General features: G+C 41.2%; 1 protein-coding gene and 1 gene segment (V, D, J or C); both read left to right on the top strand.

Moving 5' to 3' along the window:
• Positions 1-5,945: 5,945 nt before the first annotated feature.
• LOC128111851 (immunoglobulin lambda-1 light chain-like) lies at positions 5,946-69,252 on the top strand. The gene is made up of 5 exons (XM_052740298.1): positions 5,946-6,005; positions 6,113-6,419; positions 67,595-67,635; positions 67,998-68,008; positions 68,839-69,252. The coding sequence occupies exons 1-5, from the start codon at positions 5,963-5,965 to the stop codon at positions 69,148-69,150; spliced, it is 714 nt and encodes a 237-aa protein (XP_052596258.1). The 5' UTR covers positions 5,946-5,962; the 3' UTR covers positions 69,151-69,252.
• Positions 69,253-125,705: 56,453 nt separating this feature from the next.
• LOC128111652 (probable non-functional immunoglobulin lambda variable 11-55) lies at positions 125,706-141,328 on the top strand. The segment is given in 3 exon segments: positions 125,706-125,751; positions 125,871-126,218; positions 141,000-141,328. Coding segments are annotated over 3 exon segments (723 nt in total).
• The last annotated feature ends 2,851 nt before the right edge of the window (positions 141,329-144,179 follow it).

Below are 144,179 nucleotides of genomic sequence, written 5' to 3' on the forward strand. Positions count from 1 at the left end.
ACTTTCTTGCTTTGATAGAGAGATTTATAGCATCAAAAGGGGCCCCAATCCCTACTGAGGAAGGATCCTGATGTGTAAAATAGTTTGTTTACTCTATAGGAATGTCCTTGTGTGGTGTTTTACAAGATCAAAGGTTACATTGTGAAGATTTTCTAGCCTACAGCAGGTGTGATGTGACTGCAGCCTTTGTCTTTAAATCCCTGAGCCTCCTTACTCTTTCCCAGCAAGAGCCTATTGCTGGTCACAACTCATTGTACTTATAATTGGTTTAATAAAGGTTGGTTTCCGTAACTTTCTTACATGAACTGTTTGAGAAAAACGTGTAGTTAAATATAAGATATAACTAAAGTGGTTGATTTATCAGTTAAAGTAGTCTAGAATATATAAAAATAAGCTTCAGAATGAAGGGAAATTTTGTCACTACCCTGATATTGTATATTTACACAATACAATAGATTCCTTGATATAGCAGAGCTTATGGGTTCAAAACACTTTTAAGTAATATTATTTCAGGAGAGCATCATAAATTTAAAGGTTTTAGGTGGCTGGAGAGAAGGTTCAGTGGTTAAGAGCCCATACTGATTTTGCATTAGTTTCAAGTTCATTCCTAGCACCCATGCAGGGTGGCTCATTAATGCTTGTAATTTCAGCTCCTGGGGAATCCAACAGCATTGCTCTCTGTCTGTCTGTCTGTCTGTCTGTCTCTCTCTCTCTCTGTCTCTGTCTCTCTGTCTCTGTCTCTCTGTCTTCCTCTGTCTCTCCCTGGTGTGTGTATGTGTGTATTTGTGTGTGTATGCATATGTGTGTGCTTGCACATGCACAGAAATAATTTATAATTAAATAATTTTAAAAATCTAAAACTTATTTTTCAGTACTTCAAAAGTACTTTTATTTTTCACTTCTGGGTCTTAAACATGGGTTCTAACAAATTCTAATCAGGTTCTCTATTACAAGTCCATATCTCCAGGACAACAATTCTTTCTTTATTTTTCCTTCTGGTCATTCTATAAAGCATAGCATATTATCAATCAGAATAACACAGACTCTGAGGATGTCAAAACATGTCACTGTCAAACTTTCAGGAAAGAATTCTCTGCCAATAAATGACATTAATTATTTAAATGTGAGTCATGTGTAGATATTTACTTTATGATAAAACATTCCCATAGGTTATTAATGTTTAATACAATTTCAATTAGTATAAAATCTGAAATGAATACTCCCAAAGCAATGTGTGCTTCATAATATACAAGAAAGGAAAACAAACAGTACTGGAAAAAATGAATGAATCAAAAATCAAGTATTATTTCAGGCCTGAAGATAAACTCTAGAGAATTCTGTGTCACAGCACTCAAATAACAAAACAATTTTATTATAAACTTGAAAAGTTACAGTGTGAATGAACAAAATACAATCCACACACAATCTAATTGAAGAACAATTGAAGATATTTTTGAATCAGAGATAAAATAACTAACAATTAAAAACATCACAGAAGACATACAATGAAAATTTAAAAGACACAATTTTAATGTTTAACAAACTAAAGTTAATAGCAATTGTGAAGAGGAAGTAAGGAATCTATAATTGAGAAATGAAAATCGTATGGAAGATATTCAATACAAACCACAAAAAAGTATCCCTAGTCCAGCAGGGGGCACTGTGTGCTTCTGAGAAATTGACAAGCCTCAGCTGACTCCTGACACTCATGTAATCTCCTGGGCAAAGCTCACTGGACTAGAGGATGCAGCTCAGCAGGTGTTTCCTCAAAGCTGCCCCAGGCCCCTTGGGAGGAGAGTTGTCCCAACGGGCTGAAGAGATGTAATGTAGAATGATGGTGATATTAAAAGTCTCATACTGCACCACATCACGATTTCACCATTACCCCGAGAACCCCAGAGTCCAGCAGCATCTGTTGGTCCTCAGGTCTCTGGAGATTTAAATTGGCCTGGGTTCCTGCCTCTTTCCTCCATCTCTGTCAGTGTCATGGACACTAAAGAGACCTGCCTTTGGAACGATCCCTCTCATTTCTTGACTCTTTCCTAACAGCTATTTCTTTTCAGGCTCTCCTCCCCACGCTGAGGTGATGCTGGGGAATGACACTCTCCAGCAGTTACTGATCTGCTCTTTCCACACTGGTTCCAGAAGCTGCCTGGCCAAGCTAGGCTCTGATTCACCCAACAACAACAGGCATTCCCAGTCTCCTGTCACTTTTCACCTTAAACATAACCTTGTCCTGGGCTCTAGTTACAATCTGAGGACAGTGCTGAAGGCTACTGCGTGAACACTGCAGTGGTGCTCAGCACAGTGAGACACACATGGGGAAGCAAGACACAAACATGCATTTGTCTGAGCCTGGGTGTAAGCCCTGTCCTGTGGAGTGGGTCCCATGACCAGGCACTGTTGTCATCCTGATGTCGACTCTCTACAGACAAGAAGGTGAAGGGAAGCATCTGCCTTCATTTTTGTCATAGTTAGAGTCATAAAAATGAATGTGTTTGTCAACTATTATGATAGATAATAAAAAATAAAACTAGAAGTCAAATATTTTATTCCTCCCTTAGATGTGTTTGATTGTAAGAATAGAGTCAATAGGTCTCCAGAGAGAAGCATTCTCCATGATGTTCATTCAACAACTTAGATCAAAGGGAATAACTGTCCACTCATATTTTCTAACTATTGTTATATTATCTTTCATTTGAAGACAACAAAAATTCATTTTCGTTTTTAAAAGCTATGAAATTATACACACACACACACACACACACACACACACACACACACACATATATATATATATGTACATATATGGGAAATAATTTCTCCTCTGACATTAGGTTAACACATTTACCCCTAAAGAAGATCTGTTGACGTGATAATTCTGAGTACCACTGTATGTAATCTCATTATAAGATTGTAAGGACTACTGCAGATGTCCTTAGTCAGACGAGCTCATGCTGAAGCACAGTGAGTCCCCTCTGCCTTCATAAGATGGCTTTGAGAACACAGGGAGGTAACAGTGATGGATTACCATGTGAAGTCCGATGTGCATGTAGGGCTTTGATGCTGCTGACCAAAAATCATCTAAGATTGTTCACAAACAAGAGGGACAGAGGAGGGAAGGAAGAGGTGCCATAAGGTGCTTAGCTCAGTATGTGCATTTTGCAAGTCTGTCCTCCATGAATCAGGATGAGATAACATGTTCCCTTGCGCTAGCCCCCACAGTTTGTTGTATGTCATTACTGTCATCCCAGGGGACCAACAAACCAAGCAATCATTTGTAAAGTATTTCTGAATTTGCACACATTTCATTCACCTTGACTCATATTTTATCCCCAAGGATATGGACACATTGGCTTATATTTCTAGATTTATGACTGCAACTAAACTCTAATGTTAAGCAGTTGTCAGTCTCAAAATGTGAATATATCTCTCCTCTTTCAATATAATATGCCTATAAGCAAAGACACAGAGGTGCAGCTTCTAGGAGAAGCCTTTTCTTCAAGGTTTCCAGCTGTTTACGTGTGAACATGCACATATTGCCTTGTTATAAAAAACTTAGTTTTGAATATTTTGTGATTTACGTGAAACCAAGGGACATACGTATTATTTGTAGTGGGAACTTTAAGAATGTTAATCCTGGCACATAACGCACAGAGTGGATGTGAGGAAGTTCTTTTGTTGTACATGACAGTAGGAGACAATAAATACAGGAATCAGGAAAATGTGCAACTCAAACCACAACAGTTTGTAGCCTGTGCTATATCAATACTTGTTAGAACTCAGGGTACTCATGTATCCTGCATCTGTGGGTCAGAAGTAGGCCTGTAATCCTTCATTCATAAAGCTCTCCTTCCTAAGATTTCGCACTGGCACTACATTTTCAACAATAATAATAAGGGCCTACAATAAGGAAAAACCACAGATGGACAGAAAGTAGTGACAGACGCAAAGAATCAAAATAGTTTTTAATATATTTATTTAATTATTTAATGTGTGCTTGTGGGAATGTGTGTTTGAAAATGTGTGTGTGTTTGTGAATGTGTGTGTGGGTATGTCTTTGAGATTAGAGGACAATTGCACAAATCAGTGAACCATTTCCTTCCACCGTGGATGTTCCAAGTAAACTCACATTGTCAGGCTGGGAAGCAAGTGCCCTGTATGCTGAAGCCTCAATATACAGTTCCATGCATGGATTCTACCAGGGACAAATGAATCCTAGAATCTCTTTCACTCTTTTCCCTCCCTCTCCCCTCCCTCCTCTCTCTCTCAGTCTCTGTCTCTCTCTCTCTCTCATTGTCTGTGTCAACATTTTGTCTAAAGTGTTTTATTACTTTATTAAAAATAATTTGGTGCCTGACAGTGGCAGGACATTCCCTTAATCCCAGCACTCGGAAGGCAGAGTCAGGAAGATCTCTGTGAGTTTGAGGCCAGCCTGGTTTCCAGGAAAGCCATGGCTACACAGAGAAACCCTTTCTGAAAAAAATTTTTTTCAAGACAGCATTTCACTGTGTAGCTCCAGCTGTTCTAGAGCATTCTATGCAGGCCACGTTGGCCGTACATAGAGAAACTGAAAAAAGAAAAGCATTCAGACAAAATAAAATAATACAAAATGTGTACACAAATAAACACCGTGGAATCTGTTCTGTGTTAGCCAACTATTCCTGGACATGAGGCCTGCCCTAGAGTGTGGTTGATATCTCCAGTGACACTGCATTGGAGAAAACTGACTTTCCCTTTTTCAGACGTTACCTGTTACAATAACTACATGGCTAACGGTGGAATTTTTGTCCACTTCCTTTTTCAGAGCTGGGATTTTTATTAGGTTTGAACCTGTGCTGGTCTTGTGTATGCAGTCATAGTCTCTCTGAGTTCCCATATGGATCAGTCCTGTTGTGTCTGGAAGATGCTCTTTTGTTGGGGTCATCTATGACCTCTGGCTCTTACAATGTTTCTATCTCTTCTTGTACATATTCCCTGATTCTGGAGGAGAGGGAAAATCCATGTAGTGCAGCTTCTTTAAATATGTGTGAGCTGAAGCAGATTCCAGCAACCCACCTGTTGTCCCACTTGCTCTCACCCAATCTCACCGATGACTTCTTTCTTGATTCATTAACTCTTGTGTAAATTTATGGGTGTCCTCATATCTGAAAATCCATGCCCCTAAAGCCATGCAAGTTAGATATGATTTTTATGTCAGCTAAGTATTAGGCAGGTTTCCACTAGTTTCCTTGGAAGCCATCACACACAGTCATTCTTCACTGACCCTCTCTAATCTTTAATTGAGGACCAGCATTCTTTTCCTTTCTAGTGTACGCACTTTTGTTTTGTTGTGCCTTGTGATTTTGTAAAACTTTGTATTTCTAATGTATTAAGAGAGTTGTGCAATATAATAGTATTCTTCCTAGACACCAATATTCACCAATATGTGAATGGAACCATGCAGGGGGTTGGCTTCTTGTGCAATCTGAGGAAGGGTACATGGAGAGTATATCTGTGCCCTCAGTCTATATGGGAGAAGGCCCTGGATAAGGAGCTCCTCATGAATTCAAGTCTACATACTATGCCCAGAGAAGGCAAGTCCTTCTGACCTTGATCAGAAAGTGTTTGATGATCACGGATTTGTGAGAAGTCACGTGGACACAGACATGACAGACCTGAACCTGCTCAGTGGGTCTGTAGGTGACACTGAAGAGTCTGGAGACTCTCAGCTGGCCACACAAACATCTGTCTCTGTGTCTGCTCAGGACTCAACAGGACCAGCAGTGGGGACACTGTGGTCCCTTGGCAGCCTCAGGCAGGAAGTGACACCCAGGCTTTTGATGACACAGACACCTGAGAAGGGATTTGTCTGACTAAGAAAAATTTGCATGAAGGGCCCTGTCAGTTCTCTGGGAATTCTTAAAGGCCTAGAGAGACCTGCACCATGTCTGTCTCAGCAGAGCTCAGTTGTATCTTCACCATGGCCTGGACTCTTCTCCTCTTCTTCCTCCTTCAATGTACAGGTCAGGAGTCATGGTCACCCTGATCCCAGTTCAGGGAAACCATCTGACAGCAGATAGATTTCCCTCTCTTCTCTCAGCACGGACATAATGTGTTTCTCTATTTTCAGGGTCTTTCTCCCAGCCTGTGCTGACTCAGTCACCCTCAGCCTCTGCCTCCCTGGGAGCCTCAGCCAAACTCACCTGCACCTTGAGTAGTCAGCACATCAGCAACTACATTGAATGGTTCCAGCAACATCCAGAAAAGGCTCCTAAGCATCTGATGCATCTTCAGAGTGATGGAAGCCACAGCAAGGGGGATGGGATCCCTGACCGCTTCTCTGGCTCCAGCTCTGGGCCTGATCGCTACTTAAGCATTGACGATATCCAGCCTGAAGATGAAGCTCACTATTACTGTGGTGCAAATTATAGCAATGGATGAACACAGTGACCCAGATAAATGAGGAAGCAGGACAGAAACTGTTTTGCTCTCTTGCTACCAAGGCCTATGATTGTGAGAAGGAACATCTGAAGTTCTTAGCTATCACAGTCATTGGATGTTTTCTGCTTATACTCAAGAGAATAGACCATAGGTCCAGCACTTCCTCCTGAACTCCTGGAGAAAGAGGGAAAAGACAGGGATTGTATAGGGTTCTCTGCTCTGTAGTAATAATGACTATGTAAAAGTCAAAAGTGATGTGCATACAGGTGAGGTGAGAATATTCTCTTTCAAGTAGGAGCACTGGGTCTAAGGCTCTCACTGTTACTCACCAAAGTTCATAGGAATGTCTGTTCTTCACAAGATTGCTTTCTTGTCTCATGATCAAATTATTTTGTATCTCCAGCAAATTCACAAGAAGCACAGTGTAAGAACATTTAAGGAGGCAGTGTGGTTGGAGCTGCCTCTTGCCAGGGACAAGAATAATGTAAAACAGTCACAAGGGCTGAGCAATGAATGAATGTGAACTTCTCCATGTCTCTCTGGACACTCCCTCATTTCTTAGTGAGCCTACCCAGAGACTTTGAAGGAAGAACATAGTAACCACCATGTGGTTTAGTCCCTGCCAAACTACTTTCATGACCTTGCCATATCTGCATTGAGGTCAACCTTCCTATACACCAAGGCCATCTTTAGCATCTCACTTTAGGTTATAAAATAACCACTGAAATTATAAGAAACCATGTATAGAAATAAACAAAGGAACAAACAAAAAAATCAGAATTCCTAAAAAGGCTCCTGTTTTGCCAGGATCTTGGCTCCACTCTTTTGAATAGGTTTTCAGGGAGATGACCAGCAGAATTAAAGTTTCCTGAAGAAACTTCTGAAGCCAAACTCATGGGTCAGAATACTGCAGCAGCAGGTCCTGCAATCTTCTAGGATAGTCCATTGAGTTTACCAAACTTCCCGAGGTCTTACTTAGAATAGCATAACTTTTTCTTTTTCTTCCTTTTTGGTTCTTTCTTTCTGATGCTGACTAGAGCCTAACACCTACTTTTTCTGGTGCTTTGGACTTCCTTACTCTTCCCCTCACACTCCCCTCCTCTAATGTGGCTGATTGTCTGCTGTATTAGTTACTTTTCTGTTGCTTTCATAAAACACCATGACCATGGCATCTCATAGAAGGAGGAGTGTTTCATGGGCTTATGTAAGTATCCATGATCCTGGGGAAGTGGCGGGCGTGGCAACAGAAGCCAGTGGCCTACATCTTAAATGTCAAGCAGGAAAACGTCTATTGTGCAAAGCTTTGAAATTGCAATGACTACCTCCTCCAGCAAAATCACACCTCCTTGCCTTATCCAGACAGCACCACTCACTTCAGACCAAGTGTCAAATGACAAAACCTGTGGGGACATTCTCACTCAAATCAAAACATCCACCATGCAACTGATCGCCATGCTGACTTAACTCAAATGCATGACTTCTTTTCTTTCCCACCTTCATTCTCGTCTTCAGGGAAGCTGCCAAGATCTACAGCTTGCTTTCTCTGGGTTGTTATTTTAAGCTCTAATAAAATTGTCTACAAGGTTAAAAATAACCACTGAAGGAGGGAGAGGGAGAATGGAAGAAAAGAGAACAGAGAGAGTGAGATTGAAAGAGAAGAGGAGAGTGAAGGGCAAGAGGAGAGGGAGAGATTGACAGACAGATGAACTGATTCTACTGATATTTAAAATTTCTTTTGAAATATGTGTGTTAATTGTGGTCAGTTGTTGATTTTTGGTGTCATTTGGGTTCAGTTTATTTTGTATTTTAATAATTATGGCTTCTACCACAGTCTCTATGCTGTCTCATTTCTGTACCAAGCCCAAAACAATGTTTCCTGTATTTCCTTATGTTTGGTTTCTTGGTTATGATTTTTGTGCTGTTTTCATCATGAAAAATACAATCATTGTACATAGTTTTGTTGAGTGTATGACTCTCATTTCACTATTACAGTCCTTTAGACCTTGGAATATATCGCTCCAAACTCTTCTGGCTTACATAGTTTCTATAGATAAATTAGCTCTTTTTCTGATGGATTTTCCTTTATACGTTACCTGAATTTCTTTTCTTGCATGTCTGAAATCACTTTCTTGGTTCTGTAACTTAGTGCTTTAATTATAATATGTCGTGGATTGTCTTTTCTGGTTTTGTCCAATTGGTGTTCTGTACTTCTCTTATCTGTATGGATGTGACATTCTTAGTTTGTAGAAGTTTTTTTCCCTGTGATTTTGTTAAAGACACAGTCTATGCCATTAATTTGAGAATCTTCTCCCTCACTTAGACCTGTAATTTGAAGGCTTAGTTTCTCCTTTGTGTCCCATATTTCCTATGTGTTCCTTCCCTGTGTGCAGTTTTTGTTTTTAGTTTTTCCTGTTTTGTCTTATTTGGACTAGGTCTTTTATTTTATCTTCAAGACTTAATTTCTATCTTCTGCTTCATTCATTCTGTTTGTAAGACTTTCCCGAGAGTTTTCTGTGTGTGTGTGTGTGTTGGGTCTTCAGTCCCATCCTCATTATCTGGAGTCCCCTTCAGCATTTCTTTTTTTAAAAATTTAATTTAATTTTATTTTACAATACAATTCTGTTCTACATATCAGCCACAGATTCCTTTGTTCTCCCCCCCTCCCGCCACCCTCCCCTTCCTCCCAGCCTACCCCCTATTCCCACCTCCTCCAGGGCAAAGCCTCCCCTGAGGACTGAGATCAACCTGGTAGACTCAGTCAAGGCAGGTCCAGTCCCCTCCTCCCACGCCGAGCCAAACGACCCTGTACAAGCCCCAGGTTTCAAACAGCCAACTTGTGCAATGAGCACAGGACTCGGTCCCACTGCCTGGATGCCTCCCAAACAGATCAAGTCAATTGACTATCTCATCCATTCAGAGGGCCTGATCCAACTGGGGGCCCCTCAGCCATTGGTTCATAGTTCATGTGTTTCCATTTGTTTGCTATTTGTCCCTGTGCTTTATCCAACCTTGATCTCAACAATTGTTACTCATATAAACCCTCCTCTTTCTCGCTATTGGACTCCTGGAGCTCCACCTGAGGCCTAGCTGTGGATCTCTGCAACCAGTTCCCTCAGTCATTGGATGGGGTTTCCAGCACGACAATTAGGGTGTTTGGCTATCCCATCACCAGAGCAGGTCAGTTTGGGCTGTCCCTCGATCATTGCCAGCAGTCAATTGTGGGAGTATCTTTGTGGATTTCTGTGGGCCTCTCTAGCACTTTGCTTCTTCCTATTCTCATGTGGTCTTCATTTACCATGGTCTCCTATTCCTTGTTCTCCCTCTCTGTTCTTGATCCAGCTGGGATCTCCCGCTCCCCCAAGCTCTCCTTTCCTTGACCCTCACCCTTCATTACCCCCACTCATGTCCAGATTGTTCATGTAGATCTCATCCATTTCTCCATCATTGGGTGATCCCCATGTCTTTCTTGGGGTCCTGTTTTCCAGGTAGCCTCTCTGGTGATGTGAGTAGCAGTCCAGTCATCCTTGTTCCACATCTAGTATCCTCCTATGAATGAGTACATACCATGTTTGTCTTTCTGAGTCTGGGTTACCTCACTCAGGATGATTTTTTCTAGATCCATCCATTTGTCTGCAAACCTCATGATGTCATTGTTTTTCTCTGCTGAGTAGTATTCCATTTTGTATATGTACCACATTTTATTTATCCATTCTTCAGTTGAAGGGCATCTAGGTTGTTTCCAGGTTCTGGCTATTACAAACAATGCTGATGTGAACATAGCTGAGCAAGTGCCCTTGTGGTATGATTGAGCATTCCTTGGGTATATGCCTAAGAGTGGTATAGCTGGGTCTTGGGGGAGATTTATTCCCAATTTTCTAAGAAAGCACCATATTGATTTCCAAAGTGGTTGTACAAGCTTGCATTCCCACCAGCAGTGGAGGAGAGTTTCCCTTGCTCCACATCCTCTCCAGCATAAGGTGTCTTCAGTGTTTTTGATCTTAGCCATTCTGACGGGTGTAAAGTGGTATCTCAGAGTCATTTTGATTTGCATTTCCCTGATAATTAGGGATGTTGAGCAATTCCTTAAATGTCTTTCAGCCATTTTAGTTTCCTCTGTTGAGAATTAATTCTCTGTTTAGTTCTATAGCCCATTCCTTAATTGGACTGTTGGGCTTTTTGAAGTCTAATTTCTTGAGTTCCTTATATATTCTAGATATCAGGCCTCTGTCAGATGTGGGGTTAGTGAAAACCTTTTCCCATTCTGTAGGCTGTTGTTTTGCCTTGTTGACCGTATCCTTTGCTCTACAAAAGCTTCTCAGTTTCAAGAGGTTCCAGTGATTGATTGTTTCTCTCAGTGTCTGTGCTACTGGTGTTCTATTTAGGAAGTGAACTCCTATGCCAATGCGTTCAAGACTACTTCCTATTTTGTCTTCTAGCAGGTTCAGAGTAGCTGGATTTATGTTGAGGTCCTTGATCCACTTGGACTTACATTTTGTGCACGGTGATAGATATGGATCTATTTGCAGCCTTCTACATGTTGACATCCGGTTATGCCAGCACCATTTGTTGATGGTGCTTTCTTTTTTCCATTGTACACTTTTGAGTTCTCTGTCAAAAATTACATGTTCATAGGTGTGTGGATTAATGTCAGGGTCTTCTATTCAATTCCATTGGTCCACATGTCGGTTTTTATGCCAGTACCAAGCTGTTTTTATTACTGTAGCTCTATAGTAGAGCTTGAAGTCAGGGATCGTGATGCCTCCAGAGGTTGTGTTATTGTACAGGATTCTTTTGGCTATCCTGGGTTTTTTGTTTTTCCATATGAAGTTGAGTATTATTCTTTCCAGGTCTGTGAAGAATTGTGTTGGTATTTTGATGGGAATTGCATTGACTCTGTAGATTGCTTTTGGTAAAATTTGCCATTTTTACTATGTTAGTCCTGCTTATCCATGAGCATGGGCGATCTTTCTATTTTCTGACATCTTCTTCAATTTCTTTTTTCAGGGACCTAAAGTTCTTGTCATGTAGGTCCTTCACTTGCTTGGTTAGTGTTACCCCAAGGTATTTTATATCATTTGTGGCTATTGTAAAGGGTGATGTATCTCTGATTTCCTTCTCAGCCTGTTTGTCCATTGTATATAGGAGGGCTACTGATTTTTTTGAGTTGATCTTGTATCCTGCTATGTTGCTGAAGGTGTTTATAAGCTGTATCAGTTCCTTGGTTGAATCTTTAGGGTCACTCAAGTATACTATCATGTCATCTGCAAATACGAAAAGCTTGACTTCTTCCTTTTCAATTTGTATCCCCTTAATCTCCTTATGTTGTCTTATTGCTCTGGCTACAACTTCAAGTACTATATTGAATAAGTATGGAGAGAGTGGACAGCCTTGCCTCATTCCTGATTTTAGTGGAATTGCTTTGAGTTTCTCTCCATTCAATTTGATGTTGGCTGTTGGCTTGCTTTAAATTGCCTTTATTATGTTTAAGTATGTTCCCAGTATTCCTGATTGCTCCAAGACCTTTATCATGAAGAGGTGTTGGATTTTTTCAAATGCCTTTTCTTCATCTAGTGAGATGATCATGTGGTTTTTTTCTTTGAGTTTGTTTATATGGTGTATTATATTGACAGACTTTCGTATATTGAACCACCCTTGCATCCCTGGAATGAAGCCTACTTGATCATGGTGGATAATTGTTTTGATGTGTTCTTGGAGTCTGTTTGCCAGTATTTATTGAGTATTATTTTTGTATTTATTTATTTATTTATTTATTTATTATTATTATTATTATTATTATTATTTTGCAATACAATTCAGTTCTACATATCAGCCACGGATTCCCTTGTTCTCCCTCCTCCCGCTCCCCTCACCTTCCCCCCAGCCCCCCCCCCCCATTCCCATCTCCTCCAGGGCAAAGCCTTCCCTACAGACTGAGATCAACCTGGTAGACTCAGTCCAGGTAGGTCCAGTCCCCTCCTCCCAGGCCGAGCCAAGCGATCCTGCATAGGCCCCAGGTTTCAAACAGCAGACTCATGCAATGAGCACAGGACCTGGTCCCACTGCCTGGATGCCTCCTAAACAGATCAGGCCAATCAACTGTCTCACCCACTCAGAGGGCCTGATCCAGTTGGTGACCCCTCAGCCATTGGTTCATAGTTCATGTGTTTCCATTCATTTGGCTATTTGTCCCTGTGCTTTATCCAACCTTGGTCTCAACAATTCTCGCTCATATAAACCCTCCTCATTCTCGCTAATTGGACTCCAGAGATCTACCCGGGGCCTTTTGCATCAATGTTCATGAGGGAGATCGGTCTGTAGTTCTCTTTCTTTGTTGTATCCTTGTTTGGTTTAGGAATCAAGGTAATTGTAGCCTCATAGAAGGAGTTTGGTAATGTTCCTTCTGTTTCTATTGTGTGGAACAATTTAGAGATTATTGGTATTAATTCTTTGAAGATCTGGTAGGATTCTGCGCTGAAACCATCTGGTCCTGGGCTTTTTTTGCTTGGGAGACTTTTAATGACTGTTTCTATTTCCTTAGGGGTTATTGGACTATTTAAATAGTTTATCTGGTCTTGATTTAACTTAGGTATGTGGTACCTATCCAGAAAAGTATCCATTTCTTTTAGGTTTTCCAGTTTTGTGGAGTAGAGATTTTTGAAGTATGACCTGATGATTCTCTGGATTTCCTCAATGTCTGTTGTTATGTCCCCCTTTTCATTTCTGATTTTGTTGATTTGGATGCTCTCTCTCTGTCTTTTGGTTAGTTTGGATAAAGGCTTGTCTAGCTTGTTGATTTTCTCAAAGAACTAACTCTTTGTTTCATTTATTTTTTTGTATTGTTCTATTTGTTTCTATTTTATTGATTTCAGCTCTCACTTTGATAATTTCCTGGTGTCTATTCTTCCTGGGAGACTTTGCTTCTTCTTGTTCTAGAGCTTTCAGTTGTGCTGTAATGTCACTAGTGTGAGATTTCTCCAACTTCTTTATGTGGGCACTTAGTGCTATGAATTTCCCTCTTAGTACTGCTTTCATAGTGTCCCATAAGTTTGAATATGTGGTGTCTTCATTTTCGTTGATCTGTAGGAAGTCTTTAATTTCTTTCTTTATTTCTCCCTTAACCCATTGGTGATTCAGTTGAGCATTAATCAGTTTCCCTGAGATTGTAGGTTTTCTGTAGTTTTTGTTGTTGTTGAAATCTAACTTTAAACCATGGTGGTCTGATAGAACAAAGGAGATTATTCCAATTGTTTTGTATCTGTTGAGATTTGCTTTGTGGCCAAGTATGTGGTCGATTTTAGAGAAGGTTCCATGGGGTGCTGAGAAGAAGGTATATTCTTTTTTGTTGGGATGGAATGTTCTGTAACTATCGATTAAGTCCATTTGAGTCATGACATCAGTTAAGTCCTTTATTTCTCTGTTAAGTTTCGATTTGGGAGATCTGTCCAGTGGTGAAAGTGGGATGTTGAAGTCTCACACTATTAATGTGTGGGGTTTTAGGTGTGGTTTAAGATTTAGTAATGTTTCTTTTACATATGTGGGGGCCCTTGTGTTTGGGGCATAAATGTTAAGAATTGAAACTTCATCTTGGTGGATTTTTCCTATGATGAGTATGTAATGCCCTTCTTGATCTCTTTTGATTGATTTTAGTTTGAAGTCTATTTTGCTGGATATCAGGGTGGCTACACTCGCTTTTTTCTTAAGACCGTTTGATTGGAAAGTCTTTTCCCAACCTTTTATTCTTAGGTAGTGTCTATCTTTGAATTTGAGGTGTGTTTCTTGTATGCAGCAGAAAGATGGGTCCTGCTTTTGTATCCATTCTGTAAGCCTATGTCTTTTTATAGGTGAATTAAGTCCATTGATATTAAGGGATATTAATGACCAGTGATTGTTCAGTACTGTTATTTTTTGGTGGTAGTGTGTGTGTGCTTCTCTTCTTTGGGGTTTACTGCTGTGGTGTTATCTATTGCCTGTGTTTTCGAGGGCGTATCTGACTTCCTTAGGTTGTAATTTTCCTTCTAGTGCTTTCTGTAGGGCTGGGTTTGTGGATAAGTATTGTTTAAATCTGGCTTTGTCTTGGAATATCTTGTTCACTCCATCTATGATGATTGAAAGTTTTGCTGGGTATATTAGTCTAGGCTGGCATCCCTGGTCTCTTAGTGTCTGCATTACATGTGTCCAGGTCCTTCTGGCTTTCAGAGTCTCCATTGAGAAATCAGGTGTTATTCTGATAGGTTTGCCTTTATAAGTCACTTGGCCTTTTTCCTTAGCTGCTCTTAATATTCTTTCTTTATTCTGTATGTTTAGTTGTTTAATTATTATGTGGCGAGGGGACTTTTATGGGGGGTCTAGTCTGGTGTTCTATAGGCTTCTTGTATCTTCATAGGCATTTCCTTCTTTAAGTTGGGAAAGTTTTCTTCTATGATCTTGTTGAATATTTTTTCTGTGCCTTTGAGTTTGTATTCTTCTCCTTCTTCTATCCCTAGTATTCATAGGTTTGGTCTTTTCATGGTGTCCCAAATTTCTTGGACATTTTGGTTCATGACTTTGTTGGCTTTAGTGTTGTCTTTGACTGATGAATCTATTTCTTCTACCATATCTTCAACACCAGAGATCCTCTCTTCCATCTCTTGCATTCTGTTGATTATACTTGCATCTGAAGTTCCCAATCGTTTACTCAGATTTTCTATTTCCAACATTCCCTCTGTTTGTGTCTTCTTCATTTTTTCTATTTTCCTTTTCAGGTCTTGGACTGTTTCCTTCATTTGTTTCATTGCTTTTTCATGATTTTCTTTCAGTGCCTTATTTTTTTTCCACGAGTTTATTGTTTTCTTCTACTTTATTTGTCCTTTCCTTAGTTTTTTATAGCGTTCTTCCCATTTTTTTTGTCTTTTCCTCTATATAAACCTCTACCTTCTTCGTGATGTTATTCATAAGGCTGTTTTCTTCTGCTTCTTCCAATTTTTGATGTTCAGGTATAGATGTTGGAGGAGGGGTAGGTTCTGGTGATGCTGTATTGCTCTTCATTTTGTTGTATGTACTTCTGCCTTGACGTCTGCCCATCTCCTTGTGGTTCGTTCTTGGTCTTATCAACACACTTGGTTCAGACAGAGCTGACAGATTCAGGAAGTCTCTCTCTCTTGTCCAGATGGGAGCTCTCTTGTCCAAATGGTAACTCCGGGGCAGGATGGGAACTCTTTCCAGGAGGGAAGTCCAGGGCAGGATGGGAGCTCTTGTCCAGACAGGAAGTCCGGGGCAGGATGGGCACTCTTGTCCAGAAGGGAAGTCCGGGGCAGGATGGGAGCTCTTGTCCAGAAGGGAAGTCCGGGGCAGGATGGGAGCTCTTGTCCAGAAGGGAAGTCCAGGGGCTGGATGGGAGCTGGGGGCTGGTCTCTAAGTCTCAGGAAGTGGCTGGAGTCTCAGGTGGATGGGCGTGGAGATTGCAGGGTCTGCTGGGGGTTTTGGAGAAGAGGAGCCTTCCCGGTAGGGCTAGAAGGGAACCTTCTCGGTGGCCAGAACCTGGGGCCCAGTTGGGCAGGTCTTCCCTGGAGTGGCTGGTGCCCAGGGATGGGGTCTAGGCTGAGCCCATACACTTACCTCTGGTCCAGAAGGGAAGTCCGGGGCAGGATGGGAGCGGGGGCCAGTCTCTAAGTCTCAGGAAGTGGCTGGGGTCTCCCGCGGATGGGCGGCATGGGGGCAGGGCATGGAGATTGCAGGGTCTGCTGGGGGTCTTGGAGAAGGGGAGCCTTCCCGGTAGGGCTAGAAGGGAACCTGCCCGGTGGCCAGAACCTGGGGCCAAGTTGGGCAGGTCTTCCCTGGAGTGGTGGTGCCCAGGGATGGGGTCTAGGCTGAGCCCCTTCAGGATTTCTATTTCCTAATTTAACTATGTTCTCAAGTTTCAGATAGTTTTTGTCATTTCTGTCAAATATTAATTTCTGCTTTCTTGGACATAGTTCAGACATTTATTCTCTTTAATTTCTTTCTTTGTTCTTGTTTTCATTGAGCTGTTTATTTGCTTCTTCTTTTTAAAAAATGACCCTATTTTTAATTGAACAGAATGTTCATACAGTATATTCTGATCACAGTTCACCTCCACCATGACGAACACCTGCCAGATCCTTCCTACATCCTCACCCACCCAAATCCATACACTTTGTTTATCTGTCATTAGAAAACAAACAGGCATCTAATAAACAGAATACAATAAACACAAACAGAGCAGTATAGGTTAAAATAAACAGACAGAAATAAACTAAAAAACCCCACCAGAAAACATACATTCCAAAAGATACAAAAAGGTCTCATAAAAACACAATATTGTAAATGCCAATAAATAGTAAAAAATAACTTCAAAATTAAAATAAGCCCAGATAGAGCATTATGAGACAAAAATCATGCAAAAGTACTATTGAGTTAGTTTCATATTTGAAATTACTGCTGGTATGGGACTATCCTTTAGTGTAGTTTGTATAACTAGTGATAGTTTATTAGAGAACAAAAAAATTTTCTTTGCAAGCAGTTATCAATTGGAGATAGCTTCTGTTTTAGGGATGGGAGCTTGTGTTCATTTCTCTTCTCAGCATTGGGAACCCATCTGGCTTACCATGTACAGGCCCTTGTGCATACTGCCATAGTCACGAGCTCATATGTGCATCACTCCTGCTGTGTCTAGAAGGCCTTATTTCCTTGGTATCTTTTACTGTCTTTTAGCGATCAGGAAAATGAAAATTAAAGCAATCTGAAATATGATTTTGCTTCAATCAGATTGAGCAAGATCAATTAAACAAATGATAGCATGTGATGGAGACAATGTGGAGAAAGGGGAATGTGTATTTAATGCTGATGGGAGTGTAAACAGAAACAACCATCATAGAAATCATTGTGGTGTTTCCTCAGCAAGCTGGAAATCTACCTCTAGGTGCAAATATACCACTCTTAGGCATATACCCAAAAGTCTCTGCATCCTAGTGCAGATATATTTTCTTATTCAGGTTCATTTCTGCTCTATTCATAACAGCCAGCAATCAGAAAAAAATGCTGTATCAGAACAACTGACAAATGGATAAAGAAAACAGTATATTTACACAATGGAATATTATGTACGTCTTAAAAAAACAAAACTAAGAAATGTCTTAGGTAAATAGATCAAACTGAGAAAAATATTCCTCAGTGAGGTAACCCAGATGACAAAGACAAATATTATACATTTTCTCTTATATTTGGATCTTAACTTATAAGCTTCCAATCTGTGTGCTACAATCTGAATAACCATGAAAGGTAAGATCAGGGAGGAGGAGAAGAGCTCCCAAGGAAGAAGGAATAGAAGATGGATCATGTGGAGAGTAAAAGGGAACCTAGAATTGCAGGATCAAATGGGAAGGGGATGGGAAAAAAGGGAAAGGGAGGTTTATGAGGAAAGATAACTGACACTAAAGTCCTTTTGAAAAGCCTTATGACACCTACTACTGTGGAAGCTTCCTAAAATACATACACATATGAAAGGACTCTAAATGGAGCCACCATATAATGCAGGAGACAACGTCCCAAATAGACATACTTTGCCACCAAGTACAACCTGTGCCAAGAATGGGTTACATTTTACTGAGTCATTAGACAAAGGGGTCACATGGAATGAGCAAATATCACAAAAGAGTACCAAAGTTATTGAAGGCTATCCCACACCTGAATGGTTCTACTGCTTATGACACTTTCCAGTGTTGTTGAGCTGGTTCCTAACTATCCTAACTAGAAGCTTTACCACTACTGACTTGCATTCATGATGCTGAAAGGTACTTTGCACTCTACCTAAGGAGAAAGATAATCACCAATACCTCCAGATGTAAATCCTGGAACCTACAAAGGTGAATTGTGTGTAAGGTATACAGGTGCAATGGTGGCACAAGTGTTATGGGGATAACCAACTCCTTTGATTGGACTTAAGGGTCAGTTTATGAGATGGAAACCATACTGACACTGCTAAAGTAGCAAAAGCCATGGGACTATGTAGGTCACATGACTCATAGAAACTTTAGTATTATTCTGCTAAAAGAATACTGCAATGGAATGACTCCTAATGACATATGTAATTCCTGTTGATCAGTGCCTTGATCAAACCTCATCAGAGAAACTTCTTCCTGCAGTATATGGGAGTCAGCACAGAGACTCACAGCTGTATAATACACAGACAAAGAGAGTAGGTGAATCCCTCAGCCTAAATTAGGTTCTGTCACCTGACCCTTCCACTCAAGTCTCAGCGATCTATGTGGAAGAAGACACAGAAAGATTGCAAGAGACAGAAGTGGTGAATGACTTGTAGGAAATGGTGTCTTCCAGATGCAACCGAACTGATGCTCATTTGAAGTCACAGAGACTGTGACAGATCACACAAGGCATGTGGGTTGAAGGCATTCTGGGTGCCAGCACTGAGTGGTTGAAGTAGACAAGAGGTGCCATTCCTAACTAAGAAGTTATTAGATAATGATACTTGCTGGAAGTGTATTTTTGTCAACAGGTGTTGCTGGATATAGCAACTATACTCCAGGGCACGCCACTGTCCAAGAATGTTTTGCAAACACAAAATGAAGTCCCTGGGTTTCTTTTGTTTCTTTCTTTGTTGACATTCTGGTTTCATTTGGCAGTTTTGTATTATTGATGTTTTATTTTTGTATTTGTGGGTTTTCATGAGAAGTAGAGACAGACAGACAGACAGACAGGTAGATAGGTAGATAGATAGATATAGCTAGTCAAAAAAACTTTATTTGGGGAGGAATAGGAGCAGTTACGGGAGAAAGAAAACAAAAAAATTTAAGTATTTTTTCTTCCTTTGAGCTAGCTTCCCCCCTATAATAATAGGGTTGTGTCCCATATGTCCTGGATGTGTATGACACTACTGTTTTATATATATTTCACATTTTCTTTGGTTGAGCTGTTTATTTCTTCTACCATTTTTATGACATGCAATTCAGTATCTCATGTCTTTTTCATCTATCGGTGAGGCTTACCACTGATGTTTTTGTTAAGCATCCTGAGTTTCTAATTCCCAGTTTCATTTCAGTTTGGATATTCAGTAGTAATACTATTTTTTTGTTAAAGTCTACTTTCTTGTCTGGAGTTGTTTTAATTATTTTATTCAACTGTGTGTTTTCATAGTCTTCATTAAAGCATTTATTCATATTCTCTTTTGGGTCTTTGGACATAGTCACAATTGATAGTTTCAAGTTCTTGTCTTGTGCTTCAGCTCAATTATTCTTTTAGGCCCATGCGTCTGTAGGAAGCATATTGTTTTGGTTGTTCATGTTTGTGTTTTTATGCTTGGATCTGACATCTGAAGTTATGATGACTGAAGTGTTTCTTGGTGTAGATATCCAGTCCCATCTTTGTTGGTGGGGTGTTCAGTTCTTTGGTTGCTGTTGCACACTCTCAGTCCTAAGCAAATGTGGCAGCTGTGGGGTGTGTAAGTTCCAGCAAGTTTATTGGCTTAGGGTTCCCTGTTAGTGTATTGTTCTTTGGGTCAGGAGAAAGTCATAAAGAAATGGAGATGGGCTAGAAGGTTCAGGACACTGGAGAGAAAAGAAGTAATAGTACAGAAAAACCAGCAAGAGGCAAGCCTGAGCTGCCTAACACAGCAAACATCCAATTGTCCATGGGTTTTCTACTTCTAGTCTGGGCTCAGTTCCAGAGACACCAACTGCAGGTTATGTTGGACTCATCAGAACAGCCAGGAGATAAGGGAGGACAGGAGTGATTTGTGTGAGACACAATCTCAGCCATTCAGCCACTATGTTTTATTTTTATCTCTATGTCTCAACACCTCAATTCACAACAGTGTCCAAGGCATGGATTAGGGACACATGTGCCACCTTCTGGATATGGGAGATCTTGTGTCTGTTCTGTGTGTCTCTTGCCTTTATTTCTTCTGTTTGCACCCTTTGAAGTGTCATATACATTGTAAACTAAAAACTGAGTTCCTGCTTTTGAAAGTCATGTGCTGCACACATATGGAGGACACTCATGTGTTGAACAAAGGTGTGGTATCTGAGAAGATACAATGTCTGGGAACCCCCTGGAAGCTATTTCTTCTTTGAGAATCCAAGGGCAGCAGCTCAAAGGGGGTGTGTTCTTTATGTGGTAGTACAGACCTTAACTGACAAAATAGGAGATTTCTGGTTTCATGAAATGAGCAGTCAAGGCAGGGGTACCATGTCTGAACTATGAAGGATATGATGTCCTAATGACAGTAACAGATGACAGTGTCGATGACATCTGGGCACAGCAATATCAATGGCAGAAAGTTGACCCATTAGCACTGAGGTGACAATGGCTCCTGATTTGGCTAAAACAGTACAAGATCTTGCCTGAGTTTAAAGTCATTCATGTTTTTGCAGACTGGTGAGGGTTTGGAAGAGACTTTGCAGAGGCTGATAGACCCATTGGAATTTTAGTACTGTGGAGAGATGGGATATTTATAGTTAGAGGGGCTAATTACTTTATCCTGGGTTAGTGTTAGCCTTCTGGAACAGCCACTCCTTGCTCCACTCTGTATGTGAACTAAAACCTCATGATAATAAATAGAAATCTCTTAGAAGCTATTAACTTAGCAGAACACTAGTGTTTGCCTATACAAAAGCTAATGATGACAATAGATGGTATCTCAGACCTACAGAATAGCTCCCCCATCTCATTGTACCTGCCTCTCTTGTGTACCCACCAGTGTTTTTTAAAGTTGCCTTAATTGATGACTTTACATGTTCAGTGAAACTATAAAAATCCTGTAAAAATGTTTCCACACACAAAACATGCAAAGTTCCTCTACAATCCATGAATTAAAACAAAGCACCAGAAAAGGACATTTAGAGAAGTTCACAGGATTGCCACTGTCACAACCCCCTTGAACAGTGTGACTATGTCCTCTAAGCATACCAGTGTGGGTACACCTGGTAAAATCAGTCTGGATCACTACCTCCCCTCCCCCGCCACACTGTCAACAGATGGAGTTTGTGGTCAATTGAAAGAGAAGTTCCTGTTATGAGGCACTGGGCCAGAGCTTCAGCAAAGATCTGACAGGGAACTGTTGAGAGGGCAGCCCTGAAGGTCAACAGAGGAAAAGTGTCCACTCTATGCTCTGAGCTGTAGAGCTTACATTGGGTCAGATTTACATTATAAGCCCCAGAGAAACCCTGTCTCGAAAAAACAAAAACAACAACAACAAAAAACATTATAAGTCCAAAGATACTAGCAGGATTATGGGAACCATCTAGACAATGCATTGAAAAAGTCTGGGCCCAGGTACTATCCTGGGCAATCTCCCACTGAGAGTCTCTAGGCAGACCACTCTGGACACTCAGTGTGAGAGGATGTGTTTCCTGGGCCTGTTTTCTTTACCCAAGATGGCGGTCTGTGTTTTGTCCCTGCTCTCCAGGTAGCCCTGCAGTGACTTGTTCTCTCCTGAGCATTTCTAGAAACCTTCTGCACTTCTCCATTTCCTTTAGCTCATCTCCTGAGACATCTGATGTCAGGATGCAGCACCTGCACTCATATGTAATCAGATCAGGGAGGGGCATTGTGTGTCTGTTCCTGGATAAGATCTTTAGACTCTGGAGACAAATGTGTAGCTGGATAATTTTCTCTCTGGGTCCCACCAAGCCCCAGCAGTCTGACAGCCCACTTATAAAATAAACACACAGACGCTTATATTATTTGAACTGTTTGGCCTAATGGCTTAGGCTTCTAGCTATCTAGTTCTTACATCTTAAATTAATCCATTTCTATAAATCTATACCTTGCCACGTGGCTCGTGTCTTACCGGCATCTTCACATGCTGCTTGTCATGGCGGTGGCTGTCAGTGTCTCCCTCCTCAGCCTTCCATTTCCCAGAATTCTCTCAATTCTCCTCTCTGTTAGTCCCGCCTATAGTTCCTGCCTGCCACTGGCCAATCAGTGTTTTATTTATTGACCAATCAGAGCAATTTGGCATACAGACCATCCCACAGCACGAATGTGGACTCTCACCCTGCTTCAGATCACAGCTCTGGTAACAGGGCTTTCTTTAGGTCAGACAGATTCTTTCCAGCTGGCGGAGCTCTGCACAACCGTAGCCCTAAGGACATTCACTGAGAAGAGAGGGACTGAAGGGTACTTGCCAGATGGGTCTGATGAACCAGATTCTCAGTGTGGACCTTAAACCAGATCATGTTAAACACTGACACAAAACTGACAAGAATAAATTCCTCATAACAGCTGCTACTTTACTGTGAGAACAGGGACAGTGTAGAAGGAAGCAGTCACCATATCTGAAACAAGGAATTTTGAGGGATCCACAAAAGCAGGTGATTGCAAACTACCAAATGTGTTATATAAGAAATGAATTAAGCCAAACCCTGATGAAAAAGGATTCCATTCTAGTAAGGTAAGCTCCCCACTAACCCTCCTTGGGGAGCCTCAGGGATGGAATAAATTTGCATAAGTACCACACACTGCCCCCACAGACTAGAGAGGCAATAAGAGAAGCCTGCAGGGGCTTAGATGTGCTGTGATTTCAGAACACAGAGTGCTGAGGCATCTTCATCATGGTTTGGGCACCTCTCCTTCATCTTTTCTTTTTCTATGCAGGTAAACTTCTCAGCCCTCTACCCAGGCTTGTGGGAGAACCAGACTTAAGATTTAAATCCCAAAGATGAGTCTTTATACTTTAACATCTTTACCCTCTCTTTCTTACAGGTTCTGTGGCCTCCTAGGAGCTGACCCAACCACCTTCAGCATCAGTCACTGTAGGAGAGACTGTCAAAATCACTTGCTCTGGGGACCAATTGCCAAAAAGATATGCTCACTGGTTTCAACAAAAGCCAGACCAGACCATTTTGACACTGATATACGAAGATAGTGAGCGACCATCAGGGATCCCTGACCGATTCTCTGGGTCCAGTTCAGGGACAACAGCCACCTTGACCATCAGTGGAGCCCAGCCTGAGGATGAGGCTGTCTATTACTGATCATCAGCATATGGTAATGATAACAGTATTCACAGTGATTTAGGCAGATGGAGAAGTGACTCAAAATCTCTTTCTCTGTAATTTGCATCATTTTCCAGTAGCCACAGGTGGACCAGAGGCAAACCCATGAACATGTCTGGGTCTACCTCATTCACACCTGAGACTTCCAAGCTGCCTTTTCCTTCTAGTCCTCCAGAAGGCTCAATAGTGAGTGGATTGGGCAAGTTTAGAGCTGTCAGAGATACACTTTCCCAATGGTTGTTTAGGTGAAGAATGATGAGGAAAAGGGCACATCAGTGAAGAGAAAAATGAATGATACATCCATGCATGTTCCAGGTCTCCACACTTCCTTATTGTGATGTGTGAGCCTCCTCTGTAAGTTCTATGGGTAACTTCCTTCAAGAACTCAATTGGTCTTTGCTCCTGAAATCCTAGGACTTTATGACAGTCCAGTATATTGAACAGAGAAATTCAGAATAGTGGATATAAAGGGATCTCTGTTAGATAAAAACCATCTACTAAATCTTTTATTTCTGTCATCTGGTAGAGGTGCTCTCAGTAGAATACACAGTTAGTACTCACCTCCCTGCATTCATGACCTCCACAGAAATGTTCAGTTTAATGATTTTTAAAGATAGAAACTCGAGGTTCTTTTTTTTTGTTTTGTTTTGCTTAGCTTAGATTTTTTTAAATTTATTTTAATTTATTTTGCAATACAATTCAGTTCTACATATCAGCCACGGATTCCCATGTTCTCCCCCCTCCCGTCCCCCTCACCTCCCCCCCCCCCCATTCCCATCTCCTCCAGGGCAAAGCCTTCCCCACAGACTGAGGTCAACCTGGTAGACTCAGTCCAGGTAGGTCCAGTCCCCTCCTCCCAGGCCGAGCCAAACAATTCTGCATAGGCCCCAGGTTTCAAACAGCCAACTCATGCAATGAGCACAGGACCTGGTCTCACTGCCTGGATGCCTCCCAAACAGATCAAGCCAATCAACTGTCTCACCCATTCGGAGGGCCTGATCCAGTGGGGACCCCTCAGCCATTGGTTCATAGTTCATGTGTTTCCATTCATTTGGCTATTTGTCCCTGTGCTTTATCCAACCTTGGTCTCAACAATTCTCGCTCATATAAACCCTCCTCTTTCTCGCTAATTGGACTCCCAGAGATCCACCCAGGGCCTAGTCATGGATCTCTGCATCCAGATCCCTCAGTAGTTGGATGAGGTTTCTAGCACAACAATTAGGGTGTTTGGCCATCCCATCACCAGAGTAGGTCAGTTCGGGCTGTCTCTCGACCATTGCCAGCAGTCTGTTGTGTGGGTATCTTTGTGGATTTCTGTGGGCCTCTCTAGCACTTTGCTTCTTCCTATTCTCATGTGGTATTCATTTACCATGGTCTCCTATTCCTTGTTCTCCCTCTCTGTTGTTGATCCAGCTGGGATCTCCCGCTCCCCCAAGCTCTCTTTCCCTCGACCCTCGCCTTTCACTACCCCCACTCATGTCCAGGCTGTTCATGTAGATCTCATTCCATTTCTCTGTCATTGGGCGATCCCTGTGTCTTTCTTGGGGTCCTGTTTTCCAGGTAGCCTCCCTGGTGATGTGAGTAGCAGACAAGTCATCCTTGTTTCATGTCTAGTATCCTGCTATGAGTGAGTACATACCATGTTTGTCTTTCTGAGTCTGGGTTACCTCACTCAGGATGATTTTTTCTAGATCCATCCATTTGTCTGCAAACCTCATGATGTCATTGTTTTTCTCTGCTGAGTAGTATTCCATTGTGTATATGTACCACATTTTGTTTATCCATTCTTCAGTTGAAGGGCATCTAGGTTGTTTCCATGTTCTGGCTATTACAAACAATGCTGATATGAACATAGTTGAACAAGTGCTCTTATGGTGTGGTTGAGCATTCCTTGGGTATATGCCCAAGAGTGGTATAGCTGGATCTTGGGGGAGATGGATTCCCAATTTTCTAAGAAAGCGCCATATTGATTTCCAAAGTGGTTGGATGGGAGAGGTTCTTGTACCAAGTACCTCAATTTAGGATATTCCCAAAAGAGATACCCTAGGATTACTTTTCCTTCTTCCCACTGCCTTGTCCTCACTGTTTATAAGCCTCCCTGTAGTTCAATTATCTCTCAGACTTGTTATTCAAGAAACCAAATGATGAAGATCAATTATCTTTCATATGAAATATCAAGGATCTTGAAGATATCGTTATATCTAGAAGGTGATGGTGCAACTAATATGAATATCCCAATGCCCCTTCTGCGTCCTATTGTTAATTGTTCAATTGTAAAAAAGAAAAACATCCTCACGTATTCAGTACTCCCGGTTATGGAAGTGAGTTAAATCTGTCCTGGCATGAGCAGACAATTCTACACTCTATCAGGAAATACTTAGGTGTGAGCTACTAAATGGGAGTTGTATCCTATATATTCTCATCTTGAAAAAAAATGTCATCCCCACAACCAGAAATACTGATGTCTCCAATCTGGGAAATAAAGATGAAACATTTACATCAAAATGCTACCACAGCCCAAACTTGTCCGTATCTAGGCCATGCACATTCCCATGTGTCACACAATCCCCAAATAAAGATGACAAGGTTAACCATGCTCTACCTACTATAACAAGAGTCTTCATAACAGCTGTTGCCTTTGTCTTACTTGAGCTGAGGCCAGGAATTAATTTCTTTCAAGGGCCATAGAAGATACAGATTTGTCTTCATTGTTTATTTTTCCACTTCAGTATCATATAGCCTAAATACTGAAATGTGCACTTAACTGTTGTAGAAAGCATTTTATCATGGATGACACTGGGATATAAGGAGTATAAAAATTATTTGAAAATATGCATTTCAAGATATTTCTCTCAAAATATGAAAAAACAGATTTGGTTAAAATTGGTATTTTCTTCTTTACAGATTTCATATTCTCTCTGAAATCAGGAAAAAAAGTTTTGATCCATGAACTGATCATGCCAGATTGGATTAAGCAAATCTTTAGTCTACCTGCTGATCCATCACCAACCCTGTTAATAAGGACTATATATATTGTGTGACTAACTGTTGATCAAGAAAGGATTTCTCATTACAAAAAACTCTTCAACACAGTCCTAGTGCATCTTCCACATGCATCTGTGGTGGTATAAGTCAGTCACTAGGCAATAGCCTGTTTTTTCATTTGATGATTTCTTACCATGAAGTTACTTAAGTGCTACACATAGAAGACAGTGAAGTCATTGTTCAGCTCCCTGGGGAAATACATTCCTTCTGGAACTCTGATCTCTGTACTATATCATCATTTTTTCAAGGTGCAGAGATGTGAAACCAACATTGTATCTAGGGATGATGTTGGGACATCATGCAAATTCTACGCCCATGGCTACCTGTACAAGTATTGCACACATACACCCAAAGACTTAAAAACAGAGTGGGAATATAGAATTGGGTCAATGGAATAGAAAGGAAGAGGAAAGAAGATAGAAGGTGGTAAATGTGGTATGGATTTATGAAACTGACAAAAATTTTAAAATTATAGTAAAAAGGAGCATATTAACCTTATTTCAAAACCTTAATTCTTGCAGTAATCAAGTTTAATGTAGGAGAAGTAATATCATACATTAGATGGTGGCTTTCAATATACATGGAGTAATGGCTAGTGTTGTCAGTTTGTCAGAATTTAGAATTGTATGGGGTGGGGCTCTGGGACTGACCATGAGTGATTATTTTAATTACATTAATTGAGATAGGGTATGTATAGCAACATACCCTAGCCAGGATATTCCAGACTATGCAAGAGTGGTGAAAAGAAGATGTGCACTGACTTGCCTGAATTCATTGCTCTCCATTCCTAAGTGTGAGTGCAGTATGACTAGCTCTCTTCCACTCCTGGTGCTGTGACTTACCTGCTATGCTGGACTGTAACCTGGAAACAGGAGCTGAAACAAACCTTGTAAGTTGCTTTTGTTGGGTATCAAAGCAAGAGGAAAAGAAGATAAGGGACATGGGTGTCTAAATGACATCTTGCAATCCTTGTAACGACATCTTATAAATGTTACCATAGATATCTTTTTTTTTTTTCACTGAGTTTTCTAAGTTCATTTTCCAGATGAGACAGGTACTTCAAAATGTAAATGGTGACCAAGTTCAGATGCATTATGGTGCTTGAATGGCAGTGGAACTGGTTCTGTGTTCAGAAAAGATAAGTGGAATACCATGACTGTGGGTGAGGGATCTGTATGTCCATACGCAATGGTTTTGATAGAAGCATTTAAAACAAGAAAATCAAATGCCATCCAATGTGAAATTAGTAACGATGAGAACAAGAGCTAGTCAGTCACAATAACAGAGGCCATCGACCTGCAGCCCATAGAGAATAGTGTGCTAATGACAGCACAGGGCTGAGGATATGGCCAAGTCAAATGGTGATCAGAATCCATGTTGGTGTCTCCTTGACTATCCATCTCTGCCACCAGGGACACTTTGATCATGAGCTCATTTGGCAATAAAACATGTGACTTGAAGAGGAAGATCACTGATGCCCATGGAATGACTCACCAGTCAACTTGAAACTATTTCTGAAGTCACCATTTGGAGATTATTATAAGACATAGATGTTGTAATTACCTACAAATAAGCAGTGATTTGATAAATGTCTTTTTAAAATTTATTTTATAATTTAATTTAATTTTGTATATCAGCCACGGATTCCCCTGTCCTCCCTCCTCCGCCGCCCCCCCCCTCCGCCCACCCCACATTCCCATCTCCTCTAGGGCAAGGACTCCCCTGGGGATTCAGCTCAGCCTGGTAGATTCAGTCCAGGCAGGTCCCCTCTTCCCTTCTCCAAGCCTGAGCAAAGTGTCCCTGTATAGGCCCCAGGCTCCAAATAACCAGCTCAGGCACTAAGGACAGGTCCCAGTCCCACTGCCTGGCTGCCTCTGAAACAGATCAAGCTAATCAACTGTCTCACTTATCCAGAGGGCCTGATCCAGCTGGGGGCTCCTTAGCTGTTCGTGTGTTTCCACTAGTTTGGCTATTTGTCCCTATGCTTTGTCCAATCATGGTCCCAACAATTCTTGCTCATACAATACCTCCTCTTTCTTGCCAATTGGACCCCCGAAGCTCCACCTGGGATGGATCTCTGCATCCGCTTCCATCAGTCACTGGATGAGAGATCTATCATGACAGTTAGGGTGTTTGGCCATCCAATCACCAGAGTAGGTCAGTTCGGGCTTTCTCTCAACCATTGCCAGTAGTTGATTGTGGAGGTATCTTTGCGGATTTCTGGGGACCTCTCTAGCACTTTGTTTCTTCCTATTCCTATGGGGTCTTCATTTATCATCATCTCTCTTTCCTTGTTCTCCCTCTCTGTTCTTGATCCAGCTGGGATCTCCCGTTCCCCTAAGCTCTCTTTACCTTGCCCTTCATTACCCCCACTCATGTCCAGTTTGCTCATGTAGATCTCATCCATTTCTTTGTCATTGGCAATCCCTGTGTCTTTCTTAGGGTCCTCTTTACTAGGTAGCCTCCCTGGAGTTGTGAGAAGCAGTCTAGTCATCCTTTGTTTTACATCTAGTATCTTCCTATGAGTGAGTATATACTGTGTTTGTCTTTCTGAGTCTGGGTTACCTCACTCAGGATGATTTTTTCTAGATCCATCCATTTGTCTGCAAACCTCATGATGTCATTGTTTTTCTCTGCTGAGTAGTATTCCATTTTGTATATGTACCACATTTTATTTATCCATTCTTCAGTTGAAGGGCATCTAGGTTGTTTCCAGGTTCTATTACAAACAATGCTGATATGAACATAGCTGAGCAAGTGCCCTTGTGGTATGATTGAACATTCCTTGGGAATATGCCAAGAGTGGTATAGCTGGGTCTTGGGGAAGATTTATTCCCAATTTTCTAAGAAAGCACCATATTGATTTCCAAAGTGGCTGTACAAGCTTGCATTCCCACCAACCGTGAAGGAGAGTTTCCCTTGCTCCACATCCACTCCAGCATAAGCTGTCTTCAGTGTTTTTGATCTTAGCCATTCTGACGGGTGTAAGGTGGTATCTCAGAGTCATTTTGATTTGCATTTCCCTGATGATTAGGGAATTTGAGCAATTCCTTAAATGTCTTTCAGCCATTTGAGCTTCCTCTGTTGAGAATTCTCTGTTTAGCTCTATAGCCCATTTCTTTTTCTTTCTTTCTTTCTTTTTTTTTTTTTTTTTTGGTTTTTCGAGACGGTTTCTCTGTGTAGCTTTGCGCCTTTCCTGGAACTTGCTTTGGAGACCAGGCTGGCCTCGAACTCACAGAGATCCGCCTGGCTCTGCCTCCTGAGTGCTGGGATTAAAGGCGTGCGCCACCACCGCCTGGCTTCCATTTCTTAATTGGACTGTTGGGCATTTTGATGTCTAATTTCTTGAATTCTTTATATATTCTGGATATCAGCCCTCTGTCAGATGTGGGGTTGGTGAAGATCTTTTCCCATTCTGTAGGCTGTTACTTTGTCTTGTTGACTGTGTCCTGTCCTCTACAAAAGCTTCTCAGTTTCAAGAGGTCCCAGTGATTGATTGTTTCTCTCAGTGTCTGTGCTACTGGTGTTCTATTTAGGAAGTGATCTCCTATGCCAATGCGTTCAAGACTACTTCCTACTTTCTCTTCTATCAGGTTCAGAGTAGCTGGATTTATGTTGAGGTCCTTGATCCACTTGGACTTACGTTTTGTGCACGGTGATAGATATGGATCTATTTGCAGCTTTCTACATGTTGACATCCGGTTATGCCAGCACCATTTGTTGAAGGTGCTTTCTTTTTTCCATTGTACACTTTTGGCTTCTTTGTCAAAAATTACATGTTCATAGGTGTGTGGATTAATGTCAGGGTCTTCTATTCAATTCCATTGGTTCACATGTCGGTTTTTATGCCAGTACCAAGCTGTTTTTATTACTGTAGCTCTATAGTAGAGCTTGAGGTCAGGGATCTTGATGCCTCCAGAGGTTATTTTATTGTACAGGATCTTTTGGCTATCCTGGGTTTTTTGTTTTTCCATATGAAGTTGAATATAATTATTTCCAGGTCTGTGAAGAATTGTGTTGGTATTTTGATGGGGATAACATTTTTACTATGTTAATCCTGCCTATCCATGAGCATGGGAGATCTTTCCATTTTCTCATATCTTCTTCACTTTCTTTGTTCAGGGACTTAAAGTTCTTGTTATATAGGTCCTTCACTTGCTTAGTTACAGTTACCCCAATGTATTTTATATCATTTGTGGCTATTGTAAAGGGTGATGTATCTCTGATTTTCTTCTCAGCCTGTTTGTCAATTGTATATAGGAGGGCTACTGATTTTTTGAGTTAATCTTGTATCTTGCTATGTTGCTGAAGGTGTTTATAAACTGTATGAGTTCCTTTGTTGAATTTTTGGGGGTCACTCATGTATACTATCATGTCATCTGCAAATATCGAAAGCTTGAGCAATAAGACAACATAAGGAGATTAAGGGGATACAAATTGGAAAGGATAATAAATGTCTTAAAGGGAAAATTTTACAATCTTCAAGGAAAAATTATAAAAGCAATCAACAAGGTGTCCTAGAGAAGACTCAGCAGGTAAAGGTGCTTTCTACCATGTCTGACAACATGAGTTTGTCTCTGGAATCTGCATGGTAGAGGGGAGAACTTACTCCTAAAAAGTGTCCTCTGATGTCCACCTGCACAGTATGGCACTTGTTAATGTGTGAGGCACATGTGTGAATGTGTCTTTGTGTGTGTGTGTGTGTATGCGTGTGTGTATGTGTGTGTGTGTGTGTGTGTGTGTGTGTGTGTGTGACAGAGAGAGAGAGAGAGAGAGAGAGAGAGAGAGAGAGAGAGAGAGAGAGAATTAGAGGATGAAACCTGTTTCTACCCATAGGTCATATGTGTGAACATAAACATGATGCAAGAAGGATGGAGACACAGGGTTTAGATTACCTTAGAGCATTCAGGTTAATTAGCTTCAGCAAACTGCTTATGTGTTCATGATTATAATATAATAAATGAAACTGCTAATTGTTCTTCCTTATTGTAGAAATTCGTGTGTCTCCTCAAGCTCTTCAGCATCTTTTTATGTCCAGGAATGACTGATCTCAGTTTCTCTGAGGGGGCAAATCCCTGACAATACCTCCAGTTTTTCAGACAGTCCAGTGTCCCCACAATGTTATGATAAAAGAGGGAGCTACTGAAGCAGAGGGAATTAAAGACACATATACATACTTTTGGCCAAACTTCATGAATTTGTACTTTTTTTGGCTCTTGCTCTGTGAAAGGAATAGAAAACAATGGGAGTCCCTATATTAATGGCTCATACCATTCACTTGTAAGCATTCATTCTGTTCTAAAGGATTCCATACAAGTGAAGTGAGTATTATTATTATTATTATTATTATTATTATTATTATTATTATCTCCTGCCTGGTCACTTAGGAATACATTTCTACTTTCCTGTATACATCTCATATTTGAGGGGTGCTATGTATACTAATTCATCATTAAATGCATACAAAAGATATATAAGCAACATTATACAGACTGAACAGAATATATTTGTGCTTAGGAATGTATAATATAATAAATGATGGAAAAAATTGGAAAATGATTCAATTATAATCTGAAAATACATTTTAAAAGACCACCTCAGCCACAGTCCATTAAGCTTGTAAAGGTAGCAATAGTTTATGTTATTTCCAAGGTCTAATATCTCTGATGTGTTGATGATATGTAGCAGAGATTATCAAGACTCAGTACTTGTTGTTTGTATAAAAATGCAGAAAGACTCCTTCAGTGTTTACCAGTGATACAGTTTGTGTTACAGACACTGTGCCCTGCCATCTCAGTTTGAGAGCATAGTGATAAAAGAGTGGGCATGGCTGTCCTCAGGAATACCTCACCAACACTGCAGCAGCTGCACTTGACATGGTACTGTTGTTATAGAATTGTAGATTCTGGGTGGAAAGGTTTTGGATCTAGATCCTGGACTTCAGACTGGGATCAGGACACCTGACATAACCCTTCCTTGTTTCTCTGGGTTTACACTCTACAGGACCCATGTTCCTTGCCCACCACTCCTTATTGTTCTCTACAGACCAAACCTGAGGATAGTATAAATGACCTGTATTTTCATAATCTATTAATTAGTTCATGGATGTCTAGCTGATTCAATTACCTAACTCTTGTGAATGGAGGTGCAGTCACCATGAAATAGCAAATGTCTCAATGGTAGGAGAGTGCTTTGGGTGCATACCCAGGTGTAGTATAAGCTGCATCACAGAATAGTTTTCTAGGAATATTTTCTTTTGACAAGTCCAGACTATTTCACAAAGTGTTGCCCTTTCATCACGTATACACCATAATAAGCTGCTATAAAGGTATTTTTAAGGTTGTTTTCTTGCATTTCAGCTGCCTTGGATTATCCAGGTCTGAATGCAGTTGGATAGCTGTGGTCTAGTAGTGGCTTATTGCCCTGGTTGTTGTTTATTGTATTCTTTTTTCCATGTTTTTTTTTCTTTTTTATTTATTTTTCTATTATCAGCTTGATACAGTATAATTTTTCCCCTGAATGCTGTTTATTGAAGGAGAGAGGAGGTCTTAAATACAGGCTTACAGCACAATGGGAGAATCCTGGAGGGCAGAAGTTCACTACTGATGTTTTACAATTTTTTTAAATTTATTTATTAAATTTAATTTTACATATCAGCCATGGATTCCCTTGTTCTCCCCCCTCCCGCCCACCCCCCACCTTCCCACCAGCCCATCCCCCATTCCCATCTCCTCCAGGGCAAAGACTCCCCTGAGGATTGAGTTCAACCTGGTAGATTCAGTCCAGACAGGTCCAGTCCCCTCCTCCCAGGTTGAGCCTCTGTATAAGTCCCAGGTTCCAGACAGCCAGTTCATGCACTGAGGACAGGACCCGGTACCACTGTCTGGATGCCTCCCAAGCAGATCAAGCTAATCAACTGTCTTATTTATCCAGAAGGCTTGATCCAGTTGGGGGCTCCTCAGCTATTGGTTCATAGTTCATGTGTTTCCCTTCGTTTGGCTATTTGTCCCTGTGATTTTTCCAACCTTGGTCTCAACAATTCTCGCTCATACAAACCCTCCTCTTTCTCGCCTATTGGACTCCTGGAGCTACACCTGGGGCCTGGCCATGGATCTCTGCATCCAGTTCCCTCAGTCATTGGATGGGGTTTCTAGCATGACAGTTAGGATGTTTGGCCATCCTATTGTCAGAGTAGGTCAGTTCCAGTTGTCTCTCAACCATTGCCAGTAGTCTATTGTGGGGGTATCTTTGTGGATTTCTGTGGACCTCTCTAGCACTTTGCTTCTTCCTATTCTCATGTGGTCTTCATTTATCATGGTCTTTTATTCCATGTTCTCCCTCTCTGTTCTTGATCCAGCTGGGATCTCCCGCTCCCCTAAGCTCTCTTTCCCTCAACCCTTGCTCTTCCTTACTCCCATTCACGTCCATGTTGTTCATGTAGATCTCATCCATTTCTCTGTCATTGGCAATCCCTGTGTCTTTCTTGGGGTTCTCTTTTCTAGATAGCCTCCCTGGAGTTGTGAGTAGCAGTCTAGTCATCTTTGTTTTACATCTAGTATTCTCCTATGAGTGAGTATATACCATATTTGTCTTTCTGAGTCTGGGTTACCTCACTCAGGATGATTTTTTCTAGATCCATCCATTTACCTGCAAACCTCATGATGTCATTGTTTTTCTCTGCTGAGTAGTATTCCATTTTGTATATGTACCACATTTTATTTATCCATTCTTCAGTTGAAGGGCATCTAGGTCATTTCCAGGTTCTGGCTATTACAAACAATGCTGATATGAACATAGCTGAGCAAATGCCCTTGTGGTATGATTGAGCATTCCTTGGGTATATGCCTAAGAGTGGTATAGCTGGGTCTTGGGGGAGATTTATTCCCAATTTTCTAAGAAAGCACCATATTGATTTCCAAAGTGGTTGTACAAGCTTGCATTCCCACCAGCAGTGGAGGAGAGTTTCCCTTGCTCCACATCCTCTCCAGCATAAGCTGTCTTCAGTGTTTTTGATCTTAGCCATTCTGACAGGTGTAAGGTGGTATATCTCAGAGTCATTTTGATTTGCATTTCCCTGATGATTAGGGATGTTGAGCAATTCCTTAAATGTCTTTCAGCCATTTGAGTTTCCATTTATTATTGATTTTTTTATTATCAGCTTGATACAGTATAATTTCCCCCCCCCCAATGTCATTTATTGAAGGAGGGGGGAGGTCTTAAATACAGGCTTACAGCACAATGGGAGAATCCTGGAAGGCAGAAGTTTGCTACTGATGTTTTACAATTTTGCATCTAAGCTGTTAATGACCATTATGCAGAATACACAGACAAGGATCTTTCCTTAAGCATTCAGGAGGGTGGAACCTGGCAGGGAATTAGCATAGGGAGATATCAAGGTCAAGGTCAGCAAGCAAGGCAACAGTTACCAAAAACAGGGGCCAGGGACCTACAGGTTCCCCTTTTACTAAAAAATGAGCTTCTGACTTACGTTGCATGGTACGACAGTGGGTCACCTTACCTGTCATGGAGACACCTGCCCAGGCCACACAGGTGCTCTGTCTTAGGTTGGTGAGCATGCCCAGGCATTACCCATCTCTGAATACTCATTATCATACAGACTCAATTGTGTGTGAGCTGCAGAGTTAACTGCTGCCAAAGATCTCAAAGTGGCGCTGGGCTTGCAATCTGTGTGTTTGACACAGAAAAGACCAACAGAAGTCCTAACCCACCCATAGCCAGTAGGCTAAAGGCAACTGAGCCATTCCCTTCCTTAATGAGCCTTATTGCAAATTGGAGTCCTTGTAAGATGACATCCCCAAAGCAAATGGAACTTGAGTTTATAAATTTATAATTTTCAAAGCCAAATGGAATGTATATAACTACTGAATTAAATTTATCATGCCCAATAGAATGAAAGATTAACTAACTGTGGTAGCTACTTTACCTTCCAGGGTCTCCACTGTGCTAGCTGTAGTAAGCAATTATGAAATGGTAATCCCAGATACAGTAGCAGCAGTGGCTACCACTGCTATAACAGCAACAATGGCAGCAGCAGTGTCAAATTCTCTTCTGGAGCATGTGGACATCGACTGGCATGGATACAACTCCAGGAACATGAACCACCAAGGCCCATTTTTCTTGATCCCAGCACGACTTAAGCTGGCAGCTCTGCAAAAGAACAACTAAGAACCATAAAGAAAAAACAGGCAGCTCACAAGGAGCAGAACTAATGGTCTCATAATGGCTACATTCAGGCTCATGAATTTTAAGGTATCTTCAAAGGGGGGCTAAATGAATTTCAGGAGGCCAATAAATGTTGCACAGAGCCACTTCTGAAAAGGAGGTACTACACCAGCTTGTAGAGGGTTGCGAAAATGAAAAGGCTTAGCTGGCATGCTACTGTTAACAAATGGAAGTCAGTGACCTTCAGGGTTTTGAGGTTAGAGAGAAACCTGTTATCAGGAAAATTCCCAGGAATCCACAAGGATGACCCCAGCTAAGAATCATAGCAATAGTGGAGAGGGTGCCTGAACTGGCCATCTCCTGTAATCAGGTTGGTGGCTGCTCTAATTGTCATCAGAACACCTAATCCAGTACCTGATGGAAGCAGATGCAGAGACCCACAGCCAACATTCACTGGCCAAGTTCCAAGAGTCCTGCTGAAGGAGGTGACGGATGGGAGTGGGGTGTGGGGCTTTTACCCAACCACCCCCACAGTTCCCCAGAGTTTTCTTGAGTACGAGCAGCAGGAAATATTAGATAGAAGGATTTATTGCGGAGAATCTTGTGGAGATAAACAGATAGAAAATAAAGGATAGCCTCGAGAGGGCCTGGAACCTATTCCAATGGGCCCTGACTATCTCTGCCCCAGGGTTTTTATAGAGACGCCAAGGGGTGGAGCAAAAGACCTCCTACCCCAGCACAGCCAAGTGCAGACCATCTCAGACACCTGCACTCAGGCCCGTGGTCCTAATCATCCTCTATGTGGACCTGCTGGGTAAAGCCACGAGAAACCCGAGAAAGGGCTCCCACAGTGGGGGAGGTTGGGGGGAGTGTCAAGCTCATGATGGGGAACCCATGGAGATATCTGACCTGAGCTTGTGGGAGCTCACAGACTCTGTACTAGGCCCTCTGCATGTGTGCAACAGTTGTGTAGCTTGGTCTGTTTGTGGGGCTCCCAGAAGTGGGATAAGGACCTGTCCCTGGTGCATGAGCCAGCTCTTGGGAACCTATTCCCTATGCTGGATTGCCTTACCCAGTCTTAATGCAGCAAGGGAAGCTTGATCCTGCCTCAACTGGGTGTTCCATGCTTTGTTGACACCCATGGGAGGCCCGCCCCTTTCTGAAGAGAGACTGAAGACAGAGAAGTGGACTGGGGGGAGGGGGTACATGGGAGGTAGGGGAAAGAAATGAGAGGAGGGGGGGGAAACTGTGCCTGGTATGTAAAATAAATGAAAAAATTTAATTAAAAAAGAAGGTAGGAAAGGGGTAAAGGTGAATAGCAGTATACAACTGATCTGAGAGATGAAAAAGGAAAAGGGAGATACTAAAGGAAGGGGGAGGAGGTAAATATAGAAGAAGGGACAGAGGTAAAATAACAATATGGATGGCTGAAAAGGCCACAAGGACTCATACTATTAAATGGCACAGCCATATCTGTTGAGAATAGCAGAAGTCATAAAGCCAGCACAGCTGCTTGACAAAGACCCAACAAAGCTGAGCTGCATGATAGCTGACATGCCACCTTTGGTTTTCATCTCCACCTGTTGCATACTTGGGGCACTTTTAATATTTGTACAATTTGGGGATATTGGATTGACGGAAAATTCCTTATGAATCATTTATGTTATCTCCCAGGAATGCTGCTTCTAAGCTTCCCCAGGAAAGTATTGAACATACTATTCCCCCCACTTTGAGGGAGATATCCTTATCTACTTGAAGGTATTCCTTACGCCTTGGAGGTTGTAACACATAAAGAAGCCAGAGGTCTCTTCATGAGGCTATGAGACATTCTTGAAACAACTGTCCTTGTACATACACAGGAACAAGATATTCAAAACAAAGTAAACTTAAAAAGGTCAACAAGATTCAGTGGGCTAGAGGAGTTGTCCATAGTCCAGATTACAAGCCTCTTTCGACTGTACACTCAGACAATTATGTGGCGTACAACTCTGCCCTACACAGAGACATACTGATGAGTAAAGTATGGAGCGGAAAGATAATGAAAATATGAGGTGTTAGGACCTCTCTCTCTTAGAAGTTAGATCATGTAGAGCCACTACAATGTCATATGACTAAGGAACAACAGAATGTCAGGATTAGACATATAGACAAATTCTATAGAGATATAAATGTGAACATTGTATTATGCCAGAATTTGAATACTAACTACAGCAGCTTTGGCCTGAGGATTTTTCCTGGGCACTCTGACCACTAAGAGTTCATAATACACTGTTTGGGACATGGCAAAATGCCCAGGGTTGTTGAAGATTTTGTTTTGGTCTAGTGCCCTTGAAGCAACCAAAGCAACCAGCCTGAGCACAAGCTGTCATATGCCTCTAGATTCTCAAAAATTGGGTTGTGGGGTTAATGAGTAAGAATGGTAACTCTGCTTATTAATGATGTCAAAACTTGAGGGAAAATGATTGGAAATGATAGCTCTGTTCTGTCATCGTTTATTAATGAAGACTAAAAGATGAGCAAAAGGAAGTGAAACACATGTCCAAAACCAAAAATGATATGAACTCTGTTTTGGAACATCATGAATGTATCCCTGCTTACTAAATTTTGTATAAATAAAGAAACACTCTAGTCAGTCAGGCTGCAAGACTCTCCCAACCACCATGGCCTGGCTCACTTCCTTCCCCAGCCAACTCCTTACACCCTCTGCAGGACCTATCCACCGCCAGGGAGGGCTCCCAGCAATTAATCAACTACCTAAAAATGCATATAATTCAATGTATACAAATATAGTTTTAATGAACTTTTCTTATCTGGGCTGATGGGGTTCCCTCTAAGAACAAAAGACCATGTAATAAAACCTTTAATACCAGAATAAGTCCTTTTTCTTCTTGAGTTACTCACCATGGTTGTCCAAGAGATTCCTAAAACATGTAGCCTATTGCTATTGTCCTTGATTACCCCATCGAGGTGAAAGATAAGTCCTTACTGCTGAAGACACCATGCACTATAGAAACAGGGCCCAGAGACCATTGAGCTGGAACTGATCTGAATGGCCTCTCTCTGAGGACTAGATTACATGGTACCATGAGGCACCATGTAAACTTCCAAAGGAGGGAGGTAACCAACAGTTCCATCCAGCTATAATATATCATACATCAAGACCAGCATGACACAATAAACCTTAGAGTGCAATAATGACACACATATCTTGACAGTAGCCACAAACTCCATATTGGATTTAAGACAGGCTAAGTAAGAGGGAGACCATATCTGGTACTGGAAACCTAGCTAATTACTAATTGCTAGTGAAATCCTAGTTGTTGGAGGAGACTCTGTGACTACTAAATCACCAATCAGCATAGTATGCAAAACAATCCATGAGCATTTGTCCTTATATTTACAAATAAGTGCAGTCTTCATGCCTCATCAAGAAAACATCTCTTTCCAGCACATGAAGACCACTACAGAAAACCACAACCAATCAAAATGCAGATTTGTGAAGCCCAGTCATAATGGGTACATCTACAAAACACTTCCACGTCTAAGGCTCAGAAAACATTGTGGAAGAGGGGGTGGAAAGATCATAAGATCCAGAGGACCAGGGACTGTGCTATGAGATTCTATCTTCTAGTAACATTGGAAGCTATACCCATAAAATCTCACCAGCATGACTACCCAAACTTAATAAAAAGGGCACCAAAGAACATGCTGAAATCCACCAAGATAAGCTCATGAGTCCTCAACTCTTTACAAAACAAAACAAAAGACTATAGGCAACTAAGTAAAGATGGGAATGGGAGAGGTAACCCTCTCCAGGGAAGAGAGCTGTTGTTCAGTGCCAAATGGTCATGACTAGAGATATACATACAAGTAACATTATATGGACTCAACAGGCTGCATTTCAGAATGCATATATGTGCATGCAATAATAGTTGATGTAAAAATAATTCCATGATCTTGAAGGAGAGCCAGAAGAGTTATATGAGAGGGTTTGGAGGGAGGAAAAAGATTCTAAAAATGTAATTTAAACACAATCTTAAAATACACAACAACAAAATAGCAATATGAACGTGGCACAATTACAGATATGTAGACTAATGCAACAAACCTGAGAATCCAAAACTGAGTACAACAACATCAGCCATTTTATGTTTGACAAAGCTGTCAAAAACATAAGCAGGAGTTCTAGAAATGTTGCTGAGAAAATTGCCTGTCCAGGTGAAGAAGAAGAATGTAACCAATCCTGTATCTGTCAAATTGTTCAAATACACCAAATGAATCAAAGAACTGACTGTGAAGACTGAAGCTACTGGAAAAAAACATGGCCAGTACCCTACATGACACAGGTTTAGGAAAGGACTTCCTGAATAAGACTGCATTTGCCCAAGAAGTAAAGGCAACCGTTGACAAGTGGCACTTCATGAAACTAAAATGTGTCTGTGCAGCTAAAGAAACAAGCAACTTGGTGAACAGGAAGCACACAGAATGGGAGGGAGTCTTTGCCGGCTGTATACTTCATAGAAAATGAGTATACATAACGCATGAAGAATTAACAAAACAAAGAGTCAGAAAAAGCCTACCTTTTTCAAAAATGGCCATGGGATATAAACAGAGTTCCCAACGGAAGACAAAATTGGCTGAGAAATATCTCTAAAAATATTTTCCCCTAGCACATAGGGAAAAGAGAATCAAAACAACTTTGCGATTTCATCTTACCCCAGTCAGAATAGCTAAGACCAACCAACTGACAACAGTGCTTTTGGGGGTTCAGGAAAAGGAGAACCCTCCTTCACTGTTGGTAGGACTGCACACTGGTACAGCCACCATGGAAATCAGTGCTGAGGGTTGTCAAAAAGCTAAAAATAAATCAACCATATGACTCAGCTGTACCACTCTTTGCCAAAGAGTATCTATAGATACTTTCTCAGCCATGTTCATTGCCTCTGTGGTGGTGTTCCTAGGGGGAGCTGGACAGAAGTAGGTATGGGTATGGTCAAGATACATTGTGTATGTGTCCGAAAATGTCAAAGAATGAGTAAAAAGTATCTTTTAGAAAAGAAAGAGCCTCGGCATTGCCGGTTCTGGTGCCATACTCCTGCTTCCTGTTGTCCCTACTGCGCTCCTCTCCAGGGCTGCTTTAGGTAGCTAGATGGAGCATTTGAAATAAAATAATAATAAAAAAAACTAACTAAAATTGTCCCACTTCTTACGCCCACTGGAGAGATGTAGGCAGTAAGATTTTGGCTGTATCATGCCCCCCAATATACTGTTAGAGAGATCTTTAAATATAAACATATTAGAAAGCAATTTGAAAACATGACCATTTAGTAAATAAATAAACAACAGTAGGTTCCCCATGAGGCCTATGCTCTCCATACCCATGTAATTTGACTATGTTTATACTATTAGTCATGAATTCCCTCCTGGTAAGCAGTGATCAAATCCAATCAAGAATGTTAGTGGAAGTTTGTGAGGTGGGTACCCAATGGGTCAGTGTAATGGGGACTTACTTCCAGAAGAACAAGTATCAACTCTCAAGTGTCAATGAACAGTGAGAAGATTCTAAACAAACTCCAAATGCAGCTGGGAGAAGTACTAGTTAAGACCTGTCATGCCTACAAAGCCCGGAGTACCTTAGGTAGAAGCTGTCTCTAGCAGTGAAGACAAGAGACATGAGGTCATCATGCTACCTACAAAAACTGTTCTTGCTAAAGAAGTTAGAGAAGCATATGGTCTGGAGGTCAAGAGCTCTGACTGATAGTGGTCAATTATCAAGTCAGCCTTTATACCCAGTTGTTGTGTATTGGTCCTAAAATTCTCACTTTATTTCTTCATTAAATTCTCAGTAGGACCTGCACAGCAGTGGCACATGCCTTTAATCCTAGCACTCATGAGGCAGAGCCAGGCGGATCTCTGTGAGTTGGAGGCCAGCCTGGTCTACAGAGCAAGATCCAGGATAGGTACCAAAACTACACAGACAAACCATGTCTCGAAAAAAAACCATAAAAAAGTTCTCAGTAGGAGCAAGATCTCTAACTCAGGAAGTTTGTGACATCTAAAATGGAAACAGGAATAGCTATCTATTTCTCAGGAAAGAGATGAGTGAATGATGGCCCCACCACTGGTCACCCACAAAGCCTGGGTCTTTCATGTTCTTGGGCAGCAGTCAGAGTAAACTTGGGGTATTAGTCAATGTCCTCTAAAGAAACAGATGCAGCCTAACAATGGGTGTCTCATGGCAGAAAGCTCAAGAAGCTGGTAGTTGTTCAGTTCAAGAGGTTGGCTGTCTCGCCACTGCCAATCTGGAACTGGAGACGCAGAAGTTTCCTGAAGAGCTGCTAAACTTCAGTCTGCATTGGAATCCTATTTTTCTGAAAATATGTCTTGCCTTTGAAGAGACTTAACTTTCACCAGACCTTGCAATAAAGTTAACAATACACATTGAGATCATTTAAGCTATGCAGACTAAATTAGCTACTTAAGCTAATTTTCTGTTCTACTGTGTACTCAGCCTATTTAAGTTTAACCTGCCTTTAAGAAAACAGTAGAACTAACCTTACAATGCCTTGAATTCCCATGCAATCAGATTTTACAACTTAAGATAATTACATAGCTTTAATCTTAAACTATGTACTCTTGCATGCTCCTGAACCAGAATAATGTATGATATATATATATTGTAATCATTTTCTGAATACAGCCAATGGGTTGAATAAACAAAATGAATATCCCATGAATGTTGGAAGTGATATGTGGATTCAGGCTGGTAACATCTGATCATGAGGTCAAATGCTATTCTGGGTCAGCTGGGAGTCAGTAAAGTAACTTTTCCCACTGTAAAACTCTGTTAAGGTTTCTGGAGAAAATAATTCCTCATTTCTGTTCCAGACCGTGTTTTCTGGTCTTTATTAGGGACAGAAAACAGGGGCAGACACAAGTCACACAGAGGCAACAAAGAACACACGGGCACAGTAGACAAACAACAGGTAGGCAATATAGACAGGCACAATAGAAAGGTAACAAACAACAAACAGGTACAAAGACAGGCAACACACAAACAGATAACAGACAGACAATAGGAGCAGTCAGATGGAAGACAGGGAAAGAAGTGGATAATTAAAATTTTGCTTCATTGTTGGTTAGCTATTCCAAGAGGGAGTCCTCTCTCTCTCTCTCTCTCTCTCTCTCTCTCTCTCTCTCTCTCTCTCTCTCTCTCTCTCTCTCCCTCTCTCTGTCTAATTCCTTAATGAGACATTGATGAATTTTGGTGCCCACTCTGAGATTATTTCATTGTGTAGCTGATACATTTTGGCACCTCTCTGAGGTTTCTTTAATGCATAATTAATGCACTGTGGCATAAATAAATTTGCCAGCGAGAGTGAGGTCATGCAGGTAAAACCCCATTTTTTCTTCTTCCATTTCATTTTTTTCTGGGTTGCCACAAGTATACACGGCCCAGATTTAGGGGAAGAGGGTGCTGTTTCAAATAATCAGATCAAGAAAATTCCCCACAGGAGTACCCAGCAGTTTGTACTTTAGTTGATTCCATATGCAGACAAGTTGATAACAAAGATTTGCCATCACACACTTGGGATACACAGAACCAATCCTTAAATAAATATTCAGAGAGATTCAACACCTTTCTTATGTCCCTGGTACTTTGTCATTCTTCACTCCAATTTTCCCAAAAGAGGAAATAAATGTGATATGAAAAGATTTGGTGATTTGGGCAAGTAAGATGGCTCAGTGGCTAAAGATAAAGATGCTTTCTGGAAAGGCTGAGATCTGACCTGAGTTCCATCCCAGAGACTTGCATAGCAGAGGAGAGTCAACTCCTGCTAGTAGTTGTCCTCTGACATCCACATAGGAACAGTGATGCACATGTGTATGTACACACACACATACCATTTCACAAATCAATCAATTATATGTAAATACACATATTTATAATAATGTTTGATATATTGTATATATTTGAGTTTGAGGAGTCTGAGAAGCAGAAAGGGCAACAGCACACCTCCAAGGTGGAAGGTACTAGAGCTGCAGGGAAAGGCTCTGAGAGCTGTGGGTGGAGAGTAGTTAGGTACTTTTCAGCAGGAACTCAGAGATGCCTGTCTCAGATTTGAGTTGGACAGAAATTCCTGGGCAGGAGACACCTAGATAACCTGGAAGAAAAGGTGACAAAGATCTTGAACATGCAGTCAGTTTGACTGAATCCTTCTGTGCAGGTCTGGATGGATTTAGCCCTCAACCCATTTTAGTCCAGAAGAGCACAGTCTAGACAGCCAAATCTTAAACTACATGATGTGGAAAGTCCCAGTATCCTTCCTGAATACATTTCTGTGGCTACCCCATGAGGATGTGGCTTGTGGCCTGTGATGAAATGCCTACCCAGAGACCATAATAAATGCAGAACTTTGGAGGAGAGCAGCTAGTGTTGCTATACTTTGGGACAGTCCTTTCTGTTCCCAAGACAATGGACTGTCTCCGAGGGGACACTCTGAATTCTGGACTTTAAATTATGAGATAGTCACATCCACATGAGGGTGCTGACATGGGGCACAGCAAACCCAGACTCCTATACTCAGGATCAGAGGAGTCCAATGGCAGAGGCAAGAGAGGACCTGTGACAAAATGGAGAGAAACTGGACTAGATCAGAGACCTCACAGGACACCCTATTACCAGTGATGGTACCCACACACATAGCTGATCAAAACCATGTTTATTTAGAATGTCAAGGATATGTGGCATTCATTGGTGTGATCTAGACTTTAGCACCAGGCCTGGCTCTCAGAAGCTGACTAAGCAATTTTGTGCAGTGGCAATATATAGTCTGAGGAGCCTGGAAAGCTGATCTGGAAAAATGATCAACCTATTAATCCCTAGTTACCATCATTAAATTTGTATTTTCTTTTTCCCAATAATATCATCATTATGGGAAACTGTGAAAGATGTGGGACCATTCTCTACTTGCAAGCTGCCTCAGTTCTGGAGACACTGGCAGTGGATATGGACCTCTAGATCAAACACCAAGAACAGCTTGTGTAAGTATCAGCAATATAAGCATCAGCATTTTTATACCTATTCCACAATACTATGAGAAGACAACCCCAGGTGGTATCTTCAAAGTTGAGTTTGGGGACCCCATATTTTCCACATTGGTCATATTGTGTCTCTACCTTCCATGGTTGGTCACACTTCAAACAGCCTCAGAAAGGTAAACACAGAACAAAGGTAATCATGCCTTTGCTAAAGACATTTGAAAATGTAAGAACCATGGGCGGTTTCTTCCTGGAAGTCACAATGCTTGTAAGTGAAATTCTGGGCTGTTTTGTAATCCTTGAACTCCATGAAAATAAATATAATGATTTTCAGCAAATACAGCAGAAAGTACAAAGAGTAACCATGTATCTGATCAAAAAATGGGCAGAAGAAAACTCCTTAAAGGGCCAGGAAGTTCACCTTGCTGTCTTCTGAGCCATTCTTGCTAGAACTGTTGAAACAAAATGTCCAAACTGAAAACGTAACAAAAGTCTCAAGAACTGCAGCTCTGAACTTGAGCAGATGTGTTTAATGTGTGTGTATGTGAGCTTGAGTGTTTATATCTTCACCATGTGAGTGCAGGTGCTTGTGGAGGCCTGAAGAGGGCGTCAGATGTCCTGGACTGGAGTTACAGGTGATTTTGAGTGGTCTCATGTAACGAATCCAGGTCTTCCTCAAGAGAAGCACATACTCTTAATTGCCAAGGCTTCAGTCAAGTGCTTTTTCATTTTTAAGAGATGAAAGGCTGGCTTTGAACTCCTGGTCTCAGGTTATGGTCTTGCTTCAGGCTCCCAGTTGGCTAGGGCTTAATGTACATACTATGTTCCTGGCTCTATACAAAGGATTTTGAGTCTTACCAAGACAAAAAAATAGTAAATATAGGTGGATTTGCCAATAATCTTTGTCTGATAGTTGTAAATTGTAGACAAGCATTGAAATATCACATACATTCCATTAATGGGTATGCTTATTTCTGTCAATTAAAATTAATGTTACAAAAGTTTGTGCAAGAGCTTATGCAATAGCTCAGTGGTTTAGCACTTATTCCTGAGGCCTTGTGTTCAATCTGCTGTACTACAAAAGTTGTTAGTGGTAGTAAAAGGACTTGAAAAGCAAGAGGACGAATTTTCACTGATATTCTAGGAATGGAACAATAGGGATTTTCTCTCTGGATGTAGGAATTTGGGGACATATGAAAAGGGAGACATGGAGAAACCAAAAGATACCAGCAGACAAATAAAACAGAAGAAAGCTCCATTCAATATATCCAGATTCAACTACATGTAATTGAATATATATTATGTACCAGGCTCTGGGCATTATATTTTCCCATGCAGCAAGCACTACCATACCACCTAGAATGAGAGAAAAATGTCATCATTGGAAATCCCAGTCCTGCCACCTCTCAATTCTGTGGCATCATAATTTAGAGAATTTGCCAGAGTAAAAGTTTAATAATTTGCATACCTGAAGAGTAGGTAATCTTAGACCCAGGTTTACAGACAAGGCACACAGCCAGTGTTAAAATGTCACCATTTCCACTGAACTGTGTATCATATTCCTGGGATTCAAATTTGAGTCCAATCAAAAGCACATGACCATGCCCTTCCTCCACTAGCAATGCCTAGCACATTTCAGTTTTTGGCACACTGAGGATCTGGGAACAAAATTATTGATGGTGGGGGAGCTGAAAATTTATGTAGCATGATCCCTATTGGATTCTAGCTCACTTTGTACCCCAACCCCTAGAGCAATAGTGAATTCTGTCTTTATTTTCTTCAGATTCTTGTTGATGTCTACAGAACAAGGACACTTGCAAGAGGATTCCTGAAAAGTTCCTTAGAAGCCTAAAGTCAGAGGAGAGCAAACAAGGAAGCCATGTAGGTGGAGTTTTCCCATCCCAGGATCCACTTCCAAATTACCACACAGAGGTTTATATTAATTGTAAATGCTCAGCCAATAGTTCAGGCTTATTACTAACCAGCTCCTACATTTTAAATTCATCCATATTCCTTATTTGCACTCTGTCATGTGGTGATAACTTTATTATCATAGCATGGCCCATTCATCTTGCTTCTCCACGTCTCCTCCTGACTCCTGACTCCACCCTCCTTTCTTCCTGTATCCTTAGTTTGATCACTGTGCCCATACTTTTTGCCTGGCTATTGGCCAATCAGCTTTTATTTGCCAATGAGAGTAATACATATTCATAGTGTACAAAAAGATTGTTCCACAGCAAAGCCAGATACACTAGACAGCAGCATGGAGTCAGCAGATACCATCAGCCATTAACGGTCACAACCCTCCTATACAGAACACCATTCCATTTCACACACACACACACACAAAACCCTGAAGTCTGGGGCTGATAGTTTCAACATGATCTCACTATTACTGCTCCCCTGAGTTATACAGAGTCACAGTCTGATGGGCTCTTGTCAGACTCATGAGAAGGTCAGACAGGAGCTGAACAGGCAGAGTCATTCTATACAAGGAGGGATTGATCACACTTGACCTGAGTACAGAGTCCATGGGCCACCTTAGGGACTGATCTGAGAAGTCCAGCACTCTCCAGGACCCCGAGATCAAGCTTTCAGTGGCTCTTGTCTTCCCGAGCCATTGGAGGAACTCATTGCAACCTCTGGGCACCTGGGAGAAGCTTCAGAGCTCTAGAGTATCCCTTGGGGAACCAGAAAATTGTGCTGGTCAGCTTTGTTCTACACAGGTCCCTAGGGACAGGACCAGTCTGACTGATGCCCAGGGGAGGAGTTGAGCTCTGGATCCCAACCATAATAAGACAGTTTATAACCCTCCCCATGCCCCGGGATAGACCTCTAGAGAATATTAACCACAGGGCCTGGAGGGGCAGGCTGAGGGTGGGGCCAAAAGCCATGTGGACCTCTGTGTACTGGGGCAGCCATCACCAGCAAGTCTTATGGATCTCCTCCAGAAATCTCGCCCACTGGTTGGGCCAGAGGTACTTGTGACCCTGAGCACAGGTGAAGCCCAGGATAGGCAAATGGGAGTGAGACTCCAAAAGAATGAGGCCCCGACCTAAGATAATCTTTCTATCTCTGTTGGTGAGTGTGTCCATGACAACCAGGGTCTGTTGTGCCAGTTGACAGTGCCTTGGAGCAGGATGAGGGCCTCGGAGCATGAGTAGGAAACAGTCCCTCAGTCTGCAGAGCTTTAAGAACAGGTATGTGTGCTTATGTCAGGCAATGGCCAGTGGAGAAAAAGTAATGTGGTAACCTTGAGGGAGGGTGAGAAGGACCTGTCTGTGAGGAATGTCTGGGTAGACTCTGGCTTAGTGTTAGCATTTTGTTAATTGTAGATTTGTTTACAATAACTTTAGCTTTTATTAACTTGTTGCCATATTAGTAATCTTGGGTTTGAATCTCATCAGCCAGTGATAGTACTTCATTCACCCGAGTCTTCTGAGCAGAGAGAAACCACATACAGAAAGACAGGTGCACAGCACGGGGGTTGTGTCCACTGCCTCACAGGATGCTGCTGTTCTTCCTTCCTCCTCCTCCTTCCCCTCCTCATGCTGAACTTCATACTCTCTCTTCTATCTTCCTCTTGCCCATCCTCCTTCATCTATTTCCTTTAAGCTATGCACTATCATTATGTTAGTTAGCCAGGGATTCTGCCGTGCTATGGGTTCCAGATGATAATGTAGAATAAACGTACCTTTACTGGGCTGCTTGTTGCACAGGTGCCAAGGGCCACGGGCTCCTTGACTGTCATTGCATCCTTGGGCAGTGCCATTACTCCCAGGGATTCAACATCAATGAATTTCAAGAGAGTGTTGTGATAATATGCCCTTTCTTTTTGGAGAAAGGTGACTGATATGGAGCACAAGGCTAGGCACACAGTGACATGTACTCTAACATGTAGTTATATTACCATTACTAGCTTATATTTTGGGAAAGACAGTCAAGCTATAGAGAAGGAATGGTGCTTGACTTGGTCTGTCCCCAACATTAAGACTTTCATTAGCTAAGGTACTCATAAATGGTTACTGGGATCAAGGCCTGGTAATGAGGAGGAAGTGTGTCTGAAACAAAGGGGCCTATCCCATTGTAGAATAAACCAATTTTCAATTTTATGAGCAACAAAAGGGAAAATAATGCTAGCATTACAGAGTTTGAGTACTGGGTGGTGATGGGAACACCCTACAAAACCAGCAATGATTGGAATCGGGAGAACAGGACACCAAGTACAGCAGGGAGCTGTTGGGAAGAGCTAGTGGATCAAGAAGTCTAATGTTAGAGCTGTTGCTTTGAGGTGTGAGAGAGGCATCAGAAGGGTTTATGTAGATGTCTTAGGATTTCTATTGCTACAACAAAACACCATGAGCAAAGAGCAAATTGGGGAGCAAAGAGTTTATTCAGCTTACACTTTCACATTGCTGTTCATCACTGAAGGAAATCAGGACAAGAACCCAAAAGGGCAGGAACCTGGAGGGGAGCTGTTTGCTGGCCTGCTTCCCATGGCTTGTTCAGTCTGCTTTCCTATAGAACCCAGGACCTCCAGCCCAAGGATGGCTCCACCCAAAATGGTCTGGGACCTCCTCCACTGATCACTAATTGAGAAAATGTCATACAGCTGGATCTCATGGGGACATTTTTTCAACTGAGGCTTCCTCCTCTCAGATAACTCTAGCTTGTGTTAAGTGGACACAAAACCAGTTAGTACAACAGGTGACCACCAAAGCTGAATTGTTTCTTGGAAAAGTTGGTTCTAATAGCAAACTGTATGGTCATATTTGAGGATGGAGGCAGAAACCAAAGAAGCTGATAGAGAGACAATGTACCTAGGCCACAGCCTGTTGAAGTGTGATCCTAATTAGTCTTATCAATAATCACTCTGAGTCAGATATTGAGGGTGAAAGCTGAAAGATCAAAGAAGCAGAGCAGCCACCAGGGACTTTTTACTTCTACGAATCCTCAGACCAAATGGGGGCGAGATCCTGTCCCCACCACCTTATATTCTTGTCTCTACCTCCCGATTATGCTGGGATTAGAGGTGTGAGCCTCCCAAGTGCTGGGGTTAAAGGTGTGAGCCACCATTGCCTGGCCTCTATGGTTAACTAGTGGTTAGCTCCACCCTCTGATCTCCAGGCAAACTTTATTTGTCAGAACACAAACAAAATATCACACAACATTTCCACCCTTTTGTCTAAATACAGTAAGTACAGTAACTATAGGCAAGAACAAAATATCACACAACAGCCCAGAGATGTGAAGGGGGCTCAGGTACACTTAACCCTGAGGAATAAGAAGTAAAGTGACTAGATTTAAAGTAAGAATTATTGGAATTATCATGGAAGGAATTAATAATCTTAAAGACTGTCTAGAGGTTTAAATGCATAGCCGTTTCAGGAACAGGAATGAGTTCTAAAAAAAATGTTGTTTATCTTCATGGTACAATTCTACTCTATGATTTATTCCTAAGCAAGGAACATAATGAAACCTGTAACCAAATACTTATGTGCAGGAAGAGTGAGCTCAACATTATTAGTAATGACAGAAAATAGGAAATCATATAAATGCTGCATAAGAGCACAACATAGTACATCCATCATAAGCAATCTAATGGAAAGCTTCAAAATCATGTTACCCAGCAGCAGAATGTGACATAAAGTTAATATCCAGGAAAGGCTATTTTTATTGCTATTAAAACATATGGATAATAGTTTATTAAAATTGCATGTTTCTGAAACATCTAGAAACATAAGAACATCTGTTTAAAATTACAATCCTAGCATACTGAATGCTCCCAATTGCATTCTTCTTATTATTTAAATATATTTTAATGGTATTCTTTCTCTTACCCCAAGTATTCTCAGATCCTCCCCACCTCCCTATCCACTCAATTTCAAGTTACTTTCTTTCTAAGAAAAAAATACAAAAAGAAAAGCAAGCAAACAAACCATTAAGACAAAAACACTGAAACAAAACAGAAAAAGCATACAAAAAACATGAATCTCATTTTGTGCTGGCAAATGAATCTTGAGTATGGGTTTGCCCTGAGTGTGGTTGATGCTCACTGTCACTCCCTTGGAGAAAACTGATTTCCCCTTTACAAGTGGTTATCAATTGCAAAAACTTCATTTTACTGCTGCTCCTTTAACAAAACAATAATAGTAGATTTTCCCCTAGGCTCATGACCTGTGTAATCTCAGGTTCATGGCCACTTTCATAGTGCCAGGTGTGGGTTCCATCTCATGGAGAGGGCCTTAATTCCAACCAGGATAGTTGATCACTCCTTTAATATTTGTGCCACTATAGCACCAGTATATCTGAGAGGCAGGTTGCTGTTGTATGCCATATAGTTTGTAGTTAAGTGACATTAATGATTACCTTTCTCCTCTGGTAGCATGCAACGCACCTTCCAGCATAATGAATACTAATTAGTAGAGGTGCAGCTTCTAGTTCGGCACCAACTCAGCTTTTCTCTGCTCAATGATATAAGAAGCATTGTCTTTGACAACAGGACTTCGATACCATCAGATTGTAGAGACGAACTAATGGCCCTGGTAGTGATCTGTGATGTTGCAGGGGGGTAAGGTATATGCAGGAATTCTTTGACCAATGACTCAACAAAATATAGTCAATTGCTAGTCCTGTGAGTTTTACTCTGTGGCATATTATGTCTAGTTGGGGCATTGTCTCCCCCATTGTTAGGGAACTCTATTTAAATTACTTTAATATATTTGCATATTTTATGAAACTTCTATAGTAGTAGGTTTCCACATGACTTTTCAAAAGGTCTTTAAAGTTAGTAATTCTCTCCCCATCTGCCCTCCTATACCCTTCTCTATTTAATCAGGTAGACACTGTCATGTTGGTCCATCTACCAACTACCCATGCCTATTCTCCATTGTTCTTACTGCTTGATTTTATAATTAGTTTCCTGTTTCTCAAGAAGTCGACTTTTCCTGTATGACTGCAATTTTGATGCAGTGAATGATTAATTTGAAAAGAAATGATCTTACAATACTCAGCATTTTCATCAAAGAACAAGATTGTACTCTGATGACTCACCTTTATGTTAAAAAGCCAAGTAGTTTATTTACAAAGCACATGTGTTTATATGTCATTCTATGTTGTTTATTTCTAGAGTATTTTCTATAATGTTAATGAGTCATTAATGGACCTCTGTGGACTTTATAATCTGCTTTTTCATTCAGCCACTTACTTCTCATGTTAGTTCAATGATTCTTTAGCTGATTCCTTCAGATTGCTCTGTTGATTGGCATTTTACCAGGTATTCATAACCCCAACCTTACATCAGTGGATCTGAATATTCAGAATCTGTGAAATATTATAAATGATGAAAGAATAAGTGGGAGTTTGTCCTTGTTTCTGATTCAAATGTTTTGCATTAAGTATAAGGAATATTGTAATTTTTAAAAGAATTACTGACTGAGGAAGTCTTTTTCCAAAATAAAGGAAGTGTGTGCATTATTTACTAAGAAAGAAGGGTTAGGTTTATGCTGCTAATATATATTAAAAATACTTATGTACAAGTCTTAAATCAGTGGAAATTGTCATATGGATGGAATTTAAATAAGGTAGAGAACACGGAGGAAAAATAAAATTGTAGCCTCAACACAATGGGTAATCTTCCAATGTAAATTAATAATCTTGGGGAGATGGAGAGATGGTTCAGGGCTTAAGGGAGTTTACCACTCTCACAGAAGACCCAGCTTTAGTTCCCAGGACCCACATTGGGTGTCAAACAATGGTCCATAATTCTAATTGAAGAAGAATGACACCCTCTTCTGGTCTCTGAGGGCACTAAACTTACATACAGAAAGCCACATGCATACATACACATGAAGTTTTTTTTTTAATTTAAAAATTATGGACAGATAGAAGCCAATTTCAACAATACCTAAGGATTCTTGTCATCATGAACTTTTGGTGTGAGCTGCGTGTTGGTCTTTGTGTTTTGAGTATTTTAATAACATGTTATGTTGTATAGAATAATAAAAAATATATGTTGATTCAATGAAACGAAAACATCCTGGGATGACTTCAGGCTCTATTTTGGAGAGAAATTGCTGAAAAGAAGGCATTGTAGAGGATCAAATTTCAGGGAATAAATTTGGTTGGGGAACTGCTGAATTTGATGTTTCTATAGAACATTCAAGAAGAAATAATATAACTGAATTTGGAGCCAAAAAGAACAGGACACACACAGAGTTCTGGGCAGCTGTGGCTTTGCAGAGTGCATAATGCAAGCCATCTAGAGTAATAATATGAAGGGGACAGGGCAGGCACTACCCCAGTGATGGTCTCAGAGTGAACAACCATTTGCAGACCAAAGGGGAAGGAAAGACAGTAGTCACAATGTGGGAAGTTTCAGAAACAAAGGAGAGGAAAGTGATGAGAAAGAGAGGGTTCTTTGAGACACACGGGGTGCTGTTGAACTATAGAATTGTTTGAGAGGAGATTATTTTTGTCTTTTGTGTGAGAAGTTTCAGAAAACTATGAAGATGAAAGTCAGAGTAGTCTACCGATGTGCTAATGTAAAAAATCAAATAGATGGGTACTTTGTGGCCATGTGTATGTGTAGTTTAGGTATGTATGTATGTATGTGTATAGATAAATAGAATGGTAAACAGATACTGTATTCTGAAACACCCCATAAAAATAAAATGCATATGAGTTATGTCTCTGTGTGTAAGAAATTCAAAGAGACTTCTCTCTGTGGAAGTTTCTTAAGGCAAGAGTGGTCCTGGGTCCATGGTTCCAAAGAAGAAGATGGCCAAGTGTGAATTTGTGAGGAAAACCATCTCAGTCTGTAAAATGAGGCTAAAAGTCATTGGACTCTATGGCACACAACAAAGACACCTGAAATAATGTGTCAGTTGGGATTTCTTTGGGATCTTCTGTATTGCTGTCACCACAGACAGTATCAGAGTTAGGGCAGGGTACACACAGTGTAGAACAACTCCATGGAGGGGCCTGCCAGACAAGGACAAAAGCCAGAGAAAAGGATTATCATCTACCTCTCCTCAAGTTAGGTCACAGTTCCACCCATTACAGCCAGCTAGTATTTTGGTCCAGCCCAGCTGCCAGAGAACAGGGCCAGGTGCTGACCCCACAGGTTTTGGTTTGAGTCTCAGTCACGGTGAAATGTTTTTGGTGGAGGAACCAAGCTCACCGTCCTAGGTAAGTGGCTTTAATGCTCCTTCCCATTCAGCTCAACCCTTGTTGTCATGGAAAGGTCTGTTTTTTTCCCTCTGGGAACCTTTACTCATCTGCCCTACCCAGACTTAAGGACTGTATCCTTAACCTTCTCCATGGTGACTAGGGGAGATAAGGATTTTAGAGTAATCTGCAGGAAAGGCCAGAAGATCAGAAGCTTCTGGCCTCAGATTCTTATAAATATACTGATCTCATGGGATTTAGTTATGGTCTGGCCGGAGTCAAGGGCTCCGTCCTTGTTCTCAGACAGATTAATCATTGGGGACCATGGACTGGGTCAAGGAAGGGCTACTAGGACTTTGTCAGAGCCCACAGTATCTTTATAGGGTGTCAAGGGTTGCATCTAGAGATGTAGGTCCAGCTTCCAGGAACTTAGATTACCTAAGTGGGGACCACAGAGGCATAGTGAAGGAGTAGGCTTGTCATAGTCTTCAGTTCTCTGATCTTCTACTGAGCTGCTGAGGTCCTCTAGACAGAGAAACAGCACTGAGTAGTAGGGAAACCAGATCCAGTTCATCTAAGGATTATGGAGGATTCTATCTAGAAAGCCTCATATCCCTGGGTTATGGTGTCTCATGTTTCCATTGGCTGCTTTCTATCTTCTTCAAATGGCATGTTAAACTTAGGAGGTCAGGAATGAGGGACAAACTTGGGGTTTCAGAATACTCCTTGACTGTCAAGGAAACAGGCTGTTGCTGTGAGCAAGTGACAGCAATGCTCTTCCATCTGAGTGAAGAAACCTGTAGAACATGGCCAGGGTAGATGGTATAGTGGTCAGGTCAAAATGTGCAGGAAGCATTAGAGCCCTGGAGTAGCCTCAGATCTTCCCTGAATGGAGCACACTACCCAGGGGAAAAGCTGTGTGAATTGATGTGGAGACTCATTGTTCCAAGATAACAGGAGGTTCAGTGTCCCTGGGTGCTGGGGACAAAGAAGGGGCCTCCTCACTTAATGAAAATGCGATCTTCAAAGCAAGGTGGAATATAACCTGTTTGCCAGAGAGTTCTGACCACCATAGAAATAAAGAGGAGATGGGCTGGGGAAGGTAATCTGATATGGGGCAAATTCCAAGTTAGATTATATTCAATAGGGTGGAGAGAGCACAGTCATACCTGTAGACAGTGTCCAGGTCACTTCACTTGGGAGAGTGTCCAGGAAAAGGCTACTAAGAAGGCTGTACTCATGGAGGCTCAAGGGGGCAGATGACAAAGAAGAGAAAGTTCCAGGTGAAAAAGATGACCGAAGTGAAGAGTCACTGAGATTTTGATATTTTGTATTTTGTCTCCTGAATCAATCCCCTTCTTTTATTTACATAAGTCAGCCAAATATTGAACATAGAAGTTAGGCAGTAGTAGTACATGCCTTTAATCCTAGCATTCCAGTGGCAGAAATCCATGTGTTCAAGGATACAGCTAAGCATGGTGACTAACGCTTTTAATCCCAGGGAGTGATGGTAGAAAGCAGAAAGGTATATAAGGCATGAGGACCAGGAACTAGAAGCATTTGGCCTGGTCCTCACACTTTATATATCTTTCTGCCTTCTACCATCACTCCCTGGGATTAAAGGCTCACTGCCTGGAATTAAAGGCCTGTGTCACCATGCCTGGCTGTTTCCAATGTGGTATTGAACTCACAGAGATCCCAGATGGGTTTCTGCCTCTGGAATGCTAGGATTAAAGGTGTGAGTGCCACCATTTTCTAGCGTTTGTATCTAGTGGCTGTTCTCTCTCTGACCCCAGATAAGTTTATTAGGGTGCACAATATTTTGGGGAACACAATACCACCACAAAAGTCCACTCCCACAGTTACAGTGTTTCTACCTTCCTCTGAGGAGCTCAAGACAAGACAAGCCACAGTGGTGTGTCTGATTAATGACTTCTACCTGAGTAGTGCAACCATGACCTGGAAGGCAAATGGTGTACCTATCACCCAGGTTGTGCCCACTACACATCCCTCCAAACATAACAACAAGTACATGGTTAACAGCTTTCTCACTTTGACAGCAGACCACTGAATATTCAAAAAACATCATTGATCAGAAGTACTGCTTTGTCTCATTTGTTCTCCTTATATGTTTAATTTTGAATCCTTTGGATCTACAATGTGGGGAGATGGGATTCAGGTTCCCAGTGAGAAATTAGTTCTCCTTTGAAACATGCAGAGGGTATCACCCTAAGAGTGACATTTCCCTTGCGCTGCACTGTTCTCTGAGCCCTGCGATGCAGGTACACACATTTAGAATGTAGCTGAAGTAAGACACCATGTTTCAGGCTAAACAACTAACTTAATATTATATAGCAAGTCTCCAAATGTGTAGATTCTTGCAATAAACTTAGACAATTCTATTATATAATTGAAAACATTGGTTCTCATGGTCCTCTATACTGGGGAATGAGGTGGGATAACCACTCAAGCATAATAACTAGATCTAATGAGAAATGGATCCAACTCAATCCCTGAAGGGGTTCTAAATAATTGTTCATAGGAACTGGTCTCAGAGTCAAATTACCGACTACTCAAAGTCAGGTCAAGTGAGACTTAAAGGAAGACTGAGTGTGACCTGAGAGGTAAACTCAAGCCAGTTGCTTGGGTAGAGTTAGGTGTATCAGGCACCCTCTTCACTGGCCCAAGTCCTCTCATGTGCATCAGCACACCAGTGTGCACTTCAGATTGGTGTCAATCAAGGTCTTTGGAATTCACAGTCAACATTCAGTGACCCAGCCTCTGTCCAAGTCAGCAAGGATTTAGTTGTTCAGGGCTTGGAGACATCATCCTCGGTAGCTCATAAGCAGTATGGACCCTGATTATATCCAGAACGCTGGTGGATTAGACAGTACAGTAGCATAGTCTGCAAAGTCAGAAATATTCTTCATCAATGAGGCAGAGTGACAGTTAACAACACTGAACTTGACCTCAGGCCCCAAGGCCCCAGTTTCTGAGCTAGGAAGAACCTTTGAGATTTGTGCTTCGTGGCAGCTTTCTGATGCTAGGGCATGATAAAGTCCATGCCCAATAATAAGAAAGGAAGACCCTGAGTGTCCTCATAGCAATGTTCCTTGCTGGGGATAGAGCCAACATTCTCCGTACCCAGATATTGTTCAGAGACTCACTTCCTCATCTTTTTGTTTCAAGTTTTGACTGACAAATATGAACACAAAAATTAGGAAACACAGAAATAGTAATGTTCTCATATTCCCACCAAGCAAACCCTAACCCTCATTTCAACTGGATTTTGATTCAACTATAACATTAAACTCCTCCCTTATATCATGTTAGAAAAGCCCATTCCATAAATTGTATCGGGTCTGCTATGATTAAATATACTTCTAGGTTTACAAAAATAATTCCTAGACAGCATATCAAACTCCAAAAGAAGTTATTTCTTGATAATAGTCAAGTTGTCATTAAACGACTGCATGACATGACCCTATAGTATTTAGTAATGTATTATTAGTAATGATTCTACCATGTGTTGGAAGATGAGATGTGAATTGAAACTTATGGTTGTGTGTGCTCTCCACCTGCTGTCTTCAGCAGGGCTTCAGACTTCTCTTTTTGATCTTTGCCAGGCAAGAGCTGCAGAGACTGAGATAGTGGGCCCAAGACTTTGCATAGACTCCACAGTTAGTAGCTTTCATGAGCTGTTACCAAGGGCTCCTCTCTGTTCATTCTTATCCTGTAAAGAGCTTCTTCTAAAGTAAGTGTGGAAATTTTATGAATGACTTTCTGGTAAGGCTGGCTCAGAGGACATGTGGGATCCTGGGAAGCAGGATCTTTCAGAGAGGTCACTGCATATCCCAGAATCACCAGAGACTGCATATGGCAGCTGAAACTGGAGGGTAAGGTGCATGGAGGGTTTTTGTAGGAGCCTATATCACAGTGTTGGGTGTTCGGCAGAGGCACCGCATTGACTGTCCTAGGTAAGTGACTCTTTCCTCCTCTATTACTATAACCTCTAAGGTTTGAGATGATTTTTTGTTCAGTTGTTTCTCATTCTCCATTCTACTTCATGCTTAAACTTCATTCTAGGTAAATAATCTCTTGCTTCTCTACTTTCTGCCACTTACCTTAGATGGTTCCCTGTCACCTTTCATGTCTAATCTCAAAGATGGGGGCCAAAAAAGATAAACTGTTAACATGTGTCTGTCATTCTGTTGAGATATGCAGTGCTCTTATAAGTACTCCACTGTGTCATTCTCTATGAGTGTCTATCTTTAATGAACTTTGTGAGGGCTAAAGTGAGTTACTATCTCATGGGGAAGGAAGGTCAGAGGCACAGAAGGAGAAGCAGCTGTTGAATTAGGAGAACATAGAAGACTCAGCGCTGAGGCTGGTGAATATCATGTCAGAGGTCAGGTAAGCTGGAGAGTGGAACTCGGGATTCAGTTCCTAGGACAGGCAGGAGAAAGGATCCCCAAGATCCCATGGAAAGCCATGAACAGAGCAGTAATCAATCTAGAACTCAGGAATTTTAGTAAAGAGAAGAAAGGTAAGGGAGCTCTGGACACAGGAAGTCAAGAGAGAGAGACTAAAGCTGCAGTTGGGAAGGGGTTCCTGGGTCTCTCTAAGACACTGATTAGAAAACAGAGCAACTGCATTCACATAGCTCTGGTCCTGATCCATGAAAATTACACAACTCGTCCAGAGAAGGGGATCTCACCTCAGTCTGCAGAATGAGAAACAGTTCACCCAGATCCATGCTACACTGAGCAGAGGCCAGGGACCTACAAGGCACAGATTTGGGTGAAAACAAACTCCTATGTTTAAAGTTTAGACTCAGGACAGGTTTTACCTCAGAACTGTCCTCTGAGTGGGACAGACAGACTGCAGACATATATAAAAAACAGAAAGAAGGTTACAAGGGCAGAAAAGTGAAGGTCAGGTATCTTTGTTGAATCAGGTCAAAGTGCAGGGAGGTATCAAGGAACTACTGCAGAAATATGGGATACTAATTCCTAAGAACATAGGGAGTATATAGAAGAGATGCATACCCCATTTTATGTACTCTGTGTGTTCAAACACAATCACTAAACTCAGATCACTTAACATGCTACCTCCAGGATTCCTATTGGGAGACTAAGATTCTGAGCTTCTCTTTCTCTACCCTTCAGGTCTGCCCAAGTCTACACCTTCAGTCACTCTGCTTTCACCATCCCCTGAGGAGCTCAAGACCAAAAAGGCCACATTGTTGTGTCTGATAACTGACTTTTACCCAGGTGTTCTGACAGTGACCTGGGAGGCAGATGGTACACCTATCACCGATGGTGTATTGACCAGTCAGCCTACGAGAGTGGGTAGCAAGTACATGGCTAGCAGCTACCTGACCTTGAGAGAAGAAGAATTGAAATCTATAAGCAGGGTCAGCTGCCTGGTCACTCATGAAGGGGACACTGTGGAGAAGAGCTTGTCAACTACAGTGTGTTTCTAGGCCTTTCAAAGTTCAACAAGCCCACAGAGGCTGGGATTTGAATCATGCACAAGTATACCTTTACTGCTCTTACCTGCCATAGCCCTTCTCCCTGCTCCTGAAACACAATAAAATGTCCATTCCCAACTTGTAAGTCTACTCTAACTCATTTGTTTTAGTGTATATTTTCCTGAGATTCAGAGTAGTGTGGGGATGTCCTGGTACCCTGTACTCTCAACCAGGGTTATAGCCTGCATCATCACCCTAGGGAGTACCATCTCCACACAGACACATTTTCCCAGCTCTCCTCTGGAGCTCAAGGTCATGGTGGATGACATGTCAAGGAATACTAAGAGAGCTAATCTCAAGCCAGTTGCTTGGGTAGACTTAGGTGTAGCAAACACCCACTTCACTGGCCCAAGTCCTCTCATGTACATGAGCACACCAGTGTCAATCATGATCTTTGAAATTCACAGTCAGCCTTCAGTGGCCCAGCCTTTGTCCAAGTCAGCAAGGATTTAGTGTTCAGGGCTTGGAGACATCATCCTTGGTATCTCATAAGCAGTATGGACACTGACTACATCCTGAACTCTGGTGGATTAGACAGTGCAGTAGCATAGTCTGCAAAGCCAGAAATATTCTTCATCAATGAGGCAGAGTGACAGTTAACAACACTGAACTTGACCTCAGGCCCCAAGGCCCCAATTTCTGAGCTAGGAAGAACCTTTGGGATTTGTGCTTCGTGGCAGGTTTCTGATGCTAGAGCATGATAAAGTCCATGCCCAATAATAAGAAAGGAAGACCCTGAGTGTCCTCACAGCAATGTTCCTTGCTGGGGATAGAGCCAACACTCATCTGTACCCATATATTTTTCAGAGACTCACTTCCTCATCCTTTTGTTTCAAGTTTCAACTGACAAATTTGGACACAAAAATTAGGAAACACAGAAATAGTAATGTTCTCATATTCCCACCAAGCAAACCCTAACCCTCATTTCAACTGGATTTTGATTCAACTATAACATTAAACTCCTCCCTTATATTATGTTATAAAAGCACATTCCAGAACTTGTATCTTGTCTGCTATGATTATATATACTTCTGTGTTTACAAAAAGAATGCCAAGACAGCATATCAATATCATATCAAAAAGAAGTTATTGATTATTTTTTTTAAATTTTTTTATTTTATAATTTAATTTAATTTTACATATCATCCATGTATTCCCCTGTCCTCCCCACTCCCCCGCTGTTCCCCAGCACACCCCCCATTCCCATCTCCTCCAGGGCAAAGACTCCCCTGGGGACTCAGTTCAACCTGGTAGATTCAATCCAGGCAGGTCCAGTCCCCTCCTCCCAGGCTGAGCCAAGTGTCCCTGTATAAGCCCCAGGTTCCAAACAGCCAGCTCATGCACTGAGGACAGGTCTGGGGCTCACTGCCTGGGTGCCTCCCAAACTGTTCAAGCTAATCAACTGTCTCACTTATTCAGAGGGCCTGATCCAGTTGGGGGCTCCTCAGCTATTGGTTCATAGTTCATGTGTTTCCATTATTTTGGCTATTTGTCCCTGTGATTTTTCCGATCTTGGTCTCAACAATTCTCGCTCATACAATCCCTCCTCTTGCCAATTGGGCCCCTGGAGCTTCACCTGGGGCCTGGCCATGGATCTTTGCATCTGCTTCCCTTAGTCATTGGATGAGATTTCTATCATGACAGTTAGGGTGTTTGGCCATCTCATCACCAGCGTAGGTCAGTTCATGCTTTCTCTAGACCATTGCCAGTAGTCTATTGTGGAGGTATCTTTGTGGATTTCTGGGGACCTCTCTAGCACTTTGCTTCTTCCTATTCTCATGTGGTTTTCATTTACCATGGTCTCTTATTCCTTCTTCTCCCTCTCTGTTCTTGATCCAGCTGGGATCTCCTGCTCCCTTAAGCTCTCTTTCCCTCAAACCTTGCCCTTCATTACCTCGACTCACATCCAGGTTGTTCATGAAGATTTCATCCATTTCTCTGTCATTGGGCAGTGCCTGTGTCTTTCTTTGGGTCCTCTTTACTAGGTAGCCTCCCTGGAGTTGTGATAAGCAGTCTAGTCATCTTTGTTTTACATCTAGTATCTTCCTATGAATGAGTACATACAATGTTTGTCTTTCTGAATCTGGGTTACCTCACTCAGGATGATTTTTTCTAGATCCATCCATTTACCTGCAAATCTCATGATGTCATTTTTCTCTGCTGAGTAGTACTCCATAGTGTATATGTAACACATTTTATTTATCCATTCCTCAGTTGAAGGGCATCTAGGTTATTTCCAGATTCTGTATATTACAAACAATGCTGATATGAACATAGCTGAGCATGTGCCCTTGTGGTATGATTGAGCATTCCTTGGGTATATGCCCAAGAGTAGTATAGCTGGGTCTTGGGGGAGATTGATTCCCAATTTTCTAAGAAAGCACCATATTGATTTCCAAGTGGTTGTACAAGCTTGCATTCCTACCAACCATGGAGGAGAGTTTCCCTTGCTCCACATCCGCTCCAGCATAAGCTGTCTTCAGTGTTTTTGATCTTAGCCATTCTGACAGGTGTAAGGTGGTATCTCAGAGTCATTTTGATTTGCATTTCCCTGATGATTAGGGAATTTGAGCAATTCCTTAAATGTCTTTCAGCCATTTGAGCTTCCTCTGTTGAGAATTCTCTGTTTAGCTCTATAGCCCATTTTTAATTGGACTGTTGGGCATTTTGATGTCTAATTTCTTGAATTCTTTATATATTCTGGATATCAGCCCTCTGTCAGATGTGGGGTTGGTGAAGATCTTTTCCCATTCTGTAGGCTGTTACTTTGTCTTGTTGACTGTATCCTTTGCTCTACAAAAGCTTCTCAGTTTCAAGAGGTCCCATTGATTGATTGTTTCTCTCAGTGTCTGTGCTACTGGTGTTACATTTAGGAAGTGATATCCTATGCCAATGTGTTCACAACTACTTCCTACTTTCTCTTCTATCAGGTTCAGAGTAACTGGATCTATGTTGAGGTCTTTGATGCACTTGGACTTAAGTTTTGTGCAAGGTGACAGATATGGATCTATTTGCAGCCTTCTACATGTTGACATCCAGTTATGCCAGCACCATTTGTTGAAGATGATTTCTTTTTCCCATTGTACAGTTTTGGCTTCTTTGTCAAAAATTATATGTTCATAGGTGTGTGAATTAATGTCAGGGTCCTCAATTCGTTTCCATTGGTCCTCATGTTGGTTTTTATGCCAGTACCAAGCTGTTTTTATTACTGTAGCTCTATAGTAGAGCTTGAGGTCAGGGATCTTGATGCCTCCAGAGGTTGTTTTATTGTACAGGATTCTTTTGGCTATCCTGGGTTTTTTTGTATTTCCATATGAAGTTGAGTGTTATTCTTTCCAGATCTGTGAACAATTGTGTTGGTATTTTGATGGGGATTGCACTGAATCTGTAATTTGCTTTTGGTAAGATTGCCATTTTACTATGTTAATCCTGCCTATCCATGAGCATGGGAGATCTTTCCATTTTCTGAGATCTTCTTCAATTTCTTTTTTCAGGGACTTAAAGTTCTTGTCATATAGGTCCTTCACTTGCTTGGTTAGAGTTACCCCAAGGTATTTTATATCATTTGTGGCTATTGTAAAGGGTGATGTATCTTTGATTTCCTTCTCAGCCTGTTTGTCAATTTGTATATAGGAGGGCTATTGATTTTTTTGAGTTGATCTTGTATCCTGCTATGTTGCTGAAGGTGTTTATAAGTTGTATCAGTTCCTTGGTTGAATCTTTGGGGTCACTCAAATATACTATCTTGTTATCTGCAAATAGGGAAAGCTTGACTTCTTCCTTTCCAATTTGTATTCCCTTAATCTCCTTATGTTGTCCTATTGCTCTGACTAGAACTTCAAGTACTATATTGAATAAGAATGGGGAGAGTGGACAGCCTTGCCTCATTCCTGATTTTAGTGGAATCACTTTGAGTTTCTCTCCATTTAATTTGATGTCGGCTGCTGGCTTGTTGTAAATTGCCTTCATTATGTTTAGGTATGTTCCCTGTATTCCTGATCTCTCCAAGACCTTTATCATGAAGGAGTGTTGGATTTTGTCAAATGCTGTTTCTGCATCTAGTGAGATGATCATTTGTTTTTTTTTTCCTTTGAGTTTGTTTATATGGTGTATTACATTGACGGACTTTCGTATGTTGAACCACCCTTGCATCCCTGGGATGAAGCCTACTTGTTCATTGTGGATAATTGTTTTGATGTGTTCTTGGAGTCTGTTTGCCTGTATTTTATTGAGTATTTTTGCATCAGTGTTCATGAGGGAGATCGGTCTGTAGTTCTCTTTCTTTGTTGTATCCTTGTTTGGTTAAGGAATTAGGGTAATTTTAGCCTCTTAGAAGGAGTTTGGTAATGTTCCTTCTGTTTCTATTGTGCGGAAAATTTTAAAGAGTATTGGTATTAACTCTTCTTTGAAGATCTGGTAGAATTCTGCGCTGAAACCACCTGGTCCTGGAATTTTTTTGCTTGGGAGACTTTTAATGACTGTTTCTATTTCCTTAGGGGTTATTGGACTATTTAAATAGTTTATCTGCTCTTGATTTAACTTAGGTATGTGGTACCTATCCAGAAAATTATCCATTTCTTTTAGATTTTCCAATTTTGTGGAGTAGAGGTTTTTGAAATATGACTTGATGATTTTCTGGATTTCCTCAGTATTAGTTGTTATGTCTCCCTTTTCATTTCTGATTTTGTTAGTTTGGATGCTCTCTCTCTCTCTGTCTTTTGGTTAGTTTGGATAAGGGCTTGTCTATCTTGTTGATTTTCTCAAAGAACCAGCTCTTTGTTTCATTAATTTTTTGTATTGTTCTCTTTGTTTCTATTTTATTTGATTTCATCTCTCAATTTAATAATTTCCTGGTGTCTATTCTTCCTGGGAGACTTTGCTTCTTTTTGTTCTAGAGCTTTCAGGTGTGCTGTTAAGTCACTAGTGTGAGATTTCTCCAACTTCTTTATGTGGGCATTTAGTGCTATGAATTTCCCTCTTAGAACTGCTTTCATAGTGTCCCATAAGTTTGGATATGTGGTGTGTTCATTTTAATTGATCTGTAGGAAGTCTTTAATTTCTTTCTTTATTTCTTCCTTAACCCTTTGGTGATTCAGCTGAGCATTAATCAGTTTCCCTGAGATTGTAGGTTTTCTGTAGTTTTTGTTGTTGTTGAAATCTAACTTCAAACCATGGTGGTCTGATAGAACAAAGGAGCTTATTCCAATTGTTTTGTATCTGTGAGATTTGCTTTGTGGCCAAGTATGTGGTTGATTTTAGAGAAGGTTCCATGGGCTGCTGAGAAGAAGGTATATTCTTTTTTGTTAGAATGGAATGTTCTATAGATATCGATTAAGTCCATTTGAGTCATGACATCAGTTAAGTCCTTTATTTCTCTGTTAAGTTTCGATTTGGGAGATCTGTCCAGTGGTGAAAGTGGGGTGTTGAAGTCTCCTACTATTAATGTGTGGGGTTTTAGGTGTGGTTTAAGATTTAGTAATGTTTCTTTTACATATGTGGGTGCCCTTGTGTTTGGGGCATAAATGTTCAGAATTGAAACTTCACCTTAGTGGATCTTTCCCTTGATGAGTATGTAATGTCCTTCTTGAACTCTTTTGATTGATTTTAGTTTGAAGTCTATTTTGCTGGCTATTAGGATGGCTACACCCACTTGCTTCTTAAGACCATTTGATTGGAAAGTCTTTTCCCACCCTTTTATTCTTAGGTAGTGTCTATCTTTGAATTTGAGGTGTGTTTCTTGTATGCAGCAGAAAGATGGGTCCTGCTTTGGTATTCATTCTGTTAGCCTGTGTCTTTTTATAGGTGAAATAAGTCCATTGATATTAAGGGATATTAATGACCAGTGATTGTTCATTCCTGTTATTTTTTGGTGGCAGTGTGTGTGTACTTCTCTTCTTTGGGGTTTACTGCTGTGGTGTTATCTATTGCCTGTGTTCTTGAGGGTGTATCTGACTTCCTTAGGTTGGAATTTTCCTTCTAGTGCTTTCTGTAGGGCTGGGTTTGTGGATGAGTATTGTTTAAATCTAGTTTGTCTTGGAATGTCTTGTTCACTCCATCTATGCTGATTGAAAGTTTTGCATGGTCTCTTAGTGTCTGCATTACATCTGTCCAGGTCCTTCTGGCTTTCAAAGTCTCCATTGAGAAATTGGGTGTTATTCTGATGGGTTTGCCTTCATAAGTCACTTGGCCTTTTTCCTTTGCTGCTCTTAATGTTCTTCCTTTATTCTGTACATTTAGTTGTTTAATTATTATGTTGCAAGGGGACTTTTTTTTGGGGGGGTCTAGTCTGTTTGGTGTTCTATAGGCTTCTTGTATCTTCATAGGTATTTCCTTCTTTAATTTGGAAAGGTTTTCTTCTATGATTTTGTTGAATATATTTTCTGTTCCTTTGAGTTGGTATTCTTCTCCTTTCTCTATCCCTATTATTCGTAGGTTTGGTTTTTTCATGGTGTCCCAAATTTCTTGGACTTTTTGGCTCATGACTTTGTTGGCCTTAGTGTTTTCTTTGACTGATAAACCTATTTCTTCTACCGTATCTTCAATGCCAGAGATTCTCTCTTCCATCTCTTGCATTCTGTTGGTTATACTTGCATCTGAAGTTCCCGATCGTTTACTCAGATTTTCTATTTCCAGCATTTCCTCTGTTTGTGTCTTCTTCATTTTTTCTTTTTCCCTTTTCAGGTCTTGAACTGTTTCCTTCATCTGTTTCATTGCTTTTTCATGGTTTTCTTTCAGGGACTTATTGTTTTCTTCTTCTTCATTTGTCCTTTTCCCTGTTTTTTTTTATAGCATTCTTTCCATTTTTTGTTTGTCTGTTCCTCCATTTCATTTTTGATTTCTTCTTTATAATCCTCTAGCCTCTTCATGATGTTATTCACAAGGTTGTTTTCTTCTGCTTCCTCCATTTTGTGATGTTCAGATCTAGTTGTTGGAGGAGGGCTAGGTTCTGGTGATGCTGTATTGCACTTTATTTTGTTGTATGTACTTCTGCCTTGATGTCTGCACATCTCCTCATGGATTCGTTCTTAGTCTTATTCGAGCTCTTGGTCCATGCAGAGCTGACAGATTCAGGAAGCAACTCTCTGTTCCAGATGGAAGCTCTGAGCTGGATGGGAGCTGGGGGCTTGTCTCTGAGTCTCACGCTGTGACTGGGATCTCGGGTGGATGGGTGTGGGGGCAGGGCATGGAGATTGCAGGGTCTGCCAGGGGGGTGACTTGGAGAAAGGGAACCTTGGGAGGAGTTCCACCCGATGGCCAGAACCTGGGGCCAAGTTGGGCAGGTCTTCCCTGGAATGGCTGGTGCCTAAGGATGGGACCTAGGGACAGTCCTCCCTGTGTATAATCCCAGGCACTGACCTCTGGTCCAGAGGGGAGATCAGGGCTGGATGGGAGCTAGGGACTGGTCTCTAAGTCTCAGGAAGTGGTTGGGGTCTTAGGCAGTTGGGTATGGGTCAAGGCATGGAGATTGCAAGGTCTGCCAAGGGGGTCTTGGAGGAGGGGAATCTTGGCGGGGTCCCAACTAATGGTCAGAACCTGGGGCTAAGTTGGGCAGGTCTTCCTTGGAATGAGTGGTACCCAGGGATGGGACCTAGGGGCAGGTCTCCCTGGGTATGACCCCAGGCACTCACCACTGGTCAGATGGTAGCCCAGGGCAGGAAGGATGCTGGGGGCTGGTCTCTGGATTATTTCTTAATATCAGATAATAGTCAAGTTGTCATTAAATGACTGCATGACACGACCCTATAGTATTTAGCAATGTATTATTAGTAATGATTCTACCACGTGTAGGAAGATGAGATGTGAATTGAAACTGATGGTTGTGTGTGCTCTCCACCTGCTGTCTTCAGCAGGGCTTCAGATTTCTCTTTTTCCTCTTTGCCAGGCAGGAGCTACAGAGACTGACTTAGTGGGCCCAAGTGTTTGCATAGACTCCATGCAGTTAGTAGCTTCCTTGAGCTGTTACCAAGGGCTCCTCTCTGTTCATTCTTATCCTGTAAAGAGCTTCTTCTAAAGTAAGTGTGGAAATTTTATGAATGACTTTCTGGCAAGTCTGGCTCAGAGGACATGTGGGATCCTGGGAAGCAGGATCTTTCAGAGAGGTCACTGCATATCCCAGAATCACCAGAGACTGCATATGTCAGCTGAAACTGGAGGGTAAGGTGCATGTAGGGTTTCTGCAGGAGCCTATATCACAATACTGGGTGTTTGGCGGAGGCACCACATTGACTGTCCTAGGTAAGTGACTCTTTCCTCTTCTATTACTATAACCTCTAAGGTTTGAGATGATTTTTGGTTCAGTTGTTTCTCATTCTCCATTCTACTTCATGCTTAAACTTCATTCTAGGTAAATAATCTCTTGCTTCTCTACTTTCTGCCACTTACCTTAGATGGTTCCCTGTTACCTTTCCTCTCTAATCTCAAAGATGGGGGCCAAAAAAGATAAACTGTTAACATGTGTCTGTCATTCTGTTGAGATATGCAGTGCTCTTATAAGTACTCCACTGTGTCATTCTCTATGAGTGTCTATCTTTAATGAACTTTGTGAGGGCTAAAGTGAGTTACTATCTCATGGGGAAGGAAGGTCAGAGGCACAGAAGGAGAAGCAGCTGTTGAATTAGGAGAACATAGAAGACTCAGCGCTGAGGCTGGTGAATATCATGTCAGAGGTCAGGTAAGCTGGAGAGTGGAACTCGGGATTCAGTTCCTAGGACAGGCAGGAGAAAGGATCCCCAAGATCCCATGGAAAGCCATGAACAGAGCAGTAATCAATCTAGAACTCAGGAATTTTAGTAAAGAGAAGAAAGGTAAGGGAGCTCTGGACACAGGAAGTCAAGAGAGAGAGACTAAAGCTGCAGTTGGGAAGGGGTTCCTGGGTCTCTCTAAGACACTGATTAGAAAACAGAGCAACTGCATTCACATAGCTCTGGTCCTGATCCATGAAAATTACACAACTCATCCAGAGAAGGGGATCTCACCTCAGTCTGCAGAATGAGAAACAGTTCACCCAGATCCATGCTACACTGAGCAGAGGCCAGGGACCTACAAGGCACAGATTTGGGTGAAAACAAACTCCTATGTTTAAAGTTTAGACTCAGGACAGGTTTTACCTCAGAACTGTCCTCTGAGTGGGACAGACAGACTGCAGACATATATAAAAAAACAGAAAGAAGGTTACAAGGGCAGAAAAGTGAAGGTCAGGTATCTTTGTTGAATCAGGTCAAAGTGCAGGGAGGTATCAAGGAACTACTGCAGAAATATGGGATACTAATTCCTAAGAACATAGGGAGTATATAGAAGAGATGCATACCCCATTTTATGTACTCTGTGTGTTCAAACACAATCACTAAACTCAGATCACTTAACATGCTACCTCCAGGATTCCTATTGGGAGACTAAGATTCTGAGCTTCTCTTTCTCTACCCTTCAGATCTGTCCAAGGTTACACCTTCAGTCTCCCTGTTTTCACCACCCTCTGAGGAGCTCAAGACCAAAAAGCCCACACTGGTGTGTGTGATGACTGTCTTTTACCCAGGTATTGTGACAGTGACCTGGGAGGCAGATGGTACACCTATCACCCAGGGTGTAGACACCACTAAGTCTTCTAAACAGATTGACAGTTTCTTGTACATGGCTAGCAGCTACCTGACCTTGAGAGAAGAAGAATTGAAATCTATAAGCAGGGTCAGCTGCCTGGTCACTCATGAAGGGGACACTGTGGAGAAGAGCTTGTCAACTACAGTGTGTTTCTAGGCCTTTCAATGTTCATCTCGCCCACAGAGGCTGGGATTTGAATCATGCACAAGTATACCTTACTGCTCTTACCTACCATAGCCCTTTCCCTGCTCCTGAAATGCACAATAAAATTTCCATTCTCAACTTGTAATTCTACTCTAACTCTTTTGTTTTCATGTATATTTCACTGGGATTCACAGTATTGTGGGGATGTCCTGGCACCCTGTACTCTCACCCAGGGTTATAACCCGCATCATCACCCTAGGGAGTACCATCTCCACACAGACACATTTTCCCAGCCCTCCTCTGGAGCTCTGATCAGACCATGAAACTGTACAGTGTGAATGTCATAGACTTCCGTAATCTTACTCTTTAATATACCTAATCATGTGTCCCCTCCATTTCTAACAATCTATTGGTGCTTAGTCATCTTGCCTTTGAATTACAATTTGGAGACTGGGACACTTCTATTATCTGTGATCCCAGTTTCCATTACTCAAGTAAAAATGAATAGATACTATTGGGAAATTGGAAGTTTATTACAATCAACACAAACAAGTAAAATCAGGCTAAAGATAGCGCATATGTGGGGTTCATGAAGGTTCCAGTATGGTTGCAGTCAGCTTTGATGTGAATATGAACTAAGGCAAACAAGACATGATTTCCAGCCCAAATGTTAACAAAGGCATTCAGTGCTGTATGTGAGAGACTATGACAAGTCTCCACTTCAGAACTTGATTCTGGGATTTGTCATACAACATCAGTGCTGAAGGCTCCAGGCATGACTAAATATCTGGGTACCCTACAGAGAACAAGACTGTCCCTAGAATCCCCATCCAACCAGGTCTCATTCTTTCCCTAGCTCAAGGCATAATAGTTCAGGGTGCAGCTGTATCCTGAAGTTATCACAGGCCCCTACTAGGGAACTAGGTCAAACCCCTAGCAATGAAGACCCTGTTCTATATTTCCCAGGACTTAGGGACCCATAACCAGGGTCTGTACTAAGTTTACTGTTGAGGAATCAGCCTGGTGACATGGCCTTAAGGATTAGGGAGTAGTCAAAACAATGGTGTGAGCAGAAATAAGGCAAAGCTACTAGATCCTAGCCACACCAATTCAAACCTTAGTTTCTGCATTAAGAGGGTATTCAGGGGATTAGGTTGTACAGCAAATGACTTAGTTCATTGTAGGTAGAGTTTTCCTGCCTGGCCCACAGTCAGGGCAAATCTCTCTCACCTGCCAGTCCCACAGCCGTCAGACCCGACCAAGTAAACACAGAGACTTGTATTGGTTTCAAACTGTATGGCCATGGCAGGCTTCTTGCTAACTGTTCTTTCAGCTTAAATTAATCCATTTCTATAAGTCTGTACCTTGCCACGTGACTCGTGGCTTACCGGCGTCTTCACATGCTGTTTCTCATCGTGGCGGCTGGCAGTGTCTCTCTGACTCAGCCTTCCACTTCCCAGCTTTATTCTCCTCCTTGTCCCGCCTACACTTCCTGCCTAGCCAATGGCCAATCAGTGTTTTAATTATTGACTAATCAGCAACACATTTGACATACAGAACATCCCACAGCACTTCCCCCCTTTTTTTTTTTAAAAAAAAGGAAGGTTTTAACCTTAACAAAGTAAAATTACATATAATTTGGGAATTTGGGCGTAGCTTCTCTTACTACTTCCTGCTGGAGGGGGGCGCTGTATCTTATGGGGATACAAAGAAAATTTTAGGATCATGGAAAAGTCCATGAGGGTGTATCGTCTGAGCCAGTTGCCTTCAAACCATTCTGGATGTTGAATCATCTGGGCCATGGTGTCATCGGAGACCTTTCAGGGGGTCTTGGCTGGTCAAACCTGATGTATCTTAATCTGGAACAAATCCATAGCCTCTGGCTTTCTGTGGAAACAAAAGAGACTCTTTTCCAAAGCAACATATCCTTATATCCAAATTTTGAAGTCAAGGTACCTTTAAAGTATACATTTTGACATAACTCAACAGCTTTTACAATCAAATGTTTTTCTGCAGTTAAAAGTCCCAAAGACAACACAATCCAGATTCTCTGTGTAATACTCATCTTTACGTGGCTTATTTTTTATATTAATATTACTGTCTCTTTAAAGACTTTATTTTTAAAACTATGTATTTGTTTATATAACTTTATATATCACCTTTTTTGTCTCTTTCAAGCCTACGTATATTTTACACACACTGTAAACTATTACATCTGAATCTGTCTTATTGTGAATCTGTTGCTTTAAACTGCAGCAGCTGTGGCTGCTGGCTCCGCCCACCTCAGCTTCCCAACATGGCTATGTTTACCACCAGCTCTGGGAGCTATGTGGGTCTATGCTTTTATCCAAACAGCGTGTAGTCCAGAAACCTCCCCTTTTGCTCTGCACCAGCAAAGGCTAAATCCACCACGCAGCTCAAAGTGCCACTTGCAAAGGCCTCATTCCCGCCATAGGCAGGTCGAGCACGCACGCTAGGAACCCACCAGTAGCTCAAACCAGCAACTGCCGCTCATTTGAGAGAGACAATTAGGAACTGTTTTTAGCTCCGTTTTAGAATCTTTTCTCAGGTTTTTAGGTGGAAACTCTTGCCCCACGTTGGGCGCCATTTGTAGGTAGAGTTTTCCTGCCTGGCCCACAGTCAGGGCAAATCTCTCTCACCTGCCAGTCCCACAGCCGTCAGACCCGACCAAGTAAACACAGAGACTTGTATTGGTTTCAAACTGTATGGCCATGGCAGGCTTCTTGCTAACTGTTCTTTCAGCTTAAATTAATCCATTTCTATAAGTCTGTACCTTGCCACGTGACTCGTGGCTTACCGGCGTCTTCACATGCTGTTTCTCATCGTGGCGGCTGGCAGTGTCTCTCTGACTCAGCCTTCCACTTCCCAGCTTTATTCTCCTCCTTGTCCCGCCTACACTTCCTGCCTAGCCAATGGCCAATCAGTGTTTTAATTATTGACTAATCAGCAACACATTTGACATACAGAACATCCCACAGCACTTCATGGTGGTGATTCAAAGTTGAAGTTGTGTCCTTGGCCATATTGGAGTCAATGCCAGCTCCACCCTCACCCCCTAGCTGCTGCCTGGGGAAATACATTTTCATCACTTTGTTGTAACATTGCAAGCACAGAGTTTAACTCATTCTCTGGGGACACACCCATCATCACATAGGCTTGCCTCACATCACTTATCACAGGATTCCTATTATTTTATTTGAATATGACCCCTAACAACTTCTCCCCTTTTGGTGTTCCTGATATTTGAATTTTCTCTTCTTTATGATGTTTTAAAGACTTAATAGAGACACAAAACTGTGATCTCAGTAGACTAGTCCTAAGTGACCAACGGTTAGATGTCTTTTGTTTGTCAATATGGCAGAGCATGATTTTTGAATTCAACATTGGCTTATGCCCAGACTACTGGTGGGATATCAGAGGGTAGGAGGCTGTATACTGGTGAATCACATGGGTTCAGTTTTTCCCCAGTCTTGGCAGGAACACTCCAACAGAGTAATGGAAGTGACTGGACTGAGGATATCAAAATATTGAAGAGAAAATGAGAAGGGGACAAAGAAGTGCTTCCCATGAGAAAACAGGCCCTTTTACCTTTCCCAGGACAAGCTTGACACCTTGACTGCCATGTAGCCTGTGATTCCTAAGTCAAAAAGTGGGCATATCTATATCCTACACCTGGACTTCTTGGGGGCAGGGGAGGTCCTGATAAGAACTAGTGACATTGAAGGGTTGAGAGAAGAAACTGTCCTGGTATGACAGATATCCCCAGAGCCTTCAGGATGACATTTGAACAGGATCAGTCCCAGAAGAATATAAATCTTGATATATGAAAACTTCTGGGATCAAGGTCTATGGCCTGTCAAGTATTCTAAAAATTCAGCACAGAAACTGCACAGGTTCAATCCAGAAAGGGTCCCAGCACTGATAGGAGAAAACGAACATGATCTACCGTATCTAACAAAAAAAGCTATCTCCGGTTGACAACTGCTTGCAAAGAAGAAAGTAATTTTCACCAATGAAGTCTCACTGGAGGGTATATAAACCTCATGCAAGGCTTGGCCTTGTGTCCAGCAGTAGATGGCCAACACGAAACAAACTCACTGGTGATTTTGAGGATATATTTTCTCATATTGATTTTGTTATTCTTTATCTCACAGGTCCTTTGCTTTGTTTGTGTATTATGGTTTCTGATTATGTGTTTTTATGATTTTGTGTGTGTTGTAGTTTTGAATTGATTTCTTTAAAAAGTTCAGTTTTTTATTTGCCTGTTTGTTTTCTGAAGAGAGAAGAGGGAGAGAGAGAGAGAGAGAGAGAGAGAGAGAGAGAGAGAGAGAGAGAGAGAGAAGTTTAGAGGTGAATGGGTGTGGAGATGAGGATCTGAGAGGAGATGGGGGAAGGGAAATGTACAGATGATTACCCTAATGTTTTCCTTTTAAACTTTAGTAGGCTGTCCACAAGCTTCTGTTGTGCCTGCTCTTCAATCCTTTAAGCAATAAGACTAAGAACCCTGAGAGGGGATGGCAATCTCCCAATGTCATATGGCTCTGCTGGGACTCCTCAGTATTTCTGGTAACAATACTTTTCTGTCTTTTAATTCTCTAATTGGCACAGAAAATGAACCTGTGTCTGCACCTCTGGACAGCATCAGTGTCTTTTCCAACAACTCTTCTGTGAAATCCCTAAGAACCAGATATTCCAAAGATTGTGTATGAGGTCCTCTGTGAGGTGATCTAGGGACATTGCATTCCTTCAGTCAAGGCTTAGAGACACAAGCACAGAAACATGATGCATGGTTACCTGGCCAAGGTCACTTAGGGGCTTAAAAAGTCACATTGTCATTGAGGATCACAAACCTATTTGTTTTTCTAGGAAGTCCACAGAAGTCTTCCATACAGCCACCTAGGACTAGTGGCCTTTAAACATTGTGACCTGTGTTCTTTATTTTTCGGACATTCTCAGTTTATACCTGATGTCCTGGCACCATCTATTTCCCCCTGATATTAGGCCTCATGCATAACTCGAGCTTGTTTCACATTGGCAGTCCTCCTGTTCTCCCTTCTTCATTGCTGAGACTAAAAGACAGAAGAAGAAACAGGGGTCAAGATCCCTGGCCACTGACAGAGGGAAGGCCAACGTCCACATCCTCCAAGCATGTGCCTTGATCGGTGTAGAAAACAAAGGAAATACGTAGGCAAATCCCCAATAAGCTCAGAAATTCTGTGTGGCCTTTGATATTCAAGAGCAGTGACAATATGGAAGGAGTCAGCCAGGTGACCCTGTTCTCAGGTAGACCAAGTCTTTAAATGGAGCATGTAGATCCAGAGGTTAGGATGTCATTCCTGAGTACCTGTTATGTGCCAAGCCTACAGCAACTTTGGGCCAAGCAGGTGTCATAAGGCTTAGAGTACAGAAACCTTAGAAATAAATAAATAAACGTAAGGGATAAATGCATAATGTTATGTAGGAGACAGGGAACCATTTGTGGAGAAATTAAGTATTTGTAGTATGTAGGGGGTAGAATAAACATACCAACTAGAGATTCTCAAGGGTTAATATTCCAATAGCCAAAAGCAAGCAGGATCTTAGGAGTCTGCTGCTATTGCCTGTGCTTAGCCTCAGTTTTCTTCATGTGCAGCTGGAATGATGATAATGGAGACTTATTTCCTGCATAGAAGGGAGAGGAGATCAGATGAACAGTGATATTCTCATTATCATAATAGACACAGAGCCCCAAGGTTCCACATTGTTGTAGTTGGTCTAACCTCTGAAGAACATAAGGTCTTTGGGCAGTGTTGTATAGTGGCTTTGTAACATGCCATTTACCTACTCTCTAGACTTCTCTGGATTTTAGTATGTGTTTCTTGCTTGGTATTGTTTGCGTTGGTTGTAGTTCCATCTTATCTAGGTCATTATCCTTCATTATTCCTGGACAGTATTTGATAACCATTCCTTTCTATATAGTCTTGTATTAGGTTAGAACCTTCTTATTTAGACAAAAGGGGGAGATGTAGTGGGTAGCCATTCCAGCTTTGATCTGGAAGTTCCAACCCCCATTGAGGGTTCAGTAACTGTCATGCCTACAAGGCGGGGCCAAAAGAGGACCCTGAAGACCCCAGATCTGGATGTGCCACCTCTCTTGGTTCCTGGACCCTGGACGCTGGAGGTAGACTGAGCAGAGTTCTCCAGAGAACACCACCGGACTGCACCATGCCTTCCATAGACCCTGCAACCTACCTATCCCTTCATTTGTAACTTACTCCACTAAATAAACCTCCCTTTTAACTACGTGGAGTGGCCTTAATAATTTCACCAATAGTGTTGTATTTGATACACAGAGCCCTTCCTCTAGTTCTTGCCAGCCTGGCCATTCAGGGATTTTATGAGCTTTATGTATCTTGGTGATCTCAATGTTGGCCTTAGTTCTGTGCCCAGACCCCAGAATAGGATCCTTAAGGAAGGGTCAAGGCCTACAAGAACAGAGGATTCTGCTTCTAAAATCAGTCAATCATTGTCTCAACATTCTGATTACCTAAGGCCTGGGAAAGGGTACCATGGGCAGGAAGTGGCTTAGTGCAGGGCCATGAACCCATTTTCCAGCTGGAACTGCAACCTGGGCCCTGCCCTAACACAACCAACAGAGGTGAAAGCACCTGGTGCTAGGCCTTGGGCTGGGTGGGGTTTCCCAGCTAATTTTGGCCTCTGAGATTCTTAGTTTCATCAGGCCAGCTTCACTGGATCAGGCCTACAGGGACCCCAGATGGGGCAGAGAGGTTGGTCCATTTCCAGCTGAGGTTGCAGAAGCACAAGAGTAACAACCAAACATGTAACCAGCAAAGCATCCATTTTCCACGACCCACCCTTCTTTTCATTCAGGATATCACTCCAGTTGTATGAGAAGTACCCCCACTTTACATTCTACCAGATGTGCCCACCAATGGGTCTGCAGAAGTTTGGCTCTCAACCTAACTATGGACATCATCCAATGTCCCCAGCTTATGCTCACACGTGTTTCATCCAGGTCACATTTTGGAGAGATGTTATGCTGCTGAAGCTTGCACTACAGGACAAACCTACAATGCGAATGGTATACTATAGGTCACATGGCAGCAACAGGCTAGAGCAGGGCCCAGGAGTTTCACCCTAAGACAACAAGGCAAAGGGATACAGGGTGTCTTGGGTGACTGGCATGACCAGAGGAATAGAGGGTGAGTACTATGCACCTTCTCGATCTGCAGCTGAAGCAGTGAATTCAACATCACTGGAGCATTCTGGCCACTCCACCTCTATCCCACATTGTCATGTCTCCCACTATGCCTTACCTACCACCCTACTCTCCACACAGAAAGTCCTGAAACATTCTGTATTATGGCTGGGTGATCCATAGAACCAGCTCACACATGGGGCAGGAAAGAGAGGAGAGTGGAGATGGGAGCCCTATCACTACATGGAAAGATAATTCAACACAGACAGTTAAAATGTGCACAGAAGGACTGAGCAGGGGTAATTTGAGGTAGGCCTAGGGCAGAATTCAGTGTGTAAGAGGTTTGATGATGATGAGGGGTAGAACTTGAATGTGAATTCTATCTTGGGACAGGGACCAGAGGGTCACAGAGTTTACAGCCCAGGAGACTGGTGGTAGCAGAGCCCAGAGGCCAAGACCTGGTGTAGAAGCCATAAACAACTTCACTCTGGCCACATATACCATATTGAAAGGCATCAGTACCCCAAGCATTATTGTCTTTTATGCCATTTACAAAACATAGGGACACTAGAAATCAGAACAGGCATTCATGAATTCTGTGAAGCCAATACCTAGGATATTTATCCTACTGCAGTGAAATACCCAGAATAAGACAGAATGTGCTCCTGTCTTCCAGCCCAGAGTCTTTCATCATGGACCAGGGAAACATAGTCATGAAAGTAAAGCTGCCTTCTTCCAGGCAATGGGCGTATTCACAAAGAGGGATTTCTACCTGTCATTCCAAAGCCTAACCCCAGCCAGCCATGACAGCAGATATTGAGCAGAAACTGAACTATAGGTTCTATGACCAGTCATCCACCAATAGGTACTGTGACCAGTCATCCACCAATAGGTACTATGACCAGTCATCTACCAATAGGTACTATGACCAGTCATCCACCAATAGGTACTGTGACCAGTCATCCACCAATAGGTACTGTGACCAGTCATCCACCAATAGGTACTGTGACCAGTCATCCACCAAAAGCTGAGTGGGGAGAGACAGCAGCAGAATCTAGCAAAGCCCAGAGATCTCTTCTTTCTGTAAAAGACTCCAGTTGACACACACAGATGACTACTACTTGCTCAGTCTTCATTGGCCCTTCACCCTGAGTAATTAACTTCCCCTCTGTGTACCTCAGTTTCCCTGTTTGTACTAAGGTATGGTTATCAATCTTTCTGTGGCAGTGTGGGTTTGGAGATTAATAGAGAAAATGACTAGAGTGTTCCTGACCAATGGAGATCCTCTTTAATCTACAACTACTACTATCTTCTCCTGAGATCTTACATAGGCCTGCATTTTTTTTGCTGTGGTCCTAGATTGGTAATTTCCATTCACTGGAGTTGCACATTCCCATCTGAGCAATAAGCAGTTAAATGTCAAGCCATAAATATAAGATATCTGAGAAACCATAGATTTCCTATATGATGGAGTTGGCCAGGAAACTAGATTCTGGATTTGGTAAAGCAGCAATGCCTGAAGTGTAGCATATGGTAAGAAAGCAGTAAGAAAGCTCAGGGTGGGGGTGGGGAGGGAAGTATGGACCCAACTGCTTTACTGAGCCCACTGTGACTGCAGCTGGCACCCTTGAGAATCTACAAGCTAAAATTAGTCCGGTTTTGGCTGAAACAAGAACTCACAGTCACAGAAAAAGAGAAATAAGAAATGAAACCAAGCCCATGACCAGCAAGGCATGGCAAACAGGGTCAGGTGTGTCATTGGAGGGACAAGGGCCAGTATTGGGAGTGTAGATGAGTAGTTGTATATCTCAAATTAGGGGCAAAAGAGTCCTCCCCCCTCACACCTCATCCCTACTTTCAGTCACTTTCCTAGGGTCTGATGCTGCCTCTGCTCAACCAAGCTCAATCCTGAATACTAGAATCCTGGAGAGCCATAGCCCAAAGAGCTTCATAACCAGGCAGTAGATTATCTGAGAAGAGGGCAACTTGGGTAGAGCTCTGTAGTCACAGCCCAAGGTTCTGTTCTGAACAGGAGTGAGCAAGAACAGGAAGTCTCACTTCTTCAGAATCTGAGGTTCAGAGGCACACGATCCAGCCTTTCAGGCATCCTGACTTTGCCCCTTATGTCTCCAAGGTTGTAAACACCCTCCCTGTGACCCAGAAATCTTGCTTTTGGCAATTGATCATGGAGCTGTCACAGGGCCAGCACATGGAAACACATGGACAGAGTACATTTTTAAGAGGGAAATGATATAGATGCCAATTGTACATGTGGTTCTAATGGCTTTGGAGAAGGGCCCTGACAGGTGCCAACAGAAGGGAATAGTGTCCCACAGGCTCAGGGCAAGTTCTCACTCTTGTTCAAAGACATGATTTCTTGCAGAGACTAATCTGAATGGACCCACACCAACACACTCTCAAAGTGTTTCCAGGAGGAATTTGTCTCTTTATGCTTTCTATGTTTTCTGACTTTTCGGTGAATGGCTACTGGCTTTATAACTAAGAAACAAATGAATGAACTGAAGTAGGAAATAAGATTTTCTACAAATTCTATCTGAGAGGAACTTAAAATACATTTTAAAAGTTATATACAAAGTATTTCCTCAAAGAGATCCAAAGATGTAAGCAGGGCTTGATAGCAGATGATTATAATTATAACTATTGTAGGCTGTAGGCAGTAGGATTGTCTGAGATGAGAATTCTAGGTTTGCTTGCTCTACATAACAAGATTCATCTTGCATACATACATAAATAAATGAATAAAAATGTGACTATGGGTGCATGCATGTCTGTGTCAGGATCTATGCTGACTGTCTATATGCATAGGTATTCACTGTGAGTACTTCTGAGAGCAGTAATATTCTTGTTTGCTCATCTGAGTTTTCTTTTATAACAATGACCAAACATTTATTTTTTTAATTATGAAAAGTGTTGTGATCACATAAGAGTATTTATTCCAGTTTAATTAATATTCAACAAATGCTTATTGTCTGCCTGTTACAATCCTTCCAGCAAATGGGCAGGATTTGAGATTGTACTGAGGAAGAGAGAGAACCATCCATCTCTATTTTGAATCACTATAATTTGGGGAACATACACATGGAAAGAGGTTCTTAAAATAGACATGTGGAAACTTTACCTCTAAAGCTTCATTTCTTGCCATAAATCATGAACCTCAGACAAAATTATAGCCAGTAAGCTAAAGCGCAAATCTGAGAAACCTCCATAAAAACTGAGAGAAGGAAACATAGGAGTTTTAACTACCTGGAGGTAGGCATTAGCAGAAAGGGTTAGTGCACAACAATCCAAACTAAGATCAAATAAAAACAAAGGTTATTGCCAAAATAGGAAAGGAAACAATCACACATCAAATTCCTTTTATCTTTCATTTAGTCAGCGCTAGGGATAGAATCTGGGGCGCTGCACATAGTAGGTAAGCAGTCTACCACAGAGCTGCATCGTCAGCCCTTTCTGTGTTTTTATTTTTGAGACAATATCTCACTAAGCTTCCCAGATGTTCTCCAGACCAGCTGAAGTTACTAGCTTGTAACTGGGCCTGACAGCTTCAGCAATTCCTACAAAGAATTTTAAACTCCTTTATACCCATTGAGATTACAACTGCTGGCAAAGATGTAGAGAAAAAAGTTCACTTATTTGCTGCTGGTGAGAGTGTGCATGGGTGTACACAATGAAAATTAGCTTGTGTGTTCCTCAAAAAGTTAGAACTAAATCTACCATATAATTCACCTATCACATTCTTGAGCATATACCCAAAGGACTCCAGATCCTACTACAGAGATACCTGCTTCTCAGTGTTTAATGCTGCTCTATTCACAATAACCAGGAAATGGAAATGGCCGAGATATCCATCAGCTGGTAATGGTGAAAATGTGCTACATTTAGGCATGGAATATTACATAGTTGTTAAGAAAATGAAATTGTGGGATTCATTCGGATTGAGCTGAGTGAGGTAGATCCAGAAAGACCAGCATCACATGTTCTCTCTCATATGCAAAATGCATCTTCTCTCATACATGTATCATTTAGAGTACCCACAGAATGCAAGAAATCAGTAAGGGGCCTTTGTTGGGGGTCTGTCAAGGGAGGGGAATAGAACACAATTATATAAAGGGTTAAAGTGGAATAATGAAATGGGAAGATTTAAGTCAGGATTGGGGATGGAGAGGCAAGGAAGAGGAAGGAACAAGGGGAGAGATAAATAACACTAAAGATCACACACACATATACACAACATGCACACACCCAGGGGGAGAGAGGGGGCAGGGAGAGAGAGAGAGAGAGAGAGAGAGAGAGAGAGAGAGAGAGAGAGAGAGAGAGAGAGAGAGAGAGAGAGAATTAAATGGAATTATAATATAACTGGATGCCAATGCCCATACTAGACACCACAGGCAAAAATGTCTACCTCTTCTGGAGTTTTTGGCCAGTGGGGTCTTATATACCCTGAAACACTACAGACTATCTCAGAACTTGATGGTGAAACCCTATTGCTGAAGATACTACATACTTGAATCTTACAAGATGGAGAACTCAAGCTGGTGCTCACCTGGAAGCTTCATCTCTTACTGGATAGCTTTCATTGGGCTATTAATGCTACCAGAGGAGCAACATAATCATCAGTCTTATCTGGCTGTGAACTCCATGAGCTACAATAGTGACTCCCTGGAAAGGTATGTCCACCGGTGCAATAGTGGAACAGATGTCGTAGGAATAGCACATCACTTTCTGTTTGGATCTAGACTCAACATGCTGTAACTCATTCCTAGCACCTTTATCCAGAACAAGAACCTGTGGCTAGGCAGGTCACTGTCCCTACTGGAGAAGCTACTATTGCTACTCTGCTAAGTGTGCCTAGTATTAAATCAACTCCTAAGTGATGTATCCTTATATCCACAGGCTAGTGCATGTCTCAACCTTCGTCAGAGAAGCTTCTGTTTGCAGTAGATAACAATTAACAGAGACAACTGGTCCAGATACAGAGAATACTAGAGTTCAGAGCTGAATGTGATGTCTGTTTCACACCCCTCTACCCAAGGATCAGGGATCATTGCAGAAGGAATAGAAAGATTATTAGAGCCAGAGGTGATGGTTGACTACAAGGAAAACGTTTGCTTGCTTGTTTGTTTTTCTGGACTGAACAGAGCAGTTGTACATATGAACTCACAGTGGTTGTGACAGCATGAAGAAGTGCAAGCTCAAGGGAGAAAAATCCCAACATGTTGGTATTAGATGGTCACAAATCCTGCCCCTAGCTGAGCAGCTACTGGTAATTGATAACTGCTGGGGAAGAGTTTTCTTTAAAGTGTAACTCCTGGTAGGCCGATCATGCTCTAGTGGATGGCCACACACCCAAGGGTATATAGACAGCACTAATGGGATTTGGTGGATTAAAAATAAAAATAAAATTTAGGGGGTAAGGAATGAGGATTTCTTTGGGAGGAGATGGGGGATAAGTATGAGTATGATCAAAGAAACATAGAAAATACTCAAAGGATCAATAAAAATATTAAGAAAGGAAAGATGTCACTATTCACAGTGAACTAAATTAAGATTTCACTTAGGAAATTGATAACCAAAGCCCACATGTGATCATTGAACTGGAGCATAGCAATGTAGAAGCATTTTGTGTCCTGAGAAACTCCCCATTCAGGAAGAGGAGCCTACCTTGAACTGGCAGGCTTTCCTTAGCTTTACCTAGAAAAGGTTGACCTGGGGTGAGCAGTCCCTGGCAGAGGATGCTGTTTGCATGGATCAGAAAGGTAATGGAAAATCTTCAACCTTTATTCTGGACTAGTCTCTCAATCTTGTTATCAAAAGGGTTTTGATAGTAAATAGATGCTGAGGGAAAGAAGGAGTACCTAGTGGCAAAAACATGTTGATGCATTCTCCCATGGGAACACAAGTGTGCTAGCTCAGGAACTGATGCAAACAGCAAACCAACAATAAACAGGGGCCGAAACAAAAGGAAATCAAGATTGTTACATGGGTGTGAGACATCCTGATGGCTGAGGAATCGCCAGCCCTAGGAGAGATTTCTCTTCTGTCACTAGGGTCTTCCTAGAAAGAGGTGTTGGTTGTCTCCAATGCCCCCAGACTCCAGGCCCAGGTGAAGGAAGCCAGGCACAGATGAGACTCAAGAAGACAGATGTCAGAACAGACCAAGGGGATCAGCTTGTTTGTTTTCTCACTTCCTCTAAGAGCAGGGATCACTGGTCTTGGTTTTAGTTTCAGGATAATAAACTGCTCACTGTTCACAGCATGAAAAACACAGGAGCACAAATAAGAGAAAAAAATTCATGCAGAGGAGCCATGGATTATATTTCTATATGTTCCTTTGGTTGTAGCTATGAGCAGTAATGAGCTTCAAATGAGCAAATGAAATTCATTTGCAAGATGTAGAATGCAGTGACACTGGTAGTGATGATAGCACAGCACAGTGGATGTATTAAATGTCACTGAGCTGTTCACATAAGGATAGTGATGTGATGTGATGTGGATTTTCCCTCCATTAATCACTGAGGCTAAGTACACTCAGGCCCTTGGGATTCCCTGAATTAATCATCTCTTTTGTCCTCTACTTACTTTTGCTTTTTCATTCTGCTTTCCTCTAAGAGAACTGCTTTCTCTGCCTAGCCAGATTCTGAATTTCATGGAAAACTAGATAGGGCTGGTTATATTTATCATCATTTGGGTCTTCCTGTACACTGTGTCTTTGGCATTCATTCACATGGATATACTGCTCACTTTCAATTCTAATTACTAGAAGTGCCAGCATCCAGTTCTCCACTCTGGTCTCCACCATGATGTGGGTAGCTGTTCTCTGGAGCAGTGCATCCAAGACACCAGCCTGAGGCTTAGTGCAAGAGTTTCTCTGGAGTCCTGTCCTTCTATAACACTTTAAAAAATAGAGATTACTTATATGTTTCCAATTATAAAAAGCAGTGAAAGAATCTTTTGAACAACAACCAAAAAAAGCAGGGAAAACAGTATGAAGAAGAAACATCTGTACACAGCCTGGTAGCTTGTTTTGTGTGTCTGAGTGTATCTGGACTTAACCTTGGCTTTCAAGTAGACCAAAGAGGTGTCTATATAGTATCTGAAGCCCAGTGCTGCATTAGGCCCTGAGAACATGGTGGTGGCCATAGGACCCAGCCATGGAGCAGTGCCAGTGGATGACACAGATCAAGCACAAACACATGTTGCTCTAACAGGCAGTGTGGTGCATTCTAGAAGAGAGTGGCAACTCCTGGCTTTGCTGGATGGTCAAGATGAACTTGCTTTCCTCCTAAAGGAGTGGGAGAGACACTGTGCAGAGAGGATGCCAGGGGAAGAGAACTCCCTTTAAGAAAGTACACTGTGTTCAAGGAAATGATGCTGAAAAGTATACATAAGAAAGTACAGGAATAGCAAGAGCATCCAAGAAAGAGAGGGGAGAAACAGGAGACTTGAGCCTTGCTGGTAGCACTGTGTAATTTGTGTTCTGTTTCCAGTTTTCAAAGTTACCTGATCATGTGGGACACACTGGGTTCCTGAGTTTCTAGGATTAGGACATCCTATCTGGTGAGATGGAGTGAGCCAAGTGGCTCCTGTGTGAACAGAGAACGTGAACTAGGCCACTTGGTGTGTGGTTATTTGAGCTGATTAGGTTCTGCTTCCTTTACAATGTACTTAGTAAAGCACTCCAGTTCCCATACACACACTGGCCTTGGGAGACTGTCAGGCCTGGATCTCTTGGAACCTGGTCAGGTATGTTCAGGTGGACTCTTAGCTATATTTTCTCTCAGAGCAGAGGACCAATTCAGCAGGGCCATAGCCCATCCCTGTGGCCGCATTGCCTAGAGACTGGATAAACAGGTGTTGCTTTATTTTTTGAACAGCCTCTTCCACACTCAGTGAGAACCCAGGTAAAGTCCCCAGGTGTCACTCTGAGGTCCTTGAACTCCTCTCTCTACTCTCCACCCCACTCTACTTCTTCCTGTGTAAGTGTGGGTTCACTGTGTTGTCATTAGGAAGTTCCTCTGTTTATAGGTACCACTCCTTTGGGTCTTCATGGAGTGGGCCTCTCTGCTAAGGAATCAGAGAGAAGGCATAGAGTCCCCTTGTGGCCAAGGATGGGACCTTGAGGCTAGGTTAAAAAGAAGACTCACCTAACCCAGTGCTCCCTGCTCTGGAGCCTCTCCACTTTTCATGATCTTTAGTTGCCCAGGTGATGGGAAGAAAGGATGGCACTTAATTAGAACCGTCTGAGTGTCTCATAGTTAGAATCATTAAAAATACTTCTAACTCCCAGGAGTCAAAGTATAGAAATTCAGTACCACTGAAGGAATTCTGAGACCTGCCCTGGAGTGTGGTTCACCACACCCAGTGTCATGCCATACCCAGAAAACTGATTTTTCCCTCTCTAAGCAGGTATCAGTTTTAAATAGCTTCCTGGTTGGAGTTGGGACTTTGTGCTTCTCCCCACTTCCCCTTCTCCATGTTGGCTTGAACTTGTTCAGGTCTCTTCTGTGTTGTCACAGTCTTTGTGGGTTTACATGAATCATCCCTATTGTGTCTGGAAGACAGTTTCCTTAGGATCTTTCCACCTCCTCCTATAGATCCCTAAGGTGAGGAGTTTGATAAAGACATGTCATTTAGGGCTGAGTGCTCAGAAGCCTCTCACCATCCACACATTGTCCAGTTGTGCATTTCTGTTTTAATCTTCATCTATTGCAAGAAGTTTCTCTGATGAGGTGTGAGTCATGTACTGCTCAAATATGTCATTAGAAGTCATTCTATTTTCATATCTATTAATCAGAATAATAATAGTAGGTTTGCCCATAGGGCCCATAACCTGTCTAGTCTCAGGTGCTTCACCAGATTAACAGTGTCAGTTGTTCAGATTTTTGAGTTCTTTGTATATGTTCTAGAGACTAAACTTTTTTCAAATGTACAGCTGGTAAAGATACATTACCCATTCACTCAAATGATAGTGTCATTTACAGTACAGTAACATTTGAGTTTTATGAGACCCCATTTATTAATTATTGGTCTTAATGCCTTTATAATAAGAATCCTGTTCAAAAAGTCCTTTACTGTGCCAATGAATCTCAGCATATCCCCTACTTTCTCTCTATCAGACTTAGAGTACCAGATCTCTTGTTGAGGTCTTTGATTCATTGATCCATTTGCAGTTGAGTTTTATACAAGGGACAAAGGTCTAGTTTAATTATTCTATAAGTAGTTATCCAGTTTGTCCAGAACCATTTCTTGAATGTCTTTTCACCTATGTGTATTGTTGGCCTCTGTGACAAAACTCAGATGACTATATTTGTGTGGGCTTATATGTGTGTTTTCAATTCTACTCTATTTATCAGTGTGTCTTTTTCTCTGCCAGTGCCATAAAGTTTTTGTTGCTGTAGCTCTGTAACATAACTTTAAATCTGAAATGGCTATACCTCCAGAAATTTCTTCTTTTTTTCCCCAGGACAATTTGTGTTATTGTGGGTGTTTTCTGTTTTCATATGAAACTTAAGATTACTTTTCAATTTCTGTGAAAGGATTTTATTAGAAATTTGATGGAGACTTCATTGAATCTCTAGATTTGTTTTTCATAGGGTGACCATTTTTACAATATTAATGTTATCAATCCATGAGCATAGAAAAATCTTTCCTTGTCTTTCTGATAGCTTCTTTAACTTTATTTTTCAATGCCTGTTTGCTCCACTTAGTGACTGTATGCCATGGATGTTGATGGCAGCAAAGGCCAGAAGAGGTATCAGATCTCTTGTGTTTTGAAATACAAGCAGTTCTGAGCAGCCAAAAGTAGGTAGTGAGTGTTGGGAGTCCAACTCAGGTCCTCAGAAGAACATCAAGTGTTCCTAACTGGTAAGTTGTCTCTTTAGCTCCTTTATCTTTATTTTTTAGCTTAGAATGAAACAAATTTATAATATAAAATTTTCACTAGTTCAAATATTTTTCCAAAAATATCTGTCTTTTAAAATATTTGTCTCTGTCTCTGTCTCTGTCTCTCTCTCTCTCAATATATATTGGTTTTTTGAAATAGGGTTTCTCTGTGCAACAAATCTGGCTGTTCTGGAACTTTATTTATAGACCAAGCTGGCCTGGAACTCACAGAAATCACCTACCTCTACCTCCCTCCTGAGTGATGGTATTAAAGGCATGTGCCACCATGCCCAGCTTCAGTATATTATTAGTAATAACATGAAACATAGTGATATAAACAAAAATGTGCTAAGTTATTAAAAGAGAGAATACACACAGAAATTCCCTAGATGTTAGCTCTGTAATTGCAGTTATAGATAGCAAAGTTGTTTGTTCCCCCAAGAACTAGAAGTGACAGCTAACAGCTGCTTTGTCATGTAGTGATAACCATTGCCAGAACCTTCCCCTATGGAATTGTTGCAGGAATGGAAGCAGTCCATTCTAACAGAGTTCTGAAGTAAATAAGACAACAAACAAGATCAAAATAGATAGAGACCTTAAACCAGAGGACACACAGGCCACAACCTAGGAAAACAAAAAATGCCTTTCACCAGAGACCAGATTAATTACTTTTTATTTTATTTTATATTTTTACAAAACATGGCAAGCAAAAACAAAAACAAAAACAAAAAAACAGAAAATACAGCAATTCAGTCAAAGTGAAGGCAAGAGAAAGTTCAGGGGTCAGAAAAGGGAACGTTCCCAAGTGAAATGACTTGGCAGTCATGTGGTTGGGTGTTTGCCAGTCCTGAAATTCCAGGGGTTTTGGTCTTAAGTAGCCTGTAGGCACTGCAAGGCAAATTAATGACACCGCAGACAGTTCCAAGACTGTAGTCACCAAGAATGTAAACAGAGGACCATACTGTCCATCACATAGTAAAAAACAGGAGTTGAATTATTTGCAAGACTCACAGAAAAGTGGGGAAGATGGGATAGAAAGGTTATGAAAGCCAAAGGTGATGAATGGTTACCAAGAAATGGTGTTTTCTGGAGAGAGTAGGCTGGGTGCATATGCAGCAGTGTACACAGACCTGTGTAAACTCAAGCCAGACAAAATTCAGCATGAAGAAGGGAGGTGGACATAAAGTCTCAACCTTGGCCAAGGAGCTATTCTCAATTGATACCTGCTGGGGAAGGGAGATTTTCTTAGAGTATAGCTTCTGGGAATTCAACTACAGGCCAATGGAAGGCTACATATCCAAGAGAATGTAGGCTGTGCCAACTATCCTTGACAGGTTACAAAACCAAAAAAGATACAAAACAGGGTGAGTAAGTAAGGGAGTTGGATCTGAGAGGATTTGGAAAAGGAATGAGTATGATCAAAATCAATTATAAGATATTCTTAAGGAAGTAATAAAAATGAGAAGAAAAAAATGAAGGAAATTAAATGGTTAAAAAATGAATAGCTGGGCCCTGGACTTCCCTTCTGGAGCACAGGTGAGTGCCATAGCTTGGCCCAGACCCCCATCCCTGGGCACCAGCCACTCCAGGGAAGACCTGCCCAACTTGGCCCCAGGTTCTGGCCACTGGGAAGGTTCCTTCTAGCCCCACCGGGAAGGATCCCCTTCTCCAAGACCCCTGGCAGACCCTGAAATCTCCAAGCCCTGCCCCCACGTCCATCCGTCCGAGCCCCCAGCCTCTTCCTGAGACTTAGAGGCTGGGCCCCAGCTCCCATCTTGCCCTGGACTTCCCTTCTGGACGAGAGAGAGAGAGAGAGAGAGAGAGAGAGAGAGAGAGAGAGAGAGAGAGAGAGCTGTGGATATCGCTTGATATAAATAAAGCACTAATTGGCCAGTGACCAGGCAGGAAGTATAAGCGGGACAAGGAGAGAGGAGAATTGAGGAAGGAGGAAGGAAAGGGAGACCGGCTGGAGCCACTGCCAAGACAAGGAAGATATAAAGTACTGGTAAGCCACCAGCCACATGGCAAAGTAAAGATTAATAGAAATGGGCTGAATATAAGAGTGAGAGCTAGACAATGATAGGCCTGAGCTAATGGTCAAGCAGTTTAAATAATGTAAGAGTCTGTGTGTTTGTTTTATAAGTGGGCTCTGGGACTGGCAGGACTTGGTGGTGGGAGCTGGAGAAAAATTCTCCAGCTACAGAGAAAGAGAGAGAGAGAGAGAGAGAGAGAGAGAGAGAGAGAGAGAGAGAGAGAGAGAAGAGCTCCCATCCTGCCCGGACTTCCCTTTTGGACAAGGCTCCCATACTGCCCCAGACTTCCCTTCTGGACAAGAGCTCCCATCCTGCCCCGAACTTCCCATTTGGACAAGAGAGCTCCCATCTGGACAAGAGAGAGAGAGACTTCCTGAATCTGTCAGCTCTGTCTGAACCAAGTGTGCGGATAAGGCCAAGAACAAACCACAAGGAGATGGGAAGACATCAAGGCAGAAACACATACAACAAAATGAATAGCAATACAGCATCACCAGGACCTATCCCTCCTCCAACACCTAGACCTGAATGTCAGAAATTTGAAGAAGGAGAAGAAAACAGCCTTATGAGTGACATCATGAAGAAGGTAGAGGCTTGTGTAGAGGAAAAGACAAAAAAATGGGAAGAATGCTGTAAACAACTAGAGGAAGGGCAAACAAATTAGAAGAAATCAATAAAGTCCTGGAAGAAAACAATAAAGTGCTGAAAGAAAATCAAGAAAAAGCAATGAAACAAATGAAGGAAACAGTCCAAGACCTGAAAAGGGAAATAGAAAAAATGAAGAAGACACAAACAGAGGGAATGATGGAAATAGAAAATCTGAGTAAATGATCGGGAACTTCAGATGCAAGTATAATCAACAGAATGCAAGAGATGGAAGAGAGGATCTCTGGCGTTGAAGATACAGTAGAAGAAATAGATTCATCAGTCAAAGACAACACTAAAGCCAACAAAGTCATGAACCAAAATGTCCAAGAAATTTGGGACACCATGAAAAGACCAAACCTACAAATAATAGGGGTAGAAGAAGGAGAAGAGTACCAACTCAAGGGCACAGAAAATATATTCAACAAGATCATAGAAGAAAACTTTCCCAACTTAAAGAAGGAAATGCCTATGAAGATACAAGAAGCCTATAGAACACCAAACAGACTAGATCCCCCAAAAAAGTCCCCTTGCAACATAATAATTAAACAACTAAATGTACAGAATAAAGAAAGAATATTAAGAGCAGCTAAGGAAAAAGAACAAGTCATGTTGCATAAATGCAAACCCATCAGAATAACACCCGATTTCTCAATGGAGACTTTGAAAGCCAGAAGGACCTGGACAGATGAAATGCAGACACTAAGAGACCATGGATGCCAGCCTAGACTAATACACCTAGCAAAATTTTCAATCATCATAGATGGAGTGAACAAGACATTCCAAGACAAAGCCAGATTTAAACAAGACTTATCCACAAACCCAGCCCTACAGAAAGCACTAGAAGGAAAATTCAAACTTAAGGAAGTCAGATACACCCTCAAAAACACAGGCAATAGATAAAGCCACAGCAGTAAACCCCAACGAAGAGAGGTACACACACATCACCACCAAAAAATAACAGGAATGAACAATCACTGGTCATTAATATCCCTTAATATCAATGGACTTAATTCACCTATAAAAAGACATAGGCTTACAGAATGGATATGAAAGCAGGACCGCTCTTTCTGCTGCATACAAGAAACACATCTCAAATTCTATCTCAAAGATAGACACTACCTAAAAATAAAAGGCTGGGAAAAGACTTTCCAATCAAATGGTCTTAAGAAGCAAGCAGGTGTAGCCATCCTGATATCAAGCAAAATAGACTTCAAACTAAAATCAATCAAAAGAGATCAAGGGCATTATATACTCATCACAGGAAAGATCCACCAAGATGAAGTCTCAATTCTGAACATTTATGCCCCAAGCACAAGGGCACCCACATATGTAAAAGAAACATTACTAAAGCTTAAATCACATATAAAACCCCACACATTAATAGTGGGAGAACTCAACACCCCACTTTCACCACTGGACAGATCTCCCAAATCAAAACTTAACAGAGAAATAAAGGACTTAACTGATGTCATGACTCAAATGGACTTAATCGATATCTACAGAACATTCCATTCTAACAGAAAAGAATATACCTTCTTCTCAGCACCCCATGGAACCTTCTCTAAAATCGACCACATACTTGGCCACAAAGCAAATCTCAACAGATACAAAATAATTGGAATAACCTTCTGTGTTCTATCAGGCCACCATTGTCTAAAGTTGGATTTTAACAACAACAAAAACTACAGAAAACCTACAATCTCAGGGAAACTGAATAATACTCAACTGAATCACCGATGGGTTAAGGAAGAAATAAAGCAAGAAATTAAAGACTTCCTAGAGTTCAACGAAAAGGAAGACACCACATATCCAAACCTATGGGACACTATGAAAGCAGTACTAAGAGGGAAATTCATAGCACTAAATGCCCACATAAATAAGTTGGAGAAATCTCACACTAATGACTTAACAGCACACCTGAAAGCTCTAGAACAAGAAGAAGCAAAGTCTCCCAGGAAAAATAGATGCCAGGTAATTATCAAAGTGAGAGCTGAAATCAATAAAATAGAAACAAAGAGAACAATACAAAAAATTAATGAAACAAAGAGTTGGTTCTTTGAGAAAATCAACAGGATAGACAAGCCCTATCCAAACTAACCAAAAGACAGAGAGAGAGCATCCAAATCAACAAAATCAGAAATTAAAAGGGGATATAACAACAGACATTGAGGAAATCCAGAGAATCATCAAGTCATACTTCAAAAACCTCTATTCCACAAAACTGGAAAACCTAAAAGAAATGGATAACTTTCTGGGTAGGTACCACATACCTAAGTTAAATCAAGACCAGATAAACTATTTAAATAGTCCAATAACCCCTAAGGAAATAGAAACAGTCATTAAAAGTCTCCCAAGCAAATAAAACCCAGGACCAGATGGTTTCAGTGCAGAATTCTACCAGATCTTCAAAGAAGAGTTAATACCAATACTCTCTAAATTGTTCCACACAATAGAAACAGAAGGAACATTACCAAACTCCTTCTAAGAGGCTACAATTACCCTGATTCCTAAACCAAACAAGGATACAACAAAGAAAGAGAACTATAGACCAAAATCCCTCATGAACATTGATGCAAAAATACTCAATAAAATACTGGCAAACAGACTCCAAGAACACATCAAGACAATTATCCACCATGATCAAGTAGGCTTCATTCCAGGGATGCAAGGGTGGTTCAACATACGAAAGTCCGTCAATGTAATACACCATATAAACAAACTCAAAGAAAAAAACCACATGATCATCTCACTAGATGAAGAAAAGGCATTTGACAAAATCCAACACCCCTTCATGATAAAGGTCTTGGAGCGATCAGGAATACAGGGAACATACCTAAACATAATAAAGGCAATTTGCAGCAAGCCAACAGCCAACATCAAATTAAATGGAGAGAAACTCAAAGCAATTCCACTAAAATCAGGAACGAGGCAAGGCTGTGCTCTCCCCATACTTATTCAATATAGTACTTGAAGTTCTAGCCAGAGCAATAAGACAACATAAGGAGATTAAGGGGATACAAATTGGAAAGGAAGAAGTCAAGTTTTCCCTATTTGTAGATGACATGATAGTATACTTGAGTGACCCCCAAAGATTCCACCAAGGAACTGATACAGCTTATAAACACCTTCAGTAACATAGCAGGATACAAGATCAACTCAAAAAAAATCAGTAGCCCTCCTATATACAATGGACAAAGAAGCTGAGAAGTAAATCAGAGATATATCACCCTTTACAATAGCCACAAATGACATAAAATACCTTGGGGTAACACTAACCAAGCAAGTGAAGGACCTATATGACAAGAACTTTAGGTCCCTGAAAAAAGAAATTGACGAAGATCTCAGAAAATGGAAAGATCTCCCATGCTCATGGATAGGCAGGACTAACATAGTAAAATTGGCAATCTTACCAAAAGCAATCTACAGATTCAATGCAATCCCCATCAAAATACCAACACAATTCTTCACAGACCTGGAAAGAATAATACTCAACTTCATATGGAAAAACAAAAAACCCAGGATAGCCAAAAGAATCCTGTACAATAACACAACCTCTGGAGGCATCACGATCCCTGACTTCAAGCTCTACTATAGAGCTACAGTAATAAAAATAGCTTGGTACTGGCATAAAAACTGACATGTGAACCAATGGAATCAAATGGAGGACCCTGACATTAATCCACACACCTATGAACATATAATTTTTGACAAAGATGCCAAAAATGCACAATGGAAAAAAGAAAGCATCTTTACCAAATGGTGCTGGCATAACTGGATATCAACATGTAGAAGGCTGCAAATAGATCCATATCTATCACTGTGCACAAAATTTAAGTCCAAGTGGATCAAGGACCTCAACATAAATCCAGCTACTCTGAACCTGCTAGAATAGAAAGTAGAAAGTAGTCTTGAATGCATTGGCATAGGAGATCACTTCCTAAACAGAACACCAGTAGCACAGACACTGAGAGAAACAGTCAATCCCTGGGACCTCTTGAAACTGAGAAGCTTTTGTAGAGCAAAGGATATGGTCAACAAGGAAAAATGACAGCCTACAGAATGGGAAAAGATCTTCACTAACCCCACATCTGACAGAGGAATGATATCCAGAATATATAAGGAACTCAAGAAATTAGACATCAAAATGCCCAACAGTTCAATTAAGAATGGGGCTATAGAACTAAAAAGAGAATTCTCAACAGAGGAAACTCAAATGGCTGAAAGACATTTAAGGAATTTCTCAACATCCCTAATCATCAGGGAAATGCAAATCAAAACAACTCTGAGATACCACCTTATGCCTGTCAGAATGGCTAATATCAAAAACATTAGAGACACCTTATGCTGGAGAGGATGTGGAGTTAGGGGAACTCTCCTCCATTGCTGGTGGGAATGCAAGCTTGTACAACCACTTTGGAAATCAATATGGCACTTTCTAAGAAAATTGGGAATCCATCTCCCCCAAGATCCAGCTATACCACTCTTGGGCATACACCCAAGGAATGCTCAACCACACCACAAGTGCACTTGTTCAGCTATGTTCATATCAGCATTGTTTTTAATAGCCAGAACATGGAAGCAACCTAGATGCCCTTCAACTGAAGAATGGATAAACAAAATGTGGTACATATACACAATGGAATACTACTCAGCAGAGAAAAACAATGACATCATGAGGTTTGCAGACAAATGGATGGATCTAGAAAAAATCATCCTGAGTGAGGTAACCCAGACTCAGAAAGACAAACATGGTATGTACTCACTCATAGCAGGATACTAGATGTGGAACAAGGATGACTGAACTGCTACTCACATCACCAGGGAGGCTACCTGGAAAACAGGACCCCAAGAAAGACATGGGGATCGCCCAATGACAGAGAAATGGAAGAGATCTACATGAACAGCCTGGACATGAGTGGGGGTAATGAAGGGCGAGGGTCGAGGGAAAGAGAGCTTGGGGGAGTGGGAGATCCCAGCTGGATCAACAACAGAGAGGGAGAACAAGGAATAGGAGACCATGGTAAATGAAGACCACATGAGAATAGGAAGAAGCAAAGTGCTAGAGAGGCCCACAGAAATCCACAAAGATACCCCCCACAACAGACTGCTGGCAATGTTCGAGAGACAGCCTGAACTGACCTACTCTGGTGATGGGATGGCCAAACACCCTAATTGTCGTGCTAGAAACCCCATCCAACTACTGAGGGATCTGGATGCAGAGATCCATGGCTAGGCCCCGGGTGGATCTCTGGGAGTCCAATTAGTGAGAATGAGGAGGGTTTATATGAGCGAGAATTGTTGAGACCAAGGTTGGATAAAACACAGGGACAAATAGCCAAATGAATGGAAACACATGAACTATGAACCAATGGCTGAGGGGTCACCAACTGAATCAGGCCCTCTGAATGGGTGAGACAGTTGATTGGCTTGATCTGTTTGGGAGGCATCCAGGCAGTGGGACCAGGTCCTGTGCTCATTGCATGAGTTGGCTGTTTGAAACCTGGGGCCTATGCAGGATCTCTTGGCTCGGCCTGGGAGGAGGGGACTGGACTTGCCTGGACTGAGTCTACCAGGTTGATCTCAGTCCGTGGGGGAGGCATTGCCCTGGAGGAGGTGGGAATGGGGGGTGTGCTAGGGGGAATGTGGGGGGGGCGGAGGGGGGAGAACAAGGGAATCTGTGGCTGATATGTAGAACTGAATTGTATTGCAAAATAAAAATAAAAAAATTAAAAAATAAAGAATATTAAATAAAGTGTTGACCATAAAAAAAAAGAAAAAGAAACTGCAAAATATCATAATAAAGATTGACCTCTACCTTATAATATACTATCTGTTCCTCTTCTTAGTAATAATGATAATAATAATAATAATAATAATAATAATAATAATAATAATAATAGAGAGACTTAAATGTTATAATTCACAACTCTTAGGTATATCTGGTACTGCCCATGAAGCAGTTTTATCTGGAGACCCTCTTTTAAGATGGTTCCCTATTAAAATCTAAAAGGTGATCCCCCAGCCGTCCTTACCTTAATCCTAATACTTGGGATAATTCTACTTTCTCATTTCTCCAGCTGTTTTCTTCCTTCTCTGCTCTGAGCATTTGTCTCTCCTCTTCCTTTTGGTAAGTGTCACTATGGAGCTCCCTGTTTTATTTACTTCTACTACAAAAATCACACCAGTGTGTCAGGAAGCTTCCTTTAGGCTTACCTGGCCCCCCATCACAGGGAGAGGGATGCCTCTCCTCTGTGATTTGGGATATTTCTGACAAGTCTTTCAGTTTGGAGACATCCTGGATTGAAACTCTTGTTATCAGGACATACCCTAAAAACTGCCTGCATTCCAGAATTCTCATTTCAGCTCTTTTGATTTCCTTACTGTACCTGTTTCCATTCATAGTAAAAAGTTTACTTAAATTGTGAGTTATTAAGTTATTTATAGGGACAAAGAAGATGAAAATAATATAAACCTTCATGGAAACCACCGCCTTACAAGCTTGGTAAAGAACTACAGGAGGCAGTTGCCAGTTATGGTGCTACATCACTTTACATTATAACACTTTTGGCAGAATCTAAAGAAAAGTAATTGCTCTTTGATGTTATTAAGCATATGTTTTTTGTTTTTTTTTTAAAAAAATGAATAGAGATCAGTACTAATCAGCTGTCTGACTTTCTTAAATTTGTGCAAACAGTCAGTCCCTGGTTTTCAGACCAAGGAACTTTAATGGAGACTTGGGATTAAGTGGAGAAATCTAAGGACATTTCTAATTTCACTAAAGTTTGTGCTTGTAGGCCCCTGACCCCATTTTGAGTAGCTGTTGTCTTGCTTGCTGACCTTGACCAAATGTCCTCCCTATGCTGATTCCCTGCTGATTTCTTTCCTCCTGAACACTCACCAGAGGTTCCTTGTGTGTGCTATCCTGCATTTGGTGTAAACAGCTTAGATGCAAGAATGTAGAACATTGGTAACAAACTTCTGCCCTCCGGGGTTCTCCCATTGTGCTGTAAGCCTGTATTTAAAGTCTCCTCCCTCCTTCAATAAATGGCATTCAGCATTCTGCTGAGGCGAATGAAAAAAAAAAAGAATAGCTGGCCAATATAAAACAAAATGTGTAGTGGTTTGGGTTGGTTTTGTTGTTGGTGGTGGTGTTTGTTTGTTTGTTGTTTTCTGTTTTGTTTTGGCATTTATTTATTTGTTTTTGTTTTTGATTTGTTTTGTTTTTATTTTTATTTTTTTGTGGGAGAGAAAAAGAACATAAAGCTGAGTAGGTAGAAAGGTGGGATGGCTCTGGGAAGTGTTGGAAGAGGGGAAAAACATGATCAAAATGTACTGTATGAAAATTAAATAAATAACATATAAAAATATTACAAGTTATATATGTAATTTTAAAAAGTTTCACAAGTTAAAACAACAAAAGAAGAACTGACATGGCTATAACCATATCAACCTTAATGATGCTATTATAATTCTTTTTTTTCTTTCTTTCATTTTTCTTTATTAAGAAAATTTCTACTCACTCCACATATTAACCACAGATCCCCTCTCCTCCCTCCTTCCACCCCTGAGTCCTCTTTCCCAAGCCACCCCACATCCCCACATCCCCCAAATTGAGGTCTCCCATGGGGAGTCAGCAGAGCCCAGCACACTGAGCTTAGGTAGGTCCAATCCCCTTCCCACTGCACCAAGGCTGTGCAAGGTGTCACACCACAGGCACTGGGTTTCAGAAGCCTGCCCATGCACCAAGGAAAGATCCCGATCCCCCTGCCTGGGTGGCCCCCTAACAGTTCGAGCCAAACAACTGGCTTCCGTGTCCAGAGGGACTAGACCAGTCCCATGGGGGCTCCACAGGAACCAATCCACAGTTCATGGGGTTCCACTAGTGTGGCCGGTCTTCTCTGCACATCCTCCCATCATGTTCTCGACATCCCTTGCCTGCAGTATCTCTCCTCTCTCAAATCAATTGGATTCCTGGAGCTCAGCCTGGTGCCTGGCCGTGGATCTCTGTATCTGCCTCCTTTAGTCACTGGACAAAGGCTCTCTGATGACAGCTAGGTTATTTGCTAGGCTGGTCACTAGAGTAGACTGTCCAGGCACCCTCTGGACCACTGCCAACAGACCAAGGTGGGGTCAACCTTGTGGATTCCTGAGAGCCTCCTGAGCACCCTGCCTCTTCCTATTCCCATGATGTCCTCATTTATCATGGTATCTTCCTCCCTGCCCTCCCACTCTGTCCCTGTTCCAGCTTGACCCTCCCATTTCCCTATGTTCTCATCCCCCACTCCTCACCCTCTGTCACCCCCAACACCCAGTCTACTCATGTAGATCTCATCCACTTCTCCTTCACAGGGTCATTCATATGTCCCTCCTAGGGTCTTTCCCTGTTAACTAGCCTCTCTGGAGTTGTGGGATGCAGTCTGGCCATCCCTTCTCTCACATTTCATATCCACTTATGAGTGAGTACATACTATGTTTGTCCTTCTGAGTCTGGGTTACTCACTGAAGATGATATTTTCTAGTTCCATCCATTTGCCTGCAAACCTCATGATGTCATTGCTTTTTACTGCTGAGTAGTACTCCATTGTGTATATGTGCCATATTTTCTTTATCCATTCTTCAGTTGAGGGGCATCTGGGTTGTTTCCAGGTTCTTGCTATTATGAATAATGCTGATATGAGCATAGTTGAACATGTGTCCTTGTGATAGGATTGAGCATTCCTTGGATATATGCCCAAGAGTGGTATAACTGGGTCTTGAGGAAGACTTATTCCCAATTTTCTGAGAAACCGCCATACTGATTTCCAGAGTGGTTGTACAAGTTTGCATTCCCACCAACAATGAAGGAGTGTTCCCCTAGCTCCACATCCTCTCCAGCATAAGTTGTTTTCAGTGTTTTTGATCTTAGCCATTTTGACAAGTTTAAGATTGTATCTCAGAGTTGTTTTGATTTGCATTTCCCTGATGACTAAGGATGTTGAGCAATTCCTTAAATGCCTTTCAGCCATTTAAGATTCTTCTGTTGTGAATTCTCTGTAACCCATTTTTAAATTGGATTGTTTAATATTTTGATGTCTAGCTTTTTGAGTTCTTTATATATTTTGGAGATCAGCGCTCTTTCAGATGTGGGGTTGGTGAAGATCTTTTCCCATTCTGTAAGCTGCCAATTGGGCTTATTGACCATGTCCTTTGCTCTATAAAAGCTTCTCAGTTTCAGGAGGTCCCATTTATTAATTGTCACTCTCAGTGTCTGTACTACTGGTGTTATATTGAGGAAGTGGTCTCCTGTGCCAATTCATTCAAGACTACTTCCTACTTTCTTTTCTATCAAGTTCAGTGTAACTGGATTTATGTTGAGGTCCTTGATCCACTTGGACTTGAGTTTTGTGCATGGCGACAGATATGGATCTATTTGCAATCTTCTGCGTGTTGACATCCAGTTATGCCAGCACCATTTGTTGAAGATGCTTTCTATTTTCCATGGTACAGTTTTGGCTCCTTTGTTGAAAATCATATGTTCATAGGTGTGCAGATTAATGTCAGGGTCTTCAATTCAATTCCATTGGTCCACATGTTGGTTTTTATTCCAGAATCAAGCTGTTTTTATTACTGTAGCTCTATAGTAGAGCTTGAGGTCAGGGATCATGATGCCTCCAGAGGTTGCTTTATTATAAAGTACTCTTTTAGCTATCCTAGGTTTTTTTCCATATAAAGTTAAATATTGTTCTTTCCAAGTCTGTAAAGAATTGTTTTGGGATTTTGATGGGGATTGCCTTGAATTTGTAGATTGCTTTTGGTAAGATTGCCATTTTCACTATGTTGATTCTATGTTGAGCATGGGAGATCTTTCCATTTTCTGATATCTTCTTCAATTTCTTACTTCAGAGACTTAAAGTTCTTATCATAGAGGTCTTTCACTTGCTTAGATAGAGTTACCCCAAGGTATTTTATATTATTTGTGGCTATTGTGAAGGGTGATGTTCTTTGATTTTTTTCTCAGCCACTTTTTCATTTGTATATAGGAGGGGTACTGATTTTTTGAGTTAATCTTATATCCTGCCACCTTACTGAAGGAGTTTATCAGCTGTAGGAGTTCCATGGTAGAATTTTTGGGGTCACTTATGTATTCTATCATATCGTCTGCAAAGAATGAAAGTTTGACTTCTTCCTTTCCAATTTGTATCCCCTTGATCTCCTTATGTTGTCTTATTGCCCTGGCTAGAATTTCAAGTACTATATTGAATAAGTATGGGGAGGGTGGACAGCCTTGTCTTGTTCCTGATTTTAGTGGAATCATTTTGAGTTTCTCTCCAATTAATTTGATGTTGACTGTGGATTGCTGCAAATTGCCTTTATTATGTTTAGGTATGTTCCTTATATTCATGGTCTCTCTAGAATCTTTATCATGAAGGGGTGTTGGATTTTGTCAAAGATTTTTTCAGCATTCAATGAGATGATCATGTGTTTTTTTCCTTCAGTTGTTTATTACATGATGTATTACATTGACAGATTTTCGTATGTTGAACCATCCTAGCATCCCTGGGATAAAGCCCACTTGATCATGGTGGATAATTTTTTTGATGTGTTCCTGGATTCAGTTAGTCAGTATTTTATTGAGTATTTTTGCATCAATGTTCATGAGGGAGATTGGTCTATAATTCTCTTTCTTTGTTGCATTTTTGTGTGGTTTGGGTATCAGGGTAACTGTAGCCTCATAAAAAAGAATTTGGTAATGTTCCTTCTGTTTCTATGGTGTGGGACAATTGAAGAGTATTGGTATTAGCTCTTCTTTGAAAATCTGGTAGAATTCTGCACTGAAACCATCTGGTCCTGGGATTTTTTTTGGTTGGGAGACTTTTAATGACCATTTCTATTTCCTTAGGGGTTATTGGTCTATTTAAATCATTTAATCTGGTCTTTATTTAACTTTGCTATGGGGTACCTATCCAGAAAATCACCCATTTCTTTCAGATTTTCCAATTTTGTGGAGCAAAGGTTTTTGAAGTATGACCTGATGATTCTCTGGATTTCCTCATTGTCTGTTGTTATGTCCCCCTTTTCCTTTCTGATTTTGTTAATTTGGATGCTCTCTCTCTCCTTTTTGGTTAATTTGTATAAGGGTTTATCTATCTTGTTGATTTTCTCAAAGAACCACCTCTTTGTTTCATTTATTCTTTGTGTTGTTCTCTTTGTTTCTATTTTATTGATTTCAGCCCTCAATTTGATTATTTCCTGGCATCTGTTCCTCCTGGGTGACTTTGCTTCTTCTTGTTCTAGAGTTTTCAGTTGAGGTGTTAAGTCACTAGTGTGAGATTTCTCCAACTTCTTTATGTGGGCATTTAGAGCTATGAATTTTCCTCTTAGCCCTGCTTTCATGGTGTCCCTTAAGTTTGGGTATGTTGTACATTAGTTTTCATGGAATTCTAGGAAATCTTTATTTTCTTTATTTATTTCTTCCTTGACCCATTGGTGTTTCAGGTGGGCATTATTCAGTTTCCATGAGATTGTAGGCTTTCTGTAATTTTTGTTGTTTTGAAATCTAACTTTAAGTCATGGTGGTCTGATAAGACATAGGAGGTTATTTCAGTTTTTTGTATCTGTTGAGATTTGCTTTGTGACCAAGCATGTGGTCAATTTTGGAGAAGGTTCCATGGGGTGCTGAAAAGAAGGTATATTCTTTTGTGTTATGGTGGAATATTCTGTAAATATCTATTAAGCCTATTTGAGTCATAATGTCTGTTAGTTCCCTTATTTCTCTGTTAAGTTTTTTCTGGCAGACCTGTCCATTTGTGAGAGTAGGGTGTTGAAGTCTCCCACTACTAGTGTATGGGGTTTGATGTTTGATTTAAGCTTTAGTGATGTTTCTTTTACAAATGTCAGTGCCCTTGTATTTGGGGCATAAATATTCAGAATTGAAACTTCATCTTGTCATATTTTCCCTGTGATAAATATGTAGTGTCCTTCCCAATCTCTTTCAATTGATTTTCATTTGAAATCTAATTTTTTAGATATTAGGATAGCTACACCAGCTTGCTTCTTAAATCCATTTGATTGGAAAGTCTTTTCCCCGCCTTTTATTCTGAGTTGGTGTCTCTCTTTGAAGTTGAGGTGTGTTTCTTATATGCAGCAAATGGATGGATCTTGGTTTCGTATCTATTCTTTTAGCCTGTGTTTTTTATTAGTGAATTGAGACCATTGATATTGATGGATATTAATGAGCAGTTATTGTTAATTCCTGTTATTTTTGATGGTAGTGTTGCATGTTTTCCTTCTTTGGTATTTGTTGGTATGGGACTATCTATTGCCTGTGTTTTCATGGGTGTATCTAACTTCCTTAGGTTGGATTTTTCCTTTAAGTGCTTTCCATGGGGCTGGATTTGTGGAGAGATATTGTTTAAATCTGGTTTTATCATGGAATATTTTGTTTACTCCGTCTATGTTGATTGAAAGTTTTGCTGGGTATGATAGTCTGGGTTGGCATCCATGGTTTCTTAGTATCTGCGTAACGTCTGTCCAGGACCTTCTGGCTTTTAGGGTCTCCATTGAGAAGTCAGGTGTTATTCTTATGGGTCTGCCTTTGTATGTTACTTGGCTTTTTTCCTTTGCAGCTCTTAATATTTTTTCTTTATTCTGTATGTTTAGTGGTTTGATTATTTGTGGCAAGGGAACTTTTTTTTGGATCCAGCCTATTTGGTGTTCTGTAACCCTTATATTTTTATAGGCATTTCCTTCTTTAGGTTGGGAAAGTTTTTTTCTATGATTTTGTTGAATATATTTTCTGTGCCCCTGAATTGGTATTCTTCTCCTACTTCTATCCCTATTATTCTTAGGTTTGGTCTTTTCATGGTGTCCCAAATTTCCTGGGTATTTTGGGTCATGACTTTGTTGGCTTTAGTGTTTTCTTTGACTGATGAATCTATTTATTCTACCATATCTTCAATGCCAGAGATCCGCTCGCTCTTCTGTCTCTCGTACTCTGTTGGTTATACTTGCATCTGTAGTTCCTGTTCATTTACCCAGATTTTCCACTTCAGTATTACCTCATTTTGTGTCTTCCTTATTGACTCCATTTTAGTTGTGAAATCTTGAACTGTTTTCCTCACTTGTTTAATTCCTTTCTCTTGGCTTTTAAGGGATTTACTGATTTTTTTTCCATTTTTTGTTTGACTTTTCCTCAGTTTCTTTAAGGGAATTTTTCATTTCCTCTTTTAAGATCTCTAATACCTTCTTAAAGTCACTTTTATGGTAGATATCTTCTGTTTCTTCTGTGTTGGGATGTTCAGGTCTTGCTGATATAGGTTCTGATGGAGCCATATTGGTTTTTATGTTGTTGGCTGTATTTTTGCACTGGCGTCTACCCACCTCTTTCTCCACTTGGTGCAAGCGGTGTCTGTGTCTGAGGGAGCCTCTCTTGGTCTGATTGATACTCTTGATCCAGTGGGAGCTCTTGGTCTAGTTGATGCTGATGGACTTTTTGTGTTAGGGAGCAGCTCTTAGTCCATCTGGCACTAGTGGGCTCTGTCTCAGGGAGTAGCTGTAGTCTTATGGTATGGTAGATGGTGGTAGTCTGACCTGTCTGCAGGAGGTCTTCCTGCCAACTGGCCTCTTAGTCCAGTTGGGTGCTGGCAGGCTCTGTCTCATGGAACAGTTGCAGTCTGGGAGGGTGGGTGGGATTTGGGGGAGGTGGGGCTTGGGTTACAGGGTCTGATGGTGGATGGTGGTAGTCTGACCTGTATGTAGGAGGTCTGCCTGCCAACTGGCCTGAAACTGGAACTGCAATGGGTGGTGGTGTAGGGGTGCAGGGTTGTGCCCCTGGGCCCAAAGCCTAAGGGCTGTGGTTTTCGGGTATGAGGATAAAGACTCACCTCTTAGTCTAGTCAGGTGCTGGCAGGCTCTGTCTCAGGAAACAGTTGCAGTCTCAGAGAGTCTTAAACATTTGTTTAATGATGGTGATAGGAATCCCAATCATACCCCATGGTCATGCATGCCCAGTGGGACACTTAGTCATCTCTGCCTAGTCATTTCCAGGTTATACATCCTGTGTGACCCATCCCCATGTTTACGTGGTCACATAGTCATGCTGATGTGACCGTGTGACCTCTGCGCGTGAGTCTGTGTGCGAAGGTGTGTCCTGGCCTTTATAAGGTGGTGCCATGTTCCCCTGGTCTCTCTCTCTCTGCATCTCTCTTTCTGTTTCCTCTCTGCCAGGCCTGGCTTCTCTAGCCTATTTCCTCTTCATTCCAATAAAGTCCATTCTAACTCTGGTTACCATGACTCTTCTGCCAAACAACCTGTGCCGTCTATCCTTTCAGATGGAAAGATGTGTTTAATTAAATAAAATTCACCTTCGGTCAGAAGACTGAGTGTAACTAGCTGGCAGGAAGTGGTAGGGAGGAGCCAGGTGAAAAATGGTTTATAAGGAAGGGTGAGGAGAAGAAGAAGGGCTTTTTGGAGGATGAGAGCAAGGAGAGCAGGTGAGGTACTTGCTATTCAGCCACTCTGAAGAACAGAATTCCACTTTAACCTTTGAATCTTGAGTTATTGGAGGGACAGAGGTTTAGTTAAGTTTCTTGTGTAGCTTTGCAAGAGTCAGAGCCCGAGGGAAGAGAATTTCCTCCAGCTGCATACAGCCCTGTGGCCTAACCACCGCTGGTAGCAGTGGAGTTGCAGTTGTTGATTTGGAGAGCTGTGGCTTAAAAAGAAGCAACAATTAAAGTACAACACAAGTATCTTTGTAGTAAGCTATAAAGTCTTTTGAGTATATCCATGAATAGTACAGCCAGGATACATGGTAGAATTTTTTTTTTTTTTTTTGCATTTTCAGAACTGATCTCTATAGTATCCATCCATGTGCTCTTGCACTCCCAATAAAAGCATATAGACCTCTTTCTCTTTCACTACCTCCATAGCAACATTTGCTGTTATTTCTATTCCAGATGACTGACATTCTAACTAGAGTGAAATGAAATCTTAAGTTGGTTTAAGTACGCATTTTCCCTGATGACTAAATGTGTTGAATTTTTTAAAAAGGTATTTACTAACAATTTGTACGTCTGCTTTTGAGAACTTTCTGCTCATCCAATGACCCATTTTTAATTGGCATATTTGTCTCCTTGGTGTTTAATTTTCCCTTTTCATATATTCTAGACACTATTCTTCTGACACATATAACGGGCAAAGATTTCCTCTCATTCTGTGTTGGGTTTGTCTGTTCACTAACTTCATAGCATAGTGGAAACAATTAGTTCAAAGGGATCCTTTTATTCTAATGTGCGCATGTCCTTCCCATGGTTAAGTAATTAGCTCATGTGGTTAGTTCTCAGACCCGTTACATATTAAGTCAGGAACAACATTACAGATTTCAGAAAGATCTAGAGATGCTAGGGATGAAAGGAGTATACTTCAACATAACAAACAAAAACTCCTAAAGTCAACTCCTAAAATCATGTTAAATGGGTGAAAATGAAAACCATTCCCACTAAGATCAAGAAGAATAAAAGGGTCTCCACAAACCCACACCTATTCAGGTTAGTGCTTAAAGTCTCAGCTAAAGCAGTAAGACAGGAGAATATAATAAGAGGGCTAGAAATGGGAGAAGAAGTAAAGGTATTCCTATTTGCATTTGATGATTCTTTATATAAGGGACCCTGAATGGCCCAGAGCTGAAAATTTAAGCAAAGTGGAATGATTAAAAATAAACATAAAATCAAATAACCTTTCTATAATCAATGACAAACATATGGCAATTTAAAAATATTGGAGAATATATTCCCCTTCATAGTACACACACACACACACACACACACACACACACATACACACACACACACACACACACACACACACACACACACCATGGGAATAAACTTAGCTGAGGAAATGTATCACTACAGGTAGCACTTGCCATCATTATTTTGATTGCAAGTTACAGCTGATTCCAATTATTAGTCACTAGATGAGGATATGATGAATGTCTTTGTCTGTGTACTGAAACAGTCTTTGACAAAAGAACCACATGTAAATTGTCCCATTAAGTTGGGGTTCTTTTAAGGGTAGATAAAATTCTCAATCTAAAAATTTAGGAATAATTTTTCAAAAATGAGAGAAATATCTATAAACCAAAACAATTAAAAAAAATAAGGTGATGATTATGAGTTAGCTTGGGAAATAAATGTACAGCTGCCTGATAAAATAAGTAAACAGTAGTTCAATGAATGAAACCCCCAACTCAGAATAATGTAGCCACCGGAGGGGACTGTGACCCTTCACAGAAATCTCAGTGACTCAAGTGTTCAAATTCAATGGACCCAGAACAGTTGCTCACTGGCCCATTACAGTGTTACAGCAGCTGCTTCCTCCCAGGGGCAAACCCACAGCACAGAGCAAGGGCCTCCCTGGATAGGCCTCTCACAGTGTAACTAACTGCTCTGAGAGCTGAGGACCAGGTGGTGGAGGCTGTTAACAGCTCATGTTTACATAATCCACAGCAGAAAGAGATCACAGGGAAGAGCAGTCTTGTGCTGAGAAGCTACAGATAAAACACAGCATGTCAAAATCACAGAACTTAGAAATTAGATTAAGAGATCAGGTGAGCTGCAAAATGAACATAGACTCTTGGCCATGGTGACTGTGGGCCTTGTTACCTGCAGGGGGCACTATGGGATAGTCTGTTTACAGTAAACTAAGGACCATTTACTCGGAAAAAACCTTTGCATAGAGGAGATGCCTTTTGCTTGCTGATTAGGAATCAGTAGCTGTATCTTCTCCAGCCTGGAAGCAGACCTTCATCTTGCTCAGCAGGCACCTCCTCCTGTGGAGTCCCCAGTGAATAGATAACCCTCTATCCTCCCAAATGTGTGTGAGCTGAGCATCAGCACTAAGGCTGAGGGAGGAGCAGAGGCCATCATGGATGGAAACACAGTGGTAGGAAAGGCTCTGTGTCTGGCAGGAGGAGGGGATACAATGAGACCTGAGGCAGGGTTGCCCATGGTAAGGGTCAGGAGCTGTGTCCCTCATGAGGGGACTGTGCCCTTCCTCCTGCTCTTCCCTCAGGTCACAGGTAGAAATGTGCATCAGCAGGTCTCAATTCCCACTCAGCCTTGTCCATCTTGTCCAGCAATCCATGGGGACGTCTACTCTGGTCTCTGCTGCATGTATTCTCATACTGATTGCAGGGTCCCTCTGCCATGCTGTGCTGACTCAGCTGCCCTCACAGTGTATCCTCTGGAGCATCTGCCACACTCCCCTGCAGCCAGAGCAGTGGCTGCAGTGTGGGAACTCTGCTTCTCTGCTTCCTGGAGAATCCAAGACCCAACTGAAATCTCCTGCAGGACCACACTGACCTGAATTTATCTTGGGGCTCTTGGGCAACAGTGACTTGTTTGTGTCTAAAGATTTCTCAGATATTATAAGGGTACTTGGTCACACTTAGAATGCAGCCTGTGGATGAAGTTGATTATCACTATTCTCAAACTCATCTTAATGGAACACATATTCATTAAAATGTTTCAGTTAATTAAAAGAGAGGGAAAAACATGGGTTCATATGTAGTGGGTAGCTGTTCCAGCTCTGACCTGGAAGTACTACCCCTAGTGATGCTTTTGGTAACTGCCACGCCTGCCTATGACCTGCCCCTGGGGCAGGGCCAAGACAAGAGCCTGGAAGATCCCTGGTCCGGATGTGTTGGCTCTCTTGGTTCCTGGTGATCTTGGATGCTGGATGGTAGACCAAGCAGAGTTCTCTAGAGAACACTGCTGGACTGTACTCCACCTCTCCCGGATCCTGTAATCCAATCCCTTTACTGGCTGTAAATTACCCCCAAATAAACCTCCTTTTTAACTCTGTGGAGTTGCCTTAATAAATCCCCACAACATTCATATGCCCTATATCTTTTGAGTGTCCTTCACTGGCATACTTCCTAGGTGGCATTAAGATATTAAAAAGTCCATGACCAAGTAAAAAGTAATAAAATGCTTGTTCTATAACAAAATATACACTAGAGAGTCCCAAGAAGGCACAGGGAGACTTGATAATCAGTCCAGGGGCACATGTCATTTTGTCTGAAGTCATTAACATGAGTGTCTACTATGGTTAGCATTGTTAACATGACCAGCACAAGCCAGGCATGATGAGTCACCAAGCAGAGGCCTCACTGTATTCCTTCAAGCCCCAGGGCTACATGAGGTGTCCCCTTTCCTTTGCTGTCAAGCTCAGCACTGTCTCTAATCCTGTCACCACTACTGCATCTGTGTCCATGTTTTACTCTGAATGTTCTGTCACAAGCCAGGCCCGGGCCCTGAGACCTCAGCATGCAGTCACTACCCTCCCCACCTCCTCACTGCTCAGGTATAGCCACTTTCACAGAAACTACTAGATCTACTCAGACACTTAGTAATAGAATTATTCCTGTATCAATGGGTGGTTAGAGGTACTACTTTCCTATCTTGTGAATGCTGGATGTTAGACAGGGTCAGCACCTATCTGTGTCCACACCAAGACAAATCTGACTCTCAAATCACTGAGTTCTGGAAGCTCTGTCATCCCCATGTTTCTCCACACCCAGTCTTCTCCTTTTGATATGCCCAGTAGCCATTTTTCTTCTTGATTTAAGTCTGAATTTCTACCCCACATCTGATTTTCATTGATCTGTGAGAATGTTAGCTCTGATTCATGGACAGAGCACCTTTATCTGTCACCCTGTTGAACAGTCAATTCTTGCCAGCCTTGGGATGCACATCCTGATTCCAAATATTGATACTGTCTTAGAAATAATTTATATATTGTGTGGAACCCAAAACAAAAGGCAAAAGATTTGCATCATTATTCTGTTTTGATAACCATATTTCAAACAATAATTTTTGTTAGTTTTTTTTTTTTGAGACAGGGTTTCTCTGTGTAGCTTTGGAGCCTGTCCTGGAACTTGCTCTATAGACCAAGTTGGCCTCAAACTCACAGAGATCCTCCTGCCTCTGCTTCCTGAGTGCTAGGATTAAAGCTGTGGGCCACCACCACCCAGATTCAATCAATAATATTTGGGAAAAGTTTCTAATATAAACTTGTTATTAATATCATTTTAAGAATTACATCATTGTAATATATTTAAAACAAGTTTATTGAACTGGAATTTTTATAAAATATATGCCGATGTTAGATGCAAAGTTTGGCATGCATATATACACACATAATTTATATAAACACTTATTTTTTATTGTATTAAACACATATAGTATATACATGCATATGTATATATATATTTATCATTATTTAACAAATGAAAATTTAGATTCTCTCTTTCACCCTATATTTTTGCCTGTATATTCATCTCATGAAGCATGGATCTAGTTATCTGCTTTGCTGCTTGAAACTGCATCCCATCTTCTCAGAAACAAGCACTTAAATTCTGAAATAACAATCTTCAAATACATGACAAGATGATTTAAAAACCCAGTTATATGTTGGTGTGGACATGCACTTGATCCTTCCTAGTTTCTGTGCAGGGCATCTTTATGTAGATAAGCAACAGTTTCTTTGTTACTTTACACACATTTGGGCTTTCTGAACCATGAATAAATCTGCCTTGCATTGATATTTCCATGTGTTCATGAATTAGCACAATTAAGCAGAATGATAAGCCATTTGAGAAAGTGATGCTAACTGTGAAATGGACTACTTTTGAAATACTTTCTACCTCCAGCAGTGCTCAGAGATCTATTTGAATTAAAGCCCTGCCCACTTCCACTCTTGTCATTCCATTCACAAATTCTTATATGTACTTGTGTAGTGAGGCATTAGGGTGAGTTGATTTGGCAGCTTTAGACTCATTAAACCATACACAATCAAGTTCAAGTCACGTTCCCATCCTTATCTAACCAACTGTGAGCTCTTTAAATTATTTTCACTCTTTCTCCTTATTTCCTCCTTTACATTGTCCTGCATCTTCCAGTGATTCTCATTGTCAGTAGGGTAAGACTTGGTGGAGCATGGCTTGCACTGCTGATACCCTCTAGGACACTAGACAGAAGAAACTTTTGTCTCTGGAAAAGCAAAGGCAGCTGGACAGTAATGCAATGCTCTTGACCTATATTTGATCAGTAACTTGTGTCAGCTCAATAACCTTCACCTGACAGCATATAATCATCATGGAAAATGATCCCATTTGCATTAATGCAAAACTGTCCCCTTGTTAGGAGTTATATATAGTAGGCACTCTGACACAGTCTTGTGCTGAGCAATCTTGAAAAGAACAGACCTAAACTGAGAGTCATGGCCTGGACTTCTGTTTGAATCACACTTCAGGCTCACTGCACAGGTCAGGGGGTCTTTTAGGGTCAGAGTGGTTATGCAATGGTGCACATCTTGTCTCTGATTGCTTCTGATCATTGGCTTTCTCACCTGTTTTCAGGAGCCATTTCGCAGACTGTTGTGACTCAGGAATCTTCCTTCACTCACCACATCTGGAGGGACAGTCACACTCACCTGTGGCTCAAGTACTGGGGCTGTTACTACAAGTAACTATGCCAACTGGGTCCAAGAAAAATCTTACCAGGTATACAGTGGTCTGATAGGTAGCACCAACTACAGAGGCCCAGGTGTTCCTGCCCGATTCTCAGGCTCCCTGCTTGGAGACAAGGCTGCCCTCACCATCACAGGGGCACAACCTGAGGATGAGGCTGTGTATTATTGTGCTCTGTTGTACAGTATCCAGTTCCACACTGACACATGCAGATGGGGAAGTAGAACACAAACACCCTGGTATAGCCTTCTAACTGCTGTCCTCTTACAAATGGCTAAATCTCCCTAGGCTCAGAGTACATGTTCTGTTACTGGAGAGAGGGTCATAAAAGCTATTGTGTAAAGCTACAAAATGTTTTATTTCAACATATTTTATGATAATAATGTTGTGATGACAAGCTTTAGTTGACAACATAGAATCTCCTAAGAAGAGAATCTCAATGTGGAGAATGTCTACTTTTTGATGACCTGAGGAATTGTCTTAATTATTTGATGTGGAAATACTACTTTGAATGGCACCATTCTTTAGACCGACTGTCCTGAATTCCATAAGATGGAAGTTGAGCTGAGAACAAGCCAGCAAATGGTTGCATAATATGTATCCATTTTTGTTAGTTGCTGATGGTGTGTGTGAGCCGACAAGATTGTATAGCTCTTTTTTCCTGTGAGTTCCCTACAATAATGGACTGTAATCTGGTAATACACTGTGAAGTTGGACCTCAGCTAATGAGGACAACCCAGTTCCTCCTTGAGTAATGGATAAAAGGTGGAGTTTGCTTAGCCATTGCTGTGAACATCCACCCTTCAGATCAGAAGTTGCTTTGTTAAGATGCTCTAGTGGGAGTGGTGGTCTCTGTCTTTGTGTCCTCAAGACTCTTTCTAAGAGCCTGTTGCTGTTTCTGTGACTCTGAGTATATACCTGGTAAGAGATATATAGTGTGCACACCTTTGAGTGGTGGCCAAGGACTGATGGGAAACAAGTTTAACATACCTGTGTTTCTCAAGGTAACAGAGACATGAAAAACAGTGCAGGATACTCAATTTATTGGGCCTTGTTCCTTCTACACATCTGAAAGAGCTTGTGTCTACAATGATGCTTTTGGAAGAAGCTTTCTCACAATATCTTTTAGTTTACAGTCAATGATTCTAAATGGTCATAAAATATAAATAAAACAGAAAAGTGCAAACAATTAGCCAACACTACATCCAAATGCTTCCCATTAAACTTATTGTTTAAATAGACTCTTTTGTAGTAGACATTGTTCTCTTAAATATAGGAATATCATTCTGTGCTTGGTGCATTTACTGACAGAAAATAACCGCGAAATTCTAAGTCTGCTTCAACTCACACTTTTCCACATCTTCATATCTCAAATGGTTAATATATAACTAACCTCTAAGCAGTTCCTCAGTCCTGCTTCATTTCCTAAGTCACTGTCTATGACACATCTTTTACCCTATACCATCACTTCCTTTCCCAACACAGGTTCAATGGGTCAGTGATGCACCTCCAAGACCTATCCCATTACAGCTCTTCCCTAGTTCCCTGCTCTTGACTTATGTCAGTTACATGCAAGCGTATTCTTCTAGGTCCCTTATGTGCCAAGTTCAGACCATAAAATCTTTTAGAGCTGAGTGTCTAATGTTAGAGGAAACAAAAGAGAGTGCTGTGGTTAAATGACTACTGAAAAAATATGAAATGTTTGTCTGAAAGTCATACATGCCATCTTGGCATACTGCCTGGCTTTGCACTCTACTTCACACCTTCAAACCTGCATTGATATTTGATATCCTTTTTATTCATGCCCGCTTCACTACTGTAAGCCCCCTTTTTTTCCACACACAGCATCCCAAAGAAGTGCCTTGTCTTCTGAAGTATAAAGACATATGTAATTCATCTTTGATCTTCTAAAGGGGAATGTATCTCCTGGTTTGAAATGTTCACATTGACAGACTGATTTTTCTCTGCTCAAGACTCTTTGTCCTCAGCTCCTGGGTGGTACACAAACTGTCCTGGGTTGACTGCCTGTGTGCTGTCCCTGCCTGTCCACATTCATCAGAGAAATACATCAGTGATGGCTCCACTGGAACACATCAACATGCTCTCTGTCGTTCTCCTTTCATGTGTCTGAAATATAAGGTGAAGAAAACACAGCAGAACTGATATATTGAACAATAGTGAAAAGTGATGCTTGCTCTGGAACTTAAAGGAGTGTACTGAGTCTCTCTCTGGAGTTTCTGGAGGACAGGCACCCACATGTGGTGACGCTAACGGACATGGGACCCATTGACTGCGTCCTCCACTTTTTGTGAGGAATCGGCAACTGTCCTACTGTGCATCTGAAAGAGGTCTTTGCACATGGTCATGTGTGTGTTACCACCTGCATTATCCATGGGAAAAAGTAATTCACTTCACCTGGCTTGCTGTTACAGGAACTCACACTGTGAATCAACCACTAGGAGGAGCTAATGAGAATTCTTTTTCATGACAAACCCCTCTTCTTCTCTGAGGTCCCTGGTAATGAGACAGGGAGACAGCCCAGATAGTATACCCTGGCCTAAGAAGAAGCTGCACTGTGCATACCATTCTCGACTCCTCTCATCTTCATTCTTCTATCTCAATGTACAGGTAGGGACAGGATTAAGAGTACTGGGAGAACTCCTTCTCTCAATCATTCCCTTCTGGTTCAGATCTCCAAGGAGTTGTACCTCAGCTCTGCTCTTCACTGTGGTGTCTGCTTTGGCAGGTTACTTTTCTCAAGCTGTGTTCACTGAAACACCCTCTTTCTTTCTGCTACTTGGCTCAACAACAAGATTTCATGGGCCAAGGAATAATACAATTTATATTCAGATGTCATCCTACCGGATGGCTAATTCTTTGATGAAAAAATCTAGTTTAAGCAAGGCTTACCAGGCCACAGACTCTAAATAATGTTTGCCTTCGTCTGTAATTTTTCTCATGTGCTAACCACAATTTTTTTCTGAAACAGCTATGGGAATCTCCCCCACTATCTGTACTGTAATGTGTCTATCTCATGATTACATCTCAATCTTATGGGCAATTTCATCTGTGAACAGTCTAGAAGATAATTCCTTCTTCTTTTTTTTTTTTTTTTTTTTTTTGGTTTTTCAAGACAGGGTTTCTCTGTGTAGCTTTGCGCCTTTCCTGGAACTCACTTGGTAGCCCAGGCTGGCCTCGAACTCATAGAGATCCACCTGGCTCTGCCTCCCGAGTGCTGGGATTAAAGGCATGTGCCACCACCGCCCGGCAATAATTCCTTCTTAAGCTGTATTGTCCATTTGATATCAATAATGTTAGTCTATACAGAATTCTTATAAAAATATGAATACAAAGAATTACTACACAAACCATAAATTGTAAGACACTGAGAACTATTTTATATCATAGCTCAAGCCGACATAAGAAAATAGTTGCATCCCCCAAGCTCTGAGACAATTGTATACCATTGGCTGATTTAATGCTTCATAGTAACTTTAGATTAAGATGAGGTGTCTTGCTATCACAAGAACACACCTGAGCTGTCTGGCTAAGTTGTAAATACAAAGACAACCCAATTATTGCTCACAGGCACATGATTAATTTCTTACAGTCATTTCTGACTGCAAATTGTGAAAGTAAATTCTGGCTAGTCAAGGCCACAGAAAATAACTTGACTCTGTAGCCCCAAATGAGGACTACAGATGTTTTTAGATAATTAGAAGCTACACGTAGAACACAAAGTACATTTTAAGATTTAAATGTTATTATGCTATAGTATCATGGAAAGTACAGACTTGAGCTGATGCTAAAAAACATAAGGCTTATTTCAGAGGACTTATGGTCTCCTTGCCTGGAGACTGAGCACTCACCAGATACCACTAATTTGTAGGGAGTTAGCTCTAAATGTTTACATATGTCATAGTTTCTGTAATCTTTCACTTAATTGGAATGTAGCCTTTGTGTGACTATGGGATTGTCTGAGAAAGTTTTTGTTGGGATATATATATATATATATAAAGGAGACTTGAGGGAGGGAGCAAGGAGAGGAGCCAACATGAGAAAATAGTTGGAGAAGCAAGATGAGAACAGAAATGAGAGAATAAAAAATGTTACCATCAGTATGTGTGTGATTTTTTCCTAAAATCCTCAGACAGACAAAGTTCCTGGAGCCCTCACTACTCTGTGGCATTTTCTTTACTTATGCCTGGAGCAGCCTGACAGCTAATTTTAAGGTTTGCAATAGCAGGTGCACCCTGAGGTGTGCATCAGCATTTTTTTAAAAAGATTTACTGGTACCAGCAGAACATTGCAGGGGAGCCCTCCTCAGTTTTTCCTGTACTACTACTGCTCAGACTCAGACAAGCAGCTGCATCCCAGAGTCTTCATTACATTCTTTGGGTCCAAAGAAATCACAAAAATGCTGCAAATTTGCAGATCTCTGAGCTACAAGTGAGAGGCTCTTGTATTACTGTGTTAGCTGGGAAAATAGAGTGTCTCACAGTGTTGCAGGCACATGGGGAAGTAGCTATAAATTGTAGTTTATGCTAAAAAAATCAGTTCTGGTAGAGGGCATTCTGGGGATGCATGGAGGGAAGCTGGCAGGCAGAGACATAGGTACCTGGGATAGCATCATCTTTGAGCTGATCACAGGCCCATTATAGTGGCAAGAGCTACAGCAGAACAGCAAGGCAGCTTAATAGGCACCTGAAAATGCTGCAGTGTCCAGGTGTGGAGGGCAAGCAATGTGCCAGGGTCCAGAAGAGCAGCTATTACTAGGTGCACCAGATGTTCCAAAGCCTCTTATGGTACATGTACCAAAGCAAGCATGCAGATGACCAGGCATTCATGTATCCAGGAGCATTGCTCTTCTTCATTCATGGCCAGCAAAACAGTGTGCATTACCTGTCCATGCTGGTCCTCAACTCCCTGAAGAAAGCAGAGGTGGGCATAGATGATGAGCTGTTGCAAAATCTGGCTAAAATGTTCAATTTGAGGGATCCAAATTCTTCTGAGTGAGTAGCTTTAGTGTGCAGAGCCCTGAAGTAGTCCAGTTGGAGATTTGGGAACCTTGGCCATCCTCAGTTCTACTAGCTAATGGCCCTGTGGGAGCCCATAGAAACTCTGTAGTGAGACCTTTCCCAGGGACAGAGAATCTAAGCTTGCTTTACCCTGCAGGGCTGCATAATGGGATGACTGGACCACGGGAATGTTTGCCAGGTGTTTGAAAGGGTCTATTCTTGGCTTTACAGTGTGCATTGATCCTGCAAGCAGGGGGTGGGGTGGAGGTCTTTTGCCTCTCTACTTGGCATGTTATAAAAAGCCACTTTTAATAAAGGATGAGGCTGTTGGCTATTTATCCAGGCCCTCCTGTTGCTATCCTGTTTTTATGTCTTTCTCTTGTCAGCTAGGTCGATATCTGATATTTTCTTATCCCTCTATCTCCCTCCTAAGAACCATTCAAAAACTTGGAGCTGGACTTCCACAGAAGCACCATAATGTGGGGTTTAGGTACAGAGGATAAGAGAGAAGGGGTACAGTGGAGCAGGGGTCATGACTGGTAATGAATTAAGTAGAGGTTGTGGTATTCTATTCTTTAGAAATAAAATTCAAAATATAAAGCAGAGTAGTTCAAGTTAGGCTGTAGCAAATATCTTTCTCTGATTCTTTCTCTCTCTTTCTCCCTCTCTCTACACACACACACACACACACACACACACACACACACACACACACATATACGTATATATAGTCATAAGTAAGTCAAAAGTTTAGTTTGAGAAATTTAGGCTTAAGTATTTTAGGATAGACTAGGCTTTAGGTATAGAGATATTGTGTAGACTTAGGTATATTAGGATAGAATAGACTTTAAGTATAGGAATGTGGGGCATACATGGGCTGCAAAGAGGGTGCCGAAAGAAATTAGATAAATAGAGCTTAAACTTTAAGCTGTTTGTGCAGAGAGTGGATACAAATGGTACCAGAGAAAGTTAGTTTAAGCTGTCTGTACAGAGAATAGATAAAAGGATGGCTAAAAGGAAGTTAGCTTGGGTTGTTTGTATGGAGATTAAAAACAAATAGTGAGAAAGAAAGTTAGCTCAAGTTATTTATGCTAAAAACAAGAGATGATGTCAGGGCATAAACAACTTGTAAATAGGGTGATCTTTAAAATGATTGGTTGGTTCCTTCATCCCCCTCCTAGGTTTTCTGGTATAAATGAGACTTACTGGCCATCAATAAAGGAGTTCTTGCTTGACTTGACTCCCCGCTGTGCCTGATTGTCTCTGGGTAAGAGGGAGGCTGGGGAATGGGCAAGTGGCATGCACTTGCCTTTCCTCCATTCCAGGCCACCTCTTCACAGGTGACCTAAGTTCCCGGTGGGGCAGGTCCCCATACAGGAATATTATGAAGGCTTAGGTATAATAGAAACTTAGGGTAGAGTCGTTTTTTTCTCCCAAGTACGGACAGGATCTGGGACACAGAGAGCAGCATCCAGGACTGTACAGACACTGTGAACCTGGTGGTCTGAGAGCAAAAAGCCACTTCAGAGACTGCCAGCTTCAGAAAGCAGCAGCAGAGCATGAGCGGCTGCCACAGCCAGGCATCCTCGGCTTAGAACCCTGGGTGTCATACCTTCCCAGGCAGCAGATGATGAAATCAAGCACAGGGTTTTACATGCTTTCTGCCATGGCAGAGACACAGTGAGGAGATTGCAGTCAGTCAGCCTGAAAGACATGGCTTGAGGGCACACTGAGATGCCATTTCTTGAGAGAGGCTAACAACAGGTAGTTGCCTGGAGTACAGCAGACTTTGGATCCCAGCAGCCAGAGCAGCTCTGACACTGAGAGCCAGAGTCCCTGGTGGTGAGTATCCAGCAGAGACACCATGTGAGAGGCCACAGTGGGAGGAGCAGCTGAGACATGCCTCTGCATGGAAAGGCAGGCAAGGGAACTGCTGAGTAAGGCAGATCTGTGCTCCAAGGCTGAACAGAGAGATGCACTGGAACCTTAGGCCAGCCCAAGCTCCCAGTGGCAGGCCATTGCAGGCCAGGTAACAGTCTCTCTGAGTCTAAGTGCATTTCAGGGACACCAGGGAACCTGAGGTGGTGCTTGCCCATGCAAATGAGGCAGCACACAGTGGATGTAAAGACCACCAGCACAGCAGGTATTGGAGCTCAGGGTACAGCAGCCATGACTGGACACAGCTGGGTTTCCTTGAAGAGCTGGGGTTGCTGTATGAAAGCTGTAGCTCATAGACACAGGAGAAACATTGAGACCCTGGGGTGAGAGGTGATTGAGAGTGCTTGTTCCTAGGACCAGGACTATAAATAAAAAAAAGTAGACTGGGACAAAGGCTTTACTGCTGTTTGAGCCAGCAGCCAAAGCTGTATGGCTTCTGTTTGCTGGCAGTGGGCCAATGTGTGGCTCCATTGAGAGACAGCTTTATAGTTCATGCTGGCTGTACAAAGAGGTCTTCCCCAGACAGCTAACTGCTTTTGCCATAGAGTAGATTGCCTAAGGGAAAGCTAACATAAAATGCTGCTGTAATTGAGAGTGAAGTTTCAGCAACTCTTGTTTGAACTAGTGTTGCATTCAGAGGAACTACAAGACCAGTACCAGAACTGTCTTTTTGAATTTTTCAGACGTAAGAAATGAGATGAACAGGAGTGGTTCAATTGTAATGGGACAGTATTGAATTTACTTACACTTATAGAGTCTATTAACTGTGACAAATTATGAATTGTTTTATGTATGCATAGATGCTTTATTAGCTGTGGTGATTTATGAACTGTTTTGTATAAAAAAATGAAACTGTTTTTGTAGAAATAGAGAATTTTTTTTCTACCCAGGCTCAACACACAGCTTAAAATTTATAAAGAAAAAGGGGGAGTTAATATTCCTCAGTCTCTTTAATTTTTTTAAAAATATTTTCTTGTCCCTGGAGTGGATTAATGTTAATTTGTATTAATGTGCCCTATCTTTTGTACAGTTCTATATTGCTTTTGGATATTTGCTAAAGTTTGTAAAGTGTAAATAGTTCTATTGAGAGTTTGCTTTTGGATGTAAGTTTGTAAGAATTGTAATTATAAATAGTAATATTCATGCTAGAATTATGTTAACTTGTTAATGTTGATGAAGCTTGGTATGGTGATGCTAAGGAGTTCTTAGGTTTGGTATGGCTGCAGTAGGAGTTTACGATTTATTTGACATGATTACATCAAGAGTTTATTGATTTAAAAAGGGCTTGGTGCAGCTAAGACAGCAATAGACATTTTAGACCCATTAAAAAGGCCTTTCCATCTTTATCATCCTTTACTCCTTTACTGGGAAGTTTGGCAGCCATAGGGAAAAGGAGTATTTCTGTAATTTCAGCTACTTGAAAGCTCTTAATGGAAGGCTGATTCAGAGCTGCATGTAATTTAGCTCTGTACCCTCATTTGAGTTATTAATATTATAAAGCAGAATATGTAGGAGCCCATAGAGGCTCTCTAGTGAGATCTTACACAGGGCCAGAGAATCTGGGCTTGCTTTACCCAGCAAGGATGCATAATGGAATGATTTGACTACAGGTATGTTTATCAGGTATTTGGAAGGGTCTACACTTGGCTTTATGGTGTACTTTGATATTGCAAGGAGGAGGTTTTTGCCTCTCCACTTGGCATGTTATAAAAAGCCCTTTTCAATAAAGGATGAGGCTGTTGGGTATTGACCCAGGCCCTCCAGATGCTATTCTATGTTTCTGTCTTTCTTCTCAAATCTGGTATTTGCACTTTGTTAGGCGGCCTTTGGCTCTAGGGGGAACACCATCTGCCCAGATGATAAAATCTCATTAAAATTATGTGTATATTTACTCACTGATTAACATGTGTTATAGTTTTTTGTGTTTCTCTTTTTTCAGGTTATAGTTAACAGTATGATTCCTTGTGGCTTTTGCAAACATTTTTATTGTTGTTGTACTAACCTCCATCTTTCTCATGTATTTACCTTTCTCCCCTTCTCTAAAAAGACCCATATTTCCCATTTCTCCTATCAGATCACTTGTATTCTGCTGTTTTCTTTTGTCTTCCTCTCTCTGTATTTATCTCTATGTCTCTCCATAAGAAGCTGTTCTTTCCCTTTTCTCTTGTATGGTTACTTTTCTCCTGTTACTCCTGACCAAACCCCCTTAATCCTGGCAAAAGTCCCATTTTATTTTTCAGAATAGGTATTCATGTATGAGGATTTGATGCTAGGAACCTTAAATAAGAGAGAACATGTGATATTTATCTAGGTCTTTTTAGGTCTGGGTTATCTCACTCAATAGGATCTTTCTTAGTTCCATTGTTTTACCTGCAGAGTACATGATGTCATTTTTCTTTATTGATGAAGTATTCCATAAAGAATTTTATTTAATTTTCATTATTTTTATGTCAGTTGTAGGACATATTGTGAATAGAACATCAATGACGATGGCTGAGCAATTATCTGTTTAGTATGATGTTGAATGTTTTGGGTACATGTCAGGGAATGGTATAGCTGGATCATATGGTAAATTTCTTTTTAGCTTTTTGAGGATTCTCCACACTGACTTCCACAGTGTCTGCACTCATTTGCAATGCCACCAGGAGTGAATGTGTATTTAGTTTTTAGCTCTACTGTCTTTTGTTCTCTATATTAGTTTCACCCATTAAGCACTGCATGCAGCATTGAACCACTTTTCTCTTCAAAAGTCCCCAAGTCTTTCACATTTGAAGAATCAAAGCAACAACCAATCAACCAACCAGACCACATCAAACAAAAAATACAAGCTTAGGCCCATCAGCAGTTGTTAATTGCATGCTCTATGGTACCATCTTCTGTATTAGTTATTTTTCTATTGGTATGATAAGAATCCAGGACCTTTGAATTTTTAGTACCATGTAAATGAAAAACTATTGGAGAAAATGTTAAGTTCCTGGATAGCATGCCACATACTGAATGCCACTTAAGTCTGCCATGAACATGGTCTTTCAAAGATGAATCATGGCAAAATTGCCAGTATTACATAAGAGATATCCAAGGAGCTACTCTTTCTTGCTCTGAAATTGTGGTGGATTCCTGATGCTGTGATTTATTTTTCAGTATGCATAATCTCAAGCCTTTCAATATTTCTTTCCAGTTCCAGCTCAGATATGCAGGAAGGCAATTATTCTTCTATTGCATGCTTTGAGTGTGCAATAGAGGGCCTGTAGGGATATCACAGAGATACCTCCAGAATCCAGATACTGACTGTTAATTATAACATTTTGTTTACTCATGAATAGATCTGTAATTGAGGTTTTCTTCATCTATAACATACATACATGGTATTTCTTATGTGACAATGTTTCTTATTGTTTTCTGAATTTTGTGCACATTTACAGAAGTTTATACATTCACAAACCTCATTTATATAGTCTTGATTTAAGTCTTAGCCTTGACACTCTTTTTCAAATTTTGTATGCACAAAACATATTTAAGTAGAAGCTGAGGTGGATTTTATACAGTATGTATAATATAATTAAAAAATGTATATCTAAACCAAATATGATAGAAATATTTTTAAATGCAAATGTATTATATTTGAATCACTTCACAATTTAGGAGTGAGAAAAAGAATTCTTTTTATTTCCTTTATACAGTGTTGTAGACCAAATTTTTAGTTTCATTTTTGCCAATTGAAGGGAGAATGCTTTTTACTCCTAAATCTTTTTTTGACTCCCACAAATACCTCTTCCTTTTTCTGGCATTTATATTGAAACTACACTTTATACTTGATTATTTTTAAGATAAAACTTTACAAATGTGTGTGTGTGTGTGTGTGTGTGTGTGTGTGTGTGTGTGTGTGTGTGTGTGTGTACATGTGCTTGCAAGTGTGTCTAGGTATCTGAGAAAGCTAGAAGAGGCCATCTCATCTCTTAGAGCTGATATTAGACAAGATTCTGAGTTGCCTGATATGTGCGCTGGGAATCAAACTCATGTCCTCTGCAGGAACAAGCACTCTTAACTGCTAACATCCACTGTTTTAAAAAAATTATTTTAATTTATTTTGCAATACAATTCAGTTCTACATATCAGCCACAGATTCCCTTGTTCTCCCCCCTCCCATCCCCCTCACCTTCCCCCCCCACATTCCCATCTCCTCCAGGGCAAAGCCTTCCCCACAGACTGAGGTCAACCTGGTAGACTCAGTCCAGGTAGGTCTAGTCCCCTCCTCCCAGGCCGAGCCAAACAATCCTGCATAGGCCCCAGGTTTCAAACAGCCAACTCATGCAATGAGCACAAGATCTGGTCCCACTGCCTGGATGCCTCCCAAACAGATCAAGCCAATCAACTGTCTCACCCATTCGGAGGGCCTGATCCAGTGGGGACCCCTCAGCCATTGGTTCATAGTTCATGTGTTTCCATTCACTTGGCTATTTGTCCCTGTGCTTTATCCAACCTTGGTCTCAACAATTCTCGCTCATATAAACCCTCCTCATTCTCACTAATTGGACTCCCAGAGATCCACCCAGGGCCTAGTCATGGATCTCTGCATCCAGATCCCTCAGTAGTTGGACTAACATCCACTCTTAACTCCAATCCACTAATAAATTCTTACCTGGAAATGTCCACCATTATAATTACTGGTCTTCTAGAATAAAAGAGTAGTGTGTTTCTCAAACCAGGATTGATTCTCTATGCAAAAGTAAACTAGGTTGATCACTGTCTTAACTGACATTTATAGACTTTTATTAAGGAACAGTTCATATTCCATTCAGACCCCTGATAGAGCTATGTAACTTCCCAAATGGTCTCATTGTTGGCAGGAAGGGGACCTAGCAGTCACACCCCAGATGGCAGGACATAGTTGCTTTGGGAGACTGATATGGCCAAGCACCTGCCTAGTGCTCCCCAGCTTTTCTTCTGTTTTCCCTTCACTTTTAGGTTTTTCTGTCCTGCCACTAGGTGGAGTCCACATCCTCTCCATGTGTAGTCTTCTACTTCTCAGTCAGACCCCGTCTGAAGTAAAAGGAAGGGCCTGTACCTCTTCAGGAAGAGGAGTATTTGCATGGAAATTCTGCACTTAGAATCCCAGAAACAGATAAGAAGGGGTACCTAGCTATAGTCAGTTCATTGAACTCAGGAAGCTGAATTTGTGTGTCTTCACCATGAATTGGGCTCATCACATGATATCCATGCATTGCTGGATTCTCTCAGGGAATAAATCAGATGGTTTAGAATGGCATGCTCTTCCTAGGTAGGCAACTGTGGAAGGTATTGTAGTTTCAGTAGGAAAGACAGTAGAGCTGTAGAGAAGGAAGGAGAAGATAGGAATAGGGAAAATAAAGGAACAGTGTGGAGGGAAGGAAAGACTTAAAAACTAAAATTGAGTGGATGGAGGACTTAGCTATGACTGTGGAATGAGTCCAGCTGTAGAGAACAGGAGCTAAGGTTGAAGACAGGGAGCTAAAGAAGATATTCTCTGTACTTCTTGGCAGTGGTAAAATTCATTTTAGAGAGACAGTGTTACAGAGACAAAGGCCTTTCCCTGAATTGTCCACTCTGATAAATTCAACTGTGTGGTGAATGTATGCTAAGAGATGGTCTGCAGAATTCATTTGGCTTGAGGGGGGAATTATTTTGAGTCAGCATTGTGATGAGCACTATGCAGTGGGAAACATGTCAGAGGTGGGGTCACTTCCTCATCCAGGCTCTCCACAGAGGAGGAGGGAGGTTGCTGTTGGTGTATAGAGGAATGAGGAGGCACAGCTGCAGCACCTGCCACAAGCTCGGAAAATGGAAGTGGCTGCTGCTGTCTAGGGAAGATGCACCCACTCTCTCCAGTGCTGAGATGTAGGAAGGCCAGAGGGAGTAATAGGAACTTAACTTGGGTCACAAATCCCACTCCTGGGATCCAACCCTCCAACTGTTTCAGATATCCTGTTAACTCCCCTTTTATGTCACCTAAGGTCTATCCTATGGAGCTACGCAGACTGTTCATTACCTCAGCCATGTGACAATAATTGTCCACCTCCAATCCACATCAGGGATCAAGTTCTTCTCTTCCCTCCAGGTCAGCACCATTCACCCCTTCCCCCTAAGTGGCAGGGACAATTCAATGTAATTCTTGTGACTCCTACAGCTGCTAAACTCGAAAACTTCCCTCACTGGGTCCACCTGTCTCATCTAAAACCTTTTATCTCACCTCCATCCCAGAAAAATCTCTCTTCACGTACAGTGAAACAAACAGGGCCTTTTTCTCTCAAGCTCCAGAGGACATGAGGATCCACTGCCTTGTCACCAATTCCAGAGTAATAAGATATCACCCCTCCTTTCCCAACTAGGGCCACACAGAGCTGGAGGCAAAAGGACCATCAGAAATATCCAGGTGGTAAGGAAAAATGTAATACAACAGTCTATCATTGTTCAATACTCAGTAACTGATCACCTGCGTTTCCTAAATGCTAAACTAATGAAGGGAACAGGTGTCTTAAATAAACTACCTGTAATAAGGCCTGTCTTAGATAAAAATTAAGCAAAGTACTAAGGCCAGATCTACCTCAGATAAATGTCACATGTCTCCATCTGGGCAGGCCAGATCTACCTCAGACAAACTCCAACTCCAAAAATAAAATAATAATGATTTTTTTCTCTAAGCTTTTTCTATGTCAACAGTATCTTGTCTGACAAAAGGTTCCCAGCCACAGCACGGATGGACAGCTGCAGAACAAGGGGATGGCAGAACTTCATTCCAGGACCCCCCCACCATCATCCCAGGACTTCACAAGCTATCCTACCCATATCCCCCAAGAGCCAACCACTGTCCACTATTCAGCTGGAAGCAGTCTTTGAGAGAAACAACGCCCCACACCCACTCAACCACAATTTTCTTTTCTTTTTTAAAAAAGAAGAGTCAGGGATGATAGATTCACAACACACCACCACGGTTGGGCATGTCCAGCTAGACACTTCCGCCTAGCCAGTTCCAGGTCAAAATAGCCATTTCTGGGTCAAGGCGTCTCACGTGACCAGGACCCTATGGCTTTGCATGGTTGCATAAAAGCACTCAACGCAACCATGTGATCTATGCACATGCGTGGAGTAGCCACATGGACCTGTGTACACATGCGCCACCCAGCCTTTATAAACCGGCGCCATATTCCCAACTTCCTTCTTCTTCTCCACACATGTGTCTCTTCTGCAGGCCTGAGCACCTTTGTCCTTTTCTCTTATCTTAATAAAACTCTTGTTAGTGGATTCTGTTGTGTTTTGTGACATTTCCTCACAGGGTAGAAGCGCCACAAAATAACTAACAGTGTGACTTTGCCTAACATTGTACAGTCTGTCTTTTCCTTCATCTTTTTCTTTTAAACTTCATTTTTCTTTAGAGCTAAATAGTATTTGTATGTGTGTGTGTGTGTGTGTGTGTGTGTGTGTGTTTATGTGTGTGTTACCAAAATATATCTCTTCATTTTTAATCACAGACCAACCAAGTAATCTGCTTTTTGCCATTCTTCTGTGGGATAATTAACACATTATTATTTCTTCAGTTTTGTAAGAAAGTCAAACATTTCTCCAGGATGGTAAAAACTTTTACAGAAGAGCAAAGAATATCCATTTCACATTTAGAAAGCAGAGTCTGTGTTTGTGTGTTCAGACAGTGCTCTGGTGAGTAGTAGAATCCAGCTGGACTCTGAGGTCTCTGCACTTTGGTAACTAAGGACCCTTTGGCTAATAGGGGGCACTGTGGGTCTATGATATGATACCACTTCCACTTACTCAAAGAAGCTGGCCTTAGGGCTTACCCAACGTTCACTGAGAAAACTCAGCAGTGGAATCACTCTGTCCTGTTAGAATTCAGGGATAAAGGGGCTCTCTCCTAGCTAGTGATTCCACCCAGACACTCCCACTACTGAAAGCTTATCTCTGCTTCAGGCTGTCATGTAAGCTGAACTCCAGCAGAAGGGCTCACAAACAGTCTTGGCAGCCACAGTGGAAACATATCTGAAGGAACAACCACTTCTTGAAGAGGTTGGAAAAGAGGCTTGGGGCAACCTAGACTCTGTGGAGATCAGTTTTCTATGTCCACTTATTTTCTCTTGCACTGTTTCTTTCTCACTACTGAATTAGAGACAGGCCTAAGAGCTCTGTCACCCTGACTATATCTGCCTCTTAAGCACAGATCACGACAACACTTTACCACAGCACCTCACCTATTGTCTGATGGTATCTTTTGCTGTAAGTAACCTTTCCTAGTCCATGATTCCACCCTCTGCCTCTCTGCTAACTTTGCTGGCTTTCTTGAATTTGAGCATGAAAATCAGTTCCACTGTCTCTAGCACAAAGTGATGCAAATAAAATAAAATAAAAGTCAGCCATCCATCCCTCATATCTCCTTGGCTACCCCTCTGTGTCAACTAAGAACAAGTCCCTTAAGAAATATTAAATTCTCAAATTTCATGTCAAACACTATAAAACTAACCTTTTCTTTCCCTCTTCTCCCATCACTACTGAGACTTTCTTTCTCTATCCACCAATGTCCCTTTTTACATGCCCACTTCTCCTCAAGGTTTAGAAGTGTTTGCCCAGCCAGATGTAACCAACTTCATTTTTGTCTAAATATCATCAACAAGAAAACTGTAATGTATATTTATCCAGGAACTTACACTGTCTTCTTCAGCTCTTGAGTGGCTAACAAGCTCTCCTGGGATGTCTTCATTCATTCAGACTCATGTCCTTGCCTGTCACATTCATCAGAGAAATGTATCAGTGATGGCTCCACTAGAACACAACACCATGCTCCCTATTGTTTTCCTTTTATGTGTCTGAAATATAAGGTGAAGAAAACACAGCAGAACTGATATATTGAATAATTGTGAAAAATGATAGTTGCTCTGTGACTTAAAGGAGAGTACTGAGTCTCTCTCTGGAGTTTCTGCAGGCCAGGTGCCTACATGTGGTAACCCTAACAAACATGGGACCCAGTGACATCACTTTTTGTGAGGAATCAGGAACTGTTCTACTGCGGATCTGGAAGAGGTCATTGCATACGGTCATGTGTGTGTTACCACCTGTTTTATATTCTGTGGGAAAAAGTAATTCACTTCACCTGCTTTGCTACATCAGGAATTCATACTGTGAATCAACCACTAGGAGGAGTTAATGAGAACTCATTTGCATGACTAGCCCCTCTTCTACTGTGAGGTCCCTGTAGATGAGATACTGAGACAGCCCAGACAGAAGACCCTGGTCTAAGGAGAAGCTGTGCTGTGCCTACCATGGCTTGGACTCCTCTCATCTTCATGATTCTATCTTTCTGTACAGGTAGGAACAGGCCTAAGAGTAGTGGGGAGGACTCCTAGACTCAGTGAGTCCATTCTGCTTCAGATCCCTGAGAATTTGCACCTTAGCTCCGCTGTTCACTGTGGTATCTTCTTTTGCAGGTTCCTTTTCTCAGTCTATACTGACACAACCGACCTCTATCTCTGAGGCTCTTAGATCAACAGCCAGACTCACCTGTACTCTGAAGAGTGGCATCAATGTTGGTAGTAAAAACATTTACTGGTACAAGCAGGTGCAGGGGAGCTCTCCCCAGTTTTTTCTGTACTACTACTCAGACTCAGACAAGAAGCTGGGGCCTGGAGTCACTGATAGAGTCTCTGGATCCAAAGATACCTCCAAAAATGCTGCAAATTTGCACATCTCTGAGCTACAAGCAGATGATGAGGCTGACTATTACTGTGCCATCTGGGAAGATAATGTGTCTCACAGTGATCCAGGCAGATGGGGAAGTAGGTAAAAACTGTAGCTTGTGACAAAAAATTCAGTTCTGCTTTTGTTACCTTGTAATATTCATGCACTATTAATGTAAGTAATAGTGACCTGGACTTGACCTGCGAGAGGAAGGGTCTACTATATAGACATAGGGAAGAAGAGGGAGGTATTTTATAGTGAGAGAGAAGGAAGAGGAGAGTAATGCACAAAGAGAGGGAAAGGGACAAAAATAACAGTAAAGATGTTTGAGAATCATAGCAAACCCAGTATTTTATATTCTTATTTAAAAATATAGACATTTATGTTGTTTCATTGAAGTTGCTTCACATATTGTGATAATGTACCACTGGACCTGTAGATTAGCTAAAACCACACAGTGGCAAGTATGAAAAACATCCCCTTGAGTTGTTTTTGAGTGTGCTCCAAGAGAACTTCAAAACAATAGGAGCTAACACCATTGCTTTGGTTGCCTGCTAGAACATCAGGGTGAGATGCTATTGCTGAGGATACTACACCCTATGGTCAACACAGTATCATTGATCTGGAATCTGCCTCCCTTAGGGATAGCCCTCCCAATTTTGAATGTAATGTGCAAGGAGAACATGCTATCAATTGCACTAACCAGATGAAAATGTTGGAAACAACACAAAAGGAATAGCAAGACATCCCCACAGTGACATAGAAACACATGCATCTTGAGGATAGCCAACACCTACCCAATTGGACACAAAATCAATCACATGGAACAGATACATTGCACTATAAACCTAGCCAAGAATCCATGACTGGACAGATTGTGGGCCCTAAGGGAAAACTGCTGCTACCTACCAATTACTGGAGTTTTGTCTGCTTGTGTGTTTGTTATGGCTTCCACAATAGAGTAAGTCTGGCTTCATGGAGGGAGTTTGAAAGTGCTCTTTGGATTTCCATATTTTTCTGATACATTAAGAAGTATAGGTTGTAGTCTTTTTAAAATCCTTTAAAATTCTGGTGTTAATCTAACTGCATCCAAGGATGCTAGTGTTGTAAAAGTTTTTGGTGCTGTTTTACCCTCTTTATTTTGAAACACTTATTTAAATTAATTATCCAAATTATTTAAATATGGATACCTTCTTGATTCATTTATATCTAGAATTTTACCCAATTCTACTAGGTTTTCCGGTTTAATAGAGTTCAGATCTCTTTTCTTTAACCTTGCATTTTTTATAAAAATTATTTCAAGATTATAATTACATAAATTCCCCTTTCTTTTTCCTCTTCTCAAACCCTCCTATATATGTGGCCTTGCTTTCTTTCAAGCTACGGCCTCCTTTCTAATTGTTTTATACATACATGTGTATCCATATGAACTCCTATGTACATAGATACAATCTGGTCGGTCTACATTACATTACTTGTATGCATGTTTGAAAAGTTGATCATTTGATATTAATTAGCAAATTCGTGCATTCTTCTATGGGAAAGACTATTTTTCCAACTCTCAGCAATCTTGGGTTGACTTATTTCTTTATTTGGTTGTGAAGCCTTGCGCTATCCCAAGTCTAGACTTGTTAGTGAGACTTTATGGGAATGACTTCTGATATCACTAGGAGACACAATCTAACAGCAAACTCTCTAATTATTTGGCTTTCACAATCTTTCCACTGTCTCTTACTCAATGCTCCCTGAGATGCTGGAGTGTTTTGTAGATGTATTCATTAGGACTGGACTCCACAACTCTGTGGTTTGATTGATTTTGGTTTTCTGTAGTGGTCTCCATGTGTTACAAAGAGAAGTTTCCTTGATGAGGGGTGTAAATTACACTTATCTGTGCATACAAATACATGTTTATAGATGGATTGTTATTACAGATTATGCTGGTATAATAAGTTAGTCATTGTAGTAATCATCTAATAACCATGATTTCTCTAGCCCTGAGTACTTAACTAGGTACGTATGGTATGGTATCTCTCTTACTGTGTGGGCCTTAATTCCAATTAGAGAGCTGTTGTTTAATACCAAGTTATGTGTGTCAGTACTGAATCCTTAGGGTTACCTTACCATGCCAGACATTATGATATATAGGCAGAATAGCTGTAGGACTGTTGGTTGTCTCCTCCCTTGGAAGCTTGCAGGAAACCTTCTGGTACCATGGAAGTTTGACTTTAGGAAAGGAATGTTCAGGTCACTCCAGTTAATGGGTCTCATGGATGTGTTTCTGAAGTGTGTAGTAACTTCAACAATAATGACTTACCACTCCTGGAGGTAACAAAGGGCAAAATTAATAGGTTGTATGTTTTAGGAGTCTCTTGACAGTTCTGGCCACCAACTCCAAAGAAGGCTTCTCATATCTGGAATTTGAGTTTTATTTAAGTGGCCTTTGATTGTTGGAGGAGCACAGTCTGCCCTGATGATTAAAATTTAAAAACTGTATGTGTATTTATATACTGACTTACACGTATTAGATTATTTTAGTTGAATAGTTAATAATATGAGTCTATGTGGCTTTTCCAAACATCCTTATTGATGTTTTCCCAACCTCCATTCTTCTCCTCTATTTACCTTGCTCCCCTTCTCTAAGAAGCCCCAGGTTTCCCATTTCTCCTATCAGATCAGTTATCTTCTGCTATTTCCCTTTGCCCTCCTCCAACTGTTTTTTATCTCTCTCTCCCTTCCAAAGGAGCTGTGCTTTTCCCATTTCTCTCTGATCACTTTTACTCTGTCATGGCCCTCTCTGTTGCTCCACAACTACCACCAGTACAAATTGTGGCATTAGTGCTAATTTTTTTTTCAGAATATGTACTCATATGTGAAGATTTTGAGCCAGGGTCCCCCAGGAAGTGAGAGCATTTATCTTTCTAAGCCTGGGTTTCCTCACTCAATGTGATATTTTCTTGTTCCATCCTTTCGCCTTCAAATTACATGATGCAATTTTTCTTTATGCATGAATAATATTCCACAGAGCACACATTGTCCTCACATCTTTCTCAGTTGTAAGACATTTGGTTGCTTTCATTTCCTAGCTATTGTGAATAGAATAGAAATGAACATGGCTGAGCAATAATCAGTGAAGTAGGATATTGACTCCTTTGGGCACATAGCATGGAGCGATATAGCTGGAACATATGGTATTTTTCTTTTAAACTTTTTGAGGATTCTTCACACTGACTTCCACAGTGTCTGCACCCATTTGTAGTCCCACCAGCAATGAATGTGATTATATTTGTTATCATTGCTGTCTTTTACTCTTTATATTAGCTTGACCCATTAAGCAGTATATACAGCATTTGACCACTTTTCTTTCAAAGTCTCAAAGTCTTCCATATTGTTTAAAACAAAACAAAGCAAAGCAAGGCAACAACCAATCAACAAGACAGACCAAACCATATATATATTTATTCATGCCCTCACAGTGTATCCTCTAGAGCATCTGCCACACTCTCCTGCAGCCAGAGCAGTGGCTGCAGTGTGAGATCTCAGCTTCTCTACTTCCAGGAGAATCCAAGACCCAACTGAAATCTCCTGCAGGACTACACAGACTTGAATTTATCTTAGGACTCTTAAGCAACAGTGACTTGCTCAAAGATTTCTCAAACTTTACAAGAGTATTGGTCATTCTTAGAATGCAGCCTTGGATTAAGCTGATTCTTACTATTCTCAAACTCATCTTAATGGAACATATATTCATTAAAATATATAAGTTAACTAAAAGAGAGTAAAAACTTGGGTTCATATGCCTTATATCTTTTGAGTGTCCTTCACTGGCATACTTCCTAGGTGGCATTAAGATATTAAAAAGTCCATGGCCAAGTAAAAAGCAATAAGAAGCTTGTTCTATGACAAAATATACACTAGAGAGTCTAAAGAATACACAGGGAGACTTGATAATCAGTCCAGGGGCACATGTCATTTTGTCTGAAGTCATTAACATGAGTGTCTACTATGGTCAGCATTGTTAACATGATCAGCAGAAGCCAGGCATAATGAGTCACCAAGCAGAGGCCTCACTGTATTCCTTCAAGCCCCAGGACTACATGACATGTCCCCTTTCCTTTGCTGTCAATCTCAGCACTGTCTCTAACCCTGTCACCACTATCACATCTGTGTCCATGTTTTACTCTGAATGTTCTATCACAAGCCAGGCCCGGGCCCTGAGACCTCAGCATGTAGTCACTACCCTCCCCACCTCCTCACTGCTCAGGTGTACCTTCTTTGAAAGAAACTTCTAGATCCAATAGGCCCTAAGGTGATAGAAGTACAATATATCTACTGTGTAGAAGTATAATTTCTCCATCATGGGAATGCTGGACATATGATTGGAAACTTAGCTCTGGTTCTCATGGGAAGTATCATCTATCTGTTTTTCTGTCCAACTATCAGAGCTTTCCTGCCTTGAGGCCCAAATCTTGCCTCCAAATATTTACATTATCTTAGAAAGAATTCAATGTATCTTGTGGAACTACATATAAATGGCAATAGTTTACATTATTATCCTGCTTCGGTAATCATATTTCAATCAATAATCTTTTGTGAAGAAGTTCAAAATAAGTTTGATGTCAAAATCTTGTTAGATATTTAAAACAAGTTTATTGAGCTGGAATGTTCATAAAATACATACTCATGTTAGAGACAAAGTTTGGCAAGTGCACACACATATAATTTATATAAAATACTTATTTTCAAATGTGTTATGATTATATATTATTTGTTAAATAATTTAAATCCTCCCTATCTACCCAACATTTTCACCTCTACATTAATCCCATGAAGCTTGAATCTAGTGATCTGCTTTGTTGCTTGAAAGTACATGCCATCATTTCAGAAACAGGCACTTATACTCCAAAATTACGGTCTTCAAATACCTGACAAGGTGATTCCAAAACCCAGTTATATGCTTGTGTGTACATGCACTTGATCCTTTCCAGTTTCTGTGCAGGGTATAGTTATACAGATATACTATGGTTTCTTTGTTACATGACACACATTTGGGTTATCTAAATGATGAATAATTCTGTTTTGTATTAATATTTCCATGTGTTAATGCATGAGCACACTTGAGCAGAATGATAAGCCATATGAGAAAGTGATGCTAACTGTAAAATGGACTGCTTTTGGAAAGCTTGCTACCTCGTGTTGTGCATCAGAGATCCACTTGTTTTATAACCTTGCCCCCTTCTGCTCTTGCCATTCAGTTCTCCAACTCATTTTTTGTGCTTGTGTAGTGAGGCATCATGATGATCTGATATTGCAGCTTTAGACTAATTATACTATACAAAATCATCTTGCATGAGGTGAAACTGTGATGAAGAAAGAAATGAAGTTCAAGTCACATTCCCATCCTTACCTTACTAACTGTGAGCTCTTTAAATTACTTTGACTCTTTCTCCTTATTCCCTCCTTTACATTGGCCTGCATTTTCCAATGATTCTCACTGTCAGTAGGGTAAGAGTTGGTGGAGCATGGCTTGCACTGCTGATGCCCCTCTAGGACACTAGACAGAAGACACTTTTGTCTCTGGAAAAGCAAAGGCAGCTGAACAGTAATGCAATGCTCTTGACCTATGTTCTTAAAAATATTCAATCAGTAACTTGTGTCAACTCGATAACTTGCATCTGACAGCATATAATCAGCCTGGAAGAGGAGTTCATTTGCATTAATGAGTGCCCGGCCCCATGTTAGGAGTTATAGTAAGCACTATGGCACTGCCTTTTGCTGAGCAATCTTGAGAAGAGCAGACCTGGACCGGGAGTCATGGCCTGGACTTCTGTTTGGATCACACTTCTGGCTCACTGAACAGGTCAGGGGGTCTTTTAGGGCCAGAGTGGGTATTCAATGATGCACATCTTTTCTCTGCTTTACTACTGACCACTGAATTTCTCACCTGTTGGCAGAGGCCATTTCCCAGGCTGTTGTGACTCAGGAATCTTCACTCACCACATCTCCTGGAGGGACAGTCACACTCACCTGTGGCTCAAGTATTGGGGCTGTTACCACCAGTAACTTTGCCAAGTGGGTCCTAGAAAAAAATCTTACTGGGTAAGCCTGTCCTGGAACTTGCTCTGTACACCAAGCTGTCCTGGAACTCAGAGAGACTGGTCTAGTGAATACACTAACTGTCATCATAGAGCTTTTATCCAGTGATTGATGGAGGCAGATGCAGGGATCTGCAGCCGAGTACCAGGCTAAGCTCTGGAAATCCAGTCGATGGGAGAAAGGAGGGATTCTATGGGTGAGGGATGTTGAGATCATGATGGACTAGTGGCTGTGGAGCCCCCATGGGACTGGACTAGGCCCTCTGGATATGGGAGACAGATGTTTAGCCCAAACTGTTTGGGAGACACCCAGGCAGGGGGATCAGGATCCATCCTGGTTCATGGGCAGGCTTTTGGGAGCCTGATGCCTGTGGTGTGGCACCTTGTGCAGCCTTGGTGTGGAGGGGAGGGGCGTGGACCTACCTGGGCTCAGTGTGCTGGGTTCTGCTGACTTCCCATGGAAGACCTTGATTTGGAGGATGTGGGGATGGGGAGGTGGCTTGGAAGGGAGGGCTGGAGGTTGGGAGGAGGAAGGAGGTGGGATCTGTGGGTGGTATGTAGGATGAGTAGAAAATTTCTTAATAAAAAATGAAAAAAATAAAAAAAATAAAAATTAAAAAAAAGAAAAAAAAAGGCAGAGAGAGAGAGATCATCCAAATTAACAAAATCAGAAATGAAAAGGGAGATATAACAACAGACAATGAGGAAATCCAGAGAATCATCAGGTCATACTTCATAAATCTGTACTCCACAAAATAGGAAAATCTGAAGGAAATGGACAATTTCCTGGATAGGTAACACATACCAAAGTTAAATTGAGACCAGATAAACTATTTAAATAGATCAGTAACCCTAAGTAAGTAGAAATGGTCATTAAGTCTCCCAATCAAAAAAAGCCCAGGACCAGATGGTTTCAGTGCAGAATTCTATCAGATTTTCAAAGATGAGCTAATTCCAATACACTTCAAATTGTTCCACATAATAAAAACAGAAGAAACATTACCAAACTCTTTTTATGAAGCTACAATTACCTTGATACCCAAACCACACAAAGATGCAACAAAGAAAGAGAATTACAGACCAATCTCCCTCATAAACATTGATGCAAAAATACTCAATATTATTGGCAAACCAAATCCGAGAACACATCAAAAAAATCACCCACCATGACCAAGTAGGCATCATCCCATAGATGTAAGGATGGTTCAACATATAAAAATCTGTCAATGTAATATACCATATAAACAAACTGAAAGAAAAAAAGCTACACGATCATCTCATTAGATGCTAAAAAAGCCTTTGACAAAATCCAACACCCCTTCATGATAAAGGCCCTATAGAGATGAGGAATAAAAGGAACATACCTAAACATAATAAAGGCAATTTACAGCAAGCTGACAGCCAACATCAAATTAAATGGAGAGAATCTCAAAGTGATTTCACTAAAATCAGGAACAAGACAACGCTGTGTACTCTCTCCATATTTATTCAATATAGTGCTTGAAGTTCTAGCTAGAGCAATAAGACAACAAAAGGAGATCAAAGGGATAGAAATCAGAAAGGAATAAATCAAACTTTCACTATTTTCAGATGATATGATAGTATATGTAAGTGACCCCAAGAACTCTTATAGCTGATAAACTCCTATAGTAATGTGGTAGGATACAAGATTAACTAAAAAAAAAATCAGTAGCCCTCCTATGTACAAATGATAAATGGGCTGAGAAAGAAATCAGAGAAACATCATCCTTTACAATAGCCACAAATAATATAAAATACCTTGGGGTAACTCTAAGCAAGTGACGGACCTGTGTGATAAAAACTTTAAGTTGCTGTAGGAAGAAATTGAAGAAAATATCAGAAAATGGAAAGATCTCCCATGCTCATGAATAGGCAGGATTAACATAGTAAAAATGGCAATATTACCAAAAGCAATCTACAGATTCAATGCAATCCCCATCAAAATCCCAACACAATTCTTCACAGACTTGGAAAAAACAATACTCAACTTCATATGGAAAAACAAAAAACCCAAGACAGCTAAAAGAATCCTGTACAACAAATCAACCTCTGGAGGCATCACCATACCTGACACCAAGCTCTGCTGTAGAGCTATAGTAATAAAAACAGCTTGGTACTGGCATAAAAACAGACATGTGGACCAATGGAATTGAATTGAAGACTCTGACATTAGTCTGCACACCTATGAACACACGATTTTTGAAATAGAAGCAAAAAATCTACAATGAAAAAAAGAAAGCATCTTCAACAAATAGTGCTAGGATAACATGTTAACATGTAGAGAATGCAAATAGATCCATATCTGTTGCCATGCACAAAACTCAAATCCAAGTGGATCAAAGACCTCAACATAAATCCAGTTACATTGAACCTGAGAGAAGAGAAAGTAGAAGTAGTCTTGAATGCATTGGCACAGGAGACCACTTCCTAAATGTAACACCAATAGCATAGACACTGAGAGCAATAATGAATAAATGGGACTTCCTGAAACTGAGAAGCTTCTGTAAGGCAATGTACATGGTAAATAAGACAAAACAACAGAATACAGAATCAGAAAAGATCTTTACTAACCCCACATCTGACAGAGTGCCGATCTCTAAAATATATAAAGAATTCAAGAAACTAGACATCAAAATATCAAGCAATCCAATTTAAAAAAATGGGCTACAGAGTTAAATAGAGAGAATTCTCAACAGAAGACTCTCAAATGGCCAAAAGACATTTAAGAAATTGCTCAACATCCTTAGTCATCAGAGAAATGCAAATCAAAATGACACTCAGATACTATCTTACACCTGTCAGAATGGCTATGATAAAAAACACTGATGACAGTTTATGTTGGAGAGGATGTGGAGCAAGGGGAACACTCCACCACTGGTGTTGGGAGTGCAAACTTGTACAGCCACTTTGGAAATCAGTATGGCGGTTTCTCAGAAAGTTGGGAATCAATCTACCTCAAGACCCAGCTATACCACTCTTGGGCATATACCCAAGGAATGCTCAATCCTGGTGCATGAACTGGCTTTTTGGAGCCCAGTGCCTATGGTGGGACAACTTACGCAGCCTTGTTGCAGGGAGGATGGGCTTGAACATGCCTCAGTTGAATGTACCAGGCTCTGCTGACTCTCCATGGGCGACCTTGCCTTGGAGGAGGTGGGAATGAGTGGGTGTATTGTGTGTGTGTGGGAGACTATTGTCTGAGACCAAAAGTGATTGCCAGCATGTGTGTGAGTTTAGGGTCTTCTAATGGAATATGGGTCCGCATCCTTGAAAAATTATCCTCTCCTCCCAGCAACTATCAGTTGCCAGTATTTCTTCAACTAGGGGTGGAACTACCTAACATTCTCTGGTGTGATTTCATGACACTTGACTTTCTGTTATCAACTGGCTTATACATCTTTGTATATTTTTTGCCTACATTTTCTGCCTACAACACACATAGTGATTGATTTCAATCACTATGCACATCATTCCTTGGCAGATATCTCATGGCTTTTGCCTAACATCTTGGTGTCTCTAGTGCAATGCCGGGTTCACTATCACAGTTTCAATCTATGGCCTCCTAGGGCCTCTTGGGGTATGAGAGCCTTTATGCAGGGACTTCCCTGCTATGTGTTGCCTGGCCTTAGGGTCTGAAGTTATGAAAGAAGATTGCAGGACCTTTTTACTTGTCCATCTTTATGACTGTAAGGCCAGAACCACAGGATGACACTGCCAAGTTTGGCTGCCAGCTTGTGATTGACCCCAGAGCCCCTGAAGCCTTTATCAGCTATTGTTTGCAGCTGCTTTGTGGGAGCAGAAAGCTCCTTTGGATTTTCCCCTTTCACAAGTTGGAAGCTTAGCTGAGTGAAGTCTTGCCCTGATAGAGCCCTACCTTCAGCAGTGCTGAGCAGGGGGACTCTCTTAATGGTGCTAATATTATATCTTTCTGCACAAGCCTGAGCTGTAACATTAAGCTTTCCAGTGTCTGTTTCCTCTACAAGTTGTAAACTTTGAATTTCTTTCTGCCATATTGTTCTTTCTTTCATTGTAGACTTGCATATGAGTGACTGCTGATAACCACAAACAGATTCAACACTAACTATCTTGAAATATACTCTCCTGAAGAAATTCACCCATTGTTTTATAATTTAGCCTTAGGCAAGTTCTTAGGACAAGGGCATAAAACAGCCATATTCTTTGCCAAAATTTCACAGAAATTGTTTTGAATCTAGTTACTAAAATTGTTATCCCTTGAAACCTCTTAAGCTGGGCTTCCACAGCTCTAAATAGTACTGTCTTCCAATCTGCTTCTAGGATGGGTCCTTAAACTCCACTCACAGTATTCAATTGCTTTTCTAGTTGCAAATTTCCAAAGTCTTCTACATTCTTCCAAAATAAATCAAAACAGAAACAAAGCATAGCAGGGTCTGTATTAATAACTCTTTTATTGCCATGATAAAACACCATAACTAAGGCAAGATGTAGAATATTTTATTTAGTCTTACAGTTCCAGAGGGCTAGAGTTTATGATGGTGGAACAGAGGTAACAAGGGCAGGCATGGAGACAGGAAGAGCAGCTGAGAGCTCACATATTGAATTACAAGAACAAAGCAGAGAGAATAAACTAGAAAGGTTTGAATCTTTAAATTATCAAATTCTGACCCCCAGTAACTCACTCTAGAATAGCCACACCTACCTACCAACTGAAGGCCAAGTATTCAACACCTGAAACTGTGGACAATACTTTCAAACCATGACAGCCTGTGTTATTATTATAGCTTGCTGTGGATATCTTTCTGTATGCTGTGAATATGTGTTGCTCTGATTGTTTGATAAATAAAGCCATTTGGCCTATGGCAAGGCAGCTTACAGGCAGGCAGGAATTTCAAAGAGACAGAAAGAAGGAGAGGAGGGACACCAGCGAGCTGCCCAAGGAGCAACATGTAATGGGACACAGGTAAAGCCATGGAACATGTGACAATACATAGATTAATAGTTATGGGCTAATTTAAGATATAAAAGCTAGCTAGCAAAAGGTTTGAGCCATGGCCAAACAGTTATAATTAATATAAGCCTCTGTGTGTTTACTTGGGGGACATGAGTGGGAGAGATTTGTCCCAACCACCAGCAGGCCAGTACACAAAAGAAAAAAATCTTCCAGCTACAATAGCTAATACCTTATATTCTGTATTCAATGTGAATAAACAGAATGAAAATCTTATATTTTTTTCTTGTTTGGGCAGAACTAAAAGGGTTTTTTCCCCCATTTAACATTTTTTAAAAAAACTTTTTGTTTGTTTCTTGTGTGTGTGTGTGTGTGTGTGTGTGTGTCTGTGTGTGTGTGTGTGTGTGTGTGTGTGTATACAGGCACACTATAGCATACATGTGGAATTTAGAGGATAACTTACAGAAACTGGTTTTCTCCCTTCATCATGTGGAATCTGGGGATCAATCAAGCTCAGGTTGTTAGCTTGCCTGCAAGAACCCTTACCCACTGTACTACCTCATGGATCCCTCCTATCACTTCCTAAAATGTGATGCAACCATAAATGCAGATATTAAAACTATAAAATACATGATATAACAAAGGGACATATCTAAGTAAGATGAGTATTAAAATGGATAATTTGAGGTAACAAAAATATATAATAGGAAAATCTTTGAAATGCAATTTTATTAAAAATAACCATAAACTAAGATATGTCATACCAAATTATGTTCTCAAGTAAGTTAAAAATCAACATATGAATGGGAAATCATACATGTGTGAAAGTTTTGTTGTCTCTGCTATTCAAGGCATTTTTACAACTAATCTGAAAAAGAAATGCAAGCATTCCAGTAAAAATGGGCAGAGCATGTAGATGGACTTTCACATACGAAGATAGACAAACTACCAAGAAACCCTTAGGTTGCTATAATTTAAAAATAATTGGAACAAGAAAGACGTGGAGAAATGAGGACTCTCAAAATGGCTCCAACCAACGTAAATGCCAACATATAATTCTTTACCAAGTTCAGAATGTCAAAGTTCGTCAAAACTTTAACAGATTTACCATCTCAACATTGTATTATTAAAGTTATAAATAATTGTAAAATTAAAATATTAAAAATAACTTTGCTCTAGTTACATAATAGACTGCTGTTGTTAAGACCAAATTGCCTGAAAGAACAAACCAAAGTGAAGAACATTTTACTTTAGCCTCAGGTTGCACAGGTTTGATTTTGTGGCTGCTCAGCACTGAGTACACAGGCAGAGAGAGCATCACAGGAGGAGGAGAAAGGAACTAGGAACTAGAAAGAAGTTCCCAAGAACATACCACCTATGACCCACTTCTCAGAATAGACCCTGCCTCCTGTTTATCCCTCCCTTCTTCAAATATTGTCACTTTATGAATCCATCAATGAATTAATAAATTGATTATGTTTTATCCTTCAGGATTCACTCAGTTTGAAAATGTCTGTCAGCTAATAACCAAGATTCCAACATGTAGCTGGGCAGTGGTGGCCCACGCCTTTAATTCCAGCACTAGGGAGGCAGAGGCAGGTGGATCTCTGTGAGTTTGAGGCCAGCCTGGGCTACAGAGTAGTTCCGGGAAAGGCGCAAAGCTACACAGAGAAACCTTGTCTCAACCCCCCTCCCTCCCCAAAAAAAAGATTCCAACATGTGAGTTTATAGATGGAACATTTGTTATTCAAATTTTAGCAGTATATATTTAAAACACTTAGAACATTCATTCAAAAATGCTTGCATGCTTATATTCTTAACACAGCAATCATAATCAAAAGGGAAAAAATGGCTGCCATAATTAGTAATGAACTACATGATGTTTGCTTGAAATAGAAATGAGCAGGCTGTGAAGAATTACAAAAGTAGATGAACATCCAGGGTATTATGCCTGATTATCAGGAATGCATAATCTCAGAGGCAGAAAGACACTGGATGTCTAGGGCTGAAGAAAGGAAAATGGACATTTGTTATACACCTAGTGTAATAGGTTAAAGGTATCTCCATCTTGTGTCGGATGAATCTGTATTTAGTTTCTATCCCCTACCCTGGGAAGTCCCCTGTGAAAGCACCCAATCCTATTCTAGAAACTAAGGGTTGAAATGCTCCAGATAACTGCATATTCTTGGTTCTTGTTAGACTGCTTGCATGCTTCCTCTGCAACTGCAAAGCAGCATGCAGTTTCTTTGTTATCTTTCAAAGCTCCCTGTAATGTGTATTCAGAGCTGCTCTATGAGAACCGCTTCTCTCCAGGCTCCTCCAGCCACCTTCATACAGAAACTCTGTATTAAACTTCGGTCCTTCTGAATGGTTGGCTCTGGGTTTTACCCATAACACCTAGTCTGTTCTAAGAAAGGGATTGCATAACATTGTGGATGCAGGTAATGTCACTGACTTGCTTTTTGAAGTGGTTAATCTTATGTTAAATTTAGTTCACTGCTAAGAAGATATGGAACACTGTTTAAGAAGGTATGGTGATCTGGCATTGTCCCTCAGTTGATAGTTTAAACCTGATTTGGAGGCAGATGTAAATTTAATATTTCTCCCATTCAGGTTGATTTAACTGAGGTATGCATATAGCAAAAGATGCAACGTGCTGGGGGCCTTTCACTACCTCTGGTTAGTACTTCTGCTCACATGCCTCACAATTCCATTTGTTTAAATGCTCCCAATTTTCTTTTTTTCAAGACTTATCTTATTTATTTAAGATTTATTTTTATTTTATGTGGACTAGTATCTTGCCTGTCTGTGTGAGGGTGTCAGATGCCCTAGAACTGGAGTTACAGACAGTCAGCTGTGGTTGCTGGGAACCGAACCTGGGTCCTCTGGAAGAGAAGCCAGTGCTCTTAACCACTGAGCCATCTCTCCAGCCCGTGTGTTCTCAATTCTTAGGTATAATCAATCCTTTGCTGCCATCTCAGGTTGATACTATCAGGCTTGGCTCTGGGAAGGTTGATGTCCAACCAAACCCTCTGTCTTTCACTGTTATCAAGGGTCCTTCTAGCACCGTCGATGCAGAAGAAAGACAGGGTTTAGAGGAGGACCACCTGCTTGTCGTGGTAGGAAGTGGCAAACAATGAACAAAGACCAGCTGCAGGCCGTTCATACTCTTTCTGCTTGCTCTGCCACTGTGCTGCGCCCTTTGCTGTGCTGACCAGCAAACTCACAATAAAGAAAAGGCCACCTTGGTTAACCGCTAAGGACAGCACATCTTTGAAATCAGGGCTTCACCTGGTAAACGTCTCTGCATCCTTTGTAGGAGGCTCCTATGCAGGGAAGGGAGCAGGGCCCCTGCTTCTCTCCAGTTCCTAGGTAAGACAGTCCTGAGTGACCTGTGTGGAGACAGTAGGGGGCGCTGCATACCTGTCCCTTTGGAAATCAGCCTTCCACTCCTCTGGTAAAAGCTAATGCTCAGGGTCCAGAATAAATCTGTAATCTCAACTCTTTCTGCCCAGCTCCCCCAAAAGAAGACTCAGAAACTGAGGTGAGAGGCCTTCTAGTGGAAGACATGATTTGCATGGGAGGTCCCTCTGTCCTATTTATGGGAAAGTGGGTACACAGACACTAAATGATCTTTGCTGCAGCATTAGGTCCTCAGGAACCAACAGTCCACAAATCTCCACGATGACTGGGGTCTCCCTCCTTCTCACTGTCCTTACTCTCTGCTCAGGTGACTGCTTGTAAAAAGCAATAGGGATTAAGGAGTTACTAGAAATATAAACTTTCTTTCTATTTAAGAGCAAACTAACCCTGCTGTGTCTCCATCTCCTTTATTACAGGGTCCTGGGCACAGTCTGGGCTGAGTCAGGAAGCCTTCATGTCTGGTTCTATTGGACAAGAAGTCACCCTCATCTGTACTGGAAGTGGTGGTGATGTTGGACTATATGATGCATCCTGGCACAAAGAAATTCCTGGTGATGTACCCAAATTTGTGACAATTGGCTATTCCCGGCCCTTTAGCAATACATACTACCTAACTATGACAGACCTCAAGCCTGAAGATGAGGCCAGTTATTACTGTTCAACATGGGACAGTAGCACAAATGCTCACACAGTGCTCCAGATGCATGGGGAACTGAGACTAAAACATTCCCCTGACCTTCACTAGCCTACTCAGGCCATGGCAATCTAGCAGTTAAAGTGGACGACTGTGAGGACCAGTGTCCCTGTTATTACATCAGATTGTCAGAGGACAGATCATCCTTATGTGATAGCGACAGTTGGCAATCTTCATGAGGTTGGATCTTAACTTCTTTATTGACATATACTATCCAAGAGACCAACTGTTGCCAAAGGTGCAGTAAAATTCTTCTTTTCATATTTCTATAGTGTTGCAAATTTCACATAACAAACTAAGAATATAATACCTTGAAAAGAAACAATTATTAATTAGAAGGACAGCAGGTTATTGTAATTTTGGCTTGCAACTACACTTTTTGTTTTTGTTTTTTGCATCGCTTTTGGTATTTTTAGGAAATTGTCTACTAGTTTGCTGTTTTGGACACTTCGCAGACATAATTTTGTACTATCAGGTAATTATTATCTTTAACTTGAACTGTATGGATACACTACTGGTGGCCCACCTTTAACCGGGTTAGAGGTATTTGGTTTGAATTTTTTTGTATTTATAAGCATTTTTATTATAGATGTCAATCTACAATTTTCAAGTGCTTCTGTGGACATACCCTTTGGGGACAGATAACCAGGACCAGAATTTCTAGGAAATACTGTGACTATTTGTGGAAATTTCTCCTTTTTAAAGTGGATGAATAAATTCACAGGTTTGTGAGCAAGGTATGCTGACCCACATTTTCTACATTTTCACACTAGTATTCAAATTCCAAGCATTTCTATGGGCATGTATTTCCAAGTATCTTCAGTAGATAACTAGAATATCAATATCATCATTCTTTGGAGGAAATGCCTCACTCCATTGCTAAGTTGCTGTGCCAGTTAATAGTTCCATGAGAAGAAGAGGTTCATGATTTCTCCATGTTATCACTGACCTCACTGCTGTCTGCCATTTTGACTTTAACCTCTTTACTGTTAATGAAATGCCATTTCGTTATATATTCAATTGTATTCAATGGATTGATGACACTTGCATTCTCTGAATCACTGTAATTTATCTAATCCATTATAAACAAATCAAAGTATAAGTTAATTCCATGAATCATTGACTCCAGGACTCTTGACTTGTTATTGCTAATGCCACTGAGTATATTTTCAGTTGTACAAAGCAGATAGGAACAACTACTTCAGATAATTGTTGTTGGAATGAAGCCATCTCTCCAAGCATAATCAGAAGACATAACAATTCTGTGTGGTTTGAGTGTTTCAAGAGCTGAGGCCTCACTCATCTTTACATAGCTCTAAGTTCTCCTCTTGAGATGGTTACTAAGCAGGGGCATAAAAACAAGGTGGGCATGTGTCTCCTGAGGCTTCACCATCTGTTGCTTCCCTGGGAGGGTAAGTTGGGGTAAATATTTGACTCCTACCCTGTCTCCTTCATGCACTATGCAATCTTTATTAATAACACAGAGCCTGAATACATGCACATGGAAATTAAATGTCTTCATCTACAATGAGATGGATCCAGAAACATCTAGAGATATAGCATATTGGTAGATAAGATGTTCTAATGTCACATGCCAAAAAAAGGTGTGTTTATTGACTAGACTAATAAAATAAATGTACTTCAATATATGTTACTAAGAATGTAGCTAATTTGATTTTTTTCTAGTAATAACATGGAAAAATGGTAAATTCTAGTGTACCTTAGAAACAAATAGAATGCCAGGCAGTGGTGGTGCATGCCTTTAATCCCAGCACTTGGGAGGCAGGGCCAGGCAGATCTCCGTGAGTTTGAGGCCAGTCTGGTCTACAGAGTGAGATCCAGGACAGGCACCAAAACTACACAGAGAAACCCTGTCTTGAAAAAACAACTCCTCAAACCCCCCCGCAAAGGGAAAGAAATAGAAAAGTGAACATACACTATGATATATTGAAAAGAATTAAAAATATTACTGTAAATAGCTGTTGAAATAAAAAATTTATTGACAATTCAGAGGCATGCAAAGGTTTAAAATAGGCTTATGAGGGATGCCAGGTGTGATGTGGCATTTAGACAAAACAGTGTCAAAGAAAAGTATAAATCACCATGCAATGTTTACTTCTGTATTTTAAAATGTAAATTTCAGAATGTTATATGCAGAAACTCTTATTTAGGAAGAATTAATGTTATGAAGTTGGAATAGCATAGAGTGGATTTAGCCACTTATTTCTGATCACAAGAAAACTGGACAATATCACTTGATAGATATAAAAAGCACTGCCATCCTTAAGGCTCAGGAAACATTGCAAAAAAAAAAGAGGCAGAAAGATTGTAAGAGCCAGAATAAAAGGGAGTTTGCTGTGAGATTGTGTCTCCTACTAATATCAGAAGCTACACCCACAGAGTCTCACCAACATGATCACCTAGACATGGTTTGAACTAGGATGACACCAGTGAACATGCCAAGCCGGACTGGAAAAAGTCCACAAGTTCATCCTGCACAGACAACTACAGGCCATCAAGGAGAGCTGGCAGTGGGAGAGGTGGTCCTCCTCAGGGAAGAGCACACTGACTGGTTATCATGGTCAGCCACTATAACATGCAAACAAGTAACATTATATACATTAAACAGTGAATACTTCGGAATATATACATGTATAGTAGGTCTTGAGGGAGTAATGGACAGAGAGAAATGTTACTGAACTATAACCTCAAATAGAAAAAAAGTCAAATCTCAGAAAAGAGACAGTGCAGGGTTTGGATGCTGAGCAGAGCATGTAGTTGCCTTTGCTCAGGGTGCTTCTTGCATGGAGCAAGTTACGAGTAGAGCTTACTAACTCCCCAAGACTTAGCAAACAGAGCCAGAGGTAGTGAGCCTGAGGCTTCCATGACAAACACACAGTAG

This window comes from Peromyscus californicus, unplaced genomic scaffold, assembly GCF_007827085.1.
Source record: "Peromyscus californicus insignis strain IS unplaced genomic scaffold, ASM782708v3 Scaffold_16__1_contigs__length_79575227, whole genome shotgun sequence".
Classification (NCBI taxonomy): domain Eukaryota; kingdom Metazoa; phylum Chordata; class Mammalia; order Rodentia; family Cricetidae; genus Peromyscus; species Peromyscus californicus.

What these genes read in the sequence shown, in the direction of transcription:
- LOC128111851 (XM_052740298.1), top strand. Translation starts at nt 5,963, where the DNA reads ATGGCCTGGACTCTTCTCCTCTTCTTCCTCCTTCAATGTACAG. An exon ending in CTTCCTCCTTCAATGTACAG is followed by an intron (nt 6,006 to 6,112) that starts GTCAGGAGTCAT and finishes CTCTATTTTCAG; the next exon opens with GGTCTTTCTCCCAGCCTGTG. An exon ending in GGTGCAAATTATAGCAATGG is followed by an intron (nt 6,420 to 67,594) that starts ATGAACACAGTG and finishes GCCTATATCACA; the next exon opens with ATACTGGGTGTTTGGCGGAG.